The sequence below is a fragment of the Takifugu flavidus genome, chromosome 7, assembly GCF_003711565.1.
Source record: "Takifugu flavidus isolate HTHZ2018 chromosome 7, ASM371156v2, whole genome shotgun sequence".
Lineage (NCBI taxonomy): Eukaryota > Metazoa > Chordata > Actinopteri > Tetraodontiformes > Tetraodontidae > Takifugu > Takifugu flavidus.
In genome coordinates, this window is record NC_079526.1 from 14,152,844 (window position 1) to 14,292,213 (window position 139,370).

The 139,370-nt window shown below is 40.9% G+C and overlaps 13 protein-coding genes and 1 long non-coding RNA gene across 25 annotated transcripts; 9 read left to right on the forward strand and 5 right to left on the reverse strand.

Moving 5' to 3' along the window:
- The first annotated feature begins 232 nt into the window (after positions 1-232).
- On the forward strand, positions 233-7,585 carry meltf (melanotransferrin). The gene is made up of 17 exons (XM_057039390.1): positions 233-387; positions 495-643; positions 1,404-1,558; positions 1,920-2,019; positions 2,565-2,750; positions 2,830-2,986; positions 3,062-3,129; positions 3,201-3,385; positions 3,638-3,803; positions 3,883-4,025; positions 4,263-4,359; positions 4,437-4,631; positions 4,752-4,905; positions 5,041-5,108; positions 5,193-5,380; positions 5,835-6,027; positions 6,218-7,585. Exons 2-17 carry the CDS (start codon positions 595-597, stop codon positions 6,283-6,285), a joined length of 2,172 nt encoding a protein of 723 aa, XP_056895370.1. The 5' UTR covers positions 233-387; positions 495-594; the 3' UTR covers positions 6,286-7,585.
- Positions 7,586-7,943: 358 nt separating this feature from the next.
- On the reverse strand, positions 7,944-8,824 carry ncbp2as2 (NCBP2 antisense 2 (head to head)). Its single transcript, XM_057039395.1, has 2 exons — positions 8,666-8,824; positions 7,944-8,557 (listed from the first exon to the last, which is right to left on the reverse strand). The coding sequence occupies exon 2, from the start codon at positions 8,500-8,502 to the stop codon at positions 8,197-8,199; it is 306 nt and encodes a 101-aa protein (XP_056895375.1). The 5' UTR covers positions 8,503-8,557; positions 8,666-8,824; the 3' UTR covers positions 7,944-8,196.
- A 369-nt stretch (positions 8,825-9,193) lies between these two features.
- On the forward strand, positions 9,194-10,670 carry fkbp2 (FKBP prolyl isomerase 2). Its single transcript, XM_057039393.1, has 2 exons — positions 9,194-9,758; positions 10,320-10,670. The coding sequence occupies exon 1, from the start codon at positions 9,308-9,310 to the stop codon at positions 9,722-9,724; it is 417 nt and encodes a 138-aa protein (XP_056895373.1). The 5' UTR covers positions 9,194-9,307; the 3' UTR covers positions 9,725-9,758; positions 10,320-10,670.
- Positions 10,671-12,107: 1,437 nt separating this feature from the next.
- Positions 12,108-14,160, forward strand: ncbp2 (nuclear cap binding protein subunit 2). 2 transcript variants are annotated; one of them, XM_057039392.1, is made up of 5 exons: positions 12,108-12,275; positions 12,698-12,784; positions 12,912-13,006; positions 13,136-13,281; positions 13,761-14,160. In XM_057039392.1, the coding sequence occupies exons 1-5, from the start codon at positions 12,201-12,203 to the stop codon at positions 13,769-13,771; spliced, it is 414 nt and encodes a 137-aa protein (XP_056895372.1). In that variant the 5' UTR covers positions 12,108-12,200; the 3' UTR covers positions 13,772-14,160. The 2 variants fall into 2 exon arrangements, with proteins under 2 accessions (XP_056895372.1, XP_056895371.1); XM_057039391.1 differs by having other exon boundaries at positions 12,109-12,275; positions 13,136-13,274.
- Positions 14,161-22,283: 8,123 nt separating this feature from the next.
- Positions 22,284-69,327, forward strand: LOC130529341 (contactin-associated protein-like 5). 2 transcript variants are annotated; one of them, XM_057039466.1, is made up of 24 exons: positions 22,284-22,660; positions 33,107-33,217; positions 39,818-40,011; positions 42,485-42,632; positions 42,815-43,018; positions 48,415-48,590; positions 49,065-49,211; positions 50,324-50,591; positions 50,934-51,083; positions 51,832-52,003; positions 55,005-55,111; positions 55,219-55,338; positions 55,457-55,657; positions 56,515-56,677; positions 57,551-57,678; positions 58,304-58,474; positions 60,480-60,698; positions 62,012-62,251; positions 62,910-63,134; positions 64,106-64,239; positions 65,525-65,612; positions 67,756-67,968; positions 68,204-68,275; positions 68,649-69,327. In XM_057039466.1, the coding sequence occupies exons 2-24, from the start codon at positions 33,109-33,111 to the stop codon at positions 68,843-68,845; spliced, it is 3,846 nt and encodes a 1,281-aa protein (XP_056895446.1). In that variant the 5' UTR covers positions 22,284-22,660; positions 33,107-33,108; the 3' UTR covers positions 68,846-69,327. The 2 variants fall into 2 exon arrangements, with proteins under 2 accessions (XP_056895446.1, XP_056895445.1); XM_057039465.1 differs by lacking the exon at positions 22,284-22,660 and adding an exon at positions 23,784-24,051.
- Positions 69,328-85,475: 16,148 nt separating this feature from the next.
- cp (ceruloplasmin) lies at positions 85,476-92,659 on the reverse strand. Of its 2 annotated transcripts, none has more exons than XM_057039468.1 (24): positions 92,368-92,659; positions 91,824-92,068; positions 91,539-91,751; positions 91,248-91,421; positions 91,065-91,156; positions 90,763-90,925; positions 90,548-90,686; positions 90,316-90,455; positions 89,937-90,077; positions 89,799-89,843; positions 89,500-89,714; positions 89,182-89,332; positions 88,865-89,077; positions 88,558-88,762; positions 88,289-88,428; positions 88,048-88,176; positions 87,838-87,944; positions 87,674-87,729; positions 87,526-87,597; positions 87,323-87,414; positions 87,090-87,229; positions 86,965-87,021; positions 86,744-86,849; positions 85,476-85,921 (listed from the first exon to the last, which is right to left on the reverse strand). In XM_057039468.1, exons 1-24 carry the CDS (start codon positions 92,523-92,525, stop codon positions 85,899-85,901), a joined length of 3,216 nt encoding a protein of 1,071 aa, XP_056895448.1. In that variant the 5' UTR covers positions 92,526-92,659; the 3' UTR covers positions 85,476-85,898. The 2 variants fall into 2 exon arrangements, with proteins under 2 accessions (XP_056895448.1, XP_056895447.1); XM_057039467.1 differs by lacking the exon at positions 85,476-85,921 and adding an exon at positions 86,047-86,507.
- A 484-nt stretch (positions 92,660-93,143) lies between these two features.
- On the reverse strand, positions 93,144-104,158 carry tm4sf18 (transmembrane 4 L six family member 18). 7 transcript variants are annotated; one of them, XR_008951555.1, is made up of 14 exons: positions 103,953-104,154; positions 103,056-103,209; positions 102,829-102,982; positions 102,416-102,622; positions 101,804-101,956; positions 101,632-101,719; positions 101,231-101,402; positions 100,362-100,518; positions 99,907-100,089; positions 99,731-99,815; positions 99,551-99,646; positions 96,803-97,034; positions 95,012-95,080; positions 94,312-94,454 (listed from the first exon to the last, which is right to left on the reverse strand). XR_008951555.1 is itself a non-coding variant. In XM_057039469.1 (12 exons), exons 1-12 carry the CDS (start codon positions 104,050-104,052, stop codon positions 99,033-99,035), a joined length of 1,695 nt encoding a protein of 564 aa, XP_056895449.1. In that variant the 5' UTR covers positions 104,053-104,158; the 3' UTR covers positions 97,597-99,032. The 7 variants fall into 7 exon arrangements, 2 of the variants coding, with proteins under 2 accessions (XP_056895451.1, XP_056895449.1); XM_057039469.1 differs by lacking the exons at positions 94,312-94,454; positions 95,012-95,080; positions 96,803-97,034 and adding an exon at positions 97,597-99,178 and having other exon boundaries at positions 103,953-104,158; XR_008951559.1 differs by lacking the exons at positions 102,829-102,982; positions 103,056-103,209; positions 103,953-104,154 and having other exon boundaries at positions 101,804-102,003; positions 102,416-102,562.
- Positions 104,159-105,062: 904 nt separating this feature from the next.
- tm4sf4 (transmembrane 4 L six family member 4) lies at positions 105,063-107,939 on the forward strand. 2 transcript variants are annotated; one of them, XM_057039479.1, is made up of 5 exons: positions 105,063-105,386; positions 105,863-105,952; positions 106,423-106,571; positions 106,655-106,848; positions 107,135-107,939. In XM_057039479.1, the coding sequence occupies exons 1-5, from the start codon at positions 105,216-105,218 to the stop codon at positions 107,140-107,142; spliced, it is 612 nt and encodes a 203-aa protein (XP_056895459.1). In that variant the 5' UTR covers positions 105,063-105,215; the 3' UTR covers positions 107,143-107,939. The 2 variants fall into 2 exon arrangements, with proteins under 2 accessions (XP_056895459.1, XP_056895457.1); XM_057039477.1 differs by having other exon boundaries at positions 105,064-105,386; positions 106,655-106,841; positions 107,125-107,939.
- A 321-nt stretch (positions 107,940-108,260) lies between these two features.
- LOC130529347 (transmembrane protein 69-like) lies at positions 108,261-110,158 on the forward strand. The gene is made up of 3 exons (XM_057039476.1): positions 108,261-108,383; positions 108,464-108,508; positions 108,610-110,158. The coding sequence occupies exons 2-3, from the start codon at positions 108,464-108,466 to the stop codon at positions 109,345-109,347; spliced, it is 783 nt and encodes a 260-aa protein (XP_056895456.1). The 5' UTR covers positions 108,261-108,383; the 3' UTR covers positions 109,348-110,158.
- slc25a24 (solute carrier family 25 member 24) lies at positions 109,657-117,212 on the reverse strand. Its single transcript, XM_057039472.1, has 10 exons — positions 116,923-117,212; positions 115,211-115,337; positions 115,045-115,132; positions 113,953-114,064; positions 111,938-112,096; positions 111,687-111,839; positions 111,466-111,573; positions 111,166-111,333; positions 110,930-111,080; positions 109,657-110,512 (listed from the first exon to the last, which is right to left on the reverse strand). Exons 1-10 carry the CDS (start codon positions 117,106-117,108, stop codon positions 110,331-110,333), a joined length of 1,434 nt encoding a protein of 477 aa, XP_056895452.1. The 5' UTR covers positions 117,109-117,212; the 3' UTR covers positions 109,657-110,330.
- Positions 117,213-117,293: 81 nt separating this feature from the next.
- fam102bb (family with sequence similarity 102 member Bb) lies at positions 117,294-129,093 on the forward strand. Of its 2 annotated transcripts, none has more exons than XM_057039475.1 (11): positions 117,294-117,427; positions 121,939-122,059; positions 122,221-122,250; positions 122,542-122,658; positions 122,773-122,819; positions 123,621-123,715; positions 124,898-124,993; positions 125,419-125,659; positions 126,230-126,366; positions 126,717-126,786; positions 127,082-129,093. In XM_057039475.1, exons 2-11 carry the CDS (start codon positions 121,997-121,999, stop codon positions 127,122-127,124), a joined length of 939 nt encoding a protein of 312 aa, XP_056895455.1. In that variant the 5' UTR covers positions 117,294-117,427; positions 121,939-121,996; the 3' UTR covers positions 127,125-129,093. The 2 variants fall into 2 exon arrangements, with proteins under 2 accessions (XP_056895455.1, XP_056895454.1); XM_057039474.1 differs by lacking the exon at positions 117,294-117,427 and adding an exon at positions 118,569-118,830.
- Positions 129,094-129,138: 45 nt separating this feature from the next.
- henmt1 (HEN methyltransferase 1) lies at positions 129,139-132,064 on the reverse strand. The gene is made up of 9 exons (XM_057039473.1): positions 131,907-132,064; positions 131,592-131,704; positions 131,302-131,436; positions 131,006-131,188; positions 130,704-130,887; positions 130,159-130,336; positions 129,964-130,075; positions 129,719-129,870; positions 129,139-129,411 (listed from the first exon to the last, which is right to left on the reverse strand). The coding sequence occupies exons 1-9, from the start codon at positions 131,979-131,981 to the stop codon at positions 129,302-129,304; spliced, it is 1,242 nt and encodes a 413-aa protein (XP_056895453.1). The 5' UTR covers positions 131,982-132,064; the 3' UTR covers positions 129,139-129,301.
- LOC130529349 (uncharacterized) lies at positions 131,533-132,395 on the forward strand. The gene is made up of 2 exons (XR_008951560.1): positions 131,533-131,650; positions 132,218-132,395. It is a non-coding gene; the product is annotated as an uncharacterized LOC130529349 (long non-coding RNA).
- A 4,506-nt stretch (positions 132,396-136,901) lies between these two features.
- LOC130529070 (trace amine-associated receptor 13c-like) lies at positions 136,902-138,809 on the forward strand. Its single transcript, XM_057038966.1, has 2 exons — positions 136,902-137,036; positions 137,218-138,809. Exons 1-2 carry the CDS (start codon positions 136,902-136,904, stop codon positions 138,019-138,021), a joined length of 939 nt encoding a protein of 312 aa, XP_056894946.1. The 3' UTR covers positions 138,022-138,809.
- The last annotated feature ends 561 nt before the right edge of the window (positions 138,810-139,370 follow it).

Consider the following 139,370-nt stretch of genomic DNA (forward strand, 5'->3'; position numbering starts at 1 on the left):
ATACTGTGAAGCTCAGCTAGTTTCTGTTCACTGATTTGTTATGTGTTGTTAAATCATTAATCAAGCTTCATCCAGCTGGTTCCTGGTCGCTGGTCACTTAAATTGTTATAACTTGAAAAAATGGTCTGACAGTGAGAAAATGACCTCCTGTGTTAGCTGGGTAATGATTGATGATGCACCAAAGCAAACAAGCAACGCTCAATAAGTAACCAACGGCTACTCTGTGCTGGTCTGAATCCCTTCTTTCCTTTCGCTCATAAGTGGAAATCCACCAGAGAAGTGAAGGAGTGGGGAGAGAGGAGAGCATAGGTGGGGCTCAGGAACTCTGAAAGACCTCTCTGTCCAGACTTTGGCCTGCAGCCACGCACCAGAGACGTGTCAGTCCAGGTACGCCAGGCATGCTTTCTGCTCACGTCTTGCAATTCACAAATGGTACATTATGGAACACCAGGTTGTAAACCAGTAAAAAATATGACCTGTGTGATCAATTCTAGGAGGAGTTTATGCTGATTGTTCAAGATAGCAAGTTGGACATCGGTGATATAAAGAAGAATTCATCCAGAGGGAGGAAGGAAAGAGAGAGAGACAAGGACCATGGCCATGTGGAGGACAGCTGGAGCTCTGCTTCTTATACTACAAACTGGTGAGTGTTTTCAAAAGTCAATACTGTAGTAAATGTTTCTATGTGCAGCTTTAAAATCATGTAAAATATTTATGATCTTTTTAATATTTACGATCTATTTATGATCTGTGTGACCATGGAAAACAGTTGTCCCAGGGTTAGGGTTAGTCTTGTAATATATATTACGATAAAATATATATTATATATGATATATCTGTAATTTTAGATCCATTGCACCCCCCAAAATTGTTTCTGCTATTTTATATTTCCATCCCACAATAAATTGAAAAACACCTTTTGATCTGCTTTATTACTTTTCAAATGTATTTTCGCTTAACTTCATAGCTGTTTAAAATAAAAAAACAACTAATGAATAATTGTTTAGATTTATTAGCTATAACCTAATTGTATCAATGGCGTTTGAGCATTTTAGAAGATGCTGGAACTATTAAAATTTAACCATTAATTAATATGGGATGACTTTTGCATTGCATTTTTAAACACATAATTGATTTTCAAAAGAAGTTTATCTGTGTGTGTGTGTGTGTGTGTGTGTGTGTGTGTGTGTGAGAGAGAGAGTGTCAGTGTATGTGTGTGTGTGTGTGTGTGTGTGTATATGTGTATATACTGTATATGTGTGTCGTGTACATGGATGGATGGATGGATGGATGGATGGATGGATGGATGGATGGATAGATGGATGGATAGATAGATAGATAGATAGATAGATAGATAGATAGATAGATAGATAGATAGATAACTGGTTTCTTCTGTGTGCCAGTGTTTGCTCAGAGCAGCATCAGATGGTGCACCATCTCAGATGCAGAGCACAGGAAATGTGAAGCGATGTCCCAGGCTTTGGCTGAAGCCTCCATCCGTCCTTCCGTCAGCTGTGTCAGCGGAGTCACAGTTGAGGGATGCGTTCAAAAACTAGAGGTAGGCTTTGGGTTCTAATTGGATGTCATATTTGAAGAACTTAGGTCTCATTTACAGCTGATAACATTGCATTGCTCAAAGACACAAACATCATGGAAAGATAGGTTGGAACAAGTAATAAAATATATAGCAGCACTTATCAGTGCTTACCCTTGCAAAAATGTTCTAGGAGCTAGATTGCATAATAAAGAAATGTAACATAGGTGATTTCAGTGGCAGTAAAATGAATCCTGAACATTATAATGTTCATGGTGATCAAAGGTTTTATGATATTTAGCTAATTTACCATTTTAATATTGTGCATATTTGTTTGTCAGTGTGAATTCCCCAACACCGATGTCATCATTTTGTATCCCTGCAGAAAAAAGCAGCAGATGCTTTTTCCATGTTTGGATCTGATATCTACAAACATGGGAAAATGAATTCCATCCAGGTCGCTGCCAGTGAATCAAAGAGTGACGGTAAGACTGATTAAAATCCTTTACACTTATATATTAGCCTGCAACAACACACAATAACACCTTAACACTGATACTAAACATGACTCACAGTTCTTTGTCAGGCTAGGCTAAGAGAAGCTAAGATAAGCTAAGCTCACCCTGAAGTGAACACGTGCTTAAATCCCAAATTTCTGTTGTAAGATAAGTGTGCAGAGCAGAGTTGTCAGCTGTCTTTTGCAGATGTATCAAGATCTAATTAAAACCTTGTGTAAAAGCTGAGGACAAATCAGCGTTGCATAGAAATTCCAGTCGATCAAGGTTTAATCCACCATAATTGGAAAGAAACTAAAGACATCGATCATTATTGTTTTCCTCTCTGACGGCAGGTTTTTAATCAAGTTGTTTCCGATTTAAAATTGTTTTATCTGAGGCAGGAATGCCATTCTGAGTTGTGGATATTGACTGAATAATCACACCACATACTCGCGTAGGCCTCCTGTTTGACAGTTACCTGTCATATGATGGGGGCTGCAGGTGAGTCTGAACGCTGTCCTGTTCTTGCGCAGGTACGGGCGCATCTTACTATGCGGTTGCTGTGGTGAAGAAAGCAAATCAAGGCATCACCGTCAAGAACCTGGCAGGAAAAAAGAGCTGTCACACCGGTAAAGGCCGAACAGCTGGCTGGAATATGCCCATAGGATACCTCATGGACCAAGGCTACATGTCTGTGATGGGCTGCAACATCCCAGAGGGTGGGGAACATATCCAGCACATAATGGCAGATTGTCCATACGCACGTTAAGATCAATTAATGTTTGTTTGCACCTACAGGAGTGGCAAATTTCTTCAATGCCAGCTGCGTGCCAGGAGCAACAGCGCAGGGCGACCCTCCATCTTTGTGCCAGCTGTGTAAGGGAGATGGTCTGGGGCAGCACAAGTGTGAGATGAGCAACAAGGAGTTGTACTACAGCTACGAAGGAGCATTAAGGTAACTTATATTGACGCCTTGTCTGCTCTCACATGCAGAAGTAGCCACTATCAACATGAAATTCTGCCTCTTTAGGTGTTTATTCGAAGATGCCGGAGAGGTGGCCTTCATCAAACACACCACTGTTTTAGAGAACAGCGATGGTGAGTTTGCTAGAAAGTCTAAAGCGTTTTTTACAGTGTAGCTGTTGGTTAACTGGGCTTTTCTTCCTCAGGCCAGGGTCCAGCATGGGCGCAGGGACTGAAATCATCCGATTATGAACTGTTGTGTCGTGATGGCACCAGAGCTGCAGTCTCCCAGTGGAAAACCTGTCATCTGGTCCGCATCCCATTCCGAGGGATCGTGGTCCAAAATGACATCAGTCCATCTACGGTGTATAACATGCTGGAGGAGGGGCGGGTACGCAAACACTCAACACACAAATGACCCTCTGTCTTCTCTGTCTTGTAAAACTCGATGTTTTAGATGTTTAGTAATAAAAATAAAACATCGAGAGACGGAACGTAGTCCTGGTTCCAGTTCTAACGTAACTGCCGAGCTCTTGTTGTCTTACTTTATAAGAACACAGTTGTGAACAGTTTCCATATGAAGCTGAAACATCTCAGCATTCAAAGTCGTACATTCCTTTTGACTATAATATCCTCTTTGCAGCAAAAGACAGAATTCAAGTTTTTTTCTTCGGAAGGATACGGAGGAGGAACTGTACTCTTCTCTGAATCGTCCACCATGTTTCAAGAAGTGGAGTCCAATGATCCCATGAAGTGGATGGGTCAGAACTATTACAACACTATGAAAGCAATGGACTGTAAAAAAGAAGGTAAATCCATTTTTCTTTTTTTTGTATGCCAGCTACTTTCTTTTTCTCACCTCCCACTCATCTGCCTGCCTACACACAGATGTCCTCCGGTGGTGCGTGGTGTCCAGCGGCGAGCAGCAGAAATGTGGTGACATGGGCTCTGAATTCCAGAAGAAAGGCCTGACTCCAGCCATTAAGTGCATCTACGGCGACTCGGAGACCGACTGCATGAAAAAAATCAAGGTAAATGCTCAATCAAATTGCGGTTCTCCCCCCAACGGTCAGTGTAACACCTCAGGAGACTGTTTTGGAAAGAGCAAAGCGAGTCTCCATAGACTCTGACACCTTTGAAAAGAGGAGGTGAGACTGAGGCAAAGTTTGAGCGCATTATAACAGACTTAAAAAAGAGTACCGGCAGTCGCGATTACCAAGATGTCCTGGCTGAACGCCATTATATATTTCAATTTTGCCTTTGTGTAGAACAATGAGGCCGATGCCATCACGCTAGATGGTGGTTACATCTACACGGCAGGCAAGGAGTACGGCCTGGTTCCTGCTACAGGCGAGAGCTACACAGGTAAAACTACACAGAGAGACGACCCCAAGAGGTTTCAATGATAGACCAATAACTATATTAACTTTTTTTTTCTCCAGAGGACCTCGATGGCTCCATCTACTATGCGATCGCTGTGGTGAAAAAGAGTAACCAGGACATCCGTAACCTCGATGACCTGCGAGGCCGTAAGTCGTGTCACACTGGGTACGGTCGCACGGCTGGATGGAATGTTCCCGTTTCAACACTGATGGAGAGAGGCCTGATCACACCTCAGCAGTGTCAGATGCCACAAGGTGTGTAGCTGTGCTGGTGTGTGTGATGGGGTTGACGGCAAAAGCGCCCTGTTGTTGAGTTCTGCAGTCGATCTCCGACCCTTACCATACCTACCGTTTGCTGTTTCCCATAATGCTTAGCTGTGGGAGACTTCTTCAAGCAGAGCTGTGTGCCAGGAGCCAACCAGCCCGGGTTTCCTGAGAACCTGTGTGGTCTGTGTGTGGGAGACAGTGCAGGACAGAATAAGTGTGAGAAGGGAAAAGACAGATACGATGGATACGACGGAGCCTTCAGGTAGTCGAACGGTGGCAGACGGTTCCCACTGTCCTTTCTAATGTGTTGAAGCATGAGCCTTTTTTAAAATGCTATTTGTTGTAAAACCATCATTCATCTGCAAGCTCTTGGTTGATCCAAACGGTTTATTTTCAGGTGTTTGGCAACAGGAGATGGAGAGGTGGCTTTCGTCAAACACTCAACCGTCTTCCAAAACACTGATGGTGAGATATTTAAATCTGGCTCCTTTTGGAGTATCGCACCTTTAAGTAACTAAATAAACCTGCCGACACTGTGCATTTGGGCAGGTAACTCTGGGGAGTCGTGGACCACGGGGCTACAGTCGAAGGATTTTCAGCTGCTGTGCCCTCAGGGCTCCCGCACCGAGGTGACGCAGTACAAATATTGTCACCTGGCAAGAGTTCCTTCACATGCTGTGATGGTTCGCCCTGACACCAACGTCCACGCCATCTACGGACTTCTGGACCGTGCACAGGTAAGACTCTTTTGCCATCGGGAACGTGCCGGCTGGGAAAACATTCTCTTCTCAACCCTTTGCTAAATGTTAAATCTTGTTCCCACCTCATGTAAGCTGGAATCTAACCGTTTAACAACACGCAAAGAAAATAAGGTTTTGCTCTTGCTCACATGGCCACAGAGTCTATTTTTACATGGCAGACTTTAATTAAAGCACAGCATGACTGAAATAACAGGTCAGCATGGGAGCTGTGGATTTCCGTCTCGGTCTGCGACGCTCAGAACAGAACAGGACAGAACAGGTCTTGAAGTCATAAAAAGAATCCAATACTGGCAAGAAAGTAAAACTTTGCCATTTAAATGCATCATTATATTCAAGCGGCACTTCCTCCTCTTAAAAATTGAAGTCCTCTTTGTATAAGTGTGGCTAAATGACTCCAAACTTTCATCCCTGACCTTTTGCTTTCCTGCAGACCTATTTTGGAAGCGACATGGCTCCTGGTTTCAAGATGTTTGACTCGCAGGGCTACTCGGGCACCGACTTGATCTTCAAGGACTCCACCGTTCGCCTCATTGGTGTCGGCGATAGAAAGACCTACCAGGAGTGGTTGGGCCAGGGATACATGGACTCCCTGGTGGATATGGACTGTAACTCATCGGGTGCAGGTACCAATATAATTACATAAAATCCAATAATAGTAAAAGAGCACCAGCAAATGTTCAGTATATCTCATTAATACAAGTATCTATAATATCTTAATTATGAGTTAAGGAACCTGCTAGAATGAACTATATCATAAAATATCAGACTCTGTCGTTTTTCCTGTAAATTTTAGAATTTTTCTTTCTCTTTTAGCGATTTCCTCCTTGGGCCTGATGCTGATCACACTGTTCAGCCTCACCGTCACCAACCTATGGATGTGAAGACACAATATGATACACATGTCCACCTCGTCCCTTCAACTTGTCCCTTTGTTCCTTCACAAATCTCCAGTTTTTCTGCAGAGGAGAATTTTTCATCAACCCTACCTTTTCAGAACTTCTGCATTTTTCTCTGATCGTGTGTTACTTGCATATATGAGAATCTCTACTGTTGAAACTGCCTTTGGATTGAAGCAGCACTGATGTTGAAGCAGCTGAATACATATCTCATCTTTTTTTTTTTTGCTGCACAGAGTTGTTAAAATGACTCTTGAGAAATGGTGTTGCTGCCACTTTGTTTACTTGAAGGTGTGCTGCCATATCAGTGCGTATGCTGCCACCGGTTACATTGCCTGAGTGGACAGAACAACGCTATTTCTAAAAAGAAAAGAGAGATTTTAAATTCACATTGCGAAAAGGTTTCCAGAATAAAATGTGTGGTAATGTTGCACACTGACAATTTTGCAAAAAATGTACAAAATGCTTTGGTAAACTTAGACGTCATAATTGTCCTGTACTGGTGCCAGTTGCTCTGTGCGTATGAATGGGAGCAGGCACTTCCCTATGTTTAAAATGTATGTCTACAATAAGTTAAGTCCATATCAGAGAGAACACTGGTGCCTCCAAACAGAGGTCTGCTGAGGATGCTGTGGAAACGAGGGAGTGAGGTCGGTCCAGAGGCTGGTTTCTTCATGTAATCTCCTCAATTGGGTGGCAAATAGTCTTTAATCAAGCTCAAACTGATAAATATTTTTGTTGTTTTTGTTATTAATTTGGTGCTTTTTCACTAATTTTCATGTTTTAGCATTTTAATGTGTGTATTTGGATGCAGAGTGAATGAGTAACAACCAGGCTGAGTTGGGGAGAACAGAAAGAGGACCTCCTGTGGTTTCTGTCAGGCTCTTTTTGTCTGTGTAACCTTAGGGAGGGTGTCGGATTATTCACCATTTAAGACGTGGAACAACCATTAGTGTCATGTTCTCTTCCCAAAAAGCTCCTTCCTTACTGCTGTCATTTCCTTTCTTATATTAATACGAGTTCAAATGTATGTTTTTCCTGTTTAGAGATTTATTTTTATATGGTCATCTGCCATATCAGTGCATATGCATTGGCTCATACTGTCAGAAATTAATACCAGTAACTCCTCTGCCTCTTGTTAAAGATTTATTTCATTGTGAAATATTGCGTAATGACTAATATTTAGTTGCCAGGCCAGTGAGTCTGCATAAGTATTACTACAACAAACTCTCTTGAACTGTTTTCTTGTTTATTCAAATAAAATAAAGCAATCCAGTGTAAACCACTTGGCTATGTTCTTCTATCCCTCCCAAATATTTAAAATCACATGTATTTGTTATTTCTTTGGTTGCGAACCTGCAAAACAATGTTCATGTACGGCTTTACATTTTATTCATTTCAAACCTCAGCCATAAAGCAATCATTTCAAGACTGTCTTTTCAATGTTTGTGACAGATTGCACATAGAAGAAAACTTTTATTCTGCACAGCAGCAAAAAAAAATGCTGATACTATTGGCCACGAAAACACCAACCTTTGGTTTGACTGTGTCATGAATCAACCCTAAATATTATATATTATATAATAATATTGCTGAAATTTTGATTTTCAGTGACAGAACATCTGGAATGAACAACAAACACATAGGCAATGAACAAATCAATATATTAGGCATTAGTTGTAGTTCCATGTGGCCACTGATGAGAAACATGTTCACTTTTGATTTCAATAATATTAGAGATGGTTGATGTACACAAAACAATCCAAGACATTTCCACATGGCTAAACAGTGATAAAACCACGTTGTGACTGATGTTGCAGATGTTAGAGTTATCTTCAAGTGTCCGAAATACTCTCAGTTACTTTAAATGTCCTGCAGCCATTCAGTCAGGCTCTTTTACTTCTTGATCTGTCGGGAACCATCCTTCCATCCATCCTTCACTTCATTCACAAATGTGTCTTTGACCCTCCGGATGCGGCCCCCAATTTCCCCCAGGTCACCGGGCACTTTGCCGACCTCCTCTCGGACCTGCTGGATTGTCTGTGAACGCAGCGCCCGCTGCGAGGCGTCCCGACCGGCTATCTGAGCCTTGGTGATGGCATAAGCGGTGATCTGGGCCGCTCTGCGGATGGGCCGAGACTCCGCCAACTTCTCAACGACGCGGAGGTTGTTAATAAGGCTGAAGATCAAACGAGACAGCATTTTGTTGAAACAGGACTCACACTGACAAGTTATCCGGACAGCAGCGCTTTATGTCCTGTAATGACACGAAGGTTCACCATCAGTAAGTCATACAAAGGCGTATTATAGTACCACATATGTCAAATTTCTCATCCAAGTCATAATAAATAAAAGCTTAACTCACATAACCTCAACCAGGTGACCGCTGGGTCTCAGTCAATGGCGTAACGCGTTGAATAAACTGAAGTTAGCGTTGTATTCGACAATTCTCTTCTTCCCGAACCGCCGGCGACTTAATGCGCACTGCTGCCACCTACAGGACTGGATGTGGTCCTTACCTTGTTAGGTTCTGTTAAGTTATTCATTCACCATTTATAATCTTTTTCCAAATGATTGTTAAAAGTGGAATTTCATGCTAATTTGATTTATTCTACTCGTTAAAATTATAATAACGTTCAAATGGTCAAGTTATTGCGTATTTGAGAACAAAATTGAAGTGATATTTTAATAGGAATATTAGCCAAATGCGGACATACAGTAGGGTCTTCCCTGGGGCACTAAGTTAGGTCAGGAGAAAGTATTTTTTGAACGATTTTGCAAGCTGGCGAAACAAGTTGGGAAGAAGACCTGAAGATGGCAGTAATACAAATCCAGAGAAGAAGACGAAAAAGAAGAAGAAGGAATACATCCGGATCACGATGAACGTACTTCCGCTTTCGGTACAGATTTCCATACTAAAATTCGCCGCACTGAAGTCAGACATCACATTTGATCGACTTTCGTAGAACACGGACTTTACCTGTTAAACAATCAGCTGACTGCAGCCATGCGTATTTTGGTTTTGCTTACCTTCGCCGTACTGTCGCTATGTGCAGTGACGGTAAAGGGAGCCGAGAAGAAGAAGCTGCAGATCGGCATTAAAAAACGGGTGGATCATTGTACCACCAAGTCGCGTAAAGGAGATGTGTTGAATATGCACTACACCGGCAAACTGGAGGACGGCACCGAGTTTGACAGCAGTATCTCCCGCGACAAACCATTTACATTCACCCTTGGCAAAGGCCAGGTGATCAAAGGGTGGGACCAGGGCCTGCTGGGGATGTGTGAGGGCGAGAAGAGGAAGCTTGTCATTCCTGCTGATTTAGGCTACGGAGACCGCGGAGCTCCTCCAAAGATTCCCGGAGGAGCGACGCTCATTTTCGAAGTAGAGCTCCTGAGCATAGAACGATGGTCCGAGCTTTAATGATGACAGTGGCGAGAAATACAACTTTCAAAAGGTAAGTTCACACATGATTGTTACTGCGTGCGTTCTGACAAATCACCTTATTTACCGCTTTTAGTCTTGAGGTAAAAAATCAGAATCAGATTTATTGCCATTGTTCATGTAATACACAGTTTTACACAAGCTAGGAATTTGTCTTGGTGTGACGCTGCGACATTCAACATAAAGAAGACAACACTAGAATAAGATAAATAAAATAAGACATATATACAGTATATACATAAATAGTAATAAATAATAAATAAAACGGATCAATAGTACTTTAGAAAGAAGTCGTACATTCCCGACATATATTTTCTTGGATGAAGCTGTAAAAAAAATAAAAATATGGATGGCGATAAAACACTGGATCGGATTGTCCTCATAAAATCCGAATTAAGTTCTGAACACAAGATTATATTTTAACCTATTGAACACTTAAATTGAGACTCATTAAAGTGGCATTAAATAGCATGCCGGAAAGGATTTCTTTTTATTACGAGAAATAAGAAAATCTTTGAAGTTCTTTATTTGCACAATCCCCATAATGTTAAGGTTTGTCGTTCTTTCCCCCCAGGGTCCGGGACCTGCTGCAGCATTGAGGAACTATCTGACCTCTGATGACGACTACATGAAGAATTGGAAGTAGATTTGTCAATCCCATGAAAGGCCTTTTTTCTGGGTTTTAAACTGGACTTTCTTGATATGGTCTACTAAACACATGACTGCATATTAGTGGGCTGTGAAGAGCAATATTTTGATTGTCTTCTTCATAACAACATGACCTGCTGTTTGCTCCCAAATTTGTAGTTTAATCATTTTCATTCATATCTTTTCTTTATGCAAAATGTGTAGTTTTTAGTCATGTCAGATAGCTCTATTGTAATTGTTTTCATTTTTTCTAATAAATTTACATTTTTGACCTTAATTGTTCCTTCCTTTTTTTTAGTTAAGCCTTTAGTTTAGCCTTTTTTTTTTTGGCTATTTCAGAGAATATAATTATTACACAAAATGTTTTAGCCACAACTGCCAGAAAAATTGTTCAAGGTGCAAGGAATTGATCAGGGTGGCTGTTTCAAGATGCACAATAAGGAGGCACTTGAAGAAAATGAGCAACATGGTATATTTGCCCAAAAAAGCCATTACTATGCAGCAGCCAAAAAGCATTTCTCTTACAATATGCCAAACGGCACAGAGACAGACCTAAAAACTTCTGGAACAAAATCCTTTGTGATTAACCAAAATTGACTTTTTGGCCACTGCTTTATGGTTACATTTGGGCAAGAGAAAGCAACTGTATTGTATTGTACTGTGGATTTTGACTTTTCTGTCATTCAATGTCCTGAAGGAGCTTCTGAGCTCTCAGTGACCATATCTAGTTTTCCAGTCTTCCTACAGACAAAGCAATGCTTAAGAGTCAAACAGGCTAGAGGATTCTGTGGTATCCAAGGTTAGCATCTTCTGTTTGGGATAGTGAAAGACGGACTGGCTGGCGCCATACATGGTTGACGCAAGCCAGTAACCTTCCATTTTCCTTATATAGTTCTTGGTGCGGACATCTCATCAGAATCGGTGCTGGCACTGCACGAATGAACTGTTGCTGTGTTAGTATCAGTTCTCCTGATATCAGTAAGCTTCATTTCAACACAAGTTATCTGAGTCTCCTGTGTGTCAGTTCCACAATTTGCAGAATTTCCACAACAACCTGTTAGAAGTAAACTGAAAGAAAATCTGCCCAAAATCAGCCCAGAAGCTGCACATGGGATGTACTTGTACATTTCATCATGAGAACAAAAACACGAGGCCAAGTTGACCTGTCATTGGCTACAGAAGAATAAAGTGAAGGTTCTGGTGTGGCCATCTCAGTCTCCTGACCTCAAAATCACTGAGCCACTCTGAGGAGATCTCAAACATACATCTTATGGGAGACAGCCCAAGAATATACAGGGACTCAAGAAAGAATGGGCTGCTTTATCACCTCAGAAAATAGAAAGCCTCAATCACTCATTAGGAATTGATGTATGCAAACTTTTGATGTAAACAGGGTCATTTGGGTGGTTTCTGTTGTTATCATTTAAATAGAGTAAATACGGGCTTCACCATTTAAAAAAAGGTTTCACCCAACAACTAACAATAACTGGAATAAGTTTTTAATTATTATTTATATTCTCTGACAAATGGCGAAATAAATCTGGGTATGTAAACATATGAGCACAAATGTATATGAATATATCGATTAATTCTGTGACTTTTTCAGGAAAATAGGTTTGGACAAAAAGTAAAGGTCGGGATGATCGCGTTTCTGACACAATAAAATCGGTAACTCTAAGGACACGTAACTTTAAAATGATGTTTCAGTATTCACACGGACTCCTTTAAAAGACGGACTAAAGACCCGGAAGTACATGTGGATTTCCGCTCGTTTGTATAGCGCACTATTCCGCGGTGTTTTCCGACAATGTCTGCAATACTAAACGCATTGTCTAGTGATTCTTATATTGATATCAGTCAATATAGAGATCAACATTTTAAGGTAAGTGGTCAAGTAAACCCAAATATCAGAAAATTAAAAAGTGCAAGACTATATTTGATCGCTTCCGTTCAACAAATGGTAGCAAACAACGTTCGGCCCACATGCTGTTTAATGATCAGATTTTTTTAAACAAATTATGAAGTGCTTAAGAATTATATGATGATTGATGTAAGTATGGCTTTTATAACGTTACCTCAGGTCACTTGACTTGATAACAGACAATGTTGTGTGGACGGAAAATTATACCTCAATTTAAAAAAAGTTACATATGTTTAAAACGACAACTGATCAATTTGTCGTCCAGTAATTCATAAACTTAATGCTCTCTCTATAAAAATACTCGCGTAAAGTTTGCAGTTTATTTCCTCCTTAACTCTGCTTTAGGGAAATGAATTGATTTGTAATACTTTTCGTGTGTTCAGGGAAAATGCTCCGAACAAGAGAAACTACTGAAATCAACACACACTTTATATGTAGGAAATCTTTCCTTTTATACGACTGAGGAGCAGGTAGGATTTCTTTAGGTCCATTTAATCTTCTTTCTAAATACAAGATCGATCAGTTTTGTTTACAATATCAGATGTCTGTCAGTTTGACATTAAGTCATTTTGTATCTTTTTCTTTACTGGCATCTAGGTGCATGAGTTGTTTTCAAAAAGTGGAGACGTAAAGCGAATCATCATTGGTCTGGATAAAGTCAAGAAGACAGCCTGTGGGTTTTGTTTTGTAGAGTATCCTCTTTTTCAATATATGTCAAGAAAATCTGATGCACGCAGAATGAGAGTTTGTGCTATAGCATGAGGTGTGCGTGTTATGAAAGTTGAAAAGTCTTTGTCAGTCCCTAACCCCCGGTGTACCAGATATTACACGCGAGCCGGTGCAGAAAATGCCATGCGCTTCATTAATGGCACACGGCTCGATGATCGGATCATCAGAACAGACTGGGATGCTGGTTTCAAGGAAGGACGGCAGTATGGTCGTGGCAAATCTGGGGGTCAGGTAAGAAGTAGGTTTTTTCCATTTTTTTTTGCAGTGTTCCACAACTAATATTGTCCTTGGTGAGTTATGCGTATGTTTATGTGTGATGGGGAACTCTAAATGCACCAGAGACGTTAAAGTGTGAACTCCGTTTATCCATAGAATAGTGCTGACATTTTTACAAGTATTTGGGGGATTAAATCTGACCGTATCGTTTATAACCGGTTCCTGTGAGGGAATGTGAGAACGTGATAAACATACTAACAGGAATATTGCTCTTACTCCCTAAAATACGACATCAGAATTATATCAACACGTGTTTAACAGGTCTTTACAGAGCTCGGTGATGTGGCATTTATAAAACTGTAATTGCTTTCTTGTGCTCATAGAAACATTTATAAGAATAATCAGCATTTTCTTGGTTGTAGTTTTTGTTAGCTGCAGTCTGTCACTGGTTGTATTTAACTGTTGGCTGCTGTGTTTTCTGTGATTGTGTTACTGGTGTAGGTGAGAGATGAGTACAGGCAGGACTACGACCCTGCGCGGGGTGGATACGGTAAACTGGCTCAGCAGCATCGATCCACAGAAGCACGGAACAGTTTTTAGGCAGAGCTTCACGTCTGCGTGGCCGACGGCGCCGAGGGAGCTCAGCCGTTCTACATCAGTGCTCCAGCCTGCTGCCGCACATTTTGTTGCTCAACTGTGTTTTTTCCTTTTTTTTTGTCAGTCCACCTTTCCAACTGTTTGGCTGGTGGGATGAAATGTAACATCGTAGTTATGATTTTCCTTCTAAATGTCACGTGAGAGTAGTTTGGAACAGATTGTAACAAATGTTTTATTTGACTTTAAATCAAATTCATGTCCCTGCATTGTATATACTTTTGGAATAAATCTTTTTTCTTTCTTATGGTCTGATGTGGAGCGTACATATATTTGTAATGGTCAGTTCTGCTGAACAGTGCTAAAATTTATATTTGTAGTGGACTATGTAGGTTTTTAGGGTTGCGTTACCCTGTCTAAAATTAGGGTCGTAGGTTTGTGTCCCTAAAATTCTCAGGTTGTTTTTTTTCCCCACATAAGTTTTCCAAGTTGGTTGTTATAATCAAACCAACCAGTGTTTGATCCAGAACAAGAGATTTAGGTTATTTTGTCTCCAAATGTAACATCTGCCACTTTTAGGCAGGTCATTCAGAAGGATTGAAGATCAATACTTTAAAGTAGCTCAGAATGTTTCAGATATGTTTCATCATGATAAAAAGTTTTAAGTTGTGGCTGGTCCAAACAGGACAATAACCACATCCAAGGTCTGTTCTGTGATAAAGAAAATTCAGTGTTGGACGGTTCTGCGCTGTCAGCAGCTCAGAGCAAAGGACGATAAATGTCCACGAGATGGCAGAAGAGGACAAACATGCCGGAACAGAAGTCCCCCCCCCCCAACCACCATCACCACCACCTATAAAAAATATATATATGTGTGTGTATGTATATATATATGTGTGTGTGTATGTATGGACTTAATTTAAAGGTGGAAGCAGTAATAAATGCTGAACTCTGACCCCTGCAAATCCCCGTGAGCTTTGTCAAGACCGTGACGTCATTACCCCATTTTACTCCACATGAGGGTGGAGGGAGCTTTGGTGTCAGCTGCTGACGGGATTGTGAAAAGATTTCATTTCTTACTGAATACCACAAAGAATCTGTCCATAAAGCTTTACCCCCCCCCCCCCCCTTTGTGTGTGTGTATGAGAGAGAGAGTGAGAATCCAGAGCTTTGTCCATTTTCATGGACTGTTCCAAAAGAAGTTGATATCACATTAGCTATTATCATCACTGGGTTCAAAGAAGTCAAGTTCAAGTGGGGTCAAGTGAAAATGAGCGCAGACAGAGGCCACTGATCCAATTTCTGTGATATTATGCTAATGAAGGGCTGCGAAATGATGGAGGAGAAACAGCGAAACCTTCTCTGTCTCAGTTAGAAAGTTAAAAGGCAGTTTTAAGATTCATGAAATAGAGTTTGACAGTGAGTAACTTTTTAGTTTAACCTTTGACAGCAAAGTTACTGACGATAATCTTAACAAAGTCTCAAAATTCGAGCTCCCTTGCATCACACTCAGATGCTGTGTAGTAATTTAATTTTGAACAACCTTAAAGTCTTATTTTCTCTACATGTCCTGCACTTCATCCTCATTTGTGGAGGTTATGTACTATAAATTATTTGTTAATATACACCACAGCTATAAACCTGTCAAACATCCTGATTTGCATTTGCCAAATTAGTTGGAAAAAGTGCTAAATGTTCAGGAAGAGGCTTCAAAGAGTTTATGTTTGTGTGGAGAACCATGGTGAATTAATTCATAAATGAATTGCACTAAACATACTCATTAACAGAACCAGTTTGTTTTCAAGTTTGGGGGGGGGGGGGGGGGGGGTAAAGAGATTGTGTGTAACACTCTTGCAAAGTCAGCCTTTGCATCAATTAAATACTTAATACAAAATAAGAAAAAATGGGGTAAAGTTGCACAGAAAAGTAAAGCAGAGTTCCATCAGAAAAGGGTGTTTGATTATGACACAGTTAATGTGTGTGTGTGTGGGGGGGGGTTAGATGAAAGTTAAAGGTCACTGGTGCACGGATGGGTCTATCATCAAACATCACTCTTGGCGTCAGGAGGAACCTCTGCCTCTGTTTTCAAGGAGGAGAGTGACTGGCAGGATTTCAGTCGACGCAACGTGCAGAATGTGTGTTAATGAGGAGGATCTCATTACAGCAAAGTCATTCACTCCTCTGTGATGTTTAGCTTGGAAACGCTGCCCCGAAACGCTGCGGCATCGCCGCGTAAGTGCTAAGTTAGCAAAACACTTTGCAGCCAAAGGGGAAGCATTTGAGGGTAATGAGGCACTTTCATGCTCTTCCACTCAACCAAAACTGGAGGAGGTTCCTGAAGACCGCAACCGAGAGGAAAACTGGATCTGGCAGCTGGTGTCAAAGCTTAAAAGGCCTGTCCTTCCATGTTATCGTACAGCGTTTCATCATCTGTGCTTTTAGTCACTATCACGTGCACCACCAAGGCATGATGCAAGGAACACATCAGTGAATGTGATGACGGTGACACCAACATCCAGCTGGAGCTGTTAGAACCCCTCATTTAGCTTTCAGAGATCTTTCCCACCTGCCACCTTGTTTGGACAAATGCACTGTTGCCTTTCTGTTGATTTTTACTGCGTGACAGAAGCCTTTAGAGCGGATCACACCGGGCTGGAATCAAAGATAGTTGCTGGAAACCGGCTGGAAGTGCGTAAAGAAAATAGCACGGGTGGGAGTGTTGAGTAGGAGAGGATGAGAAGGGAAATAAATTACATTCCAAGGGAAAAACCTCATTTGGTTACACGAACGTTGCCTGAGGTAACGCTAAATGTATTAAGAGCAAATTGTGTTCTGGCTGAGGGTGACTGGGGGATAACACGATTAGAAGCGACTAATTGTCAGAATTTATTTCCCTTTAAAGCTTTAATTGTGGTATTTTCCAGTGTCCCGCACAGAAAGCGCGGCATGCCTGTCAGGATCTCTGTTCTTCCACGCCATTTATTTACACCATGTCCGCGCACACGTGAAATTCCAAGTGCTTCTTGAAGGACGGCTGCTTGACTTTAGACACGGACGACGGGCACATGGCTTTTCAGCGACGGCACCAGTTAGCGGCTAATTGCAGGTCCGGTGTACAACTTCAAAAATATAATATCTGGGCTCAGTTCTACGTTGAATAAGTTCTTCTCCACTGCAAGGCTGATGCCATTTCATTCCCTTCACTACCACTTAGTATTTACCAGGCAGACCTTAGATCCAGAAGCGTCTCATAACAGGATGATTGGTGATAAAATGGGTTGTCTGTTCAGACAGCAGCTCCCAGCTTTGTTCCAGCTGAGAGAATCCGTCTTTCACAGCTGCTGGACGGGTGCAGCTCATGGGTCAAAGCAGCTGGCAGCCCTCTCAGCAGGGGGCACCAGCCCTAATATCATGCTCGACAACACGCTCGATACGCCGAAGCCTTCTGGAGAGCCTCAGCACCTCCGCAGAGCTGCCTCAGACACGTTCCTCCTGCTCACGCGCTGAAGATCGGCGTCAGCCGAGGTAGCTGCTCAGTCGGCTGAAATCTGTTTGCTACCTTTACTCTTTTTCTTCCCTCCTCTCTTTGTAAGACTTGTAGTTTTCATACCTCTGTGATGAATTAATCAAATCAAACCTCTCCTGCGTCGGATCGGTGGATCCCGTGGCTTCTCTGCTGGCCTTGGCCCAGCAGCTTGTTAATTGTGCTTCTTCTGTGGTGGCTTAATTCAAGTTGAGGCTGTTATTCCTGCAACAATTACAGTTGTGTTGGGTCGTTGTCTTTAGTGTTTCTCCTGAGCTCATAGACTTTGTGTATTGATTAAACACTGCTGTGTGATCCTGGTGGGCTTAGTGGATTTTCCCTTTTTTTAAATGTTTTTTACTCTAAATCTGAGAATTAATTAAGCTGTTGTGATTTTAGTGTCCGAACTGCCTGTTCTTGGCCGTAATGCAGTTTCACATCAAAGCTAGCTGCTACCTTATGCTATCCAGTGTTCTTCCCTAAGCTGCCTTTGAAAAACTATTTATACAGTTAGACTATGGATGAAAGGCAGACTAACTTTTCATTTACAGAAACCAGTTCCTGAGCCCAGTAAAGCACTGTGAGGACACCATCTTGCAATCTTGCTGTGGTTTCCAGCTTCCATAAAGCTCCACCGCTGCACCACGAGACAAGAATAGCAAATCTGTTGCTAATACCTGCTAAATGGGCGGAGGTGCAGTGCCTATAGGAAGCTAACATCTGTCGCATTAGCTGTTCCTGGAGGGGGAGGGTCATACCACAACATCAAACACACAACTGTTCCTTGTGATTTTTATTTCTCCTCGTGGATCTTCCGCTGAACCAGACAACCTGTGTTTGCGGCGGTATTGATCGGAGGTGCTAATGTCAGGCAGGGGCGTTCAAATCAGCCAAAAAAAGTTGCCCGATCAGACGCTCGGGCCTCGTCCAGAGCAGCAGGCCTTCGTATACAAAAAGACGTGTGAAAATCAATAATGAATCAAGTCGAACAGAAGCTCAAAGAAGCATTTTTACTGACAGTCATTCACAATAGGAGAGGTGTTGTTTGTAAATCTGCAGTATTAAAATGGTTCAGATGAATACTGATGCAGGCTCCCCCCCACCCCACCCACCAACTGTTGTTTTTCTCTACACTTTTCTGACCTTGCTTTATGAATCTAGTCTCACAGCTAACACCTCGAGGCTGTGTTTGTTTTCATTACAAGGGTGACTAGACAGAGACATGAGGCAGCTCTCAGACTACAGACAAAATTCCCACAAACCAACTGGTCCCAGCTTTAATGGACACTGGTGACATTATACCATAGAGGAGGGGAAGAAAGGCATTAAACGTGCTCAAGTTAAACAAGTCTGCTAAAGTCAAATAGGGAGCGATTAAAGGCCAAGTTTAATTCTATGCAATATTTTTGCTTCTTGCTTAGTTTCAAATCTGTCACATCTATTCAGACTATTAATAAGTAGAAAAAGGAGCGATGAAAGGAAAAAGCCAACAATAATAAAGAATAGCTGTCATTAGTGTAAAGTCAGTGATGTGAAGCCTGATGCAGCATCTGACAGAACTGATGCTGCCCAGTCCAAACAGGGAGAGAGGTTTTGTGCTGCTGGATGAATTGTGTGGCCATGTGCGTCTTAGGCTACACCCTGTCCATGTTGGAAGATCGCAATATCCAAGTGAAGCTGAATAAGTAAGGTAATTAGTTTCAACTAGCTCCACCGAGACTCGTTTGCATTATATGCTAGCACAGGCTAATAGCTGGTAGTGATCAAATAAATACAGTAGACACCACCTGACGCTGCAGTTATATGCATCATAAACCTGCTCAGATGTGTTTATTCGGATTAAAGTGATGGAAATCCTGCACTCTCAGACGTAGCTGCAGACTCATCTCCTGTCAAAAGGGGCGAATTTTCCATTTGGTCATGCAGACAGTGACTGAGTTGAAATGATAAATATTAATTTATAACGCTGATGTTTTCACAGCTTCTTTCTGGGCTCCTTGACTGTAATGATACGACTGCAAACAAACACATTTAATATGATAAAGCTCAGGTACATTTGGAAAAACAAATTCAGAATTTTGTCTATATTCAAAGCAGAAAGGAGATATCTACAAGAAACCTCGGGGAAAAAACGAATCCGTCGGCTGAGATGACACAATACAATTTCCCGATGTTAGAGAAAACACTTTTCTCACAACAACGCCGCAGAACCGTTTCACATTTCATCTGATCCTGAGGATGTGGCAAGAATTGATAAAGGGGATCGAATCAGCCATGAGGGTGGATGGATGGATGGATGGATGGATGGATGGATGGATGGATGGATGGATGGATGGATGGTGGATGGGTGGATGGATGGAGTGGATTGGTGGATGGATGGTTGGATGGATGGATGGATGGATAGATGGATGGATGGATGGATGGTGATGGATGGGTGTTGGAGTGAGTTGGGTGGGTGGGGGGATGATGGATGGATGGATGAGGGGTGGGTAGATGGATGGATGGTTAGATGGATGGTTGGATGTGTGATGGCTTTATGGATGGTGGTTGGGTGGGGTTTGATGGAATGAGGTGATGTGATGGATGGCATGTGGGGGTGGGTGGGGATGTTGCTGGATTGTGGTGTGGCTTGATGTGTCTGGGTGGCTTGTTTTGGCTGGATGTGCTTCTGTATGGATGGTTTTTGGTTTTGGTCTGTGTTCTGGCTGGCTGGCATGGCTGATGGCTGTGTCTGTCGGTCTTGATGGGTGTGGTTTCGTGGCTGCTGGCTGGTTGGCTGGCTGGGTGGCTGGCTGGCTGCTGGCTTGCTGGCTGGCTGGCTGGCTGCGTGTTGGTGGCTTGCTGTTGCTCTGCTGGCTGGCTGGCTGGCATGGATGGGCTGGCTGGCTGGCTGGCATGGTGGCTGGCTGGCTGGCTCGCTGGCTGCTGGGTGGCTGGCTGCGTGGGTGGGTGTTGGCTGGCTGGCTGGCTGCTGCGTGGGTGGGTCGCTGGCTTGTTTGGCTGGCTGGCTGGCTGGCTGGCTGTTGGTTGGTTGGCTGGCTGGCTCGCTGGCTGGCTTCTGGGTGGCTGGCTGGCTGGCTGGCGGTTGGCTGGCTGGCTGGCTGGGTCTGGTTGGTTGGCTGGCTGGCTGGCTGGTTTTTGGCTGGCTGGCTGGCTGGCTGGCTGGCTCGGTGGCTGGCTGGCTGCTGGGTGGCTGGCTGGTTTTCTGGCTTCTTGCTTGCTGGCTGGTTTGGCTTGCTTCTGGCTGGTTGGCTGGCTGGGTGGCTGGCTGCTGGTTGGCTTTCTGGCTGCTGGGTTTCTTTCTTTCTTTTTTTTTCTGTCTGCTTCGTTTTTTTCTGGCTTTTTCGCTGGCTTTCTGGCTGGCTGGTTTCTTTCTGCTTGCTCTTGGGTTTCTGGCTGGTTTCTCTGGATGGATGGCTGGCTGGATGGTTTGGTTGGATGATGGTGGGATGGACTTGCTTCACTCTTTTGTGCTGCTTTTATCATGACAGCAGATTTTCTCACTGGGAAAAATGACTTTTTTGCCTTCTGCCCCCACAGAAACAGGTGGATGCAGACCCACCAAACATTCTTTGTGGCCCTTCCTCCACCTCCACCACTTCCTCCCCCTCCACCACTTTCTCCACCACTCCCTCCACCTCCACCACTTCCTCCCCCTCCACCACTTCCTCCACCTCCACTGCTTCCTCCCCTCCACCACTTCCTCCCCCCCACCACTTCCTCCCCCTCACCACTTCCTCCACTGCTTCCTCCACTTTCACTACTTACTCCATCACTTTCTCCACCTTCACCACTTCCTCCACCTCCACCGCTTCCCCCCCTCCACCGCTTCCTTCCCCTCCACCACTTTCTCCACCTCCACCACTCCCTCCCCCTCCACCACTTCCTCCCCCTCCACCACTTTCTCCTCCACCTCCACCACCACTTCCTTCCCCCCTCCACCACTTCCTCCCCCTTCACCACTTCCTCCTCCCCCTCCACCGCTTCCTCCCCCTCCACCACTCCCTCCCCCTCCACCACTTCCTCCCCCCCACTCCCCCCCTCCACCACTCCACACCTCCTCCCGCCTCCCCCACTTCCTCCCCCTCCACCACTTTCTCCACCCCTCCCTCCCCTTCCCCACTTCCTCCATCCTCCTCCACCACTTCCTCCCCCTCCACCACCTTCCTCCACCACTCCCTCCCCCTCCACCACTTCCCCTCCACCACTTCCTCCCCTCCCCACCACCACTTCCTCCCCCTCCACCACTTCCTTCCTCCCCCTCCACCACTTCCTCACCTCCCTGCTTCCTCCTCCACCTCCACCCTTCCTCCCCCTCCACCACTTTCTCCACCTCCACCACTTCCTCCTCCCCCCTCACCACTTCTCCACCACTCCCTCCCCCTCCACCACTTTCTCCCCCTCCACACTCTCACCCTCCCCTCACCCCACTTCCTCCCCCTCCACCACTTCCTCCACCTCCACCACTTCCTCCCCCTCCACCACTTTCTCTCCACCTCCACCACTTCCTTCCCCTCCACCACTTCCTCCCCCTCCACCACTTTCCTCCACCTCCACCACTTCCTCCTCCCCCCCCTCCACCACTCACTCCCTCCCCCTCCACCACTCCTCCCCCTCCACCCCTCCCTCCACCTCCACCCTCCCTCCCCCTCACCACTCCCCCTCCACCACTTCCTCCCCTCCCCCACTTCCTCCACCTCCACCACTTCCTCCCCTCCACCCCACTTTCTCCCCCTCCACCACTTTCTCTCCCCCCCACCACCTCCCCTCCCCCTCACCACTTTCCTTCCTCCCCCTCCACCACTTTCCCCCTCCACACTTCCTCCCCCCTCACCACTTCCTCCAGCTCCACTGCAGCCCACCACGTGCCTCCTCCCAGTTGCGGTCCCAGCTATCACTCCTTATTGTGTGCGCTCTGTTGAATATGATCACGCAGCAGTTTCATCAATGTTGGCGGCTCACGGCGCCGCATCAGTGGGGAAATGAGCACGGTGCCGTGCAGCTCATCCTGGCACAACACCAAGGCCTTGTTAGTGCTCATTTGAGGAGTACAGAGGAGCAGCAAATGGAGCCCTGCGAAGCGGATTTATGCCAAAAAGAAAAGGCCCGTTTGCATCTTCGTGATGATGCATATGCAAATCTTAGCGATGCCGCTACACTATGCTAATCTCGCTGTGGTGAGAATGTTACAGGCTCCAAACTTTGAAATGTAAGCGCAGGAACAAAACGCCACCGCATCTTCAGTTCTGGATAGAAGCAAACTCGTATCCAACCAATCGCTCCCGTAAGTCAGTTGCTGTCCTGTTTTGATTTCCTCTTTTGTGTTTTAGGACGCGTTACACTTCCTCCTCTGTGGTTACGTGATGTGATGCACCCATAACTTGTCTACTTTTTATTTTCTGATTGTTTTCTGACTGTCTGGACGTTGAAAGTTTCTCTTTTTATTGTTTTATAATTGGATTTCAACTCGCAGCTGATGTTCTGTTAATCTTTTATGGATTCTGACTAATTTCTCTTCCCCCTCTGTTCTTCTTAGCTTTGCAATGGAATTTGTGGCATTTGTAGGTACTTCTCCAAAAGTCTAGCCAACATTTTTTTTTTTTAAGTTTAAAACAAACAAAAAAAACATCTATCTTAGTTTGGCATTTAGCTCTACACCTTAATTAACATCATCCTGACTGGAGTCTCATTAAATCTGAAGCCTGACTAGATGTTCAAACTTTTTGGAGATGGTTTCATTTTTTAGAGGGTGCTCTTTAGTTGTCTGGGGTTATTCTGGCTCGGAGGTCCAGGGATCCGATCCAGCTTTTGCTCTTGCTGTCCTTCACTCTGCTGTGTTGTCTCTTCAATATGAATTTTCAATAATGGCGGAGCAGCTTCAAGGAAACAGTTTCAAACACTAAAGAATGACAGTATTTCCAAAAAACGTATTTGAAAAAAAGTTGCTGAAGAATTTGCTTTGGGGCCAAGAGAGATGTAATTAAATTTGAGAGTAGATCTAAAATAAATAAATAAATACATTTTTCCACAGACATGCAATGTTCTGATACAACCACAGATCCATTAAAACCACGACTGCAAGACAGCAAGCTAAAAAAAACACAAGTGCAACATTATTTACCATCCCTTGAAATCTAGGAACCATCAGGTATGTCAGTAACACACCTTTCATTCTTATTCGGATCATTTCATGTCGAGTTTTACACCAAAACTGCGTTTCAGCCTCTGATGAACGTGGAAATCTGCATCTCACCTCCATCAAGTCAGCGAGCAAAGGGTAGGGCTGCGCTCGGACCCTCTCCAGCCTCCCTCCTCTTACACATACATCACTTGTAGGAGGGCAGGCGGCGTGAAAGCGGCAGACGACCCCCCCACCCCTTCCCCCCACCACCCCCTACACACACACACACACACACACACACACCCCTCCGCGCCGTCAGCAGGTAGCAGCTGCAGCGCACCGGAGCGGAGCTGGAGGAGAGTCGGCAAGAACAACAGTTACAAGAGGAACAGAGAAGAACAGGAGCTGGAAGGAGGGACTGTTTCCTAAAAGGCGGGATTATAATTGTGCAGCATCCCGGGGCTTCAGCATGCCGTCAGGGGGTGAAGGCGTCGCAGGTATTACCGCGCTGGTCGCGTCGCTGCTGCTCGGCTCCTGCGGGACAGGTGGGAAAGGTGAGCGACTCCAGCTGCCTTTGCAGGTTCCTGGGAAAGGGCAGCGCATCGTTTATTGGTCCACCGGGATAATATCTGCTCTGACTGGACGTGCGGCATGAGCTTATTAATGGAGGCGAGGCGGACTTTAAACTGTTTGGTGGAAGGAAACAAGGAAACAAGCAAAACACGCGAGGAGAATTTTACAGACGAAAGCATTTCAAATCTAATATGATAAAGTTGGGAATGGGAAAATAGACATAGACACGGGAAAGTCATTTTTAATTATTTAAATGACGTTTTTGAGGGAGAAAGGAGGCTTCAGCTTGAAAACTGAAACTCAATTCAATATATTATTTAGAAGTAAGTACTACTTACTTTTACTACTCCTAATGTTAAAACGGGAGAAAAACATATTTAAATGATATAGCCCCCCCCCCCCCCAAAAAAAAATTTACTCAATAAACGCGCATCATTTTCATGAAAACAGATTAAGTTGTTTTTTTTTAAACAGTTTTTTCCCCAGATGCAAACGTGTATTTATCCCCACAAACCGAATTGATGTAAAACAGCGACCAAACCTGCGTGCTGGAGCATTCTTCTCCTGAGTGGTGCACACTGAAAATGGCATCAACCCGAATCTGTCACCGTGACAGAGACCCTTTTTCATTTGCAAAATACCAACCAATGTGACCGTAACAACAGTTAAATATAAAAGATATCAATCATAAACACCAAGAACACACTCACATTATTATTCCACATTGCGTAGACCATTTGTATTATTATTATTTTTTTATTTTAAAATGACCAAATCTTTAATATAAAGATTTAAAGTGGTAAGTTTTTCTGTTTTGGGGGCTTTACTGGAAATGGGGCTGAGTTTTAATGACATCAATCATCATTAAATAGAGCAAAAAAAAAAAAAAAACAAAACACATCAAACCAATTAAGTTTTTTAGGTTGTGTGTGATAAATCCAACACACAACAGGGGGTGCTTCAGCACCCTCGCTTATTGCATGCATTCAAATCACTTTCCGACGGACTCACTGGAAGAACTGCTGTGATAAATCAAAAAAGATTCAGAACATTTTTAAATTTAACCGTTTGGGTCTGGAAAAAGTGTGACTGTAGGGGATTCACTGCTGGCGTGTTTAAAGAGACATCTCCAGTCCCTCCAGTAGCGTTCCCATTTTAGCATCTCCAGCATTTGATGTTTTCTCGTGAGGGGAGCAGCGATGGGGGGAGCTGGTGGTCTGTCCACGGAGATGAAAAGAGCTGCACAGGAGGACGGCACTGTCTCAGCTCCGGTTTTAGACTTAGCAATGATCTTAGCAAGTGTACTCTGCTTCGGAAGTTCGGAAGTGACAAAGACTAATAATGTGTCTTCGGTACAGCATTTTTAATGCTGGAGAAACTGTATTTCCATCTGGTGTGGAAATAGCTGTTGTTTTGATGACTCATAATTGATATCCCCATTCTGTCCATCCTTATCCTTCTGCTGATACAGTGAATTAGGTTTTAATAAACATCAATAATCACCTTCCTGTTGGCTCAGGAACCTTAAAAACACTAACAGGTTGGTGGCATATTTCCAAACCGACCATTACTGCTGCAGTGGAGGACAAACAGAAGGAATGGAAGCAGCCTGGAGCTCAAATGATTGTTTGTGAGGATATCAGCTGTGGAGTAATAGCATGGAATAAAAGTGACCCACACATCCATCTGAAATTGGGACAATGTCTGCTTGGCCTCTGATATGACAAACTCCTCAGTGAATACACTCCATGATTCCTTTCCCCTTCCAGCATTTACGTATCAGCCAGAACCTTTATGAAAACTTAATGACCTGATTTAGGTCCAGACTATGCTCCTGAGATATGGGTGAGAAGGCAGGAGTGGACCTCTCCTGTCATGACTGCCCCTCTCTTCATACATTCTCCTTTAGTTTGTCCTCTGTCCCCTTCTCCATATTTCCACATCCATTTTTCCACATCAGCATCTTTCATTATGTTTCTCCCTCGAGTGTTTTTGGCCTTTTCCAACAACTCCTTCTGCCACTTCAACTTATTGGTTCCGGTGTCTGAGAGCCGGCCATTATTACCAATCAATTTAATCTCAGTTTAGATAGAAGTAAATTTATATTTCTACATTTGTTATATCAGGACAATGACAAAATTAGGACACACTATTAGCATTTTAGGTTGCAGCATTTTTCCAAACAACCAATAGTCATTAATTATTCAACATTTACTTAAAATAAGTAATTTTACTGTTTGGTAGGTGTTCCAATAAATCAATCATCACATCTACATAAAATTCTAATTAGTGATTTATTTACAATACAAAACTAAATGTAGAATCATTGTAGACCTATTTAAAATGAAAACTGTAGAACCAGATATCATTTATGACCCCGGGACTTGATTGAGACACTTGTTGAGACCAGAGTCAGAGCATCTGTGCATGGGTTGTTCTGAGTGTGGGGATTCGAACTTTTATTCCTCTTCCCTTGTGTTCTGCTCTCTTTGCATCAGACTCAAACCCGCCTCGTAGACTTTGCTTCTGACCCAACATTTTTTGAGCGGGTGATCTTTTGGTCTGAGCTCCACGTGAAGCTTCCTTGCCTCTGCTGGTATCCACTGGTTTTCCTGCTGGCCAGTCTAATCCTTCTGAGGCCGCATCTCGATCACAGCACATTTCATAGCATCTTTGAACCGCTGCATGGCAACAACAGTGGCTGTAGGTAATACTGCTGCTATACAGCAGGTGGACTCCATGTACATGATAGCCCTAAAGAATCTGCAGCCTTGATTTGTGCTGACATTGATACTCAGTTAAGTGGATATTTGCATAAGCAGCCGGTGCAAATGAACAAGAAGCAAGATGCTTTTTTTTAGTATTATTTCTCATTTAACTGGCATTAGAAATATATAATGTGGGTCGTTAGATGCAAAAATCAGTAAAATCAAACTTTTTCCACAGCCACACTCAGGCGGTGTTTACATAAGCTTTAAAATGCTACGACCAGGTAGAGATGAATTGAAGGCTGAGTTAGAGGAGCAGCTCTGTTCAGAACATCCCCCATTGTTACTTAAATATGACTGTATTGATGAGGGAATATACATGCACCAATAAGCCAGGTTATGAATTCATGTGGTTATTCAAATGTCTGGAACAGTTCTAGAAGGTTAAATGCCAAAGAACAATCGCGCTGTCTGACACTTTCTTCTTTCACCCCAGGTTTGTTTGATTTTCTATTGTCTTCTTCTGTTGTCATTTCCATCACCTCCTGTTATTTAAATGTCATTTTAGACTTTTTTCAGAGGAAGATTTGTGTCTTGTATCTATTTGTATCTACTCCCTTGTGCTTCTGCTATGAGAGAGGCAGGAGCCACTTTAGGTTGATTCTCCTACACATCACTACTGTACCATAATCATCAAAAATGTCTTCAGATGTAATATAAGTTGGTAAGAAATGTGTTGACTTAAAACATCATCAGAATTCATTACATTCAGTGAGTTGGTGGTGAACATCGAGAGAACACAAACCTTTGAATAAAAACAATTTGCTCTGATATGTAAAACAATTTTTCTGCTGTACGTAAAGAAAACCCTTCTGAGGATTGTAGATTGCGCTAGCATCATTTCCAAAACTGTGTTAAGTATGAGCAGAGTTATATGACCAAGGCGAGGCTGCCATAGCACTGACCTGGAGAAGCCAGTGATGAATCTAGATTTATTAATCTGGTGACAAGGAACCCAGTGATAAAGGTGACAGAACTAAAGTCCCCCATCTGCCTCTGTGACCTGTGGGATTTTGTATTTGCCCAAGGCCAGTTCACCAGTTAATGTCTTCCCACTAAAAACAGCCCCATTCATCAACCACGTCGTTACATCAGTTCAATTCAACTTTATTTATAAAGCATCCATTACAATCAGGATTGTTTTGGGGTGTTTTGCAGATCCCAGAGCCTGTTAGTTATAGACCTAAACATCAGCCTCTCTGTTCAGGTCACTATTGACTGAACATTGAATTTCTGTGGCTACTGGCATACAATTTAGCATTAGTAGAAAAACTATTCAAAGTCCCCGAAAACTTTAAGTAGGAAAACTAAAATAATAGCACAACTTCATTTCATAAGGATGAAAAACTTTTCCTAAGCTCAGAAAAGGAAATGCATTTAATTTCACATCTGCGCTCTGTACGATTCAGAGCACTGGGTGTTCGAGTGATGTCTGTGGAACGAGAGCGCTGTTAGATGGAGGTAAAGAGGGACGGAAATGAGTGAGAAACCCTAATAGGAGACACAAAGACAAGAGTTCTCTCACAGGCTTCGAGACACCACGATTGTGTACGTTCACCTCACATTTGTTGGACACTCGTTAACCTTTGTTCTTGAACGCAACCATGTTTTTATTGTTGTATTAGCAGAGAATGATTTAATTGACAACCTGGTTATGATACTTGCCGATGATTTAATTACTCCCCAGTAAGGAGCTTCTTTTTTATTGATATTGATAATAGCCTTATAATAATATCAATAAAGCTTTTTGTTTTTTGTATAGCACCATCCATAAACTCCTTTGTAGACAGAAAGTCCAGTTGCATAAATTATTCATGCCAATCGAGTGTAGTCCGATTTCCATGTGCATGTAAATGCACTTAATGGTTGTTTGTTTCTGTACCTGCGATGAGCTGGCAACGTGTCCGGGGTTATCAGGTGGTGTAAGGTGGAATTTCTAGGGGCAGGAAAAGGAACGCTCTGTTGTCGCACTCACTCATTAGTATCCCGGGGCAATTTGGGAGCTCTAATAAAGCTACTGTGCATGTCTCTGGACTGTGGGATCAACCAGAGTACCTGAAGTAAACCCTCACAGATACAAGGAGGAGGATACTGAGCCAGTTTCCAAATTCAGCACCTTCTTGCTATGATGAAAGCACTCTACCACAACGTAAAAGTTCTTATTTCTGCTGGTGTATAAGAGCAGGTGGAGAATGAGAAGAAAACCCAACAACCACAGAAATAGTTGGTAGAACAAGAAATGTTGAGTTGACAAAAAAACAAAGTAGTGGTGGATTTTGGTTCACTGCACAGTATGGACATTCAGTGTTCATGCCCTTCGTGTTAAAGCCATGCAGTGACACTCCCAACTACTTCTCTCATTTCACCCATCAGTGGGTTTCCTTTTCTGTCTTCTCGTGTGTGTGTGTGTGTGTGTGTGTTTCAGATTCATTGTCGTGACTCACCTCATCTCACCTTCACACTGCTGTAGGTCTGAGATGCACAACAGGACAAAAAAAATCTGAAATAATTTCTTTGTTTTCTGTCAAACAGTTGACTTTCATGGATTGTAATGGGATTATCTTTAATATTACAGTTTTTTTAAAGAATATATATCCAGGCAAGTTTGATTTCAGTGCAGATATGCATTTATTGCTTTTTTGTTTTTGGTATTGGAGGATTATACTTAAAATCAATATACAATAACACTTAATTCCTTGACACCTAACAAATTGGTGTCATTCAAGTTTCATTTCCATCCATCCATCCATCCATCCTCTACCGCTTATCCGGGTCGGGTCGCGGGGGCAGCAGCCTAAAAAGAGAAGCCCAGACTTCCCTCTCCCCAGCTACCTCTTCCAGCTCATCCGGAGGGATCCCCAGGCGTTCCCAGGCCAGTCGAGAGACATAGTCTCTCCAACGTGTCCTGGGTCTTCCCGGGGGCCTCCTACCCTAAGTTTCATTTCCTCATTTAAATTTCAAAAATATAACACCTTCCCCCCCCCCCGCTGGGTCCACAAGTGCAGGAGGACCTTGAGCAATCAACTCTCATCGTGGAGCAACATCACGTGTGTTTGTACATGCTTACTCGTCTCTGTGTGCTTACATGAGGAGTCCAACCTTTCAGACCACAGGCAGGCAGCTTAATTGCTCCTCTGTTTGCCATGCAGCTTAGCTTTGATCACTTCATTTTGCTAATTAAGTGAGCCTCCCATGGAGCAACATGTTAATGAGAGTTCTCTATTAAACTAATGACAGCAATGTTTTTTTTATATTTTTCCTTTTATCCAGAACATTTCAAATTATAATACAAAACACAACAGCACACTGTAAATACAATGTAATTACGAGTCTACATATAATCACAGTTTGGTGCAACAAACTAGAAGAAATGCTGGAAATAAGAAGGAAATAATGCCTTGTGCTCACTGTTTTACAGCAGTGTTTCTTCTCCGCGTGAGACAGACCGACTCACACACACATTTCCATTAGCACCCCCCATCTATCAGCAGGCACTTCTTTAAAAGACCAACCTGCAAACACCTACATACAAATTCAAAGTATAAACAACTTACAATTAATAATCTCACCAAATCCAGTGTGAATAAATACTCATGACTGTTGTACAAAAATCTGAAGGTTAAGAACAAAGTCTCCCTCTTCATATCTCCCTGTTGGAACAAAAAAGTCTGAGCCCCCAGGGAAGCCATTTGCTAAAATACCATGAGAAAAGCACAGGAGGCGGAATAATTAATGTTTTACAAAGTAAAAAATAAATAATATATAAAAATTTCAGAAAGAGTTTGGAATAATGTTTTTCTCTCTCTTCTTGCTCTAACCCAGCCCAGCGTCTCCATATTGGAGAAACATCCACCAAATTGCTAAATTAAAGTGACACTGAAAGAATTTGTGGCCGTTTAGCTTTTTTATTTATTTTTTTGCTGCAACTTCACAATAATGCATAGGTTTGCACAGCATGCAAACTAAGAATATTCTTAAAAAATCAACCTAAAATGAAGCTGTCGGTTGAAAGTCTCAATCTTTGACATAAGATGGCGAAAATAACACCCTGTCTATTGTTTTGAGGGATATTTTTCTCCAATCAGTCTCAATAATTATCTGGCCAAAACAAAAAATGGATAAAACTGACAATGCCACAGCGGTTTACGTCAGCTTGTTTCTCATTAAACCACAAAACAGTCTTGACGTCTCAAACCACATATTGTCCTTCGCAGGAGGTCATGCTGATTGAGTGCAGCACTGGAAAGTACCACTTTCTGAACTTCCACTTCAATTCTTTTGGCTCTGGTTTCGTCCTTCATGCTAAGATACTGTTTATGCAACCAAACATATAAAGATGAGCGTTGACATCAGAGTTTCCTGGCGATATCAACGGTAATTAACTCTATGCAACAGCCCGTTCTTTGTTACGTTGTTTCATATGCATACACACAGAGAAAAACAAGCCTCAACCATTTGGAAAACTTTCATCTTGTCTTTGCCAAGGCCAAACATTTTTCATTTCAGGTTTGATTAAAAATGCATTTTACAAGTGTGCTCGACCATTATTCAAGAGGCTTTTTGTTTCAAGTGTGCACTGAGATGGGGCATTTTTGTTGAATGATGTTTTTTTCTCTTTTAAAATATGAAACTTTCTTGTTTGATTAATTGCCTGTTCAGATATTTTTTGGGGTATTTGTTCGTATTCATGGATCAATGAGACACTACACCTCTGAGTTATTTGCCAAATGGCCAGTAGTTTTAAAGCGGCTTTGAAAAACATTTTATTTTGCCTTTATTTTTCTCACAATGTTAATTTGGGTCAATTAAACAACCAGTGTTGTATTTTCTATTTTTTACTCATTTTAATATTTCTATTCAACTTTAGTGTAAATACAGTACAGTGCAGTGCAGCTACTGTTGCATATTTAAATATTTGATTGTGCAGGGATTAGTATTGTTACATCGTGGCAAGAAGGTTCTGGATTTAATTGCAGCTCGTGCCCTATGTGGCATCTGTGTCCCTCTGTGCCACTGTGGGTTTTCTCTAGGTACTTAAACATGTTTTATCTGAAGAGGTGTATATAAGGCTTAACACATCCAAATGCCAAGAGGATACATGTTTCACACGGTTGACACATACGGTAATTATGAATTAACAAGGACATCAGAGCAGAGGGGAATTTATAGTGGTGCCAACTATGAATCATAACACTTCTCTGTATATATTCTGCCTGGTGCTGCACCGGTTAACCTGAGCAGGAGTGAAAATGTACAGATGTTCCAAATTGCTTGTAGAGAGGAGAGAATTAGACCGACAGACTTCGGTGGTTATAACCAGCTATCCAAACCTGTCAGTGGACTGTGGTTTATGGTTTGTGGTAATAAAAATCCCCTTGTGCTTGAAATGAAGTACAACATTGTCGACAAAGTGATCCCAATTGGATTCTTGTCAGATAGTATGACAGGACCAGGCAAATCCTGGAGTGGAAATTTAATTGTCTTTCTCCAGCAGTGGAAAACATCATATATAATAAAACAAGGTTTAAGTTGACATCAGTAATGCTGCTTTTGGAGAACATAGAAAATGACCAATTACTGTTAATAGTAATCTGGTTGATTTAGATCTATAATCTATAAATCAAATTTATAAATGTTTAGACAGTTTCATGTAAATGTTACATTTGGCCCCATAAAACTCTCTTTCAGGTGAATTCATTGTGGTGAGCATTATTTAGGCCACTAATTATGCTGGTCCTGAATTAGTTTAAGGTAATTGTGGTAATGTTTGCATATTTTGTAATCTATCACTGCATCAACATAATACAGATGTTTGCATTTGAAGCACGTATGTTGTGTCAGATTGATTTTTCTTTTAGTTCAGTCTATGTTTGACACTCCAATCAAAGATACTAGTTTCTAATAGTCGATTTAAAACGTTGACCTTGACAATTGTAAATATTAAAAGCCTCTAAATGTCATGCCTCACGTGCCTGTCCCAGTGCAACGGCAGTTATCATAGTCCTGTTCCTAGAGACCTGCTCTCTGCCCCAACTTGCAGTTATCTCTGCTGGTGCTCAAGAGAGCTGGAGGGCTCTGAGTTGACCCTTTCATTTAGAAGATAACTTCTCTTCTGTCGGTGCATTTTTACCCACAGGGTATAACGTCATCACAACCTAACTCAGAGCTCAATTTTGACACCACTACAAATGTGCTATGAAGTAAATTAAATGATTGTTTAGGAATATGATGCATCATTCTGCTTTTTTCCCCCCATTTTGTGCAACAGAAATGTGTGACAGCCCACTGGTGACCAGTCTTCTGCCATCATCTTTTAGAAGCTCCTCCCAGTTAAGCAGCAGCCATGGACCTGTCTTTGCAAAAGTCAACAGGAGAGAAGGTCAGGAAACATTTTAACACACTGTCTTTATTTGTTGCAAAAGTTTCTTTCATTGTGCCACAACTGGACCTTTAAAGCTTTAGAGTAACTCTGCTTTAATTTTAACACTAGGTTACCCAGAATTAGAGTCTACATAACATGTAGACATGACAGCAAATCCTTAAAGGTTTATGCTAATTATTTGCCTTTATTTTCCGCATCAAATTGCATTAAAAATGCAGATTTTTGTTGTTTCACATGATTATTGTCGTTTTTGAAGTCTGCAATCTTAGTCTGGGAGCATTGAGGTGTTGGATTATTTTAAAGTGTCTTTTATTGAATAAACCCACAACAATGCATAGCAACTATACCCTAAATAAACAGCACAAAGGACAGTAGTTTAAAAGAAGAGCTTAAAGAAAAAGGCCAATGCGAATGTAGGAAAACAAAATGCAGAAAATTCCAATAAAGTTTTTATGGTTATGCTGGAAGATGCTGGAATTGCTTTGGAGAAATTGTTGATAGCTGAGAAGCAGGGCCAGGCCAGTGCCGCATTGTCCTGAATGATTTTCTCTGCTGTGGGCTGCTGCAGGTTTAGATTTCTCCTGTAGTCTTTGCCTCTCTGCAGGACGCAGAGTTCAAAACTTCAAAGACAAACCTCAACTGGATTCACAGTTTGAACGATCTCTCTATGACCAAGCGAGACAGAGATCAAGGTAGAAAACAGGTAGATGCTCCGTAGGTACATCGGTAGAGCATATTTTGAAATTTACTAGCATCATTCGGGTACTGCATCAGCATCTCTCCACACGGATTAAGTCCAAGTCATGATTTCACCTACCTTCAGAATTAGGCAGGGAGCTCAACTGATTAGTGATTTACCGGTTTATTCAACTTGTTTGGGCTCTTGGAAGCAGATTTCTGCACACTTTGCAGCTGAGTGGCTGTAGTGTTGACACAGAAGTGTCTGTTAGAGAGTGCGAGCCACTCTCCAGCTCTTTGACAGTGTGGGGATAATTTAAACAAATTAAACCAAAAACTCTGGAAGGGATTAAGGAATAATAATGTTTGCAGGCCGTGCGGAAGCGAGAATCCAGCCAGCGTGGTTGTGAGATCCACGCACTTCTTTCAGGCACTAATCTTGGGTCACATACAGCAAATTTAAGTGGAGTAAACATGATCAAAGTGCCGTCTCTAGCAGCAAGTAGGATGTTGAGCAGCTCTCAGTGCCCAGTAGAATTACTCTGCAGAGGAACAAGAGTGGGAACATGCTTCAGCTCTTGTAGTGTGGAAAAGGGAGACAGTTTGAAAGACCGGTGTTGAACACAAGGTTTGGAAAATAGGATTGTGTTATTGCCAACTTGTCAAGGGGATTTTTGTGGTATCGTTAGACAGTGAAATGGTAAAATATTGGAAAAACTAAATAACTGAGATAACCTTTTAATCTTTAAAAAGGGGAGAGTATTGATTGCTCCAGGTTAGTCTGTTACAAATATGAAAATGTGTGAAATTCCAGCCTTTTCTCAGGATATTTTTTCAGGATATCTTTGTGTTCCGAAGAATCACCTGCAGAGCGATGGAGCTGAGCTCTGCACTTCAAAGCAGCTTTGGACAAAGGGACACCTTGACTTTCAAATGTTATGGATAAAAGAGCAGTTTGTAATGATTCTCTTATTTTGTGGCTTTCTTTGAAAATACTATAGCATTCAAATTGGCGCTGCACATATAGACAATATTATGACTTTTTGTTCAAATACATCACTGTTCTCCAGAAGGTCACGCTTTAATCAATGGATCTCCAAAATAATAGTTTATAAAGTAATGGAAACACCAAAAACATTTTCGGCACTGATTCTTTTGGCCTATACATTATTTCCCCCATCTACAAAGCTTTAACATCATTCTCCGCACAGAGTGATAACAGTCACTCTCAATAATAAAAATATATGTATCTAATGAAATTGGCCTCCTGAAGGTTCCTGTCAATCAGAAAACTCCCCCATGCCTCATGGTTCCTGTCTTCTGCCTGTTAGTCTCACCAGAGCTTCCTCCAACAGGGCTGTTTACACATGGCAGAGAAACCCTTTCACGGTGCTGCCTCCTCAGACACTGATCTGTGCCAGCAGCAGCGGGGGGGTAATGACCCTGCACTGTGTCAGTCCCTGGTGGATAACAGAGTGCTTATGGACCAGGAATGTGTCACCAATTTGAAAAGTGTCTGATTGCTCCGGTTTATGGACCAGTGTGACTAACAGTTTTGAGTTTTTTGTTTGAGAGCAAGAATATTTCACCATTATCAGTAAAAAAAAATGTAAAGGGCTGTAAATGAGACTACTAGATTTAAATGGTTACATTAAATTAAATGGCTTCTATATACAAAAACAAATAACTCGAGTTAATGGTGGAGAAAATCAGAAAACCTCAATTGTTTTTATTTACTTCCTTTGCTCATCATCAGTTGTTGACATTTTCCCTCATGGCATAAAATGATACAAAATGTCCTTTGGTTACATTATTCAACAAACAAGGATTTAATATGAATTTAAATCCTTCTTTTAGAGCTTTCATCTACAGTAAATTTCTAATCAGGAAAGGTTAGACGGGAGGCGAAGTTCGCATCGTTGCATCAGTGTAGCTTCTTTTATATGTAAAGTTTGTTGCCATGTGAAAATACTCAATTTTGGAGCTAAAGCTACCACTAATTTTATCTGAGACGATACACAAGGAAGCATGTGTGATTCAAAGATTCAAAGGATATCTGCATATCTGCTCAAGACAAAGTGCCCATGAAGAAATATTGGATAGCCCCAAACATTACTCTGCAGAGATTTTTCTGCTTTTTTGCTTTGTGATTGTAATTTAAAATAGTGAGGCAACGTCATGCCATTTAAAAATATTAATGATAGCAGTTAATATTTACAGGCAAATGTTAATGGCAGTGTTTGACACCTAATTGCACATTACAATCACGCTAATGATGCTACAACGTCGCAGTGTGTGACACATTTTACCAGAGGCTCAGAATTAATATTTAGGCTCAATTTAGTTTAAAAGGAATGCTACAATAAACGGAGGCAGAATGAACACTTCATATTTTTTCTCAGCTGATACTGCCATCTTGACAGAGTTGTGACTGAAATTGACTGTTTTTCTCTTTAAAATGTTATTGTTGATGCTTCGTTTGGCATCAGCTCTTGAAACTTAGGCTTAGAGAATTTGGTTATTGCTTTGATGGGCGCTTTTCTCACCCAGGTGCTGATACAGAACAGACAGTCAAATATAGAGAGCCGGACCAGTTTGCTTCATCAAATAATTGACAACCATTAGTCATTAAATTGGGTCCTAACAGAAAAATGTCAGACATCTCAGGGACACAGATAACTGCAGGGATTGCCAGGAAATATGCCATTTTCTGCAGCTAAATCCTACTAGATTAATCTAACAGATTAACTGAATAGGAATTCATAGTATTCGTGGGTAGTAAGTATTGTTTCATTTGGTGCAGTCTACTGTCAAAAGGAAATTATTTGTCCTAAAGTGTCCCTATGGCACAGCTGGGCCCGCAGATTCTGTCACTTCAGCTAATTTCTCGCTCCGCCATATCGGTGGGATATTGCTGCTGATGTTGCACGGCCTCCACTTCCAGGAGGCTCAGCTAAATAAAGGTTACTGACTTGTTGGTGTTTGTGTATGTTTCACCTACACCTGCTGATTCAGTTACCTGCAGTGTTTGACAGAACAGCGTGTTCTTTGATGTCACGTGGGTATTTGCAGTCATTAAAAAGAAACCTTTGACCGGCAAAATTTTCTTAATGATTTAATAATGTCTTTCTTTTACTCAAGCTCACTGCTGCAATCTGTTGGGTTTACTTTACATCTGTGGAAGAGTTTTGTAAAAATCCGCTCCATGAACATTTCCCCTGGAAGGTTTTGGTTCCATATTAGAGACCAAACTCACAGATTTATTGTGGGTACCTTGAAATTGCTGAAAAAAAGATGATATAAAAATGCTCACAAGAGCTGGGGAACATAAACAGTTTCTGAAAAAGGTGAAAGAAACTGCCTCAAATGGTTATTGTCTATATGCCATAGCAGCTAAATGGGACCGCTTTAATATTTAAAGAACTATTCTAAGACAAGTTATTAAATTGTGTGTTGGTTTTGGTGTGATGTGACTCAGGACTCTATTCTGGATACATACAGTAAATTAAATATACAAGTTTATATATAAGCTGCAAATGGATCCGGTTTGCAGAGGCTTTAGCAGATTATTAATGACCTGCCTTTCTGTACCATTTGACATAAGAAGATTGACAGCGCGCAGCTCCTTGGGATGAGGATTGAGTTAGATTAAACCATTTAAAAGTGAAATTGGGCATGTTCATCCACTTTTCTCACGTTGATGAAATGCAGTGATGTAGCGGACCCGGACAATCGTGACCTCCTGACTAGTTAATTCAAAGAGGTAATGTGCAATTCCAATTCTTAGAAGAGCAGTGATGCAATGTCCCTGAAACGTCTGACCTCAATTATCTCCCAAACTGTGGAGAAGTTCTGGTGTCATTACAGTCTTTTCATGAGACTTACAGCCTTTTTAATAATGTTGTCAAATAGGTCATGTGACTGATATGACCCGTTCCCGTCACTTTTATCCTACAGGTTGCATGTTCTACTTTCGCTCCTTTGTTTTAGTCTTACCTTTTCTTCCATGCAGACAAATCTTCCTTCTACCAGCCCGCTCTGTGTATCCATTCCTTCCCTGTATTACTATCTGAGTTCCCCTCTCCTTTCACTCCCAGCAGTAATGAGTAAAGGTCAGCGTGTCAGCTGTCTCCTGTTGTGCTGTCAGTGTTCATGCCTGTTAGAGGTGCTTATTAGCTCTGGCCTTTAGCTGTTGCCCTAACAAGTGTGAAGCACCATACAGAAACAGCTGGTGGAGGAAAGATGACCTAAGAGAGTTCACTTCACTTTCGCCACATCCATTTCCTATCCAGTCATCTGATTTAAATGTATAGAAAAGTAAAAATATTTCTTTATAAAGATGACTGATGAGTATACATTCCAAATTCTTTTGGTCGTACAGTGTACTTATGTTGCTACTACAGGACAAATCAACCCCCGAAGACTTGCCCCTTCCAGTAGCTCTGCTAATATATTTATACACCACAGCCCTTTTCTGCTTCCCTTGGATAAAATATGTCACCAGAGAAGTAAAATGGATAAAACAGACACGAAGGCAACATGGAACTGAGCTGTAAATTATTGCTTGTGATGGGTTAGTACTCAACAAAGTGAGAAATAAAGTGGAGCCAGCCTCTCCCAGTCTCATTCTGACATGTTCTGTGTTACCTTTTGAGCTAATTTACCCACCAGCTCGAGAAAAATCTTATCAAATATGCATCTTATATTGTAACGTTTTCTTCCTCTGGTTTTCTCACGTCACATAATTTCTATCAGCAGGATTTGTCTGTTGTTATGTGCTATGTCTAGTTTATCTTAAGGTTTATATTTGTGGTTAAAAAGCATAAATATCTGAGTTATAATCCCAAGTTGTTGGTAGCGGTCTGGTATCAAACCATTTCCTCTGATTTCTCTGAGGTTAATTCAAACAGAGACCTCACTCAGTCAAGTTATTGTGTCACCTACCTTGGATTTTGTGCTGAGCCAATGCTTTTAACACACACACACACACACACACACACACACACACACACACACACACACACACACGCAATTTTATAACAAATTAATGCGCAAAATTGACCTCAGATCTTCTATTGAACTCACTTGAAATGTAATCCTTGGAAATGGTTGACAAAGAGCGTAACAAGCGTCCAGGATCTGTTCTAATCTCATAGCACATAGCTTCAGGTAATTACTTATGGAACAGTATTATTTAGAGGCAGAAAAAATGTATTTTAATGTCTCACACTGAAAATAATGAACAGCCATTAAATTTAAAGCTTACATGTGGTCAAACCATCCTCTCTCAAATCTGTTGCATTTGTTTGAATACCTGCAGGGTCGTTATCCAGATACTGACTAATGAGATTTTACCCATCAAACCGCTCCTTCTGACATCCTGATTATGGGTTTAATTTTAACGACCACACGGTTGAAATTTTGTTGCTCGTGCTGCCAAAACAATAATTTACCATAATGAAACCAAGCTGAGATTTGGGAATAATCATCCTTAAGAGCTGGTTAGAGGTTTGGATACAGCATTCTGTCATTTTCTTCCCCCTTAAAGGATAATTTGTATAAAAGGTTAAACATGGGGGTTAAAATTGCTCATTAGAAATAAGCATTGATCTTAAAAAATGGTTTATTATATCAAAGCTGGCATCCCACATTCAGCTGTCGGGACTGAGAGGTACCAAAACCATGAAATCTGTGACAATGTGTTGAAAGGATATTTGTATTCTCTAACTTTCCATCCTAAAAAACGTAATTTTTCTGGCACTGAACATTGACTCTGGAGGCTTTATAGCTCAAAATTGATTAAGATAATGAATCGCATTTCACTTGTGCACTTTCCATCAATCCTGATTTATTTATCGCTCATGAGGAGGAATAAAAGATGATACTTTACTTTAAAACAATTCTCTGTCTCCTGTGCAGGAGCTGGAGGCTGGTCTCCTCTTGTTTCTGATCGATACCAGTGGTTGGAGGTGGATCTGGGGAGGCGGACCCAGATCACTGCCATAGCCACACAGGGACGCTACGGCAGCTCTGACTGGTTGACCAGTTATATGCTGATGTTCAGTGACACAGGACACAACTGGAGACAGCATCGGCAGGAAGACAGCCTAGGGGTAATTGCACAAATATTTTCTAACTAATAACCATGATCAAATGTGGAAAAAAACATGATTTGGGCTCCATGGCAACTTGGCAATGACGTGAATTCAGAGTACTTGATATAAACTACATCAATGCCTTCCTCAAAATGAACTAAGAAGTACATTAAATATAGGGACGAAAACTAAATGTAAATAAAATTCATATAGGGTAGCCTGTTAGCGTTGAAGACACTCTTGGAGGGAATTCAGCATCAAAAATCCATTGATTGAAGTTAAAACACATCGGGCCCTATTGTCATCATCTAAATTATCATATCTGTGGGGACGCCTACTGTCTGCTGCCTGCTCACCAGGAGCCTTTTATTTTTTATTAATAATAGATGGAGGTATGAAAGGGACCTGGCAGAGCTCTGTCTACTGCAAGAAGCTACTGTTATACTGTGTTGATGGAAGGCTAGTCCTGCTTTTATACCAATGCCCAAATGGCCAAAGAATTTTATCCTTCATCAGTGAGTGTGGCCATGAAAGGAGCTTTTTGTGTTTGTCTAGTAGTGCTCTTTCCTTGACTGGTTATAGTCTATTTCGAGTTTCAAGAGGAATGATATCAAGCAATAATATATGTCAAAATGACAGGCAGTCATGCAGATAGTACTGTCAGGATAGCATTTTCTCCCTCTGACGGATACAAACTCTGCAGCCAAGGAGTCATCACAGAAAAAGAGAGCTGGCTATGTCTTATGGCAGCTTTAAAACCTGTTGATTCGACACTTGGAATAAAAGACGGTAAGCTCAGATCAGCTCTGAGTGTTTTTAAAGCTTCCTATATTAGTCAGGCCAGCTTAGTGTCTCAGTTAAGGGGCAGATTTGTCTGCAGAAACATCTGTATTAGTCACATCTTCTTTCTGACTTCTCAGCACAGGCAAACTTTTGCCCTTCAACATTAAAAATGAATATTTCTATACCGCCTGCTAGTCTAAAAATCACTCAGAAACTGCAGCTCAACACTGTAATCTGTTTTGAAATCTTTGACCTGAAAATGCTGATATTCACGATTGGACTCCACTCCTTTGCCTTAAACTATGATTCTACTTCTTCTCTCTAGGAACTGAAGGTCTTGTGGACGTGCACAACTGTCATGTGGTGATACTAGTATAAATGGTGCACAGGTGTACTTCGGAACATAAGTAACACCAGAAACATTCTGGCACAAATAAGAGATCTGTGGCCTTTAAAGCTACTGGGACTGAACTCGTCCTCTGTTCATTCATCTTTAGTGATGCTGCAGCTTAGCTCAACACTCCGAGACCTTTATATTGTTATTTATGTTCTGTGTGTTGTTTGATTCAAACTACTATTCTGTTCCATACCTCCTAAATGTAGATAAGTGATGGTCATTTGGGTTTCTCCCAAGGTTAAAACTGATATAACAGAATAATTCTGTAGTGATATCACACTTAATTTTGTAACGCATCCTTTCATACAATGATGCTGTCATCCATCCAGCGCTAATGCGTCATATTGTAATGCATGTGGTTGTACAAGATCTAATTATGTATGCATTTTATAACAGCTCAGAAGGACCATGTGTTGTCAGGACCAGCCCAATTCTTTATTGCCTCTCTCTCTGATATTTTATTGAATTTTCTGGCCACTTCTGGACTTCAAAAAATACTCATCACTTTTTTAAATATCTTTCACTCCCTGCTAATGTAAAATTCTAATTCTTTTTAAGATAATCTTAAAATGTACAAGTTAAATGCTGCATTCTGCTCTATTTACTAGCAGTTATTGTTGTGTATTTATTGAATTTACATTACACAAATTACATTTCATTTTCCTCAGTATCTTCTTCATGCTCTCTCCTCCTTCATCCTTTGTCTTCATCCCTGTGTCTCCTTAACTGGGGTTTTGTCAGAAGATACTCATATTTCAAAGCGTGCTCATGGAAGTAAATGAGATGCCACTCTCCTCGGCCTCCTCGGCAGGAAACGGAGCCGTTTGTTGAGCTTAACGCTTCGCTGCCCAGCCGTCTCATCCCCTCAAATCACTGAGGATGACAATTATGTGCTGGCAGAGGAGCCAATTTTCACCCCTGCTGCCACATCAGTACATGACACATACTCTCAAGTAGGGAGGACAGGCACGAGCAAAGCACACCACTCAAACACTTGCCCATACAAAAGTGGCGCAGTGTTTTCCCCCTTTATTGATGTTGGGTGTGTATGGCTGCTTGTGTGTCAGCCCCGGATCCCACTGGATTGTCCAAGGCAAATGATTTGCGAAATAGCAACCATTAGTCTTTTTCACGTGGGGGTCTGCAGTTCGGATCGATGCTCCTTACGAGCGTTATGTTTGAGAATGTAGAAGGACCAGGAAATATCTTTTTTCCTTTCAAATCCCCTAAAATACTTTTATTATGCGCAATATTGCCTGAGAATAATCTTCAAAGAAAGAGGCGAACTGACGTGTTTTTCTATAATTCCAGATTTTTCCAGGCAACAGTAACGCTGACACTGTGGTCCAGTATAAACTTAAACACCCTGAGATATCTCGCTATCTTCGCCTGATTCCTCTTGACTGGAGCCGCACTGGGAGGATTGGACTCAGACTTGAGATGTATGGGTGCCAATACAGTAAGTCTGCGTATAGTCAGACAACGTGCAAGAGGATTTTTTTTTTTCAGATCAAAAGCTGATCAAAACAAAATATCGAGAGACACAAATCCAGATTTCTGTTTAGTCTGGCCGCTTCGTTTGGCACTTATATACTTAACTGATATGCAAGTGTAGAGAGTAACGTGTTTTTTGTTCTGTAGCCTCTGATGTGGCCAGTTTTGATGGCAGGACCGTCTTGATCTACAGGCTGACCGCGTGGCCAAACTGGTCAGAGAAGGACATCATCTCTCTAAAGTTTAAAACCATGAAGAACTCTGGGATGCTGCTACATGCAGAAGGCCAGCGGGACCACAGCCTGACTCTGATGTTGGACAAAGGACGGTTGTTGCTCTACCATCAACAAGGTGCGCCGAAGCAAACAGTTTATACGCTGTGCACTAATATCAAATGCAGATATTTCTGAAACAAACTTGTAAATCCTGGAAGTCCACAGTCTTCTCGGATAAACATTGTCTTCAAATGATGATGATCCTTTATTTGCATGAAAACCTTTTGGAGGATTTTGTTTCTTACTTGCTTGACATTTTCCTTCTTTTTTTGGTCACTTGAACATTTTCTTTTTCTGTGCCGACTGGTTTTTTTTAAATATATGTATATATATTTTTTGTTACGAATGATCCAGAATCTCATTGCTCCTTCCTTTCTCAGTTTTTTTCCTCTCTTTGCATTTCTCATCCTCATTTATTTGTTCTCTTGGTATTGGATAAATGAGAAAATATGGAATCCATGTGATACCCCGAGGCTGGAAATTTCTGTCATCAATTAAATAGAGTGCACGTTTAGCTGGTCTCTGCCTGCCCCGTGGTTAATTGTGATGGAATTAGTCCATTTATTGTTTATCTGCTTATTCATATTTCTCAAGCTCGATTTAAACTGAACCATGTTTTTGAATCTACGACATAAGAGGCAGTTATTGCCATATCAGAAAGGCATCATATGTTAGTTAAATAATTTTGCTCCTTTCTGGGGTTTTTTGTCGTGTTGCCAGACTTTTCCTCATCAGATCTGATATTTCTTGCATCATTTTTCACTCAGCTGGGCATCCTCTCTTTTTTCAATCTATGATAGATGTGAACAACATGTGGCATGGTTGAATTTTGTGGAGCAGTGGGCTCGCATACTTTTTATAGCTGCATTGGCACCGAATCAATATCATTTAAAATTGGGGAAGGAACTCTGTGTGTGTGTGTGTGTGTGTGTGTGTGTGTGTATTGGTGCAAATGAGGTTAAACCTGAAGTGTTACTGAACTGCCAAATCATTACTGTTATTGATATATGGTGGACTTCATCAGCTGTGCTATCTGAATTTATGTAGACTTCATCAACTCACCAACCTGTCATCCAATTGATTTTCAACACACCTTGGGGTATATATGAAACCGTTTGTGATTTTATAGGAAGACGTATAAATAAAGAACATGCAATTAAAGTAGAGTTACTGCGATAAATTTATGATGCTAAATTTGATGGGCAATCGTGAAAGACTATCAAATTTACCACCACCCCATGTTTTTTCTAGATAGTTACATAATCTTCAATTATTTTCTCTGTTAGACATAATATCCACAGCAAGAATCTAATATGGATCCAATTAAATGACATAAAAAAGGGCTAAATTGGTGTATTAATACAAGAAAAAAAGCCTCAAATATTTTGATGTAGCATTTGGATGAGGCTTGACCATTATTTAAATGCTGAGTTCAACAAATAAATTACTTCAATATGGGGATGCTTGGCACATAACAGACAGACATCATTGTTAGTTATATTTATAAGTTATATCAATGATATATATAAGGTTGTTAATATTTACTTTTGTTTAGCCAACCACTGAATAGTGCATCCCTTCAAGTCCTAGCAATAAACCATGAACCATGGCTACCCTAGACATATTTTGAGTTTATTTTCTGCTTTGATAAATGGTTTAAAGCATGATTCAAAATGTGATTATTGTACTGTAGGAAGGAGGGTCATTGTGTTGTCTTAAGAAGTTTTCCAGATGGTTTCAATAATTTTAGGCATGGGAGAGTCCAAGATATTCACAGTACTTTTGCAATCTTTTTGAATCCTTTTCTGAGAGTACAAACAGAATATTCTGCCACTGCATCTGGAAGAGTATTATGGTATGGGTCTTAGGTCCCTGGTGCTATTGTTCAGCTGTCTGTGATAGACAGGCGTTAGCAGCACAAGCCACCAGTCATGAGCTGCCTGAGTGATGCCTGTCATATCCCACAGCTATCACTGAGCTGTATCAACAAACTGCTCAGAGAGCTGCAGATTCTAATAGAACAGAGAGCACATTGAGATATGATAATCCAGTGATATCGTAATATCACCCACTTCCATCACAGCATGCCTCGCTCCCCAGCTCTCACAGGCTCCTTGTCTGTCTGCCCCATTTCTGCCTCTTTTATTTTCCCTTTCTTCAGTGTTATTTATCACACCTCCGCTCATACGATGTGTCACGCTAAACCTTCAAATAATGCCTCATCTCTTTTCCCCTCACACTTGTGTGTCACACAATTTTGGAGAACAGATGATTTGTATTATGTCAGTAGCTTAAGAGACAGTTCTTAGCCATTTTTGTACTGGTTGATGGAGAAGTGAGATTGCTGGAGCATTGAAATAAAACCAAAAAGTAAGCTGCAAATGCAGCATCTCCATAGCTCCAGACTGCAAGCTCCTCAGTGACTTTTTCATCCTTAGAGCACCCACATGGCAGGCTGATCCTCTTTGTCAGCCTTCCTTTAAAAGGATGGATGGTACTGGAAAACAAGACAGATGAGACGGAGAAGATCTAAGAGCAGGCTCACGATGGCTAGCTCTGACCATTGGGGATCATGTTTATGCCTTATAAATGAAGAAAACAAAGGGCTCAGTATGGACTGATGTGTTAAATTAATGATGAATGAAAGCAGAAAAGACTGACAGGCTACGAAACAAATACCAGTGTGGTTTGTCTTTTTTGTGTGTCTGTTCAAACAGTGCAAAGGTATCGTGTGGCTCATTAGGATTTAGGTCTGTGCTCCAAAACCATGTAATTTCCTCTCTGTTTTACATTCATCAAAATGTCAGTTTCCCGTGCTGGAGCCGGCTGCTTCATAATTTAGCTCAATTGTGAGCTGTCACTGCAAACCTGTAATGTTCCGTAGTAAATACACAGAGGGGCGAGTGTCTGCTGCCGCAGTGTCTTCTGGTTGAATGGTGTTAAGTACTGCTGGCTGAATAATACTCAGGATACTTGCAGGCTGACCTGCATGTTAAGTAAAACCTGTTGTCTGTGCCTCTTCATCAGCAATGACAACATGCTGCTAGTTTGTTTGTTCACATAAGAAACCATTCAGCACTTCAGATTTGGATTTGCATAGTGTGCTGCACACAAACCCCAAGGCTAGCTTTCATTTTAGTTTTTAATTGTCTTCTATTGGTATAATAAATGTCACAGATTTAGCATTAATATCAATATAGGGATACTACGGAATAAATGTCTAAAACCATACTTCATGTTATCATGTGTGTTTGGTTACAGAAATGGGACAGAAATGCATTTTGTGAGCTCCTATATCAGGTTAAATATTCTGTGCCACCATAAAAAAATACACCCTGAACATGCTGTTAGCACATTTACATAAAAACAGCCACTCGCAAATGTTGTGATAGCAAATACATGCTGAATAAGATGGAAGAGAAAGATATGACACAACAATTACATTCTTTGAACAGGCCCTGTTCCTGCTGTGACTAAAGGTGACAAGTGGTTTATGCGAGAGAACATTATTTTTATAGGCAAGACATATTTCAGATAGTTGCATCATGTGACAGTGAAATATTGAAACTATTATAACAGTAAGGCCCATCACTGTCGTCCTTCATAAACAGATTTAAAGCATAAGTACAGAGTCATAATGGACCAGCAGACAGAATATGATAAGGTGCTATTGCCCCGGGAGCTGTAGGCTCTTGAAAGGTGGAGAGCAGAGACCCCCAAGAACATTCCATTTAAGTCAGCTCAGCATGGATAAATCAGGCAGTTATTGCCTTACAGGAGTGCCGGGAAAGCGTAGAAGGAAGAGAGAAATTTAGGCTGACACTTAATAGGAAGCAGGCAGTGTTTTTCATGAGTGAAAGTTAAGTGTAAATGTTTTCCCTTTGAATTGTTTCGCATGTCCTCATATTCCGAATATATATCGCCTCGTTAGATGACCCAAATGAGAAATGCTCTTATATCGGTCATGTCTGGAGGAAGCTGGAGTCGGGAGGAAATGATCTCAGCCTAAAGCTTATGTTGGTAAGACTGAAAGCAGGGATTTGGGTTTTCAGAAATATCTGCACTGTAATACAGTTTAACGTTAACCAACAGCTGGCACTATTTTAAAAGAAATGTGTGTTTTATTTATGATAGAATATATTCTAGATATTTCTATATTGTATGGGAGAAAAAACAGAGGAGGAGGAAGAGAACAATTTACCACTCTGTCCAACTTTAATGTCTGCAATTAACAAATGCAGTAAAAGTGAAACCACGGTGCCGTCTCTGATTGAGACGTACAATCCAAAAAGCCAGCTGGTGGGTGCTGCAGATAAAATAGTGCAAACTGTGCACATCAATTTTTGGCTTATTGCAATTATAACAGCCTTGAAGATATGCTTTGTTGAAATGAGATTTGATTATACTGAGTCGCAAGTAATACTCAGCCCTATTTTTCTGTTTCTGAGAGGAGGAAAGAGAACCAGCTCGGATGAAAATGCAATAACATGTTGCGCAAAAGCTTTTATGGCTGTTTCATTACTGACAAATGGATTTTACCATTAAATTGTTGATCTCATCACTCAATGAAGCAAGTCCTGATCACCAACATTAACTCTGAATTTACCTCTGTCACTGTTTGGAAACAAACAACTTGGAATGTTACTGCAGACTTGGCACCATCTGCATAGATGAAGCCTTTTTTTTATGTTTGATGCCATATGAAGTCATCCCCTCCCAGCTTGGGTGCCACAAAGATGCGGACTAATATTATTTTCTCACTGTGTGCAACATCTCTCATCTTTCATAACTAATGACTCAGTGCATCTTCCTCCCTCTGTTATATTTCCTGTCAGCAGAAGTTCTCTCCTCTCTGACCGTAGAGGAGTGCTCAGAAACAGAGATGAAATGTTCCACTGAAGCAGCGAGGTGTCCACAACTTTTCCACTTTGGTTCAATCACACATGAGAAATCCCCCCAGGTTTTCCTTTGCAAAGTCCAGCATTTGTTCACGTTTCTCCTCCTTAGGTGTGTGATTAAAGTCGATATAAGGAAATAGTGAGTTCAGAGATGGGATGGTACATCATTACATTTATTTTCAGGTATAATATATCTTCATAGATTTATATAAACACCAATTATCCAGACAGTACGGTTCCACGTGGACCCTGGGGTACAAGGACTTTGTCCTTGTGTCTTGCAGGTGATTCAGATTTCTCCCAAAATAGGTTTCAAAGAGCAACACTCCAGCTGCAAGACGATGTGATAGCGGGGGGAATTTGGCACTCCAGGTTTCAGAGTGTTTCAGAGTGTTCTTTACAGTGTTAGAAGCCTGGCATTAGTAAATCACTCTGATCCCTCATTGAACGATCGAATGATCGTGTCTCAGGTACTTGATGCAGCTTGATGACAGTAAATTGTAGAGACAATTTCAGAGAGTTTCTGCTGTTTTCTTTAGGACTTCAAAATGTTTTTTTAAAAATTTGTTCCCAGGTTTGAGTTCTTTCTCCGGGGGGCAGCTTCTTGCATCACTGGGCAGCCTGTTAGATGACCTTCATTGGCACGATGTAAAGCTGGAGCGGCTCAACTCTCATCTCAACCTCACTGTGGATAAAAATACTCTTCAGGTTCGGGTGCCAGATGAGCTCAGTCAGTGGGACATTCACCAGGTAAGAACCTTCACATGGCACTATGGCGCTCCTTCGAACTATATCTTCATGCCCATTCAACAATGTACGAGCCATCGGTTGGTTACAAAATAATTGTGTAATCACTGTTTATGTAGAAACAGTGTCACATTTTTGGATTTATTTATTTTATATTATATTTTGCGTCAGGGTTCACCAGTTTTATTTAATTTGTTGATGAAAATCCTTGCTAACCTTAATTGGCTTGTACACCCCTCCTGGCAAAATGGCATTCAAATTCATACAGCAGTTCATGTATAATCAGGCTAATCAATCCAACCATCAATCAACAGATAGTTGTAACAAAAAACAGATCCTTCTTGGTGGTAAGAAGACTTACTATTGTGGAGTCCACAGATGCAAATCAAATTCAAATGCTGTTTTCATTTACAAATGTTCTTTTTTTTACATGCTGTAACTCACATTGCTGTAAATGTGCATTATTTGATTGTGAAGCTCAGTCTGGGAGCTGTCCAGAGCCACGGGCTGCAGAAACCAGTCCTGTCAAGCAGGAACTTCCATGGCTGCCTGGAAAATTTGATCTACAATGACCTCAACCTGATAGACCTGGCGAAAAAGAATAACCACCAGGTCTCTGTCATGGTAAGTGGTTGTTCCAGCAGCTAAAAGCTATTCTGAGTGCTTCTGACACATCAGAGTGTTTTACCGTTTCTGATGACTCTGTTGTTGCTGAATCAACAGTGCAAACAGATATTTATTAGAGACAAGGTAACTCTAAACCTTTGAAGCTTTGAGGAAGATTAAAGATGGTTATGTTGAAATATTTTTTGCCCACAAGGGCTGTCTGAGTCTTTGTAATTAGGCTTTTAAAAGTTTGGCCTTATAGAAGGTTCTCTAAGTGTCACTTTGGATCCCTCATGATAAAAACAATTCATCTTGTTTTTGTCCTGCGGGTTATCATTTATTTATTATTATCACATTTACTCAACTGCTGCAGAGCAAGTTGATTCTTCTTTTTCTCCCTTTTTTCTTTCCTTAAAGTCATAATTATATTAACGGTCACCGCCACAGCTATTATTTCCATAATTTTCTTCATCGTCCCTTTTATTTTTCATGCCCATCATCCTCATCATCGTCGTTAGCATCTTCATAATCTCCTTCATTATCAACAATGTCATTATTTGTACATTTTGTGGTTAGAAAGCCCAAAGCAAGAACGACAAAAGATAAGTAGACTTAGAAGAAGAATTAATCATGGATGAAAGATGAATGGAGATGGTGGGCGATGAGATTCTGATGAATGCTACACTATCACAGTTGATGGATTTCATGTTTCTGAAGATTGGGAGAGTGAGAGTAGATATCACATTTGGGTACTCCCTGAATACATTATATATGGGATGCTTAGGCCATATAGATTTTTTCTGTTGTAATATGTAAATGTAAAGGTAAAACCTCTGAACTTTTGATTGTTCTGAAACATACTCCATCACCATTTGCTAGGGGACAATCATCAGGAAATAAGAACATCGGCAATGTGGCCCAAGTACAAATCTATGCGATCCTGAAGCTTTAGATTGCCTGGCATACCTTAGCCCATCTTCTCACATCAATATGGTAATACATGTGTCCTTTCCCAGAGAGGACCTGATGAGACCTCTCTGACACCCAGTCAAATTGCGCCACCCTCCACAATTAATGCATATTTATGTTTTCGGATAGTTTTCATTATCATGCTTCTCTTTTTTTCTCAGGGCAATGTGACCTTTTCCTGTGCTGAGCCAGGTTCCATCGCTGTGACGTTCACTGATTCCCAGAGCTTTCTCCAGCTGCCAGGACTGACGTCGTGGTCGTCCGGGATTCTTTCTCTGGCACTGCAGTTCCGGACGTGGAACAAGGCAGGCCTCCTCTTGACCTTTGAGCTCCCACAGCAGAAGGGCTCGGTATGGTTGTATCTGAATGACACCAGACTTCGCCTGCGGGTCAGTAAGGCTGATGGGACACACCTGGAGCTCAGCGCAGGTCAGACAATCAGTTTTGTCGTCAAAATTATAAAATGCTATGACTTTGGACAATAGACGCTTGTTAAAGACAAGGGCCATTGAAAGTACCCATTTATGGTCTGGGAAAAATACAGAGATGTTTAATATTAACCTGTGGCTACTGTTAATACAGCAAACGTGTAATGTCTAATTTATCCACTGTGTTTGAGTTGGTAAATTCGGAGATTTTAGTAATCAAGTAACTAATTAATGAAATGGGACATCAATCCAGAACACATGTAAATATTAAACAGTTAAAATTACAAATGCGTTTTTATCTCCACTGATTAGCATTCTCGGTCGTGTCTGTATTTGATTGAAGGTTCTGGTCTGAATGATGGTCAGTGGCACTCAGTGGAGCTGAACTCTGGACAAGATCATCTCAGCATAACAGTGGACAAAGACGAAGGCGCCACTGCTCAAATAAGCATCCCGCTTCCTCTAACTGCTAACACTCAGATCTTCTTTGGTGGTAAGATTTCCTATATTTTTCTGTCCATCAGTCTGATATAAAGGGCTTTGTTGATGTTGATGATGATGATGTTGCTTCTGTTGTATTGGTGTTTTCCCCTCTACGGATATAAAAATGAATGGAGAGTAATTTCACATTACTCATTTAGTAATTATTGCCTTAAGAGTATTCATATCAATGACCTAAAGCAGCAACATTTCCTGTTGACTATCTCCTCTGCTCTTCCTTTCCTGTCACAAATTCCTCCATTTTTCAAAATCCTTTGTTGCCTTTTTGAAAGCTTCTCCCTTAATGCCTTTTCTCTCAAAAGTGACTTACAGCTGGAATTCATTAAAGTGAAATGCATCAGTGTCATTGCCACGAGGAAAACAGCTACATTATAATCTTATTTGGAGCTGAAAGAATGACGCATGTATTCTTTTTTCCTCTGAGGGAAAGGTGGGAGGGGTTGATGTGCATCCCTGAAGGGCAACACAAACTTACTCTAATTAGAGCTCCGTGGAGCCTCTAGCAGCATGTCTGGATTGGTCCAAAAAAACCAACCCAATCTTCATCTACCATGAAGTTCTCATGGATACCACTGACATTGTTTGAGAGGTCTAGTAGTCATCACAGCACTGCAGTAGAGTCGGGAAAATGAACCATTAACTGCCTTGATTTTGATAAACCAATCATTTAATGATAAGTAAATCAATTTTGATACATAAACTGTCCCCTTGGTCACTGAATTTCTCGCTGAATTTCTTAGGTTGCCCCCATCAGGAGAGCGTTGCGGAGTGTCGGAGCCCTTTCAGAGGATTTCAAGGCTGCATGCGTCAGTTCGCCCTTGATAAGCAACCTGTCGACCTTCTCATGGTGCAGCAAAGGCTCCTGGGAAACTATAGCTACCTGCAGATCGATATGTGTGGAATTATTGACAGGTTTGTTTCCATAATTTATTGGATGGATGGATGGATGGATGGATGGATGGATGGATGGATGGATGGATGGATGGATGGATGGATGGATGGATGGATGGATGGATGCTCTTCTGCTGGGGGAACCTACAGTATGTTGGAGTGGATGTCACATGCACGCTGTCTGTTGCATTCGTGGGTTTGCCCTCTTTCCCTTCTTTACATTCAGTTTATATATCGAGATGACGACCGGCTGCTGTGGAGATTTTTCTTTTTTCAATGTTTCATTAGTTGCTGATCTTCACAGCAGGGGCGACGTTGTGCAACAGACTGAGCCACTGAGATCCACACTAAACAGAGCAAATTGGCTCGACTTGACAGATGTCAACACAGAATGAAAACCTCAAATATCACTATTAAGATATTCCAAATAAATATCTGTGTGTGTGTTCGGTGTCAGGTGTGTTATGCTATTAGTATGTACAACACAGAAAGTCTCTGACATAAATTACACATTTAGTGTTGTATTGCTCTGAATGAAAGGTGAATGTCAAATACTAGTTTTAATGGCCTTCACCTTATCTAAGAATTAATGAAATGTTAAAATATACAAGTTACCAGGCTACTCACCGACTTTTAACTCAAGGTTAAGGAAAGTTTCAGAGGAGAGTATTTCTCACAATCCAACACTCCTCCTTCACCTACAGTTAATGTCAGTCTTCAAATCCTGACTGTCTCTGTGGGATGGCTCAAGAACTTGTTTGTAACACCAAATAAAGAGATCATGCTGGGAAAAATCCCTCCCTGAGGCACCAGAGGAATCTGGGATTGAAAGAGGAGCACTGATAGCTATTTTTTTTAATCCAAGACTCCCATTACAGCCACTTAACACAGTTGTTACACCTAAATGCTCCCTTGAGGAGAGACTGAAGGACGTTCTGTATGTGCTGCTTAGTGGATTAAAAAGCACCAAGAGGTCATTTTATATCACGGAGACATTATCTGTACAAGCATAATGTGAATATTGACCAAGTTGTACAGCAGATACGGTCAAGGAGTTGGTTTTTTTTATACCTGCCTCTGAATCCTGCACAGGTCAACAAAGGTGCGATATTCAAGTCCCACATTAAATGTCTATCATATCAGTAAAACCCAATTTATTTACGCTGTTAAAATAAAGAGTCCGAGAGCAACTAAAGTTGAACGGGACTCATGGATGAGCTAAAGGCTCACAGGTTCCACCGAGTTCTGCAGAAAATGCTGACACCTTCCTGGCAACATTTGGAGATCTAAATGTCAGACGTTCCTGCACACAGTTCTCCTACCTGACAACCTCTCACTCCTCACAGGAGTGTATGTTTAGAAGTGAAAGAGATTAAGCTGTCAGAAAGCATCTATTCTTTGGTTCTGTCCCTGTCCTGGAGGCCTAATGATGCGCATTGTCAAAACATACACCCTTAAATAAAAATAAACTCGGGTCACAAAGGTCTTCTTTTGTTGTTGTGCTTATGTGTCAATGCATCTTTTGGCCCGTGTCTTTGTTTCATTTCCCTTGATCATTTTTTAGTTGGAGCCCAAGTGCAGCCAAGCACAAACTAAAAAGATTGCAGAGGCCCGAGAGGGAACCTGCAGGGCCAGTGGAAACAAACCCTCTCATCCCTATTTCAGGACACTGTCAAAGGATACTTCTCAAAGCCAGCCCTTCCGAGAATCTTAGCTGACAAAAGCCTTTGAAATCTAGAAATTTCAAGTCCTGAAACATTTAGTCATCATAAGCGGATGCCCTCATATTTGGCTGCTCTTGCAGCGTCTGCTCTGACAGCGAAGGTAAACTCTTTTCTCCAGGCATTCCTTTCAAGGCTCTAAGAAAACAGGCTACAAAATATAAGGCTACAAAAAAATGTAGCTCAATCATGAAATGATGGTATTTAGAGCACCTGAGTTTAATCAGGAGACAATTTTGGAATTACAAATTTGGAGTTTGTAATTGCATAAAGAAAATCCCAAGAGCAGCATAGATATAGCGTCTAATGTAGGGGCTGTGAGCACTCAGGTCTTGGCTCAACCCAGCCATAAACATTGGAATCAAAGGTTGCCTGGCTCTGGCTTGACTAGCAGCACATCTAAAGCATTCATGTTATGTTATATTCACTCATCATCATCCAGGCAGTTCATGCTTCTCGCCCTAAAACCAGATTTTTCCAACGTGTCCAATTTCTGCACCTTTTAAAGTAAAGTGTAAATTCTGTCCTTCATTTTTATGCTGTCCAGAAGAGTCTTTTTAGAGGCGTTCCAGCTACAGATTCCAATGCACTATTCATCCTCATAAAAAATTCAAAGTTATAGACTTGAGGTGTCAGAACATTTTGATCATATAGAGTGTAGAGCAAATACTGCAACCTGAAAGTCATCTCTGGCCATTTTCTATGAAGCAAAACATCAGATTATATTTAAATGTTGTCTGTGTAAACAGGAAAATAAGTTAGTGAGGAGAAGCTATTTAGAAAAGCCATCTTTTAAAAAAAGACTTAACAGGTGGTAGGAGTACGCAGAATCTGGCTGTACATCTGAAATAGACTTTTATGTCAAAAAAAGGAAAATAAAGAGATTGAAAACATATTTTTTAAAAGACAGTCTGGATAAATTTCACCTCCTCTCTCCTTTTTATATCCCTCTTCCCTCCGCTCTGCACTTAGTTGGTAGTTGCACTTGTACCAGCTAGTTTAGGAGTAAAGGTTGTGTTTTATTGGAACGGTGGCTTAAATGTGTCTCCCTCTGTAAATCAGTGAAAAGTGTCTGAGGCAAATAAAATGTTAAATTTAATATAAATGGATGGGATTTCAAAATTTGTTAAGATTTTTTCACCACATTCTTGCTTGCCTGTGAAGGTTCTTCTCAACACCTGCCAAACAGCGGTGTGTGTCTGTCTGATACAAGGATCTTTTTGGAACTTTTAAGGGGAAAAATTTTGACAGATTTCTTTTCTTCCTGTCTGTCTTCGTGTCTTTCTCTTCATGCCTCTCAGGTGCTCTCCCAGCCACTGCGAACATGGCGGTAGATGTGCGCAGTCATGGAGCACCTTCTACTGTAATTGCTCCGACAGTGGCTACCGAGGAGCCACCTGCCATAGCTGTAAGCAGCCGTCAGCTGGGTTTTAAACCCGATGGTGGAATGGTGTGAAATGGGGTGTGAGTGAAGTCACCCACCCTTTAATGAATTCAACGTGTTGTCTGTCGCAGCAATATATGAGCAGTCATGTGAGGCGTACAAACACAGAGGTAACACATCAGGACTTTATTACGTCGATGTGGACGGCAGCGGCCCTATAAACCCCCAGCTCGTCTATTGTAACATGACAGGTAGGACACCAGGATTTGCACACTTTGCCTTTTTTCTTAGTGTGATTAACCTTTTTAAAAGAGAAAACATTTAAGAAAACTATAAACCTCACTTCCTCTGGCCTTTTCTCCAACTCAGAGGACAGGACATGGATGGTGATCCAGCACAATAACACAGAGCTGACCACCGTGCGTATGTCTCCTGAGACAAAACGACACTTTATCCACTTCAACTACACGTCTGGAGAGCAGCAGCTGGCGGCCATCATCAGCCAGTCGGACCGCTGTGAACAAGAACTGTCCCACCGCTGCAGAAAATCACGCCTCTTCAACACGCAAGGCAAGACGAAGCGTCTGGAACCCTCTTTTAACTCAGACTTCTGAGTGTATTACGGGACGTTCTTGTCATTCTACCAGATGAAGGAAGCAGCATTATAATGCAATGCTAATGCATGTTGGTTGACACAAATGATTAGCTGCGGTCCCAGAACGGAGAGCGGTTTGGAATTGGGCCTGAAGTGGCTGATGCTTTTTGTTTTGTCTCCTAGTTCATTGTGGGTAATGGTGTGTGAGGAACAAAGACATTTGGCTTAGCCTGGGTGGAGAGTCAGGCACAGAACATCACAGTGTCGCTAAAAAAGGGTCACGTGTAGTAAGTGGCAACCAAAACTGATTTGTAAAGCGGGCTTGTCTCACTCAGAGGGACCCATCTAGAGCAAGAGAACAGAGGTGTAAATTGCTTTGGATTGATTCATTCAATTTAATAGCTAATTAAAACAATTGCTTTTTGTGCATTCTCTCCTCAATCACCTCGCTGAGGCACTCTAAAGTTTCCATCGCTTCATTCGAGTAAATAATACATTTTTACTAAACGTCAGTGGGCACTTATCCAAAACGGTGATGTCTGTCTTCTTGTCTTTTGAAGATAGTGGCTTACATTTCAAGGGCTCTTGCTCTTGAGCGGTTTGTGTTGACCTACCGTGTAAGACACCGCACGTCAAAGCCCACTTGTCAGAAAAGTTACATGAAAGAGAAAATCATTTGTGTTCTAAGTTTTAAGTGTTCATTCCGACATGATTGCATGGGTGTAATTATTCAGACTGAAGAGGAGCGTTTGAAAATGCCAAATTAAGGACAAATTGGTTCATTTGTGTGACTGCGTGCCCAAAGAGGATTCATGTGGTGTGTGTTTTCCAGAGGGTGCACCGTTCAGCTGGTGGGTGGGAGGCCCAGCTCCAGGTCAGGTCCAGCATTTCTGGGGTGGGGCTCAGCCTGGAAGCCATCAGTGCGCTTGTGGCCTGCAGCAAAACTGTTTGGATTCCAATCACTTCTGTAACTGTGATGCCGACTATGATCAATGGTACAGAACTCTATTATTTAAAAATGTTTCCCCTTAAAGTCTTTAATTCAAATAGTTCCTTAAGTTAATCTCGGAGTTGTCTGAAAACCTCAGCGGGATTGATTTGCTTATTGGTCTTCATCCAGACTATAAGCATATTTATATTTAGGTCAACTTGTAAACAGTACAGCCAGTCTACATTGCCAAAGGTCCTTTTTATTATCTCTCCACCTAAATCTGTGACTCCTACTCGAGTTTTATATAGATTTTCTCCTGTCAACACTGTCATTAGATTCATCAGTGGTCCGCCTACAAGGATTTACTAATTTCCTAGCAACCAGGCTTTCTGTTAAAAACTGAAACATAGCAGTGTGACAAATGTTCCCATGAATGACTCAGCCTACGTTTCATCAAAAAGAAGATTCCATAAGACGTTAGCTGTGCAGCACGTTGCAGTGAAATGCTTCATTTGCTTTTTAACTTCCACCAGATTGGTCGAGGAAAAAACACATTGCTTCTTTCTTTAGTTTGAATTCAGGTGTGTTTAAGTGCTGCTCCTGTTTTAACTAAATCATATGCCCCCTCAAACTTGTGATTTTTCTTCTCCCTTTCTTCTTCTTTTCACTTTAATCTCCCTCTTATCCTTGACCCTTCATCATGTCTTGCATTTTACGCTTGTTCTGTACCTTCCCATGCCTCACCACCCGTCTTCTTTTAATCTTTAATCCTTGTCCTCTTATCTTTCTGTCTGTGCTTATTTATCATTTCCTTCCTTTGTTCCACTTCTCCCCCTCCTTCTCTTTTTCCTGACTTTATTCCTTCTTCTTCTTACACCTATCCCCCTTGGTTCCTCCCTTTTCTTCATTTTTATACACCCTTTTTCATTTTCTCCAGGACTGATGACTCGGGTTTGGTCACTCATAAGGAGACCCTCCCAGTCAGGTCCTTAGTGCTGGGTGACATCCACAGGATGGGCTCAGAGGTTGCCTACAAGGTGGGACCCCTTCGTTGCCATGGAGACAGTAAGTCCATAGGCATGCAAATAGTCAGTATGCATCTGATGTATGCTGTGAAAGAAGTAACATAAAAAAGTAAAAAAAAGAACAAGCCCTGTTCCAGCCAAATATTCCCTTAAGCCATTAAGTTGCGTGGCTTTTTCCATTACTGCAGTCTGCCACTAGAGGGTGCTTAAGTGCCTTGGTCTTAAAAGTCACTTATCTATTAATTGTCAGTGGGCTTATTCTGATTGTATACACACTGACACTTGGAAAATGGGATACTTCAATTTGTAACCTAATAATTACTATAACAAATAATTTAAATAAAATTCCCTCACATTTCACATATTGATGTAAGTGATGTGTTTTTCCTAAATTGGATCTAATTCTGCTTTCTGATTTATGAGTGGAAATAAACTAAATAAAGGGAAATAAAATAAATAAAAGGGAAAATTGAATGCCTTTCTTGGATAATTAGCTGGGCCTTTGTTTCATTTGTTCACAACAAAATTTTAATTATACAGCCTCTGTAATGACTTTTTTTTTTTTTAAATGTTTGTCCTGCGTAGTAGTTGTAGTTTTATAAAAAAGGAAATAAAAAGACACAATGAAGGATTCTAGAAGTTCAAAAGGCATTTGTTCATTCTAGAAAGCTTCTGGAATGCAGCATTTTTTGACAAGGAGACATCTTATCTTCACTTCCCCACCTTCCACGGTGAGCTGAATGCTGACATCTCGTTCCTGTTTAAAACTACCTCTTCCTCTGGGGTCTTCGTGGAAAATCTGGGCATCAAGGACTTCATCCGAATTGAACTCAGATGTAAGTAGAAGCTAATTAGCATTCCGCTGTTTGATCAGTATTGTCAACTCAGATGTGGTTCTAAAGTGTTGAAGACTGCACACCAATGAAAACCATCAAGCCCCGCTTTCATGGTACATATTTTGTTTGTTTCATATCCATATTTTCTTATTTTAATATTTGCACATTTACGGTATCCGTGAATGGAGAGAAATTGTTCAGTGTTCACCTTAAACCTGAAAACAGAAACTCATTCAGGGTTCAGTATGTAAATTACAGAAGTGTGATGTGGAAAATGGAAAATGAAATTGCTGTGAGTCAGGAGACAGTGTCTCCCTATGGAATATACAATATACACTCATTTGGATTATTCAATGAAGGAGATACATGTACCTGAAAAGGTTATTTTCTTTTAAATTTTATAGCATACAGGAATCAGAGCTCTTGTCCACTTCATAGAATAGCTGGAACATTTCTATCTGCAGTGAATGACAAACAGGCATTATGGTGATTTTCTTAAGAGCATAATTCCAACTCTCCATTATTTGTTTACTATGTTGATGTACCCAGGATTAGACTGCATGCATGTTCATTCTTGTAGATCAACTAGTTTTAAATCTGCATTATTAAATTAGTTGCCTAACAAATTCAGACTTTAAATCTTGAATTTTCTTTCTTTAATTAATTCTTGAATTATTTATTGCAACAATGTCAGAAAATGAAGCGGAGTATACTTTGGGGTACGCCAGCTTGTGATTAAAGGCCTCTGGCGCTGTCTATCCTGACTCCACAGAGACAAAACATTGGCCTTCCTAACACTCTACATCCTCACGTCTGTCTTACAAAACCATTACAGGTGAAAACAAACTGCGGAATTAAAGAGATATGCAGGAATCTTCCTCTCTATTTGCATTTGGAAACCTTGAGTGAATCTATTTTTATTGTTCGAAAGAAAGACTAAGTCATTAGCAGTCATTATTCAGCCAGACTTCAGAACCATCCCACGTCTCTGGCGAGTCATCCAGTCATGGCCTTTGTTTGTTTGTTTGTTTGTTTGTTTGTTGTCAACGTTATTGTACATACAGGCCCACTTGTTACCTGTGAACAGACTCATGTCACTGTTCTTATTTGAGTTTGCTGCACAGAGTAACAAGTACAGAACTGCCTGACTAGATTTGGAATTTGAGTTTATTCCCAGTGGGACACAACATTTAATATGCATATATGTTAAAGGAAGTCACATACATTGGTTAGCAAATATATTAGACCACCTGCCCTAAAGAAAAGCCTGAAAACACAAAGGAGCTGGCTAAACTTTAAGGTGTTTTTCAGCAGCGTGTGGAACCCCACAGTGTTGGCAAACTCCTCACGCTGGCTGTGGGTCTAATTATGGGTTGGTGCTGGAAAATACATTTAAGCTTACTGCAAAATGACAAAATGGAAATCAAGTCCAACTCGTCCTTTGTGTTCATTTTTAACAGGTCTAAGTTTTCAGTATTCCATCACTTTGAAGTTTGCTCGTTGTTAGCTCACGTTCCCTCCTTACGAGGACGTGGCGCTCCACGCGTGGAGCCAGAGCGACAACAGTTCTATTTATTCAAACGGGATGATTTAGAAACTTCCAGAAACGCTGACTGATTGCTGGATGCAGTTCATTAAACTCATTCAGATCATTAAGACACTGATGGAAGTGAAGCTGACATGTTTCCTTATTTTAGTAGAAACTTTTTTGTCCTCTGAAAATAAACTCAAATCCTGCGTGGCTGAAGGTGTCAACCTCATTACTCAAGATGAACCATTTTCTCTTTGTGCAAAGTCAGAAGTGTGACATCTTTAGGAGTGACTTTAGGGATTTGTGACGTCTCACAGTCAACACTGTTATCTCGCAGGGTCAGGAAGGGACGGCTAATCAGAGTTCAGGGGGACAGACTCGTCTACATTTGAGAGTGTTTATCATGAATGTTGTTTTGCTAGCAAGTTCTTTCACTCTTATGCGAGTTGCAACTGTTCTGTTGTTCTTCTTTAGCCTCCTCGGAGGTGGTCTTCTCTTTTGATGTGGGGAACGGGCCTCTGGAGGTGAGCGTGGAAACAAACGTCCCCCTGAATGACAACCGGTGGCACAGTGTGCAGGCTGAGCGGAACATTAAAGAGGCTTCGCTACGTGTCGACGAGTACCCTGCCGCCACGCAGCAGGCCCCCACTGATGGACACATTCATTTGCAGCTCAACAGTCAATTATTCATAGGTAAGAACCAGGACAAGGACTTGAATGTCGTCCAAATGTCAGAATTTTACGGCTGGTGTCATAATTGTGATTTCTTTTTTCCAGCTCAGTCAAGACAGGGTTATGGTAGTTAGAATTAAGACTAATACGTTTATAATACTGACTTTGCCTGAACAGAAGTTTCAATGGCATTGTAAATGTTTAAGAAGGCAAAAGTTCAATCTGTACTTATGAAGACTCCCAGAGGAGGATCCAGAAGATCTGTCATTTCGTTTTATACACTATTTGCTAATCCATTAAATAACCTTTTTTCAATATTAGTTTCTCAAGATGCAACGAAAAATCCCTGCTGTTTTTTTTTTCCAACTCAGTTTTAATGAACTTTATTAGAGTGTTTTAGACTGAATACTTGGTGAGCTACACAATGAACATGCTTGCGGACAACTCTTTTCCCCTTTAATTATTAAATCAAAAGGATGTTAATTTGAATTTCATACTCTCGTGCTGGTATTTTATAATAGAGAGGGCGGCTCAAAATTTAAAAAAAAAAATCCTTCTGACACTGAGTAACACCTAGACAATTCCCATTTGGGAGGGAAATTCACAACGACATAAATTAATATGCGCATGCATGTGAAATTAGAAGCCACCAGCTTGGACCTGCAACATAACTAATTTTGCAGAGAACAGACTGTAGCACCCAAATGAGGTTATATCGTGGTATTATAGTGATAATTGCCTGGTGAAAATTGACTGTTAGCTGAAGAAATGAATATCAGACAGCAGGTGGCTCATCAGCCATTCAGTTAACCATCAGTGACTCCAAACCCTGCAGGGCTGCTCAGCCTTAACAACATGTGGTTGTCACTTGTGATTTACTGCGATACTTGTAGCTTGATTGGAATTTTCTTATGTTTCAAAAACCCGGCTTATGGAATTCCAAATTCAATAGAAAAAAATGCAGGTGTTCGATATGCAATCAGAAAAAACACCAAGTCAAAACCTTTAGAATTTGATTTTAAGACAATCATCAGTTCATCAATCAATGTTGGACAAGTATCCCACATGACACAGATCAAGTTAAATAAATAGTTAAATATCTTAAATATTATACATTGATGGTTTGGACAATGCAGCATAAATGGGAATTTTTCTTTTAGTATTTTCTAAAACCAAATGTAAAATCCAAAAGCTTAATGGTAACTTCTATTATTATTATTACGTTTGTGTTCTAATAATTGATTTGATTTAATAAAATGATTTTTTAATTTTATTTTTATAAGTGAGGGGCATGAAAGAGTAATGCTGTGTTTGGTTTGGGTGACTGTTTGTAGGAGGAACTGCATCCAGGCAAAAAGGCTTCCTGGGATGCATCCGTTCTCTGCAGCTCAATGGTGTCACGCTGGACCTGGAGGAGCGAGCGAAGATCACCCCAGGCGTGCGGCCTGGCTGCCCGGGCCACTGCAGCAGCTACGGTTCCCTCTGTCAGAACAACGGTCAATGTGTGGAGAAACCCAGTGGCTTTTCCTGCCGCTGTGCCCAGTCAGCCTACATCGGGACTTTCTGTGATGAAGGTACATATTCTATAGGCAGTTCATGCTAGTAAATATGCTGGAAAAAGTTTTCCATGCTAGTAAATATGCTGGAAAAAGTTTTCCATGCTAGTAAATATGCTGGAAAAAGTTTTCCATGCTAGTAAATATGCTGTAAAAGTTTTCCATTTGTAAAATGGTAACTTCTCTAGACAACACGCACAACACTTCAGACTGATCATTTTCATTTGAAGCTCTGATACATTTAAAATTAGTCTGGCTTGGCTCATTAAGTAATTCACCCTCATAATTGCCTTGAAAATTCAATTTTCTTGTGCATAATTTAGCATGGAACATTTAATAAGTTTGTGTCTCAGACTCTGCAAAATTCTCAATCGTTTCCTGATTTGAAGTGATCCATGTAAATTTTAAGGACATGAGAAATAGCTGAAGTGTGTTTTAAATGTATTTATTTCCAGTAATCTTTAAGAAGGAAAGTGGGCAATAACGGGCTCCTGCAACAGGTGGTTCCTTTTAAGCCCTCTTCGATATAACCCATCTGAGAAGGGTTATAGAAGAAGTTAGCAGCTGTTTCTATACATATAACATGAAAATTTTAGCTTAACACTTTGAGTCCAAGCATTTTTATCATATTTGGTATAACAGTCTGGAATAAAATCCATAACTTCCTAATTCTCAGAGGTAGCAGCCAACTTTGAGTCAAGCACGTCCATCACGTACAACCTGAAGGAGCCTTCTGAAGTTGGTCAGAACCACAGTGTCTCACCGTTCTCCATCTACTCTGATGTGACACTGAGAGGAGAAAACATCTCCCTGAGCTTCAGGACCAGCCAGAGTCCTGCTCTGCTGCTCTACGTCAACTCTTACTTCAGGGAGTATTTGGCCCTGCTCATTAATGATTATGGTGAGTTTGCTGAAGTAACTTGCTTTTTTTTTTGGGTTCTCCCTACCAAGCTCACATTTGCCTTATGATGCCTTCTGTATAATATCATTTGAATAGTTCTCCTGCAGAGTTTTGGGTTAAAAGACAATATTTGTTGCAGTTATCATTAAATGATAATTTTGTTGTCACCAGGGTTCCTTCCCGCTTTTGTGCTCTCCAATATGATTATTTTATTCAGATTTTCATCACTCATCTCCCTGCAGACAGTTCTCCAGCTGGCAAGCAGGCAATTCATCACTCCTGTGCAAGAATATAGGATTTTGTTACTACTGGTGTCTGCGTCATACAAGTAGAATTACCTGTTAATGAAAAGAGGGGGAAAAAAACACCTGAAAAACTTGTAAATGAATAATTTTTAAGAAATCTTTGGTAATTCAAGTTATACTTGATTAGCGATACATATTTTTTTGCTGACAGAATCAAATGAGGACCAGTAGACTTGTATTTGTTGTTAGGGTCTACCCTAACCATGAAAGTATAGAATGAAACTCCAAACAGGTTTCTTTGGATGCTTCACGCAGGTTCTTCAGAGGATTCTCTGTATTAAAGCCGTAAACTGCAGTAAAAGCAGTCACATCTCCTGCACACAGATACTTCCTGCAAGCCTCTGCACGCAGGTTTTTTATGATCAAGACCTGCTGCTTTGTTAGAATTGCCCCTGATTCGCTTTTCTTAGAGGGAAAAGTTGTGTGAGCATTGGAAAAAAAAATAGGAACAAGTCTCTAAAGTAAATTAAAAGTCTGGATTATTGAAATGCAAACTAGCTGCTCTGTACAATAACATTTGTTCTATGTCAGGCTGTGAGAACTGGAGACCTATTTTATATATTATTAACAAACACATACAGTTCCTTTTTAAAAAGGATTGTATACATTATCCGTTAGAGTCAATGGCAGCACATCTTTTATATCTTTTTTTTTCTGTTTGCAAAGATGAGCTGGAAGTGAGGTACAAGCTGCACAGCAGCAAAGATGTGGAGGTGCTGTGGAGCCGAGTGTCAAACGTGGCTGATGGACTTCTCCACTCAGTGAGCATCAGGAGGTTGGAAAACACCGTTTCTGTTCAGGTAAAGAAAAAATGAAAAAATATAAAAATCACAGCACTGTGACACACAGGCCATCTTCAAAAGAGACTTGCATTGCAGACATGGCCACGTTGTTCCGTTTTCCATACACAGCTGAAAGGTGGCTGCTGGACTAGAGATATACTGTAGCTGTAGAGCAAAAGTAGAAGCGAGGCAGGGCTCGTTATTCAGGAAGACTGTTGAGAAACACCCAAATCATAGCGTTGAAGAGGCTTTAATGTGACACTTCCCACTGCTGTTAGCACCGGCTGGGCTTCAGTAACTGTTGCCCTTTTCTTCAAAAGCAGCGAGGATTATTTTCTTTGGCAGAACACCTTTCGCAGTCATTCCAGAATCATGGAGAGTAATATATGTTCCTGCTTTTTTCCCTGTTTTGATTGTGCATTGGCTGATGTGCTCCCCCGGTGCTGTAAACAATTTTTTCATTTTCAGCTATGGATTGCTTTGTGAAAGCACAGAGGAATCCAATTTTCTCTTTCCATGGTGACATGGCATACATTCCACCTTTGTTTTAAGACTTTATGCAGGAATTTCAGTTTCAGCTAGAATGATACTCAGGTTTTGGTTTCAAATGTGGCCCAAACCTTTGACAAATTTTCATATGAATGAGAATTAAATGAAAAATGCCACTGATCCTCAGGAATAAAGCTGGAACCAATCTATGCGATTTCATTCACAGATATCAACTATGATTTCCTTCCATACATGCAAGACATCACACTTGTTTGAAAAGCCATTTCTTCTGCCCCAGTTTAGATGGAACAGAATGATGAGCTTGAAGAGAGTAGTGCAATTCCTCCTTTTCAACTGTGGCAGACAGTACTTTATCAGGATCTGACATGCCACTCATTACCTCTCGGTTTGTCATTTGTTCAAAAGGATCTTGCAAAGAAAGGTTATAAAGTCATATATTTTCAGGTATTCATAAACTGCCTCCTCCTAATCTATCAGTAGCTATTAAAAAGACTTTACCAAAGGAAAATATCCTGACTGATTGGATGGGCCCATGTTGCCTTTTTTTTTAAGTCTTTCAGAGGGTTCTTTGGCAGCTCTGAGCATCATAATCATCAAAAAATGTTAACTTACCAAAGGGAACAGGTAAAAGGTGCTCCTGCCTTTACTGTCTGATTGCCTTAAATTAGCCTTCCATGTCTAATTACTTGCCTCAGCATTTAATGTCCCCTGCCAAGCAACCCAGCACCTTTGCTTGAAACCTGATATTTTAATTTTACTGCCTCTTTCGCTTCTTGCATGTCTGTTTTTTCAGATTGATGGGGAAGTCAGAGAGCACTTCAATTTGACCTCCGATATGGAATTCAACAGTGTCAAATCGCTTTTCATAGGAAGAGTACAGGGTAAGTGGTGGCCTTTCATCAGAAATCTGCAGTCTAAAGACCTGCCGCGATGCTTTATAAACACCATTTAATGTAAACTGCAGTAATGTGGGAATAAGAACATTTTTCTATTGAGAATAATATCACTACAGCTTTTAAAAATTAGTAAAGCTTGTCAACCATGCCAATTAATCCTTGTAGAATCAGTGTAGCTGTATGGATGGACAAAGTAGTATAAACAATGAGTTATACATTTTATTGAGAGCTGTAAGTGTGTAAGGCTTCCAATTTAATGCTCATCATTGTGGAAATGGTCTTTTACTTTGTATGGTAATGAGGAGAGATTTAAGAGGACAAATTATTAGAAGATTGGAGTCGGTACCCTACTATTCAGCATAACAACCATGTTTCTGCTGCTGGGTGTCTCATTCCTGACGGATATTTTAATCTCCATTCCTTTAACTGCTTTTTTCCCTACTGCACTATCAGAGAAGCAGAGAGCGAGAGAAAATAGTTTAGAAAAAAAGAGACAGGAACATGCAGTGAATATACAATTCATTAATCTGTATGATGGATGGGTTTCAATAAACTGGCTTCATGCGGTCAGGGCCAAAAAGTGTCCCCCGATGATCATTTTATGTCTTATTTACATTTATTTAACTTGGACACTGTTTTTTCTGGGGAAAATCCAAATACAGCTCATGCTCAATACCAAGCAACACAAGGCACAGATGTACGCTGAGATGCTGTTGTTGTCATTGGCCCTTCCATCTTTTGCTTTCAGTTCATGTATCCGCTGACCCAACTTATGTTAGTATGTGACCCAGTCTTTTTTCTGCTGAGCCAGAGGACCTGTGCACTCATATCAATATCACAGAGACGGCAAGGTGGTTGCTACACTGTCATTCCCTGCCAGAGCTGTCATCCATCAGCCTAACTAATGGACTCCGAGAAGCTCAGAGAAAGGGGATAATGATGGAAGCGGATCGGTGAAGTAGTGGCACGAGGGTGGTGGAGGTGGAAGGGCAGCAGTTGCGTAACAGTTCTCTGTCCGTGGATGTAAGGGCAGTGCTGCCTATGTGGGGTTTGCGGGACTGTGGTATAAACCATTTCCCCACATGCACATGCTTTTGTATCTTATTTCATTCATCTTGCACTGATCAGGTTCACACATGTTCTGCCTTATGTATGTAATTCCTAGTCAAGTTAATTGCTGCGGCTCAGAATAGCCTTTGTTTTACATTATCTCAGTCAAATCCTGGTCAATAACACTGATAAATGGATGAGTGGATATAAATGACTGGCAGGGATACGAAATGAAATCAAACAGCACCATGAGAGCAACCCCTTTTTCTCTCTGCAACATGCATAATCAGGTTGTTCTACACAAGCTTCTGGGAAAATCACTCAATGTTTTGGCCCACTGAGGGTCTGCACTCTTATAATTGAACTTGATGCATGGAACAGTTCTGATGTACTGTGTGTGTGTGTGTGTGTGGGGGGGGGGGGGGGGGGGCAGTGAGCAACAGTATTTTGAAGCTGATATGATGGTGGATGGGTAACAGTTGGAGTTCTTGAAGAAGGGGGGAGGTGGATGATGTGAAGAAGGTGGAAATAGGCAGTCCCGGTGACGGGACTGATGTGAGGCTGCAGCGAGAGGGTGTAGTCGAAGATGACACCCAGCCTCTTGACCAGGAGAGACTTGATGGACAGACAGAAGTTGTGGGATTTGGACAGGATGGGTTTGGTGCCAATCAATATAATCTCGGGTTTATTGCTGATTCGCTTTAGGGAGTTAAGTGAAAACCAGATTGGAATATGACTTTCTGTGATGATGAACTGAGATAGCGCCTATCATTCTGCACATAAACATTCAGTTTTAATACCTGCGTGTCGGGTGGAGATAGCAGTGGCCTGCGCACACCACCCTACATTCTAGTTTTCTAGAAATAAACTCCTTAAAAACACTGAAGCAAATGGAAATATTCTTGCAGGTTTATTCTTGGCTGCATTATCAAAGAAAGGATATTATAATCATTAGAAACGCATAACACCACTTATCCTCAACACCTCGTCTTCTGAGATAAATGTTCAGTGCTGAGTTATATAGGTGTAAATTGAACTTGCTGATTAGAACGCCATCTGTGTTTCTTTCTATTGTTAGAATCTGAGCTGGATGCAGACTTGGTAGAACTGGCCTCTCTTGGGTTCACTGGCTGTCTGTCAGGTGTTCGCTTTAACTCCATCACTCCTGTGAAAGCTGCTCTGCTGCACCCCGACAGCCTGGTTAGTGTCTCTGGCCCATTGGCCCAGTCCAGCTGTGGCTCATCCTCTCCCGTCAGTCCCACTGCGGAGGAGACCATAAACTCCTTATCAGGTGAGGAGCAGGCTCTTACTTGTATTCTTTGTCTCCCCACAACAAATCTGTGTGTTCAGTTTTTTGTCAGAGCTGTTCATTAAACATCTTTTTTGGCTCATTACCCCCTCGAGTGAACACACGAGGTGAAATGGCGTTACAACGGTTAGACAGCAGTGGAAAACTGGATTTTTTCACAATTCAAAGAATTTTTTCCCTTTTGGATGTTTGGACTTTTTTTTTTCTCTCCTTACAGACCAACCTGATCCAGTGGATCCTGGACAACCTTTAGTCAATACCATCAGGACTGATTCAGCTCTAATTGGAGGTAAGCCCATCCAACAGTTGGCTTGTTAATCACAGAAAAAGATTTTTTTTTTTGACATTTTAAACCAAACAAACAACAGGTGGTGGGAGGATAGAATCATTTTGGTTATAGGTCAGAATTTCCCCTGTAGTCATCTGTGAGGATTTTTTTTTTCACAATGTAATGCAAAGCCATGATCTAAATAGAACACACTTTACTTAATAGAAGTAATCTGAAAATATTTCGACAGTAGATAAAAACTGGGCAAACCCGCTACCTGCTTATCAAATTACAACCATGAGCAACTGATTTATAGCATTTTCACTTTGATGTTATATTAGGGTTCCGTGCCTATAATGGACTGATAATAAAACAGTGGTTTTCTGTGTTTAAGGCGTGATCGCCATTGTGATTTTTGTCATCGTGGGAGCTCTGGCACTGATGGCCAGATTCATCTGCAGCAGGAAAGAGACATATAGAAACCAGGAAGTCAAAGCAGCTCATTCTGAAGACGTTCACGAGTTCCCCTTCAGCAGCCACGCTGACCTCCAAAACTCACCCTCGGAAAACCGAAAGGAACATTTCATTTAGCAGGGGACCTGAAGTCCCTGAGCAGAAAATGATCGCTTTGAGCTCGGTCAATAACACAGACGTGTAAATTGAAATGTTTCTTTATTCCCCCCCATTATTTTAAAGGTATTTTTAAGAAGTCATTTCTGTGCTTGTCAAAAACATTTCGTCATATTGAAACAATAAAAAAAAATACCAGAAAACATGCAGGATACTGCATAGCAAAGCTGAAGCTAAGACTTTTTAATTTATAAATATATTATTCTAATTTTTTCTACAAAGACAATGGAATGAAATGCAGAATGTTTGTCAGCGTGAGACTTTGATTTCACTGAAGGACTTAGATCAGCGGTAGCACAGAGCAACATCAACTAGTCTGTACATAAGAACACAAATTAAAGCACTAAACTTCTACATTTTGTCTTTGAGTTCAAAAAGTGGCAGTGTTTTATATTACATGGTGGTTTTATTTGTGGAAAAAAATAAAAGCTTCACTTTTGTCACTTCCTGTTAGCTGTGTGTCTCTAAAAATGATTCAGAAAGATTTGTACACTGACGATCAATGACGAGGAGGTGCTTGGCTAAAAGCCTTTCAGGAGTTAATTGTGATGGTAATAAGCATCCCAGGTGAACCCGCAGTGACGCCTCTGAGAAACCAAGTGGTACACTTTAAAATGGTGCCTGTTTTGCCTGTTGTTCCGTCTTACAGTGTCATCAACAAGTTTGAGCTTTTCATAATTTTACTGCTATTCAATAAAATACCAGTTTGAATTTTCCTAAGTAATCCTTCTCTCAAACAGGAACAGATGAGCAACCAATGACGATTACGTTGAAGAAAACACATGAAACTGTATTCAATAACCTTTGATTCGTCTTAAAATATATCTCAGCTTAAAGATGTGGAACAAGCAGTTTCAAAACACTGCAGCTCAGATTTGAATGGGGATTTGGATGAAATCTGAGGAATTCTGAATAAAAGTAAGAGGAATGGTGAAATAAGATTCAAACCAAACTTATTGTTTCCAATATGAATGAATGAATAAAGTTCTCCTGAATGGAACTGAATTGCTATATGATGTTAAAAATCACTTTCTTTCCTTATATTATGCTTTTTTTAATTTAAATTAGGACTGTTTTAGACTGTTATCTGTGGCGTGTAATCTTAAAACATGCATGACTCACACATCGTAATTGAAGTTAACTCTGCTTTCTCAAGGTTGGTGTCAGGTGCAATGAATAAATGAGTCCTCACCTAAATGGAGTGCCGATTAATAATTTATGCAGAAGAAACGGTGGCATCAGTGCAGTTTGTGGAAAGCGCTGGTGGATCTCTATCCTCCGCCCTCTTTTGGACGATCCCAAGCACTCTTCTATGATGAGCGATCTCATAAGCCTGCAGCAAAAGAACACAACTGCACGTTAGTTGATGGTCTGTGTTTGTCATGATGATGCTGGGAAACTAGGCGGGAAAATACTGAGCCATCTTTGATAATGCCTCAGAGCAAATAATCTAGAATAATCTTAAATTTGATCTTAATAAAAATACAACAAATGTTCCTTGAAAACTCTTACTGAAGCTATTTTGATCTTAAACAATGTCAATATTTGTAATGTTGCCATTTAAGAGCTTATCAAAAGTATTTCTCTGTTACATTTATGCATCAGAAAAATGCACATAGAGCAGCACTAGTCAGAAGAAATGCAGATATCTGTGATTTGGGTTCTTAAATCATGGCGGTATGGTTGTAGAAAGCAGCAGAATGCAGCTTAATTTCTTTTAGTGGCAAATTGAGCTGCAGCTACTATGCATTTTACTCTTAGTTCCCATCTTTGTATGCAGAGGAACCAGTCACATTAATCTGCATGAAATGAATGTTTCATTGGTCACTGGCAGACAACTTCAACTTCTAATGAAAAAGTGGAAGATTTGGATACAAGATACAGCAAAAGCTGAATAATTCATAGCTTGCCATTTTTTTTAAAAAAACAACAATACACAATGATGGCAGAATATGTGCGTAAGGAGTAGCAGAAAATACAAAAACACCTCCACTGAAAATGTACAGATACAAATTATCTACAGATGTAACACGTTGTGCTGTTAAATAAGCTGTAAATCTGCATGTTGATGTTTATGCTGCACTTAAGGGTTTACTTTGGTACACCATGGAAGGTTTTCAGTGCAACAAGTGAAGCATTTGGAATAGTGTGTTTACATTACATGCAGTATTTATCCCCATCCACCCAGCAACATCCGTTCTGTCTCATGGTGCGCACGATTCCCTGCGCTTCCTGTGTAATTATTCAGTGCCTGGTCTTGTAATACATCAGTAACACTGTTTATGGCCCAAGGTCAGAGCAGAAAAGGCCATGAAGCCAGTGATGGATTAATAGTTTCAATAGCTTTGAAATCTCAGAGATGCATTTCGGCAACGTGGGCTTTTGGAAAACTCCCTTTTCCCATCCTTCTGGAGGTACACTAAACACGTCTCCAGCACCAGGGGGAACAATCAGCAACTAGTAATTCTCAGAAATGACAAAAACAAAAAATACACTGGGATTCAGTATTCAATATACTGAAAAGAAATGGTAGAAATCCCCCTGGTTTACTTTCCATTTGTCCACGTTACACAAAAACCCAGCTCAGACTGAATGTTACAAAAATACACAGCACAACATAAAGTATAATGTGGGTATTAATCATCTATTTGGACAGCGCTCATCCAGCTGGGCTGAACATGCAACAAATCATTCCATGGGATAGAACTGACCTGATAAGTGCAGTGTTTTAGTGCTATTTTGAAATTCATCCCCTATATTTCCTTTCACTGGGAATATAAAGCAGTGGCGCTGCGCAACATTTTTACATGTTTTTTAATAAATGGCTTCCATCGTGGAGGACAGAACTTTCATGGTTCATTAGCTTTCTCTATCTAGCATAACTGCGACTCCTAACATTGGTCTAAATCCAAGTACAGCGCAACCAAGATACTCTTTAATGGATATATCTATTCATTAAAATAATCGAATCAACAAAATCAAAAATTCACGTGCAAAATCCATTATTTTGCTTCCTATTGTAGTATTAAATATTTTGTACTATGCATTGGGTTCTCTTTTCTCTTCGTTGAAGAGGGTATCTAAAGTCCACAGCAGCAAAACGTGAAACGATGCCGATTTAAATATGCAAAGTTCCATAAAAGGCGTTTGATAACCCCAACCATGAGTAAATGTGACCCCTTTAGGGACCACAACAAATTTCTTTCATTTCTTTCAGGTTAAACTCCAGATTTTTGTTCTATGGTTGAGGCATTATGGTGAACAAATTTCAAATAATACGATAAATTTTTCTTAAACCATAGTAATCTCTTATGTGTATACGACCTGTTGGACGCTACGGTTAACGTTATCTATATATTTCTATAGCAACAAAGCCACCCAGTAACAAAAAACATCCACTAATACTATCTGATATGATGTCAAGGGCATTATTTGATTTTATTTTGGCCAATCTCTGAGGGAATAGAGAGGAAACAAGTCCCAGATGTTGCCTGTATGTGTACATTGTTCCTAGTAAAGGATGTAAAATAAGGTTTCAACTTGTCCAACTGAGAACGGCTTCATTAACTACTTCATTTTTAATGTTATTCAAGTTACATCCTATATTTGTGATTTCTATACTGATTTCTAATAATCTTTTAGTGCTGTAAGAGTGATCTGCACAATATTTATTCATCTCTGACAACATCCAAGATAAGAGAAAATGGATGGATGGATGGATGGATGGATGGATGGATGGATGGATGAAGAATTACTACAAGACTCACAACTAAAGATCATTAGCAGCCGACTGAAGTTTTAATGAGTGAGTTTTGGATCATTTAATTTAATGAGACAGCTGACCGTAACAAAAGCAACAGGCAGCACGGCATAGCTCTTCTGGTCTCGGCATTGCACAACCCAGCCAAAGTCCCCTGAGTGGTTATGGGCTGCTCAACAGTGCATGTGACACCCACGGCTGGTCACTGAGGTAGCACTGGTTAGTAGTTCTGGACGGTAACTAAGACTCTGCTAATTATCAAATTGCTGGATTTAAATAGTTCACTGTTTTTTGCTTTGATGAACAGCAAGTGTGCTGAAACTTAATACACTGCGAGGGTTTTATGTCACGACATGAGCATAAAAAAGGATTTTGCCAAACAATATGCACCATGCTTCCAGTGCACATACACTGAGAAAGCAAGTAAATGAACCACAGATACATCTAATTAAATATATACAGCTAAGCAAAGTCTTCTTCTCTCATGGTCTGTTTCCACGTGTGTTTTCTGTTGAATAAAGATAAATCACATTCATTTATACCTAAACTTAAAATGTATTCAAATGTAGCCCGAGCGTTTGTGGCCTTCGCTGGGGCACCCTGGATTGCAAAGCCTCCCCTTGTGTCTGATTAGACCACGACAGCACAGGCTCCCTGATGTGAGTGTGATAAATACTCTTTTAAAGCCACGTTAAACTGCATTTCAGGACCGACTGGCTGAAGTTGCACATATCACACCTAATGAAGTCATATGATGCCATGCAATATTCATAAGCTCTCCCATGCAGCCAACTTTATCAAATCTGCAGGAATGCTATTCAAATTCAAATCTAGAAATTCTAGACAGTCTGTCTGTGTCTCTTTCTCTTCTTCTGTGTTTTTTCCTACCATTTTAACTTTGGATGATCGGTAATGTGGGTTCTCATTTGTCAACTGTGCACTCCAGCGAATCTCCTGTCTCAGAAAAGACAAAATAGACAAAAAGGATTTTCTTTTTTAATCCCTTCCTCTTTCAAAAGAGCTGTAAGGCAGAAACACCACTCTGCATTTTGTGAACCTTCAATAAAGCAGGGACAACATAGGGATCGATCCATGTTTCAGGTCTTGCCACAAACAGTGCAAACGGGATTTAAAGAAAGTCTGTGGTTGGAAAGCAAAACTTAATGATATGCAGGCCTTTCAATAATTCTATAAAATGACCTGAAGAAGCTGGTTGATAGTTTTCTTATAATCTTTCATTTCTTCCAGTCTTAAGTCTGTATCAGAAATCCTTATAGTAGTCAGGAACAAAGAGAACAGATATACGTTCCCCAGGTTCTCATTTAAGCTGCACATATGCTTATACACATGCGGGTATGGTTTATTCCCATAAAAAGTAATTAGGAGTTGTTACATCTGGGAATTCCCTAACAACTCCCCTTGCACAAACCCACCCAGCAGCATCAAATGGCACATTAACTCCCCAGAATACATTTGATGAAATTTCAAAGCACAAGATAAGAAAAAGAGCTGCAACACCCCACAATAAAGGTACTATAGAATAATTCTCTCCTGATTCTTTAAGCATCACAGAGCTGGGAGGGAAATGATGGAGGGGAAACTGATGCAATTTCTGATGCAAATTAGTCCGCTAGACAGATGGAGGTTCAGGATATTTGGAGAACTTAAAAGTACACACACACACACACACACACACACACACACACACACACACACACACACACACGTCATAGTTCCAGGTCTGTGGGACTCAATACAAACTTTTTCAAATGTGAGTTTGGTGTTTTGCTTTTGTTTGTTTTGCTTCTTAACACAATTTTCCTGCATACTTTCAACAATGAAAAATCACAAACCAAGCGATGGTAGCTGGACCAAGAAGACCACAACAAGTAAAGTCGGATGAATATGTATCTGGCTGTTTGTGAACATTGATATTCCTGTAATGTCTTATTCCTGCGAACACAGGCACGCCGCAGCATTTTAAGAAGGTAAAATAACAGTGTTTGATTTGTTCTACAAAAACCCGTGAAAACATCGACCAAATCTCTCCGCTTCAGATTTCCGAGGAATGCCAATAAGGTGTCAAGAAGTGGTAGTTGTGAAATTGATTGGGGCTTCAAAAGGACGGTGGGCAGGAATTGCAGACACTGTGTGTTTTCCTAGTGAATTAAAATCAGGAAAAAATCACCAGGAGATGTGGCCTCAGTCCCTGGGCTCTCCCCGAGGTCCAGCCCTCTACATTTACATGCATGAGTCCAATCTGAATGTGGTCAATGACACCGTTAATGTCTTCCAACACGAGCATGACTTAAATATGAATGTAGCATGATCTGCTCTGTAGTAACACACTGCGTTCTAATGAGATGGAGCAGGAAGAAGGGAGATCAGATGGGCAGACAGACTGACAGGTTTTCATTAAAATGTTTTGTTACTGGGTTTGTAATTAATCCTTCAGAGACCACTGCTCACTACCACGACAGATGGAGAAAAGAAGGAAGTATATGTTGTTCTGAATGCAGAAACATGCTTTTGGGGAGTGCGTCTTCCCAGAGAGATGCTGTGCACGGTGGACCCCATAATACCTCTTACACCAAGTATGTGTAGTACAGAAACTTTACCTTTGCATTAGAGAAATCTGAATTGTTGCGAGGGATTATTTTGAGGTTTTAAACTGGATTAAGATTGAATGGTGAAAGAATAAATTTATCGACTGTTCCAAGATGACAATGTAATAAGCTTCTTTCTTTAAACAGCTCAGATCTCCACAGTTGATAAACTGCTGCCTCATAATTCTAGTTGTGCCAACAGACTGAGAAAAATATAAGAAAATCATGCTAATTCCAATGACTCTTAATGGTCAAAAACATGATATAAAGACAGTCCTGTTGATAATTTCTCTATAGTTGGTGGCAGGACAGAGCACAGGTAGTAGATCTAATGCAGGTCGAGTTTTAAACTGTGTGTGTGTGTGTGTGTGTGTGTGGGGGGGGGGGGGGGGTCAACACATCTTTTGTCTTTTTCCCCCTCCTCTTTCTGAAATAGGGCCAACTCGGACAAAAAATGCTGCTCTGACAGAATAAGTGCTGATACCGTGAATGAAAGGTCAGCAACATAAAAGGAGCAATGGAGGGTCATTAGGATTTCAATGTCATATGACCTTCAACGTGACTTCTTTTGACATGGGATGTTATTCCTTTGGGAAACCAAGAAAAAAGACGATTTGCAAATAAGCAACCAGGAAATCAAGCAGAACGACAAAAGCCAGCCTTGGGGAGAAAAGAAAGGAATATAAGGTAAATATAAGAAGGCAGCAAGAGAGAATAATATATATGGAATAGACATCATCATCATCATCATCATCATCAATGCTTTGGCACCGTTGGGCACATCAGTTTTAATTCAATTCCATAGTTTCTCATCACAGTATAATTTAATATGCACAATATTCCATATTCTATGTTTTATTTAAAATAATAATCAGCATCACACTTTGCTTTGTTTGATGGTAAAATTGAATGTGGTTGATAAGAAAAGCGGCGCCGTTTCAGGCGATGGTCAGAACCCGAGGACACAAATCACAGCAGGCCAGAACCGAGGTGCAGGCTGTGCAAAGACAGTCCGAAGATGGTCCAGAACATACCAGCAAGGTGTAGGACGCTGGCGGGTAAAGTTTACGTGGACGCCAAAACCTGGCAGCTGGCTGAACATACAGGAACATCTGGAATGGGTTGAGAGGAAAAGTCCCAAGGTCCAAACGTGTTACAGAATGGAGAAGCAAAGATCCACTTCAGTCACTTCCTGTTCCTGTGTTGTGAAGATGATGCTACAGACGTCAGCAGCACTCCGTGTGATCTGAGAGGGGCTGGTTGATGGTATGCACAGAAAAATAATGTGTAATTACACTGATCTTTGGATTGAGACCCTGTGTTTGACCATCACTTCCAGAAACATCAATTATGGAACGCCTAAAGAAATATTAAAGAGTGTTTAATAGTGGTGGGATGAATAAATAATTCACATCTTAATCTCTTCAGTGCAGAAGACGATTTCGGAAACACCTGACAGATGTTGTGTTATATTAGTTATAGGTCACTGCCTCTTGTGAGGCTGCAATAGCTTTGCCCTGGAACTATCAGATTATTGCAATACTTCTGAGTCCATTAATGTTTCAACAGACAGTGTTATTACCACAGGTCAAGGATAGAGTTGGAGGGCTAATTATAATCAATTAATAATTATATATGTTGACAGGTGAATCCTGTTCAGTTTTATTTATTCGTCAAGAGAGCTTACAGATAAAGGCATAAACATGATTAAATTAGTGTAAATTGTCTTCTATGCAAATCTCATAAATATCTGACCGCTGCACTCCTACATACATATATATTGTATTACACTAAATTTTTAAATATGTGACAAAGGACATATTTGTTTTTGCTTCACCCCAACACTATTTTTTATACACCGGTCCAGATAAGTTTCTAAACTATAAAAATTAAAATAATGCAGTGCGACTTCTGCCAAGGTTTTTTGCTCAGACTAATGACTCCAATAAACAAATACCATGTGATTTTACTTTGTATAATAAAATGAACAAAAATTGAGTGTGATTTTTTTTTTTACAGACAACCAGGTTAAAAAAGCAGCCATAATTGCTACATTTATTATAAAAATGAACAAGTTTTTTTTTTTGTTTTGTTTTTTACTAACCCTATTTCTGAGGTTATGTTGTCTCAGTTTTCTTAACAAGCTTCTTCCTACACTTTTCAGATATTTTTTTTTTTAAATAATTCTAAACCGCCAGACTGGTGTTGGCATTTGAAATCCCCTTGTCTCATGCCAAGATTTAATAAAAACTTTTTTCTTTTGCAGGAAAGTTTAAACCAGAATTCTTAAGATGGCACCTCGTGCTCCTGAATTTGGATAAATTCAAAAAGGTTTTTATATATATATATATACATATATAAATATATGTACGGTATATATATATAAATAAATATACACTGGAGGTATGAAAAATCTTGAATGAATATCACATTTCTGCTTTATATTACAAGAGAGTGAAATTCCTCTGCTTCTGAATATTTGATCCGTTCATCTTAATTCCTTCTGCATCCGGGCAAAGGTGCCTATTTCGCTTGATGTTTTGGCTCGGAGGCTGACAGCAGATCCGTGTGGCACTGAATAAATGAGAGAGATCCACAAAAGGCCACAAAGCGGCCGACAAATAGACAAAAGGTTGAGGATGAAGCTTTTTCTACCTGCTTCAAAGGGTGCCAGCATGGCCGTCCTGCTCATCTACATGGCTGCCCCTCAGGTCACAACTCTTCTGCTTATCAGGAAACCAAATCATGAGGTAGGTCTGTGGGGACGCTGGTGGTGCACGTGGTGGTGCACGTGGTGCTGGCGACGTCTGGTTGGAAGAGAGAGAGGTGGTTGCATCCTGCTACTTCTGCCAGCCTTTTCAGCACTCCATTGGGACCGCACCATCTAGCATCTGGGTCAGGTGTGCAGGAAGCTGCCAGTGTTGGGGAGGTGTTTCAGGGATAAAGAAGGGTTGGGTGCTGCTTTGACTTTGAGACAACCAGGTTCTTGATTCCAAAACACCTGCCAGTTTCAGGCATTTCCAGAAAGGGGTTCTGATTGCATCGAGGTGCCAGAAGTCCTTCAGGGCACTGCTGAGGTACCCTTGAGCAAGGTACAGAACCCACAAATGCTCACATAGGGCCCTGCCACGAACTGTGCACCCTCCCCGTGATTATGAAAGGGACAAAGCGGTCAGATGAGAAGATGAGACAACCACCATGACTATGACATCCACAAGGTCTCTGACAGCTCCACTGTCAGCCCCATCATACCACTTTAAACAGACAGCACTCAACCCATGGTCCTTGGGTGTTAAGCCTTGCACCAGCAGCACTGGGGGGCCCTCTTGGACACCAGTTCCTCTCTAAATGTGAGAGGTAAAATAAGAAAAGGATAGGAAAGACCCTGATTTGTTGACATGTATGGCGATAACTCACATCTGCATGTTGCAGAGAATGTTTAAATTTCATATAACATGTATGAGCGTGAGCGTCTTCTAGACTCTGTGCAAGGCTGTTTGCAGAAAAGAAAATGAAGAAACAATCCTTCTAAGGTTGCAGTTTTTTTGCTCAGAGCGAAGCCGCAGGCACTCTCTGTCCAGCTGAGGATACCTAAATTGAGCTCGCTGAGGGTCATCAATGTATTCAGGAGCAGAGAAATGCCGTCTATACATATGTATAACCACTTACGACAGTCTGCAAACCAAATGGCTGCTCTGACACCTGCTCGCTGCCTAACAGTCAGATTAACTCAGATTAACCGTGTTTAATGAACAGCATCTTCGTTAAATTATTTTTATTCTGTTGGATCAGACTCAGTGGACACTGCAGAAATGATTTAGGACTTTCTGTGGCTCAAAACAAGGACTTATTTTTTAATATGCTTTAAGACAAGTTGTCAGTGGCCTCAGCCCTTTGTGGAAGTGGCTGAAACTTGCAGAGCTGGCTGGCTCTATTTTAAACTAAACTGGCTTAAATTAAAACTGAATAATGTACTACACTGAAACAAGTCGTGTTTGAAACAGACGGGCTGTGTGTAACAGTTTAGCTAAACCATAAACAACAGGGATCATAACAGAAAATAAAAGCCGTCCCAGGAGGTGGATGCTGGAGCCTCCAGAGATTTTAAATCTGCAGTTGTTGAATGCTGCTGAAAAATTGGAGTCTTGAAGAATCAAAGTCCCCAGATTTACCAGCGCGTTCTTCCCTAAATGGACAGCAACAAACAAGCCCAAGGTCAGTCAATGACAATGGCACAACAGTGCTGTTTTCTCTTTCTGTCACCAGGAGACTGGACTAACTGAGAATGTAAAGTACCAGGGTGAACAAATGTCCTTGACTAAACTCATTTTGAACAGTCTTATTTTACACAGGCAGACAAAGAAAGAATCCTGCAGCAATAAGTTTCCCTGGAAAACCGGTGTACGGTTAGAAGTAAACCAATCTGTAAGGCCAGATAAATCAATTTCTGTCTCAGTCTCCTGCTGATGGCCTGTCAGCAATGCAATAATTACAAGAATTACAAAAAATATTTGGAGTTATAAGTGATGCCTGTGTTTTATCTATAATTAAATCTTTTAATTACCCCAGTTAAAGTGTTTGCACCAATCTGCTTAAGCAGCCAATGCATCTGTCTAACAGCAAAATTAACATTCAGCTCCCAAATGATCCAAAATAATCTCCCAATTATTGGAGCACTTCATGTGAACAAGGTGATGGCAAAGGCAGCATTCAAATATTGTTACTCTGAATATTGTTACATGGCAAAAAGTATGATAACCAAATGCCATGATTTCATAACCATCCAATTTACAGATATATAAAATCACTTATATTGAGTAAAATGTTCGGCGGTTATCTTTGCTTATTTCAGACGAGCCAAAAAAAACCTGTATAAGAGGAGCATCTGAACCACCACCATTTTATTCTTTTCAGACAAAAGAAGCAGCAGTTGCGCGCGCGCGCGCGCGCGCACACACACACACACACACACACACACCACACACACACACACACACACACACACACACACCACACACACACACACACACACACACACACACACACACACACACACACACAATCATTGCAAAGTTTTTTGTGGTCTAAAGAGTTTGGCCGCCATCCACACCAACCACACCCGTTGTGCCCAGTGGGGCATTTAACTGCAGTGTTTTTTTTAGTCGTATAAATATTTAAATCTAATTTGGGATGATTGCATTTACAGTGCTGAATTAATCTAAACCTTTAGAGGAGAACAATAATGCTTAAAAACTGCTTCTAAACGTAATTTTGCACAAAATGTAACAGACACCAACACATTAGTAAGTAAATTAGACTGCAGATGCTAACTCTTTCACCACAAATCAACAGCTGAACATGATATCCTCCCACCTCCACCAAAATAAAAGATATGAAAAGACAATGATACACATTGTTCAACAGCAAATGTTCAAATTCAGTTCGGCACAGAAAGTTTTATGGTAGCAGATGGTAGCAGGACAGCAACAATCAGGTAGATGTTGCTGGAATGAAGTGCTTACACCCATACCAAAATGTTGCTGAAGCATATTTTCTTTTCTTTTCCTCCTTTGGTGAATTTCCTTAGGCTGTATTTTTGTAAAGTAATCTATTAGAAAGTCCAGGTGAATATTTGGTGAAGCAATTAATTTAAGTGACATTTCCTAAATTAAAGGTGAACTTGTGATTGCACCTCCACTCACCCAAAACCGTTCAAGCACGGGTGTCTAATTTAAGCAGCAGCAGAGTCGCTGAGTAATTAACTGTGGCTTCAGAATGTTGCATTCTGCCCTTTAGTTTTCATTCCCTCTCATTTATCCAGTGTACCAGGCTTGTGTATGTGTATGTGTATGTGTATGAATAAGTATCTATATTGTATGTGTGTCTCTAAACTGGAGGCTTTCAGGTATGTAAAAATGTCATGACTAGTTTTCTCACAATAAGATAAATCTGAGCAAGTCTAAAAGTAAATAATAATCTAAATATTATATAAAAGTCTCATGTTAAATGTCTCAACTAAAACTAAAACTAAAGCTCCACCTGGAACAGCGCACGGCCATGTCATGCTGACTCAAATCCCTCAAACAGCGTGCAAAGCCCACCAACACGGTGGGTCGGTGGACAACGTGTCCGTCACCTCTGGTGTTGTGTTGAATTTAGCTACTGTGCTACTGTGTGGTTCTGTGCATGGGCAGCATCTGCTCACTGTCACGGTCATAAATGTTTTCATCTACGTCTTGAGTGGTGATTAAACACCTGCGGTACGAGTTAAAGTGTAGCTGACGTTAGGTTGCACAATGAATTCGCTCGTGAATGTGAAGACTGGATAAATATAATTGGATAAATAATTGTGTCACTAGGAGCATTTTATAATGGGGAGTAGTTGGACTATTAAATGATGCCCTCTAAAATACTGATTAAAATATACAACAAAAACCAAGAATATTTTTTATCGGGTAACGTTAGAGTGAATAGCTGTGCGCTCGGCAAGATATTTAACATTTACATTTAACTTTTCTATTTGCATTCATATAAAATTAGATTTACATTTCAAATATATGTAATATTTAGATTTACATCTCGACTGTCGCATTCAGCTAAATATGAGAAAACTAGTTGCGAGTGATATTTTTACATTTGGAGCCCGATACTCCTGTTTACTGAGCTCAGAGAGTCCAATCTTCTGTTTGACATTTTAAACAAATAGAATATTATTTGGTTTAAACATTTATTCACTGAACAACTCGGGATGGTTTCAAGTATGTTTTTATGCAACTCTCTCAAGTCTGAGCAGATCTGTTTACAACTGACCTGTTTCATTCACTCTTCAGTCAGATTAAGGTGCAGATTAAGGTTCTGACCTCAGTTCTGAAGTCCAACTCCTGTCTCCTATGAGAGAACTGGACCTGAGTGACAACAGGTTGCTGGAGTGAAGCTGCTGTCTCAACATGAGACTCCAGCTGATTAACTGGTGACTCTGAGGTCAACAGATTATTAAAATCAGTCCAGACTGATTCAGTCCTTTTGGCAAAACAGAGATTTTCCTGTTGGCAAGCTTAAGGAGTGGTACAAACACAAAAGAATCAGCCAATCAGATCAGATTGATCTGATTAAGTTGTCATGGCAACAGAAAGTTAATCTGGATTACTGCTGCCAGAAGTCCTGATACATTGAAATTCCAAGTGAACGGTCTTATTTAAGACAAGAAGGCAAAGAAAGCAACAGTTGTACACAAAGTGCAGCAACCCCCTAAAAGAAAATAAAACCTCTGGTGAATTTTCAAAATAAATAATCCTATGTTTATGGCAGATAACTTTCAACTACGTAGAAGAGACCAGCACTTGCAAAATATAGTTGGAAGGAAAAAAATAACTGCAATACAAAATAAATAATCAAGCAATTGGAGTGAAAATATTGGAATCACCCACAGTAACATCCCCAAAATCTGAATAAAAAGAGCTCCTCCTCTGCTGGAAGGGAACAATTGCCATCTTTTGTGGCTCCTTTCACGCGCTACAGGTTGGTAATATCACGCGATCGCACGTGAAGTCGTTTTCAACGGACACGGACATGCAGCCAAACTGCTCCACATCCGCTGAATTGTCAGAATAAACATGTTTATCCAGAAAAAATCCATTTCCATTCATTGCTAAAGGATAGCAATGTGTTAAAATGTCTTCTATGCTCAGAAATAGTTTTCATTGTCTGAGTAGCGTCTCACCAACATCCAGCTATGGCTTTTAGCTGTCATGTTATACTTTATAAATTAAATCTAATCTGGGATGATGCATTTACTGTCCTAAATTGGATTTTCTAAGAATATTTACCAACAGCTCAAAAGAAAATTGTACTTATTTGACAGCAAATGATCATATTTAGTTAGATTGAGGGCAAAAACCTTCCAGATAGATGTTTCTGAGAACAGAGTGATTATTGATCTGATGCATGTTTCATCCAGTTATTCCTGGACTGCAGCGGTGATACATATAATCTTTTCTCTATCGTGCTCAGAGGTGGATGATTTCCAAGATGTTTCAGGCTTTATTTATGCAGTCGGCGTTATGAATTCACACATGCTGCTCCCTGGGTTCAGACTCGCTGTTTACATAAAGGTGAACTGATCATATTTCCTTCCCATGTTCCTCTTTTTTCCACCATAATGCGAATTAATTATGTCTGAATTTCCCATGGGTGGACTTTTTGTATTCTATTTGCAAGTCCAGGTGAATATTTGGTGAAGCAATTAATTTAAGTGGCAGTTCCTAAATTAGAGGTGAACTTGTGGTTGCAGCTCCACTGACCTCAAACTGTTCAAGCATGGGTGTCTAATTTAAGCAGCAGCAGAGTCACTAAGTTATTAACTATGAGTCACAATGTTGCATTCTGCCCTTTACTTTGTGTTTCCTCTCACTTTTCCAACTAACACGCTGCACAAAATATACATCTGACCCTGGAGTCACCATACTTTGGTGACAGACTTGCCCCAAAGCTGAATGCGCGCGCGCGCGCACACACGCACGCACACACACACACACACACACACTCTTACCTTCCAGGCTCCCATTCGCTCTCGGTAGGCGTTTATTAACGTTAACTTTCTTTCCTTCCCCATGATCGAGGATTCACACAATCCGGGACTTCAGTTTTACGCGTGCTCATTTACGCACCGTGGCCAGGACCCCGCGTATTCAGCGTCTCTCCGTCACTCCGGGGTATCCGCGTGTGTCCAAACGGGAGGAATCGGTTTGAGGCCTTTAAGTCGGAAGTTAGGGGCCACTTTTGCTGTCATGTGATCCCAGTGGACAATGTTTTTATTTTAACTTATATTGCCAAGGTTTTTTTTTTCGTGTTAAATAAGCTCAAGACAATTTATTCTAAAATGGATTCTGTCTAATTTATTGTTACATACGCGCACGCGCACTCACGCAGGCGCACTTTCCGTAAGGGTGCAAACCACCTCCGTGTTTTTGACCAATAAAGTCGCACTGAGATTTATTAGCCAAGTTTTTCCTGATTCAACCTGACTCTTAAATCTTGAAGTTTCACTGGAAGCAGAAGCAGAGCCTTCGGGAACCATCTGTTTTATTAAGTTAGAGTGCTTGTTTGTGTCCCACCACATGCCGGAGAGCTCACACTGATGTGAGAATGGGAGTCACTCAGAAAAAAAGAAATCACCAGGTGAACTTTGTGGTAGTAAATCTCTTAGCAACACACTGTGAGCCACTTTAGGGCCCACATTTGGAATTTATATCTGTCTCCATGTTCCTTTTAACACATCTGCTGTTATCAACTCATTAATTAAGCTTGTGTCAACTCTACCGAGAGAGCTTGGTGTGGGAGAGAAATATGACCACAGTCACAAGCAGACATCTGCTCCCAACATGCTGATGTTGCAGAAGATTAGTCTTTAAAGGGCTTGTTTCCAGGAACAGCCAGAAAAGGCGAAACTGTCAGGCAGCAGAGAGTGATACGGACACCTTTATGTTGTGAACTTGGTGATTATTAATAGTAGGCTGTGCCGCCGGATTTTGGCTTCTGTCAAAATTGTATTTAAATTTTATGTATTTTACCTTGATCTTTATGCCTGATATCACCTTAATCATTCACCATGGTTTTATTATTTGTGCTGCTTTCAAAAAGCAATGTAAATGCAAAAAGAATGCTGTGAAATATTTTCTTTGTTCTCTTTTGATAGGAACTCAGTCAGGCGCTTGAAACCTGAGATACTTAAAGTGAAATCGGAGGGGAGAAAAAGGTTGCCCTCCTGTGTTTGTGTGTGCATGGACACAGAGATCTACTTGTTTTAGAAGATAAGATAATCATCACTCAGGTGGCACTATGCGAATTTTAACTAAAAGGTGTTTATGCTTTTGCAGGCGTTTTTGCAGGATGAAGCCACCGTAGTTTCTCCAACAGAATCCACGGAGCTGCTCATACGTCATTGAGATTCATCACATGTTTAGATCAGAGCAGGCATTAGTGGCTCCATTCCTTTGTCTGAATAATTTGAATTCCATTTCCTTTCCACTTAATGGAGGACTGCAAGTGGCTGCTAAGACAATGATCTGCACTTTTCTTTTGTGTCTTTCTGTGAGATAATCCTCACATCTCTGATTCTTCTATATAAACAAACAAAATCAGAACAAAATATCTGTTTTTATCTATTTCTGCTTGATTATCTTATCTGTTTGCCACATTGAATGGTTGTATAAAGTGCATACTAGAGTGTCACTCCAGTGAAGTTTATTGCTAAAAGATAAATGCAACAATTCTGATTTTACCTTTTGTTACATACCATATTTTAAGTAGCTTAAACTAAGCTACTGGTTTTCAAATATACAATTTCAGAAATCATAGTATTCAGTCAATCAAATTGACGTTTATAAGTTCCATTGGACAACTGGACTTTGTCCTCCTCGGGTTCTTAGAAGCACCATACCACCACCTGCTGGTCAATTTTTGTTCAACAGTCTTACTTATGTTAATTTTTACTTGGGTTTAGCCTGCATTACTTTTTCAGTGTCATTTGATTTAAACAAAAAACAAACACAGTATTTTAAGTTTTACATGTAAAATACATTGAGATAACAGGAAAGTAAAAGGAATTGTTAATTCTGCTGGTGTGACTGAATCCATCTTCTTTAACGGTTTATCCAAATATCGTCTTCTTTGCTGTTAAAGAGCAACATCATTCATTAAAATTTAGACATCCTTTCACATTTACCTTACTTTTATGTACAGTGATCCCTCGTTTATCGCGGGAGTTGCGTTCCAAAAGTAACACGCGAAAAGTGAAACCGCGAAGTAGCAACTTTATTTTTTTTAATTATTTTACAATGCAATACTGAACAGTAGAATGAAACCAAACATCAAAACCTGTTTTAAAGACCAAAATTTGTTTTTTAAAACAATATTTTAATCTAGTAATACAAGATTGGAAACATTGTCACTCGCGTATTTCCCAGTCCCAGCTGTGCCTCTGCGTCCTGACTCCGCTCCGCTGGAGCGTCTGTTTCTACTTAGTCTTTCTCCGAGAGAAGAACATTGTTATGGGTAGTGTTGGCGCTCTTTCTTTTTCTGGGCAAGAAGATTTTTATAAACGGATATGCCACCTTCAATTATATTTGAGAACTGCAATGAACGACTCATCAAAGGGTCCCATTCTTGTGCCGTGCGCTGAAGTTCAGTGGCCATTCTCACCATGGTGCTAAGCGACCAAGTGTTAGTCCGTCCTCCTCCTCTTTATCAACACGTGTGTCTTCAATTGAAAAAATGCAAACGTAAAGTTGGCAGAATGTACAGAAACGAAAACTGTTGACAAGTGAAAAATCAATACAGTACAGCGTCAATATTTTATTTCTAGACAACAGTAAAGCCCCTGAGCCAATCAGGATTCAGAGGCACTGTAAAAAAAAAAAAAAAAAAAAATCCGCGAAGCAGCGAAGCCGCGAAAGATGAACCGCGATATAGCGAGGGATCACTGTATTCATTTACCTTTTTCCGTAACAGTATATGTTGTTATCATGCCAGCTTTAATGTGGTCTGTTACATGGCAGTGGAGCAACCATGTGCCTGGGTACTGAGGACGCATCTTTAGTGTCTGATAGAAAGGTGATCCAAAAAAAAAGTTTGAGTTTCTTTTTTAATGTTTTTTTGTATTGGTTATTAAAATTAAATACCTTTGACGATATATGTATCAAAGAAACTCAATTTACCTGGAAGGTTGCTGGAAATAGCTCATACACGTCAGTGCGATGTGGACCACCACCCAGCTAGAGGCGATAGAGAGTTAATATTCCTCTTATACCATGATTCAGCATGTGTGTCTAGAGTTAAATACCTTATATTCAGCACTGTGTCCATGCCAGTGCACAGAATGTATGTCCACATCAGTGCCCATTCCCATCAGGTACCAGTAGACTTTATCACCAACTTCCATGTTCAAGCCATCGAGATTGCCGTACATTTGTCCATTGATGGCTGCGTACACGAAAATGGGCGCACATTTTAGATCACTTAAGATGGTGAAAAATATCTAAAATGTCTATCGAGAAGATTTCTATGTTATCTCACCGTGCATCTTGTTGCTTTCTATAAAGGACTCGTCGGTCTTTAAATTTGTAGGAGGGTTCCTGATGTGTGTTCGAATGTTTTCATCTAGATACCTGTTGTAATGTGATTATTTCGGAACCAATGTAACAACAGGACATTGTTTCTATGAGTACATACACACTACTGTTCTGACATCATAACCACATAAAATAGTATTTAGTTACCAGCTTTCGTTCTCATCAAAAATCAGGAAAAGCAAGGCAAACTCTTCTATTTCTTTCTTCATACCAAGGGTTCTGAAACACATAATAAAGTGAATATCAGTACTTCTGAACTAAGACTTAAAGGTCTCCTTTTATGTGCAGAACTCACCTGGCCCAGCTACGGCGACAGATTATCAAGGGGCCAATCAGACCACTGTATAGATCCTAGCCAGCAGATAGAGAAAATAAGTGTGATTGTGTGTGTGTGTGTGTGTGTGTGTGTGTGTGTGTGTGTGTGTGTGTGTGTGTGTGTGTGTGTGTGTGTGTGTGTACCTTGACAACATCAACAGTAGAGTAGTATGCTGATACAGAGCACTCTTCTTGCTCTGTGGTTGGACCCGTATTCTTTGTGACATACCAGTAATACGTATGAGTCTCCCCTGTAATGAGAACATATATGCCATGTTTATATGTAACCCAAGAGATTATTTGGGAAACTTCATAACTCCCGTGTTTGTCTGCAGCCCTGCCGTCTGTCTGTACCTGGTTTGGTGTGGTATACATCAGGCGTGTCTGTTTTGACTCCGTTTGCATGGATTGAATAAGGCCTGGATGCCATGTTTTTAAAAACCACCTTCACTTTGTCTCCCACATTGGCGTGAATCATTAAACCTGTATCAGAGACAATGCAAACTTAACCACAGAGCAGAAAATAAGGCTGAATGTGACACAGATGTGAGATCCAAAGAAACAAATTGAGGAGCGTCACCAGCTGAAACCATACCCATTATTCCAAGGTGCTCCGTATCTGCTGTCCTTTCCACCTGCTTGGTGAATTTGTCACTGGTGAACTGACGGTAGACAACCTTCTTATAGCGGGACCCTATAAATCCAGCCTGCTTGTCCAAGAAGACAGAACCAGGACTGCAGTAAGAGAGAGAGATGTTATTTAGCAAAACCTTAGATGGATATACGCTTTGCTGGTGCTGTAAAAGTGCTCGTGTCACTGAAAACGTGCCAAGCATTCAGATCGACACTCAGGAGCTTCTGTACCTCTCCTGACCACGAAAGTTCTCAGTCTCCCATATGCGACTGGGAGAGTAATCCCACTCTATTTCCACGGCAGCTATGTAGTAGGTCTTTGAATGGAGCATAATTTCACTCTGACGCTGAAATAAGCCACATTTCTCCACAGTGTAGTTGGCTCTCATCCCACCACGATAATTGGAAACTGTAGGCGACACCACCTCAAACTGACCTGGAACACATATTTTTTGCATAGCATGTTCAGAATAAACACTCACAATGAGGAACAGAAGAAGCCTGTGCGTCCTTTATGAACTCATTGTAATCTGCATACCCATACTGTCGGGCTCCATGGTAACAGTGTGGGAGATGTGAGGGAAGACATTGATAGAGTCTCTCCTGTTCTGAAGGTAGATAAATCTGTTCCCTTGGAAGTAAAGGCTGTTTATGTCTGACTCTGAACCCAATCCTGACAGGTGCCATGTTACTTTATTGCCCTTACACATGGTCAGACCTGGAAGGCTCCTGAAGACAAACCCATTGATGGCTAGAAAAGAGTCAGAAAAACACCAAGTGGATGATTTTTGTGCAGACAGATTATATATTTCACATCTTTTCAGAGGGATTGTGAGGGAAACAAGTCCTTCGCACCATGCATCTTGTTGCTTTCAATGAAGTCCTCATCCTCTTTGTTAACAGTGGTAGGAGCACTGGTGAAGGTCAAAATGTTTTCATCCAGATACCAGCTCAGATTCTCATCGAACACGGTGGCCAAGAGATGGAACTCTTTATCATAGTGTTTCTATGCAAAAAAACCCAAATAATAGAAAAAAGAAAAGGAATGTTACATGGCCAAAGAAGTTTACTAAGAAAGCCAATCATAGCGCAGTTGGCCATGTTGTAGAAAGCTCGATAATCCCAAGACTAATTTATATATTTAACTGTTATTGTGTGTTCTGAGATTCTTACCTGCACTCCTTTTTTAAGAGATCCAGGTCGACAGACAAGAAGTGGTCCAACCAGCCCAGAGCTGGTATCTTTAACAGGGTCGACTGCTGAGTAGTACAGATAAGTCAGGCAGTCAGCCTCGCCCTGCACTGGACCAGCACCTATTGGAACCGTCCACTCATAGGTGTACACTGAGCCGGGTTTGACCAGAGCAGCTGGGAGAGGGGTCACCACTCCTGGTAACGTACATTTCAACAAAGACCATTAAAAATGCTGGGCTTACATGCTCAGAGTGTTAGAGGTAGTAGGGTTCAACGCACGTGGCTGTTTTTTCAGCTCCCTCAGTCTCTTCTCTGTGTAGGACTCTATGCAGACCAGAAATGGTGGAGAAAAGGGATGAGGAGGGTCTTCACTTACATTCCATGAACATATTGTGTATTTGTGTGCAAGTTAGCAACCTTCGAGTTCATTGAAATAAAGCGTCCCATCCTGCTCCACACTGTACTGAACACCATGTGGTTGCATACTGTAGGGGCGACTGGCTTTGTTCTTAAATACCACACTGATGGTGTCCTTTTCTTCAGCTCGGATCACCGGACCTAAATATGCATTAGAATGAGATATTTAGTCAACTGACCCGACGCAGCAGTAATTACTACAGTAATTTTGCAAGAAGGAAGTAAATATAGTTTCATTGTAACAGTAAATGTCATAATTATAAACTAAAATGAGGATTACATTTTTTTAACATACTCAGTCTTGCTTTCCTTGCTATCTTAAATTCATTACGTCACATGATGAACATGCAGCCCAAAGCCACAGCCTACTCTGATTTACCCAGTATCCCGAGGTGTAGCTCCTCTGGTGTCCTCAGCATTTTGGTCATGAAGGTGTTGTCCGAGTATTCCACATAGCGAACCTTTTTATAGCGGCTCCCGATGCGGTTCTTGCCTCTGGTTAAAAACGCCTCAGCCTCTCTGCACCAGTGCAGAAAATATGAATTACATTGTTATTTCTTAGTATGGTCCTGAATTATGGGACTACTGTGTACATATGCACATGAACTAACTCATCATCAGTGGGTGTGGGAGCATAGTCCCAGACTTCTTCCTCCGCAGCTATAAAGAATGTTCTGTGCTCGCCGTGAGGTCGTGGTTTATGGACATTGGGGAAACATTTCTTGATCTCAAATAGGGCTTGCATTCCAGCTGAACAAATCAAGAAAACAAAGTGTTTGGAAATGGAACACGTGGGCTTCTGTTGTGTTGTGTTGTGGGACCTTACCCATCAAGTGGTCGTTGACAGTGCAGGTCAGGAGCCAGTGTCCAACATTGTCAGCCATCATTTCAGCTGTAGTGCTGGAGCCGGGGGAAAGACTGACTGTGTCTGTGTGGCGGTTCTGCGCCGTCAGGATCTGGCCATGGAAATGGACTGAATGGGTGTCCACCTTGTTTTAAAGGATAACAAAACAGCAAAAAAGGGGGAATTGAATAAACATATTAATGCTTTTTCTATAGAATCCACCAGTTCCTAGCTAGTCTCACATTTAATAACTTCATCACCATCATCATCATCATCATCATTACCTCATTGCCTAAACCAAACAAATGCCAGTGGATCTTGTTGCCCTGGCAGATGCTCAGGCCGGGCAGGTTTCCATACAGAAACCCGTTTATACCTGCAGATGACACATGCATCAATAAAGAGTGTAGACGCATGCGTCCACTGTGCGTTATGGTGTATTTGGCATATTGACAGCCCTTCCTCACCATGCATCTTATTGCTCTCAATGAAGTCCTCATCATCTTTTAGATCCCTGGCTGGGTTTGTGACGTACGTCTTGATATTATCGTCCAGATACCAGCTGAAATTCTCATCAGACACCATGAAAAGCAGCGCATATTGATAATCTCCCGAGTGGTCTCCATGTAGGTCGAGAGTTCCTGGAGTTGGGAGCCAGCATCATCAAATCAGTGCTTAATGATAACATACAGTACATACTGTATGAGATGTGTACATCTATATTCACAATGTTTACATTTTCAAAGGTTCAAACACACCTTTCTTACAGATAAGGAGGGGCCCTATCAGTCCAGAGTTAATGTCTTTGGGTGTGTTGACGTGAGAGTGGTAGAATCTGGTCAGACAGTTGCTGTCTTCCGATGTGGGGGCATGGTTTTCTGTTAGGGTCCACTCATACGTCACCGTGGTACCAGGAAGCACAAGGTCATCACGCTTCTGCTCTGGCCCGGTCTTATCTGGGTATAAGGCTCCTGCAGACACACGTAAAACACTCGTGAAGTCTATTCTTGCACTTATTGTAGCATTGAGGCATCGATGCTCACCCTCGCTGCTCTTGCTGTAGTTCAGTGCATGTGGATGGATGCTGTAAGGTCTGGATGCTGTGTTCCTCAGGTGGACGATCACAGTGTCTCCTTGCTCAGATGCTAGCAGCGGCCCAAGGTAGCCCAGCCACCCTGGTTTGGTCACTTCTGTCCTGTAGGTGGCGTCGCTATATTGCTTGTATACAGCTTTCTTGTAGGTGGGACCGATTCGCTGTGGGCCTCTTTTTAGGAAGACAGAGGCTTCTCTGTAGAAAGAAACACGTTATAACCTTCCTAAATAATTGTATCAATTTAAACCTATTTATAAGTTCAGGTTGCAGACGCGTTTACATCTGGATGTCTCAAACTCCAAAGGTGTTTTGTGAACCTTGATTTAAACTCTATCGGTTTTTTATTTATTTATTTTTTTTAATTTTGGTCAAAGCCTAAAATAGAGTTTTTGCTGTTACCAAATTTAAGTGAGTTATAAAATATAGATATTAAGTGCTCAAAGGAAAAAACAAAACAGTCATCAATGGATTTTAAAAGATATTTGGTTACTTACTCGTCTTCGTCCACTGTACGGTTCTGAATGAGGTTCATCCCACTTGGAGCATAGTTCCAAGATACCTCTTCTATTCTCAGAAAGTACTCTCTTGTCATTCCAGAGACACACACTGCTGCACAACAAAGCAACACTCCCTTTAACCCCAACCGATGCATTCTGGGGTCCCCAGCACAACTGCTTCAGAGGAATAATACTTTTTATACAGATGATGAGACCGAAGCCAAACAGTGGAACTGACTGATGAGTCTGTCTGTCTGCGGACTCCAGCCCTTCTGTGTTTCTTTATACCCCCCTCAGTGACGGCATTGAAAAAGAACAAAGGTCAACAACCTAATAGTCTGGTCAACAGGTCAGACTTGCATAACATGAGACTGTTTTAATGCAACAAATGTGCTCCTTACTTTAACCGAACGGGTAGTTTTATTCTCTCTCTGACATCCATCAGGGGCAGGATGCATAGGAAATTAATGTTTGTGTCCATTCTGGTCCAGTGAGCTGACAGGGGGATTTATTTAATCCGCTCCACGCTGTCACACTGTTGTGGGCTTTCCTTACTCAAAAATGATGATGTTCTGCCAGATGAGGATTACGACACCCTGGAAACTCAGGGACAAAATGATTTCAAAACAGGGAGCGTATTGACTCACAACACAGACTCCACTCAAACTAAGAATCAATCAATATGGATGAAAGGAGGGAATCAGATAAGCCAAAGGTGCAGGAGGTGAGAAATGCTGATTTTAACTTTTAAAGTGCTAAATGACAACAGGATCTAAGAATTATAACATTTTATTCAAGAATGCACAAAAATGTGGCTCTAATATATATAAAATATCCATTCAATACTGACCAGCATCAACCAGATGCAATGAAAACATTTTCTTTCAAAAAAGAAAAGGTTCTGGAAATGAAAACAAATGTACAGTACACAATGTCATAATCCTGATTTACTCCAACATGACACATAAAGGTTTGAACTTAAGATAAAAACTTGTGTGTAAAAACAATCTCGTCAGCTGAGGAGCTGTAAAACTGTCCAAATTCAGTGTTTGCAAAGACACAAGTAGAGCTGTAAAGCTGTTCTGTAGTTGTTGTGCTTGTAAAGCAGCGCAGGCACATTTAACACATTCTTTCTAAAATTCCTGGCAGTTTCTGTTATAGCTGCTGCCTGTGTTTTAATGATTGTTTTTTTCTCCATTTTGTAACAGTTAAAGGTTTAAAAAAATATAATTTTTACTCTGGCACATGTCAGGTGCCCATGATAAAATACTGCACGTGATATAAAAGACATGTTCACCAGCAGAATGGCTGTCCTGTGTTCAGAAACAATGCAGATGAGGCCTCGGCTATACCAGTGTGTCTCTTCTGTTGCCTCTACTGTATATATGCCTGTGTGTTTATTTAAGCATTGAGGCTATACTCTTGTTTGTAGCAACATGGACGGAAAATAGCATTGATTAAACCGTTTCCCAGCTGCAGGAGACAGATGAGGAACTCCAGCGAAGCCAGACCGAGCAGTATGCACAGCAGAGTCACATTCCATTCCACAATATGAAGTGGTTGAAGACAGCGTGACCAAGTATTGGGCTGGAAGAGATACCTGCAAGAAGACAAGAGAAAACAGCTGCTAATGGCAACGGGAAAAAAAGGTCTTTTTACCCAACAGATAAGAAATAACAAACATCAAGATAACCAGACAGTTGGATATTTTAGAAGAACAGTGTGAATTTATTCTGAGGGTCCAGTTGCTGATACAACTATAGTCTAAAGGAACAATATATAATATTGTCACTTTTGGTTGTGCAGTTATACATAGTAGCTTGATTGTGTCTCTCACTGTCAAGCGACTGCTAAATGGCTAAAAATTAAATGTAAATACAACAGATACTGATAGAATCAAAAGGATTCTCCTATGTGGGCTGCAGCATGCTATTTCCCCACCTGCCACTCAGATCGTTAAATGGGTATTCCCATCCAAAAACTGTGAAGCACTGGGGACCCTTCAACAAGGCGAACCCTGATATGACAAAGCAGTAGGCAGATCCCAGCAGGCCGACCACAGCTGCAAATACAGAACCGCACATCTAGAGCCAAACACAGACACACAAAGTGAGATGTGGGACAAGAATGCATTCTTGGATGGCTGTTGCATAAGCATGTGTGAAACAGAGACAAAGACTACATAAAGAATGCTTTTACACTTTGTAGATACATTATGCTACAGAGAAAATGACAGCACGTGCCCTGCAGCACGTGCATACACACACACACACACACACACACACGCACACACACGCACACACAGTGCAGCTGCTGAGAGTTACCTTACAATGGGTCCCCTGTTTAACTGATATAGCTGGATTAGAATTTGCATTCCATGTCACAAGAAGCCGACATTAATTAGCTTAAAACCAGTAGGGGAATAAAGCACAAACATTTTCAAGGGGGGAAAACAATCAGCAGTTGAAATTTACTATGACCAAAAAAAGACACACAGAAATATGAACGCAATTATGTCAGCTTGACACAATAATTATGTTTAACCAGTTGAACTTGCTGAAAGTACTGGACTAATACAGCATCTCTAAAGAATGAGATGTCACTGATCCTTCAGAAGAGAAAAAGTTAAAGCAGTCCTTACCATTAAGCATTGATTCCAGCAGCAGTTACATTTCCCAAGGGTGATAAAGACAACAGCTGGCACCAACATCTGGAAGCACAGAAATGGGCACTTCTGAGTTTCAGTTCATTTCAATTTTCTTTGCTTTTGTTGTGTTTCAGCTCCTAAACATGGTGATAGTTTGCATTTGGATTGCCCCATTAGAAGTTTTACTGGGAATATTCAGAGCAAAACAGAATTCTATCATAGCCTCCATAGTTTTGTGATAAATACAACTGCAACATGGAAATACGGTACTTGACGTTAATGTGACCACTCATGTCCAAATTTGATAAAATTGTGTTGCCTAATGGATATGATGAATGTTTAGAATTGCTGACAAGACCAGTGGGGAACTCAGATTAGTGCATAAATTGTGCAGTCTGCTCAGAGAACCTTGCTGAAAAGGACAAAAGGGTTGAATCTGAGAATTAAATCTGTTTATTTAAAATTTTTGCTCTTTCCTCCTCCAGTCAGTCCTCCTGTTTCCTGTGTTGTCTCTCTCTCACACAGCGGTCAAGGACCTTAAATCACATCCCTACTGAGGGGGGAAGTTCCCAAGGTTTTTCATACACACAATGTTCATGTGCATCCTTACATACACATCCTGGATGTCCTTCATAAACCACTATCCAAAGAATGACAGGGTGTGTATGTGTGTGTGTGTTGGGGGTTGACAATATCGAGGGAGGTGCACATGGATAGAGGAGGAAAAACAGGGAGGAAGAGCACTAGCTAAAGATAGAATAGGCTCAGTGGAATTCAGTTTGCTCTGTGACTCTTTGGTTTCCAGAGCATAAAATTTAATACGGCAAAGGCGTAAAAACATGATTTGATGTATGATACTGTAATTAAAACACAGCAAAAGGAACTACCGTGCTCTCCAGGCTCTCCTTAGAGATTCAATCTCTCTGAAGAACCTCTAAACTTAATCCACCATCATGTCGGAATAACTGTTCTATTGCTTTTGTGCATCCCATAAATCACACGATCTCCTCCAGATCACTTCTCTTGTATTCTCCCCACATTGATTGTGACACAGAAAGTGTTGTTCTCACTATAAAACAATTTAAAGCTTTTCATTAACGAATTAGACTCAAGCTTCTCTTCAGCTTTTACAAAAACAATGACCCGGGGTAGTTTGCAGCTATGGAGATCTGTTTCACCGACTATAAAGAACTTCTTCTCTATCAAACCTTGAGGCACAAGACACCTACAAAACAACGTATCTTATTTAAGAGAGTGAACATTTACAGAACTGAGCAGTAAGTGTACTGCACAGCCATGTTAGTGTTGTCTGGAGAAACATAATCTCCCCTCTGTTTCTACTTTAGCCCAACAGAACAGTTCCGTTCTACTCGGTCTGCACATAAACCCATCAGATCAGCAACATGTAGAACAGACGGATTAGCTGGGAAATCACACAACACTCCATTGTTCTCATGGAAAAATGCAATCATGCCCCAACTTCCCCTAAATAGGAAACTATTAATACTATGAGAGGTCAAAATTTGCGCTATGGTTGGATGATACCAACTCACATAACTATGCTCAGAACAAATGTTTGGTGAGAAATAAGATTATTTTGAACACAATGATGCAGCCTTGATTATGAATGCAGCCACATTACAGCATAGGAAAGATGGTAGGAGGACATCTGCTGCATGGAAAAAGCTTTAAGATTCACAAATCAACAGTCACACTATAGTCATCCGTCAACAAGATAATAATGTGGAGAAAATAATCCAGTGTGATAAAGTTTTCTTTCCTCACCAGCAGTCCACCTCCTCCTAGTCCACCAGAGTACCAGATGAAATTGGACAAACGATCATCTTGGACATAGCTGAGTTCCCCCATAGGAAACAACAGAAGCAGGTTGGCCAAGATGGAGCACAGGGCCAGAGGCAGGAGGCCCAGGCCCAGAGACCTGGCGAAAACCACCGAACAACACATCTCTCTTCCAAATAACACTCACAGCTGCAGAGAAGAGAGGACTGGAATGGAGCTGAGAGCACAAGGAGGGAAAGAGGGGAGGGAAGTGTCAGAGCAGCTGGGGTGCCAGGAAATGAAAACAAGTGACATTAGTGTGGGTGTGTGTGTGTTTCCTCCAGCTACCATTTGGTTTTATTGTGTTTTGTATTCTTCTCAAAATAATTGATTTTATAATTTTCTTAAGATGCATTTTAGTCATTTAGCAGATGTTTTTGTCCAAATTGACTTACAGTGGGAGACATAAGCCACTATTTGATTGGAACCAACGTGAATAAAATACTAACTCATGGTGCTACACTACCTAGTACATCTGCAACTACCAACTAACAGTGCAGAGCTGTGAAGTCAACCTAAGAATGAGTTTAACTTCCTCCAGAAAGAGGAAGCGAAAGGTACCAAAGCCCCGCCACTTTATATTTGGTATCATTGAAAAGCCCTAGATGTCTCTGTAGAGAGCAAAAGTAGTTAGTAGTAGTATGTAGTATGTAGGTGGGTGGGTGGGTGATATTCCGGTTTGAAAATGTCCTCCATGGAGGAAAAATTTAAATGACTGGTAGTCAGGAATGCTAGACACATTTTAGGATTGCTCACCTTTATTGCACACAGGAGTACTTTCATTTAAAATGAAGACTATGAAGAAGAATGAGTTAAAATTACCATATTTTCACAGTTTTAGTTCAACCCAGATGTGCATTAGACAAAAAAAGTGAATTGGAAGAATAATGTGATGTGACAGCATTAAAATCTCTATGTGGGCCAATAGGGCCAACAGAGCTGCTCATAACTGCATGCTCAGCATGTTGTTTGTGCTGCTTCATAATCTGTCTGGAATCCAGAAAATCCAGATAACCTCTGCTATAATCTGGATCTGGGCATGAGCAAGCTGTTTCAACCAGGTTTAATTAAGGTTATTAAGGAAAACAGCCTAACACATGGCTCCTTACAGGGGTTGACTTGGTACCAGGTAGGATTTGGATCTGAACAAACAACAGTGAAAGTGAAAAGTCTACCATGATTCAGCAAAAGACATGATGAAGGACAACTATGACTGTGCCACTCGCTGCAGAATTTACAAGCCCTCTCAATGTTAAAGTATGTTGTCAAGGTCAACATACTTGATCAAAGCATGTACTCTCCCAGTTAGCTTTAAACAGGCAGGTGTTTTTTTTCAGCAGTAAAATATAAAACAAAACAAAAGCCTGATTAACATGTTAACAATGTTAAATGTTACAATAAGCAATTAAAGAATGTAGAGTATAGATTAAAAATAATCATCAAGAACAATAAAGTACTTCTTATGTATTTTGACAGTGGGCACAAGGTGATTCAGCACTTACATGAAATATAATTAGATTCCCACACAAAAAAATACAATTCCCAGAATTACTTTCTATGGTAAATGCTGTCTAGAATCAGAGATAATTGTGACTCTAGAATTTTTTCATGACAGTGGAAAATAGAAATAATCTTGAGAGACAAAAAATACTCAGGTCGAAAAAGCCTTTCCATTGGCTAGGCACTGAATTCTGAATTATTCCCCATCCACACAAGTTTTTCATACTACATATGTATGCAAAATGTTTTCACGTCCAGATTTCAATGAAATTCAATAAAACTTTGCTTTAAGAAGTCACTTAATTTAACTTATTATTAAATCAAATACAGAAAAAACATCTCAGGACTGAACTAACCATGCAGCACCCGGCATGCATGTTAAGCTGATATGATAATTGTCCACTAAAAGTGACCATTTTGATCTCACACAGATGTGATCACACCAGTTGGTTATTTAAAAGTGCAGTTAAAAGCAAATGATGCCTGGAGACATGAAAAATTGTCCACAAACACTGAAATGATTGACAGTCATAGTTTGCCTGCACTGCATAAGGATTGATTTGGGTTTTTTTCCAATTAAAAATGATAATCAGATCACTGACACCATTTTCACTCTTCAGATTTTGGATGGTTCCTCTATGAATGCAGATGAGGCAGGGTGGTCGGTACTGTTTGTCTAGTACCCCTGAGCACATCCATCACCTCTGGGGTCCGATCCCGCCCACAGCACCTTGGACGGATGATTAGTTTGACTGACAGATGGGCTCCACCAGTTGCCCACTGTAATGATTTGTCCCCGCCCAAACTGTGACCTCTTGTGGCCTGTGTGCATGAAAGAATTGGCAAATGAACAAATGTAATGAGGTTTTTGATTTACTTAAAAATAACCTTAATATGAGGAACAATAATGTTGATTATTAGAGAATTATTCCCTAACATATAATGAAAAGTATGTGAAATATGAGTGAATTCATCAATCATCTACTGCTTTATCTTTAAGTGGGATTGTGAGAGGGGGGGTTGAAGTCCATCCCAGCTGCACTCAGACTGGGGGGGTTACGAACTGGACAAGTCACCAGCTCATCAGTGATGATTCAGTGATGATTCACTCAAATAAATGAATCATTTCTGAACTGTCTCATTTGGTAAAAGCATTATAAAACATTTGGCCAATTTTTGTATTTTATTCAGTACCTGTGATTGGCCAGTTGACTTTATGGCCCCTCTTTATCAGCTCTTCTGCCACCTCCTGGCGGACGCCTTCTTCCAGATGGACCATCCACTGTGCAGCTGGACATACAGAAACGTTTATGCTGGTTATCTACTGTACGTAAATATGTAATACATGCATTGGTGTTTCAAAAGGGGTCTTACTTTTTTGGTCATAGTGTACATAAATTCTTGGTGCATCCAGAGCTTGTTGAGGATTCATTCCAAACTCCAACATATTCAACAGCACCTTAACACAATAGCAACTTTAATAAATAACTTATGCCACAATGAACTCATAAGGTTGAAAAGAAATATCTCTTTACCCCTCATTAGAATACCTGGACATGTCCTTGTGGTTGCATTAAACCCCCCATAACTCCCAGTGCGGCCAGTAATCGAGGTTTTTGCGAGCTGCTTGGAGAGTCGGTTAGAAGTGCTGCCATTATTGTGTGATACGGACGCTTCCCTCCAGCCACACAATTGAAGTGGTTGCGACGTAAATTGAAGAATGCACCACGATTCTGTGAGATTTCATAACATCATCATTTAATACACAGGTTTCTTTAGAATTCTTTGCTCATCATAATTTCAATAGAGGATGTGTAAAGAAGGTTCCCGACCTATTTGCAATAGTTAAACTGCAATTATAAATCAAATGATAATGGGACATTTATGTGTTACAGGCTTGTAGCGCATGTATTTATAAGAAGAAACAAAGTGTAATCACACTATAGGTCAACCCTAGAAGGAGAGTGATAAAACAGAGTAGAAATCCTCTTTCAGTGACACTGACCTGCAGTGAAAATCCACAATCCTTAGGGACCAGCCCTGTTCCAAAGCCCATGCAGTTGCTATTGACAAATGAACAAGCGTTGCCGTGTCTATCAAGTACGCAAAAATAGACGGTGTCACTTCCACCCGTCGGTCCAGGCTCCACGTCTGCCATGGCCCTACATGTACGCGTACAAACGACAGCAGAATGAACAAAAGCAGAAGGCACAAGGCTAAATAAATGTACAGAAAACAGAGATTAAAGTTTTTGGGTTATAACAGTGCATATAAATTCATGGCATTTTCGTTTTATGCTTCGAAGACACTTTCTCAACATGTTTTTAATGTTTTCTTGTTTTTGAAATATTGTAAATAAATTGCCAGCAAACGTTTTAATGCTAAATTAAGTAATTAAAAGGACAAGACTGATAGTAAGAAAATAATACTGAAGCCCATCCTGAGTAATGTATATTTATTGATATAACACGTTTTAATTACATAACAAGATAATTGTGCATTGTGTTCATATGTGCCCGTGCTCACGTGCATGTTATCACTCGTTAGTCAAAAAGGTAATATGGACTATAAAATGAAAAAACTTTTTAAAAAAACCCGAGACTTTAGTTCAAAGTCTACAGTAAGTAAACGTTTGCCAAAACACACACACACACACACACACACAACAAAATGGAGAACATAGAAGAGTATGATGGGATGGACATAAAGGTCAGAGGGAAATAAATTCTACAGTCCTATCTAATGTCAACAGAGCACAACTGGTACACACTGGTACCAAATGACACAGAGAAACACACACACTCACACACACACACACGTGCACACCCATACACACACACACACACACACACACACATGCACACACGCACACACCTGTCCATGCTGATGTGCTGTGCCCGCTTCTGGCTGTAGCTCTTGTCCAGTAAAGTTCCCAAAGGAATGGTCACGTGCTCTGGGTCTCCCAGATAACTCAAACTGTCTGTTACAGTCAAACGAAGTGCCTCCACTAGAATATGAATGTAGTCAGAACTGTTGTGGCCTAAGGCTTTACCCACACACACACACACACACACACACACACACACACACACACACAAATTCGCTCATCAGGACACCAATTACAAACAAGCAATGGTTGTCACATGATGAGCAAGAGGGATCATTGAATGGCCATCTTCTTTTCCAGAGGTTTTGCATTTCATATTTTGCAACAGGTAATTAAACCTTTATTTGAGCAGCTCTAATATGGAAATGTATTTTGTTTATCTAAATACCTTTGAGAGGAAAGCTCTCCAGGATGTTGAGGAGCAGCAGGGCAGCCAAGCCCTGACTGTTAGGAGGAGGCTCCCACAGACGCACACCCTGAGCACACAATGGAGTCATTCCCTCTGCTAAACATGTTATCAAAATCCAGATAGCTTCAGCATCTAAGGTCACTGACTTTACCTTGTAATCCGTGCTTATGGGTGTGATGACCTCACTGTCATGGCTGCTGAGGTCATCCAGGGTCATGACTCCTCCATGTTGGCGTATGACATCAACAATAGCTTGGGCCACTCTGCCTTTGTAAAAGGCCGATTTGCCACCCTCACCTAAAGTCTGTTGATAGATGAATCATAAACCCAGAACTCCTCCATTGATTACGCCTATAAAATATGTAACGATATAAAGGCATGATTTGAAGGCTAAGCCTTATGAATGTGTGGTTTAATTATTAAGGAACTAAGGAAGAAACACACGTCACGTTTGAGGAATGAGTGTAATGCTCCGGTGGAAACTATCAGTTAGGACGCTGAGGTCACTTCTATTGTTCCTATACTGGGTGGGGGGGGGCTCTAGCATCACTCTGTTTGCATTTCCCTCTGAGGAATCCACCACATTATATCCCCTCTAATTGTCTGTTTTACTTTCACTCCTGCCTTGCTCATTCCAGCCCAGTCTCCTCTCTTCAAACCTTCAGTCTACCTTCAACTTTCTCGTGTAGTCGATGTAAGACTCTGATGGATTGCATTGCACTCTTGCTTGTATAAATGATGGTTTCTAAGGATTTTATAGTACCTTCAATGTTTGTGCCAGGGCAGGATTTTTGTATAACTGTCCAGATTTTGGTGCATGACCATCAATCAGAAGGTTTCCATCTACTTCCTTCCCAGCGTCTCTCAGGGCAGCAACCCAGTTCGTCCAGTGATGAGTTGTCACCTCAGCAACAGGAAACCCCACCTCTGCAAGCTCCACTGCCCCACTCAGTACCTCCTGCAGGGACAGCTGGAGAAGCAGGAAGGGGAAACACTCTTATTACCTCACGGAAAAAAACATTCTGCAGAAAATATAAGTCCCTGTTCTGACATGGAACATGACAAAACATACGACCAACTAAATCTTGGTTGTACTTTCCTTTGTGTGAAAAAATGATACCTGAATATTCCGTAAATTACCGGCACAAAGTCCAACAGAAAAAATAAGAAATTAACCTTTTGACTGCCAAACATCTGTATGGTATCACACCAGCATGCCGGGGCCCCGGGTACTGTCACATTCAAGGCATCAAAAGGTAAAGGAGGTGCTTCTGCTGTGTAACCGAGGCCTTCTATGAAGTCCAGGGTCTGAGCTCTGGGTGAACGGCCACTATGGGCGAAAGCAGAAACTCAGCTTAACATTCTATATTATAAACAATAACTATGAAATCTGAGACATTCACCTGCCATTAATCCCTTTGATATCTCCCGTCTCTCCGTTATAAAATAAACAGAAAGCATCACCGCCGGGGCCAGTGCTACATGGCTCTGTTACTGCCAGCGCTGCTGCAATGGCAACAGCAGCATCTGCTGCATTTCCTCCACGTTTCAGAATATCTGCACACAAACACATACTGTTATACACACACACACACACACATAATTTCACCTAAACTATTCGTAATGTTGCTCAGTAGGAGTGTATGGCCTCGATGTGCCCAAATACACTCACTGCAGCATTTGTGTATGCTACCGATGAGTTGATGGATGGGGCTCTCTGTGTGGACATTTCTAAAGATTTCCTACTTGCAAAAAGGAACCGACAGATGTCCTTCTGCTGGATTGTTTCCCTCTTACCTGCCCCTCCATCACCAGGGTGTATGGATGTGCCATTGTGAAGAAGCTGCGCGCTGCAGATGCCACTTCCTGCTATCAGTTATCATGAAGGCTGTGGGAATATGTAATTCCAGATTGGTCTGACTAATTAACTGTTCTGTCAATGTGCGGCCTGTCCCATTTGGCAGGTAAAAATATATATTATTAATATATATTATGATTAATATTACAGTAATCATGTTACAGAATATTTGATGGGTCTTATTTTACATCAGACATTCTGACAAAGTTGTGTGATAATCATGGATGTTCCCTGTGACACCAATCCGTTATTTCAAGTTAAAATTGCAGCCAGTTCACTGCTTAAGGTACTGTTGCTGGAGGCAACATTCAAGCACTAAATAGAGAATAACCCGAAGGAATTTTGTTACCTATATCTGGTTTTGCTATTTGTCTGTTCGTGTTTACCATGGGACTCTCATTTCACAAAGTTTAAGATGAGCGTGGGACCGTTTTCTACTCACCCAGTCCTATATTTGAAGCCAGGGGTTGGCTGGACGCCACACAGCCGTGGAGACTCACCACAGGTGACCGTCGAGAAGAAAAAGTCAAATCAGCTTCCATCTTGTTTTCACCATAACCATAAAAAATAAGGAAATACGGGGCAAAATATCCTGTTTATAATTGTACATCGACTACTCGGATGTCGATTGAGTTAGTCTGCAGTGGAGCGGCAGCCAGAGAAACAGAGGACAGATTTTATCGATTGATCAATTTGCGTCAAAAGCAAGTTGTTTCTATACCAGTGTTTTCACAATTTACACTATTTACTGACCATATTCATATCTGGACTGACACTCTTTCGCCCACTCTTATGTTCAAATGTACACATCTACAGATCATATGTTCTGTGTGGAAAGGCTCTAGAAATTAGAGTTGCAATACAGTTAGGTAGTCCTTCATAATATTCGAAGTAAATACTAATATTCCAATATTTATTATTATTATTGTTGTTAGTAGTAGTAGTTGTAATATATAATGTGTTTTAATTAGTATTATTAGCCTTTTTTATCACTCAAAGTACAACAACGCCACAGCTCAGGGGGCGTCACACTTCATATTGATAACCTTTCAACATCATTTTTTTATGATTTATGCATTCCTTTTGTCCCTTTTTTGTTTGTGAATGTTTTGACTACACCCTGTTTTAGTCACTGAACTAATAAAGGAGTCTTTCTTGTCACAAAAGCGGTTCCCACTACAGATCAACCACAAATCGACCAGCTGTCTGTCGCTTCCCTTTCTGTCTCCATGTACACAAAACACCTGGTAGAACATTAACTACTGTCTTCAGCGGTGTATCTGTGCACACAGAGGTATGTTATCTTACATTAATGACTGTGTACTTGTGGGTGACAGAGGTGGATGCATCCCTTTATGACCAAAAGAAAATTACATTATATTTTCCTTTGAAATATTGTACTTGAATTATTGATTAAGTTGTTAATAGATATAAAGATGTTAAGAGGCCTTTATCCTTAATGTGGTCTGTGATCAAGCCAATTTGCAATTGGCTGTTGCAAAATGATAAGAGACAGGTAGGGTGGGGAGGGGGATATAAAGGCAAACCTGGAGCATCAGCCACCCAAAGACTCTGGACAGGTGCAGCAGAAAGGGTCATTCAGATAATTCAGTAAATTTGAGAAGATTCTAATCTCAAATCAATCAAAAGATAAACCAAAAGAGAATTTCAAGTACTATTAAGAGATTGAAGAACTCGGGTCAGAATGTGTTCAGGTGGCTTTGCCAAGTGTCTGGGGATCAGTCTGCTGCCTCTGTCTATTGTGTGTGTGCTATGTAACATCTTGCTCTTCTTTCCTGGTGGAACTTCAGTGGATAAAGACAATATCACAGTGCAAGTCTGGTACTTTGGAGGTATTATTGGATCTGGAGTGCTGGTGAGTACAATGAAATGGCAAAGGCAATAATTAAAGTATTCTGCAATGGTGTGGATCCAATTATGCATATTTTATGTCAGTACAAAGGTATTCTGATGTTTCAATTTTGGGGCTACAGCAATACTATTAACTCACATTCATTGTTAATATCAGAGAAAACAATTAATTTATGTAATAGCAACAGTCCAGGTATTATTACAAGCTTGTACTGTGGTTTGAAGGGACAGTAAAGGAAAAGGAAAATATTTATTTAAAAAAAATTCTTAATGATTATGATTACATCTGCAACAAATTGCACATTAAAATTAATTTTATGTTATTCTTTATGTAATGTCAAAGATACAGTATATATAGTACAGTATTACCCTGTTTAATCCCGAACAACAAAGCTGAACTGTTTGATGCTCGTGTGTGTGTGTGTGTGTGTGTGTGTGTGTGTGTGTGTGTGTGTGTGTGTGTACATACCTGGTTAACAGATGATCTTCCCAGCTCTGGTCTTTCTTGGTTTGAAGAACAATGACTGCTGCGGTTGCTGTGGCAATGAAAGCTGTGGACGGAGATTTGCTGTGAGGAAAAATATTTTTTACTCCACATTTAAAAATCAAACAAATTTGCTGCGGCTTAAAAGTTAGAAAAGTTTCTGGACAGATTTATGACAGCAATTGGCAGCTTTCCATAGTTTCACTTGGAGTGAAAGAGGGAAAAAACCTCATATGTTTGTTCTTTGATAGCAACTAAAATATATAGACTAAAACCCAAATAACTTGTTTATACAAGGGTTTACTGTCATTGCAGTGGTTTTATTTGCACTCTGTCAGTGGTTTCACGGTGTGTCACTTGTTAAATTGTCAAGTTTATTCTCCTTTATTTTAAGCAAACACAACTATACACTGCTTCTCTTATTTAAACGGCAATAAATGCTGGAATTATAAACACCCCCCCCCCCCCCAACTAATTTTAATTACTCTATTAGGGGATTGTCATTCATTTGAATTGGGTATTTTCAAGTAATACACTTTTCTTGCTGTCTATGTAGATGCTGAGTTCCATACTCTTCGCTGGTGTAGGTGTTTTGGGAGCTGGTTATTCTTTTATCATTTCTATTGTGGCCATAAATCATGGACCCAAGTGTTTGGTTTTCAAAAACGAGACCCACAGGGAATGGAGTGTGCCCTTCTCTAATGGGTGAGACACATATGAACAAATAAATAAAAAAATTAAAATTATTATGTAGACTTTTCTTACATTTGACTTTTCATCCTTTTCAGAGATTACCTGTCCAACACATCGTACTGGTCACGGTGTTTAGAGCCAGATGGTGTGGTGTCCTGGCATCTCTCTCTGTTCTCGGTGCTGCTGGTCATGGGGTTAATCCAGATAGCATTGTGTGCTGTGCAGGTGGTGAACGGCCTGCTGGGAGCTCTATGCGGGGACTGCTGTGGCTGCTGTGGAGGGGTAAGTGGTTAGGTTAAGATCAGTTACTTCAGTCGAATGTGTAGCAATGCCATTTATTTTGAAGGCATGCATGGATTTAATTTTACAATAATATTAAGTAAAGAAAAAAAGTAAGAAATAAAGATTAAACAGCCCACTTTCTCACAGAAGTGAGGGATTTGCAAGAAAAATTCTCTTACAGAAAATACAATTATTTTCCCTTCAGGTTAAAATATTAATGGTTATTATAGTATGCATGGTGTAAGAGAGAAAACATATTTATTCATTGTTTTGTGTGTTTCAGAATGATGGAGCAGTCTAAAAATCAGAAGAGTCAGAAGATATGTTTGAAGATTATAGTAGTGTCTAATGCATAAGAGCTCATTGATTACATTGTGTGTCCTTTCTTTGAACACCCCTGTGAAATGACAGAGCTCTCAATTCTCCAGCCTAATGCTCATTGATTACCATGTCGATCCACCAATAATAACCACTCGATTAAAATGATTTTACTTGTGCTGTACAGGATGCCGATGAATATCATACTGGAAAAAGGGGGGATGATATGGAATAGAATTTTTGCTCGAGTTTTTCTAAATACAAAGAAATTTGCATAAAAGCCAATGTTGGCTCCAAAGCCTTCATGAAATATACTGTTCTGCCATCTACTGGTAATGGACAAAATAACTGGGTTTGTCTATTTCATTGTCTCATAACAAGGTATTTCTTGTCGCTAATTTTATTTCTTCATTACGTGTCGACACTTGTGATACAAATGTGGGAACTGTTATGTTTTAAAGCTGTCGATGATCAGATTACATGCTATTTAACGTTTAATAGATACTGTATATCATTAATATTTAATCACACAAATATATTCTAAGTAACATAATCACACAGCACAGTTAGTCAAAATAACTGGGGAGAAAATACGATCATCATGGTTCAAGAAAGCATTAAAGTATGCATTGGACTAATTACCTGACAGCACCAGAGAGCAGCACTGGATGACGCTGTAATTCCAGATGAGATTAAAGAACTGTAGCTGCAGTTTTAGTATGTTACACTTCTACTCTCTTTTTTTTTAACATGTATAATAAAAATGCATGTGGAACATTTTGTCTGGTCTTACTTATTATCTCTCACATTTATATGTCTTTATTTTCACTTGCATGTTCAAAAAAAAATTATGAATGAATGAATGAATCAATCAATCAATCAATCAATCAATCAATCAATCAATCAATCGTGCATTAAAATCGATAAAGAATGATGTATCATAAACTACTAATACTTTGTTCTCATACAGATAAATATCTATATTTTTATTCTATTAAAACAACCAACAAAAATTTGGCAGATACTTCAAGCTCAACCTTTACGTCAGCCGTATGTTCAGTTTGACAATTTATTGCCGGAACCACATATTGAGGATGTTAGTAGAGACGGAAGAAAAACGTGACGTACCGGTGTGTTTCATCATTTGTTGTTCCCCGTTTCCCACTGGGTGACCTAAGGAATGATACAAACGCTATCTCCTGAGGATTTTGATCCGAAATAGTGGTAAGCGTATATGGTGTGTATGTAATATTTGTAGTTTCTCTTTCAGTCATCAATCATTAACTTGTCAACTCTTTAATCAGATGTTCTCAGTCGTACTTAAAAGAACTGCCTTTGCAGCCCGGAAGGTAATCTGGCCTTTAAAAAAAATATATTGTTCACATTTTGGATCTATTGTGTTTGCAATAAAAGATGTTCATGGTTTTTCTTTTTCCGTTATTTTTTTCAGTTAGCCCAGTGGGGGGGTATTCAAACACGATGTTTGACTTCCCAGGGTGGTTTCAGGCTGAATGGCTGTCTCGCTTCGACAGCAAGGAGACATTTTCCACAGGACTGTGTTACCCTGGGGTTGAAGAGGGTGGAACTCTTCCAGCTTTCTCCAGCTCCCTCTTTAGTGTGGAGCCAACATGTCCACTCTTCTGCTGTGAGATTTAAAAAGCGTGCACAGCCCGAGCCTCCTCCTCGGGAGCTGGACTTGCTGCGCTATGACATGAGAGACCTGTGGAAAAGCCCAAAGCCTGCACTGACTCTCGGGTTTGCGGGGCTCATCCCCTTTGTGACTCCAGTTTTGATCATGGGAGTGAGAGAGATCTACTGTCCGGAACTGGCCTATGCTCAGCTGGCATATGGTGCTTCAATACTTTCCTTCCTGGGTGGAGCACGCTGGGGCTTCGCGCTCCCTGAGAGCAGTCCAGCTCAACCTGACTGGATCAACCTGGCCAACAGTGTGATCCCGTCGCTGCTCGCATGGATGACAATGCTGATGAGTGACAGTGTCACCCCTGCTCTCACTATGCTCATCATGGGACTTGGAATATCGCTGCATTATGATCTGTCTCTGCTGCCCACTTACCCCAGCTGGTTCAAAGCCCTGCGTGCTGTTCTGACCACAGTGGCATTTTTCTCTCTGGTTGGGACTCTCATTGTTAGTCAACTATACCCAGAAAAGAAGTTGTTCTGGGATTAAATTATACCCAAACAGTTCTTTAACTTTCCTTTGTTTTGTGACACTTCTGTTGGATTTAAAGAATATGTTAAATGGAGTTCTTAAAAACACTGTGTCCTCTTACGTGGATAAGATTAGACGCCTTAATTCAGCCATACACACCTATTACATAAGATGTTAAGTAGTGTAATCTGTACTCTAGGCATCCAATAATAGGCTACCTGGTTTACAGAATATTTTAATATTGCCATTTCCTCAGTATTTGTATCAATGAAGGACAGACATTATCCAGATACATTATAAATAACATGAACATAAACTCAAAGCCCATTACTTTTCTATCCAAACGTCTTTAATATTGTAAACATCAGGATCTAATGATTGAAATCTTTGAAATTTAGGAAAACATGAAAGGTATAGAAATTGATAAGATATCTAATGACAACAAATACATAAGGCACATTTCTCCAATCTAAGGTCAAATAAGCTGCAGTAATAACCACTTTTAAACTGCTCCAGTAAATTCTGACAGCATAGTGCATCCGTAATTATTTTTAAACACTAAATATTTCCAAAAGCCCCAACCACTCAAAGTATAAAACATTAAGGGGAAAATACAGTATTGGATTTTAAACCCCACCCTTTTTTGTAAACAGTTAAATTTGTGAATTTTCAAAATAAATGCAAACCCCTTTAGCAAGTGTCACGCTCTGATAGTATAAAGGCATTTTTGGGAAAAAAATATATTTTTAGTGCATTTTTAAAACAAGACTGTGTCTGGTTTTGTGGTAAACAGAAACAAGACGTCAAATAAAAAGAACTGAAATATCAATTGCCTTTTTAGTGTGTCTGCAAGTGTTGAACTTGCTAGTTTGATGGCCAGTGTTCAGTATACTGGAAAACATCTCCAATGACACGTTTGTATCACCTGTGTGAGAGCAGGAGGATTTGCTCGGGCTTCATAATGTGTACTAACATCCTCATGGCTCTCAAATGACTTCTCCCTACTTTTGGATACCTAAACTGTAACGCATGTTCTCATACACCACATAACTGATGCTCACAGCCGGGATGACTTTCATGAAATTGGGCAGGATGCCGCGGTACAGTCCAAAGAATCCTTCCTTTTCCAGAATCATCTTTGCTATCTGACTCATGGACATCTGCTTGGAGCCCTCAATGGAAGCTGAGAAATGCAGAAAAAGAACAAAAACAATTAAAATAGGACATTTTGAAAACCATTATTTAAAGTTCGACGTAGGTGGATGTTATCAGCAATTATTGGCTGGGGGGGGGGGTTGCACATTTACTGTTGGTGATGTAGCAAGCTTGGAAACTGCTGCCAAGTCGAATGATTAGTTGCATTAAAAGAAAACGCATCTCCAACAACTTTTATTCCTCATTTTTTGTTTTTCAGTTGATTATTAAGCAGTTGTACGATATTACAAGTGTGCTAAGGATTCTGTAACCTCCATTTAAAGAGTAGAAGGTTGCATAAAAACATAAGATAATTCACAATAATGATACTGCTTTCATTCATCTTTTCATTGTTTTGGCATGCTTCAAGAATAACTCTGGAAAACTTTGAAAAGGGCGAGATTACCTTGTGCCTGCATCCTAGTTCGGATCAGAGCGAGAGGGTAACTGGCCACCTGCCCACAGGAGCTGGATATGGTTCCACAGCCAAGCAGCACCAGAATGCCGGGATTGGCCGTATCTTTGGCGTATTTTGATAACCACAGGTTCTTCAAGCTCTGGTAAGTGTGACAGTGAAAGTTTAAGTACACATCTGAGGATTATATGTAGGCCTCCATCTAAAGTTTAAACTTTCACATGTACCTCGTAGATTGCCAGATCAATACCAGCATATGGAATGATGCCCAGGATATTGGGGATGTAACCCTTGTAAAACGCCTTCACACCCTCATTCTTTAAGATTTTCTTGGCGCAGTCAAACATTCCGGAGTACTGTCCCGTCTTCCTCAGCGTCAGCCGTGTTTTAAGCACCTGCAAGGAGGCAAATTAGCAGACTTTAGTGGCAGCAACAATGCAAACAAACTGATACTGAGCATATGCTTGTGGAAGCAGAGCTGAGCAGGTCATATAGTACATCCCTACGAGGACACGTTCCGCGCTCACCTCCATGGGGTAGATGGCTGTTTGTGCTGTGGCTCCTGCCAGCGATCCCGCCATGAACCTCTCATGGGTCCTGACCTTGCCCGGTTCACTTGACAGCAGCTTCTTGTACTGTTAGACACAACAGCGGCGTGAAGGTCAGAGCAGATTAGAATGTTACCGGCGTCAGCGGTCGACAGATTCAGCAAAGGTTAAGATGTGTACTGAAGATCAGCTGGAAATACCTGCTCGTAAGCCATGAATTTAATGGCAGTCTCCGGGGCAATCTTCAGCACGTTGATGCCGTTTCCTCTCCACAGAGACGTCACGCCTCCCTCTTTTAACATTTGCTTAAAGCCGCCAGATAAACTGATTTTGTTGCTCTTGGTCGCGTGGACCTAAAGGTACCAGAATATTAGAAATAGGTCAGCGTTTTAAAAATGAACTAACCCTCACATGTGACTGAGGGGATGTTTTCATGAGGGTTCTGACGCACCTGCATGAACACCTTCATCCTGTCCAGCGGAGCCGTCCCTGTACGGGACACGGCGCCCGCCATGGCCCCGGCCGACAGCTGCTTCCACCACAGACCGCTCGTCTTCTCCTCTTCTGTAAACTCATCTGGGATGGCCAGACTCTCGCCAATGTCCAGCACCTGCGGAACGCAGCATCATTTCACTTCAGGATGTGTTGTTTGGAGTGTTTTCTTGTCTTGTCAGCGTCTCAGCCTCACAACGACACGCCAGGCTGCGTTCAAAGCTTCATCAGATGTTACACAAAACTGCAGCGCAGCTTATAATTGGATAAAGAGCCGTAAAATCACTTAATCTGACTTCTATTGGAATCTTGTTCTCTCACCGATATGTAAAATTAGGCTCCCATATTGCATCAGAAAAATGTTTCCATGGTTACTATCTGGTGATCTTTACCTTCCATTCTAATAATCTAATTAAATATGGATTTTTTTTAAGTAAAAGGTGGAAAGAAACACATTCCGAATCATTTTTCGACCTATTAGAGATGGGTTCTTAAAAGAAAAAGTACTGGAGTCTTTCTTATCTTATAAACTTGAGACTTAAATGAGGATGTGAATGAGAAGGAATTGACATTTCATTAATTTCCAAATTCAACAATGCAAATAAGAACAATTGTGGATTTGAGTCTATCTTGACAACATTCATGTGGTGTGTGAACACACCAGTGCTGACATTATTTTGGAATAAATTTGTGCTTTTAGAGAAAAACCGAGTATCCGACGTAGCAAATGCGATGATAAGTATCTTTTATGGTCACAGAATGAGAGCAGAACATTCTGGGTTTAAGCCAAATGAGGTAAATTTGCTGCTATTGTGCCTTTGTGTAAAAGCAGTAATAAACAGACATGAAACAGACTCTCAGACAGGATTTGCTAGGACACATAATTCAAGTTTCCCTCGATAACCAGGGGACAGCGGAGCTAAATAAACCGACCTACCACGTCCACCTCCACCTCATAGATCCCACCATCATCTTCTAAGTCAATGAAAAACCAGTTTTGCTGCTGCTGTTGTTGGGGCTGCAGCAGCGCCATGGCAACGTCTCCCCTTTACAACCAGAGGCTCAGATTGCTCTGAATCCTTTAAACCAGTAAACGTTGCGTCCAGCCAGATGTTGCTGTAGCTGTGATCCAGCAGGAAGGAAGAAAAGAAGAATCCAAAGTAACCTGAACCTGTGGCATCTATGATCCTCCGACTCTGAGCCGGCGGTCCTCCCCTCTCACTGCTCACTAACCCGTCTAGATCACAGTGACCACGTTAATCCGTCTTTGGGCCTGAAATTAGCTGATCTCTGCCTCAGTTTAGCAGCGACAGGTTAGTGTAACCTGCCAGGGTGTGAACCTTAGGGATTAACCACTGACAGAGCTGGCTGGGCTCCCTGCATGCAATTATTGTGCAGGTTTATTTCTGTAAATGTTAATCTGCAACACTTGGGAAATCTCTCATAAAATACACTTTCCTAAAATACACTACTGCACCCAAACATTTCTAATTAGTTACTTGCATTAGTCTGACTTTCTTATTGTGAGATATAATCAACAAAGGTCACCCATGTCAGCAGCGCCATTAAACTATTGATTGAAACTATATTTCAGAAACAACCTGTAATGAGAAAAACTATCTTAAAGAAAAAGTGAGAACACAAGTAGCTACTTTCCAATAAGAATTGAGAATTGCAGTGTGTTCTCTGGAATTAAAAGTATGTTATTCTTGGAGCATTTGACACCAGTTGGTATCTAATTAAAACTGGTTTCACAGGAAGGACGGTCTGCTTCTAAATGCTCCTCCTCCTGGGCACCACAGCAAACAACCATCACATGAGAAATGCTCTTTTCTACACCAGTTCAGGCCAACTTAAGCTTTTTTTAAAGCTCCAAATGACAAATCTTTATCACACCACTTGTTTCCTGTCTCTCCTGCAGGTCACGTCTTAACATCCTCCGTGTCAGTAACGGACCGGCGCCGTCGGTCCTACCGTGCTGTGCTTCCAGTAGCGGATAATCTCCTGCAGATTGGTGGCGGGGTTAAACAGGAAATGCTCCCTCCATTCATTCCAGTCCACCGTCATGGTGCCGTCCACGTCGATGCTGCAGGCACAGAAGAGAGGAGCTGTCATCTCTCTAAAATCTTACAAAACTTACATTTATTGATCAATCATCTCAAATGTGCACGATTGGAACCGCAACACTGACGCGCACGGACAACATGCAAAGCAGGAGACTATTGATGCATATTCAGTCTTTCTTCTGTCTCCTTCCTCCAGATTATTTTGTGTGTGCTGAAAGGCTCATTTTTAGTTTTCTTTGATTCGCAGGCTTCATCACTGCTGGGCGTCTTTATTCATCATCTTCGTGAAATATTGTGTGTGTGCAAAATAAACACACACACAGACCCTGTTTCAACTGGATCTGACAGGCAACGAGGGGACGGACCAGTGTGTCTTCATTGATAGAAAAAGGGACTTTATTCACTTCCTATTTTTGGAGGTGTGTGTGCTTATTTTGGTGGAGCTTCATGCTGACGGGGGTGAACGCTGTGTGATTCATAAGCCTGACTAACTCTGGTGGAGTGTGTGTAGAGAAACTGGAAGCACGTGCTCCCATTTTTCACTCTTTCGACGGCAGAGAACTTCCTGATCTCCGGTGGGGAGATCCCTGCACATTCACTCAGTCGATTCTGATCAATGAACCGAGTGTTTTGAGAAATCAAAAGATAAAAAATACCTGTTTATCTGCGTTTCTATGTTCTTCTTCATTCATTTACAGATAACAGCTTCTAACATTACCATGCTTGTTACAATAATGCAGATTTAAATAAGGCCATTTACTTTAATAAACTCAGTATATTTTTTTCTTCTCTTCATATTTACTTCAGCCGGGTCAGAAGTGTCTCTGTCGGTGCTTTATCAAGAATTATCAGCACATTTTCATGCACAAACTGAACTGTTATCAGTCCCTCACACTGGTTCTACCCCACCTTTAACATTTTTCTTTAAATTTTAATGCGTAAAGACGGAATCTTTTCACAGGTCTGATTCCATTAAAGGCTCCGAAGACGACTGTGTTACCTCTGCAGGATCTTCTCTGCCTCCTCTTTGCTGATGTCCAGCCCCAGATCAGCAAGTGACTGCTTTATTTCCGTGTGGTCGATCCGACCTGAAGCCAAAAACCCAGTTACATCTTTTCCCCGATATCATTTTGATCCACAGTTAAGAAACTAAAAATCCTGTTAACCATCGTTGTTTTTGTCCAAACTCTTGAAGGTGAGTTTCAGCTTCTTCTCGTGCTCCTTCAGGTACTGGCTGAACTCACTGAAGTCCAGCCCTTCGTCCTCATCTTTGTCACCGGAGGAAATTATTTTCTAGGGAGAGACGCAGCATATTAGCACATTCCTCCTCCTCCTCCTCTCCCCCCCCCCCCACTGGCACCTGTGTCTGTCAGCTCGTGGCAGAACAGAGATATTCCTTCTCTACCTTATCTGAGTTCACTCACGTCACTCAGTCTGGCGAGTTTTTGCAGCCGACCTCTTTTGCCTTTGAATTATATTTTCAGCTTCTTTTTACCGAGAGCGGAAGCAGACGGATGTTTCTGCTGATCAGAGCTGATGTAACAGCCCAGAATTCCGCTCGCTACTAAATTGATCCCCGAGTGGATCGATTGCACGATTATTTAAGCAGCCAAGGAGAGACCAACAATAAACGCTCTCCTCCACCCACACTTTGAACTTTGTAACAGTGTGAAATTCCTGCCTGTGATTTGTTCACCCGCCCTGCTTTTAAATGCCTCAAATTGTTCCAACGTTGGCAGAAAAGGCAGATATTCACTGCAGTTGTATTCAGCTTTGCCAAAGGTCTCAACATCTAACTGATATTTGGGAGAACTGCAACAAGCAGGATGTGCTCTGCAGAATGCTGGGACTTGCTGGAGCAGTTTGGTGTTGGATGCCTTGCTCCAGGGCAGTCTGTAAAGGTAGAGGAGGAGCTGCTCTCGATTTGATTGCTTGGAACAAGTCAATAAAGCTGATGTTGTTATAATGATCTCAAAGGTTAGAGAAACTGGAGGTAAAGTAACTTATATGTGGCATTTAATCAGGAAATTTAGAGTTAATGGCAAAATTGAAATAAAGCTAAACAAAACTATGCAGAGCATGGAAATCTAACTTCAGTTGGACACCAAGTGTCCAAACAGCAGCTGATTAATTTCATGTGATGCAACTCAAAGCTGCAGACAGACCCTGAGGGGCACTTTTTTAGCTCCATTTTAACAGAAGCTCCACACCAGCGTGAACCACAGCTAACTAAAGTCCTGAGGAAGCTGCTCTGGATGATGGCAGCGATGTCTGCAGCTTTTCTGAGGTGTCTCAACCGCAACATCAGACACCAGTAATCCAACGGTGTGACTGAATTTGGGCCTTGGTTATAACACATTATATCTGTAAATGTTGACACGGAAACATGCTGATAACATACAAAAAACAACAATCGTGAATTTACCATTTACTTGTGTTGGCAGTGCATTAATGAACCAAAATACCTGCCAGTCGCTCAGTAATACATCACTTATCTGTACATATTTAAAGTAACTGATGTCTGCAGACAGATATGTAATAGAACGTAAATGAGGGCCTATACAAGAGTCACATTACTGCCTCCTGACACTGTGGCTTCACTTGTCCTGAGTGTGAGCACATCTGGGGGCTTTGACACACAGTCTGTTCTCATCTGACAGGAGATCAATACATAAACTGTAATCCATTACTGTATGAGAAAAAAAATCAAATGTTATGATGAAATGAGTTAATCCTGTTAAAAGATTACATTAAAACACACGCAAACTCGAGTCCAAACTGGGATAAACGCGTCTTTCCCTTCAGGAATGCGCTTCTACACAGTATTTGATCCAGACATGGGGCCTCTAAACCCAGCCGCCTCCTTCTCTGAGCCTACCTGGGCTGCTCCTTTCCCGGACTTGATGCCCATCGCAGCCAGGCCAGCTCTCAGCTCGGACACGTCCACTTTTCCGTCATTGTTGGCGTCCAGTTTGGCGAACAACTCCTCGTAAGTTTTGGGGCCATCCTGGGACGCGGCGCAACGGCAGTGGGGGAAAAACAGCTTCCCTACAATCTGAAACATAGTTGCACCGAGACGGAAGAGACGGCCTGCAGAGCCTCACACGCACACACCGAACGCGCAAAGAGGTTCCGCGCTGGCACTTCTGGTTTGAAGCTGCGCGTCCGCGTGACTCCAGCAGGAAGGAAAGCGGATCAATTCCAAAGAACTGTGCAGTTTTAAATAATAAAGAGTCGATTTGCTAATGAGGTAGGATCCCAGTGCCAAACACAAGGCTGGAGAGCTTGGGTTTGCCTAAAGACCTCCTCCTGGGTGGCCCGCAGACAGAGCATAGACACACCCTTGGCCAGCAACAGCAATTATCGCTTACTTTCCATATACGGTATGTATTAATAGCTTGATTTTCTGCATTTAAATATATATATATATATATTTTTTTAAAGCGAACTTCTTCAAAGGTTTGTCTCGTTCTCTAAAACTTGGTTGTCGTTTCTTGTGGTTTTGCGGCGCGACACTCCCATATTCGTCTACGCAAATATGCATATTCATGCACGCCAGGCATCGGTTCAGTTCAACGCTCCGTTTCGCTCCTTGATTCAGTTCTGTGACTCATATCCACAAGAATCTCGCCAGATTGCAACACTACCCATTAAAAACGTAGTTCGTTGGTTCGTTGGACAAGTGATTTGAACCACAAAAAAACCCCAAACTTCACCATTGTATGGTGAGAGGTTTTATTCATATATTTGAGACCTATATAGTGCAGCACTTATCAGCATTAATTGCCATACTGCACTGTACTGCATACATCCTCAAAAACAAAAAGATCTTGGTCGACTTTCTTGCGCAGTACACATTTGTGCCACCAGGTGGCAACAAATATACATAACGCATAACAGCTGTTTCATTTTCTCTTGTTTCTTTTGTGCTGCAGTTGTTCTGAATGGCCGCCAGAGGGAGACGCTGAGGAGAGGCGGGCTTCCATTTTAAGATAACGGTTGTTAATACTGTACAACCGTTTAAAATTTTCAAATTAAAATACTAAAAATATAATAAAAATGTTCGGTCTTTAAATTATAACGTAGTCTGTGACGTATAGTGTAACTGAAGAAATAATATACATTAGTAGAAATAACTTTTTTATGGTTTGGAAAAATAAATAACAATCATTTCATATGCAATGTAGAGTACATTAATGTGTAGTTATACCAATATTTATTTACTTTGTTTCATTTTCCAATTGCATTTTATAAGATGCTAGCAAAGTAGCTGATTTTTTACTAGCAACAAAAACTAATAAAACAAAAACATATCGATACCAGGCACAGGATAATTTTTAAAAAAAAGCTAGACGTATATAGGTATGTGTAGAATCGTGCATTATATTTTTAAAGCAGCATGTGACTTGCGATGTATTTTAATTGATAGATTCCAATATTCTCTATGCTTTTATACTGGACGTCCTAACCGGAAGCAGTACGCCATTTTGTAAGTGTTTGTTTCATACTTGATCGTTGTCGCCAAGAGCTTCACCATCCTCCCACAAAATACAACCCTGTGTCACCACAACAACACAATGAGGGGGTAATGTCAGCGGCTGGTGAGATCTGAGCATCTTCTCATTTTCCCGGAACTGTGTATGGATTTAATGATGATGAAAAAGAAGAAATTCAAATTCAAAGTGGATTTTGAGCTGGACGAGCTCTCCTCGGTCCCCTTTGTCAACGGCGTCCTATTTTGTAAAGTCAGGCTGCTGGATGGCGGGTTCTCGGAGGAGTCTTCTCGGTGAGGATGTTTGGTCTCAATTCAGTCGTTTAAAAAAACAAATACGGATTGTCTCCGCAACCTTTGCCTACATTCTTACCTTTTTAGCTACCTAACAAAGGATCAGACGTGCGCCAGTCGCAGTTTCATAGTTAACATGTCATCTATCCTCCCTGTTAAATGCGTCCCGAAGCGGAGACACCGAAGACACGGATGCGTGTCCACTCCAAACCAGCCCTTTTTCGGGACATCCGACGAGACATCTGGTAGCATTTTGCATGCTAACTTCCTAGCTGATGAGAATTCACCTGACCTGTCGCACGAGCGCCATAAAGCGAAAGTGTCGGCTCGTCAGTCAGTGCACGCGCACGCCCGCGCGTCCCAGGTCACCTTTGACCTCCCCCTCAGCTTAAGGGTATTGAGCAGCAGCTTTACATTAGCCCAGGTTGTTTTAACAATGCTGGAGACGCAGAGGTGTAAATATAAATAACGTGTTGACTTTCACTTCCTGTCATTGACTCAAAACACGATGGGATGCCTTCATGTTGTCCATCCAGCGCCACCAAATAGCCATCTGTGAATATTGCACAAGAAAACCTGCATTTTTTGGGAAAGAAGGATATTTTCAGCCATAAACGCTGCCATTTTCCTCTCAAGACTCCGTTCCTCTCACCCCGGAACGCCGATCTTCCCGTGTTGGGGCTGCTGACTGTGATGTTGGTGTTCCAGGGTGAAGGCCGATGATACGGGTTAAACAACTGGTCACAGTTAAGGCAGCAGATATTAGCAGCTATGCTTGAAATGTCAGATACTTCATCCATGATTTCAGCCCTCTGGCTTCTTTAGTGGCTGTAAGATGCAGGGAACCGAGGTGTGTTACAGAATATGCTTTGTGAAATGAACCGTGAGTTAAAGAAATAATCCCAAATTTACAGAATGATGTAGTTTTAATATATTTATTAAATAGCTCCTCAATGGGGTCAATATGATTCATTTATTGATGTCAGCTATTGACGTCTCCTTACGCTGTGGAGTGTTTTTTTGCTTCCACATTAATCCAAAATTTGCTTTGAATACAAAAGCCTTTCTTTCAGAAGCAGTCCGGTGAGGATTTTATAGCTGTGCTCTGTTATATAAGCAGGTTTCTGCCTGTTCTTGTCAGCAGCTCTTATAAAATGACAGGCTGGACTCTGCAAAAGCCTTTAAGGTCATGGCATTAAAGGTCTTTTTAACATAGAAAAAAAAATCTGCTTACCGTTGTTCTGTGTCTGATTTTGAATGAATTAATCCAGCTGCATTTTTCTCTAAAATCTCATCTCAACCACAAAAAGAAAGGAGTTTTATTTCTCTTTGGTCTGAGCTGTCTCCAGGACTGTCCCATTAATATGGCACCGTAGGTTCCTGTTGCATAAATTTACCATTTGACTTAGACTTGTTGTTTGTTGCAAGACGTCGAAAACTGCTGCAGCCAATTCATGCGAAGAAGTGCATGTTTGGGGTTTTACATGTGAAGTGTGACCACAGCGGCCTCAGAAAAGAGCTGCTGTAGATGAACACGAGACCTGAAAGGACCAGAGAAGCAGTTTTATGTGCTGTTATTTACAGAAGAGCGTGGCGTCCATGTGGCGGGGAGCTCCTTCCACCACTCCGGGCTTCACTATTGGACATTTGACAGCTCCTTTTCCTGTCAGTCATTGTTTAAACCAAAAATAAGTTACACTTTTCTTTTTGGAAGCATCCACAACCTCTGCTTGTGTTTAAATTCAGCCCGAGGAAAAGAAAAGAGAGAGTGGATTAGATGAGTGGGACGAGAGTGGATGCCAGGGAAACAGAGGCCATCTGGGGTATCACGATGCTGCCCACGCACGCATGCTGCCTTCCCCTCCGTTACATCTCACCCTTGGAGAGGAGGCTTCCCGCACATGTTTTTTAGCTTGAATGCTAAAAGAAGCTACACCCGCCGCTGCCGTCTTTAGATCCAGCATTTGACTTAACCAGCAGAAGAAAACACGCGTTATAATGAAGTAGCTTGTTCACAAAATGGCCATAAAAGTCAGCGTTTCGGCACATTACCCTGCGACTTGAGTCAAGAGAAAGAAAGATGTCAGCAGTGGATGTCCACGGGTATTTAAGTGCTTTTTGTGTTACGCAACTCTTTGAAATTGCACCACATATAACAGATATGATCAGGGGGACGAGAACACAGCGAGAACACAGGAAAGCAAGTGTGCCATCGTCCACAATCTGCATCTCAACATCTGCTGTAACGTTCTTATTTAATGCTTCATGCTCTTTTTGCACTCAAACTTCAACCCTGCGTTTAAAGCCTGGGCAGGGGTGACGCTTTGGACCTGCGCTTTGTGATTATGTAAGTCAAGGTGTGCTGTGACCTACTTGTGCTGCACTAGCCCCGCCCTGCCGTGTCACACGAATCGCATGAATGGGGGTGAGAATGTGGGTTAAGCTCCCTGAGAAGGAATCTCAAGACTGTGCAGGGAGCTGAGAGCGAAAGCTCCGCCCCCACCTCTGTCCACAGGTGGTTTTTCCAGTTTTCAGGTGTGTACACGTACCGTGACCAGGTGACTGACGGTCTATGCAGGCGCACTTTGCTGAGTTGCCTCTAAAAAGGAGCAAAATTAACTGAATTAACCTAAACCAGCTCATCCCAGGTCGAATAACCTGATGTGGTAAATGCGTTTCCTCTTCCCGGGCTGCTGTGATTCTAGTTCTGGCCACTGAATCGTGAATCACTTCAGTCAGTAGAAAGAGGCTTCATGAGGAGACTTGAAGAATCTGCTGACCTTGCAGGCCTTATCTCCGCAGACAGGTCCTGCCACAGCCAACCGGCCCCGACAGCAAAGGTCTGGTCTTCGGACTCGACTTTGGAATGACCATCAGGGCCCCGCCCAAAGATCCGGGGCTCCGATGGGACCAACAAATCTGTTATGTAACAAGGGCTGGGTCATCAATGCTGTCAAAATAATCAGTTAAATATTTAAAGTCATTTCCAAGCAGACGGGAGGTCAGAATTAGAACAGATGAGGAATAAACGTAGTTCAGGGTTGTTCAGAACTCATCTGTGTTCAGTAGTGAAAACGTAGGTTGATGGGTGGTGATTTGCTCTTGCAGGGAGCCGGTGCAGGCCAACTGCGTTCGATGGAGGAAAAGGTTCTCGTTCCCCTGCAAGATGAGCGCCAGCGCTGGGACGGGCGTGCTGGACCCGTGCGTGTGCCGCGTGTCCGTCAGGAAGGTACATTTTTAACTGTAGACGTCCCATTCCTGCTCACACAATTTCAACACCAAAAAAGTAACAATTTTATCAGCAAACATTGAAATCGGAACAGAAACTCTCGTGACTATGTTTTTGTCAGTCCACTAAGCGAGTTTTCTATTTCTCTTCCTCACTTCCAGGAGCTGAAAGGTGGGAAAGCCTACGCTAAGGTGAGTTTTCCCATACTGTCGTGGATCCCTCATCCTTAAAGCGAAGCTGCAGGTCATCTGCATTTACAGTAATCAGCCATATTTACCCAGAATGCCCTGAGCACACAGATGGCCTGAGCTGCCTGCATGTTGTTGCACGGCTGCTCTCCTGAGTTTCAAGAGTCTCCTCCAGTTTTGTTCTCTGACCCGTGTCATTTCACGTCCAGAGACTTGGAGAGTGCTGACTGGATGGAATCTCCGGTCTCCTGAGATCGCTCAGAGTTCACCCTTTCTCATCTTTTCCTCCTCCAGCTCGGTTTTGCGGATCTGAATTTAGCAGAGTTCGCCGGCTCAGGAAATACAACCCGGAGATGTCTGCTGGAAGGCTACGATACCAAAAATACCCGCCAGGACAACTCGATTCTCAAGGTGAACCTAAGAACTGTTGCAAAGCAGCCACACCTGTCTGGTCAACTTCCAGGTGGAGCACGCTTCAGTTTAAATGATCAGAAAGAGTTAAAAATGGCTTCTTTTTCTCTGTAGGTCATCATCAGTACACAGCTGATGTCCGGCGATCCCTGTTTTAAAACGTAAGTTAAAGTGATACTTGGTACGCTCTGCTGAAGGGACGTTTAACCCGAAAATGAACGATCTGATCCCCACTATGTCCCCAGAAAGATGGGCTGAGTTTCTTTGTCAACAAACATGTTATTGGGGTTTGAAGGAAGCAGAGAGGTTGTGTTGGTTTCGGACAGAACGCGGCAGAACCCTGAAATTACAAAATGTAATTTAGGGAGTCGGAAGCCTCTCACACCCCTCCATCAGGCCAGTCACGAGTACGGGTAGATGGCTGAGCTACGGCTGGAACTGCTCGGTTAGACACACATTTGTTCATCCATGTTTACTTTCTACTAAGCTAAAAGCAGAACTGTGTCAAGTCACATTGTAAGTGAATTCTGCAGCATTTGCTTGGGAGCAGGTCCAAGAATGATGCCGTGGGTTGGCTAAAATGTCAACACTGTGCTCCAAACCCACCCTGCTCGCAGTGTTTTATGTTATATTGTGAAAACCTCCACAACATTCCTAAAATAGAATGGTCATCATGAATAGACTCCACCCTGAGAATCAATAGTTGTTTCAGACTGAGGCAGTAAAACAAAGTTATATCAGACAGATACGCAGCAAGAAAACTGCTGCTTAACCTTCAGGCAAAACCTGACCTAGATAAAGATCATGAGCCTGTTTACACAAACAAAAACTGTGTTTTTCCATTTCAGCATCCAATCAATGGACACTTCCATCTGTTCGTATCGCTCACTGCGCTTCGGCCTGTTGTTTTCTGAAGAATCGCTTGAATAATTAACACAATACTGGTGTTTCCGTGTCGCCAGGCCTCCCTCCACAGCCACAGTGATCGGGATCCAGAGCGATGGAGATAGTCTGCTGGAGGAGAGAAAGGGAGGAGACTCTCAGAAAAGCAGTTCTGGTGAGATCAGGGTCATCACATTACACTGCTGTGCCCTGCATTCTGCCCCCTTTAGCTTCAGAAGCACAGCACTAGCTCATCCCTCCTGTCATTTCATATTAAAAGGAAATAACTGCCTCATTAGAATCACCTAAGAAGCTTCAAACATGCTGGGCCATAAAGTAGCTGATCAGGGATGGTACAACAGAAGGTATATTTACGGTTGGAAGCGTTATCCTCCGACAGGTCAGTGCCATGCTCACAGCCCGGCCAGTGCAGAGACATTAAAGTGATTGCAGCACACCCTTCGATGACCTGCACTCTGCACATATTGTACATCGCTGCGTGTTTGTAGACCTTTTCTCAGATTACATTTAGTCCCTGCTGCTAATACAAATGAAACCCCGGCTGTTGCCGCATTATGCAACACAGGTAGAAGGGAAGTCTCAACAACACGTAGATGGCTATCATGTCAGGGAACGTACCCACAACTCACCCTCACTCTAGCGTGGTTCATGTTGGGATTCATTAGACTGAGGAGTGGTTCGGTCATGTTTCTGCCTTATGACAGAACAGTCTTGCTTCAGTTATTTATCCTCCATTTAGCCCCATAAACCTTTTACTATCGCAGCTACCCTTCTCTGCTAGGCTTCCCCCTCATTCCATCCCCCCTCTCTGACTCAGGATTTGTGTGTTCATGAGTGAAATATTCCACCGCTGAGTGTTTTTTCCTGCTGGAACTCAGAGTGCAGCCCTGCTCTGTCATGTATAATTTAAACTAGTTCCCTCGTAGATTAGCTACAATCTGTTCAGTCCCTCTAACACGGTTAAAAATAGGTCTGTCTGGGGGGTTGTGCGATTACATGTGGGTACCATGTGTGTGCTCTTCTGTTTCGATCAAGCTGACACTCTTCCACCTCAACAGCATCATGGCCCTGCTTGTTGTAGGTATTTCAAAGTAGGCTTTAATTTTGCGTGGGAAATTAGATCATAACTATTACTGCAGAGATGCTGAAGTTCACATCATCTCCATCATACAAATGAATCTGTTGTCGATAGTAAATGATTAAAAAGAAATCGCTTTGTCTCCTCTCTCATTATTTAGAGCAGCATTGAAGCGATATCTGCAATAGACTACGCTCGTCTGCCACATCCAGGATATCTTCCCTCTGTCTCTTAGTTTATTTTCTCTTCATCTAACAGAGATCCGAGATGGGAAGTGTCCTGCTCCTGAAGATCTCGGGGGTTGCGGTCACTCACGGACGTCCAGCTACGCTAGCCAGCAGTCCAAGCTCTCAGGTAGAACACAGATTTGTTTGGAGTGATTTATAATTGCAGATGTTTCCAGGTTGCCTCAGTTATGTCACCATCTTTTGCAAAAGCATAACGTTAATGCAGCCTGGATGAAGCACTCAAACCTGAAGCTGGAGGATTACAGCAGATCAGATGACTCATTTTTCTTTAATTCAACCACGCATCTCCCCTCGTGTAGAGTTCTTTACTTAGGCTCTTCCCTGTCGTTGGGGCTCGTGCCCTCTGACGAAGCTCCCTCGCAGCGGCGCCCTGCAGACATGTTTGTCATGGCTAAATTTACTGAACTGTTGAATAAAAAGAGAGGATGGTGGTTTAAAATGTGAAAGTAACCCTAAAATAAATACCAACAAGTAGTTGTTTATGTAAAAGTTACTGTATTTAAATACATTTGTTGTTGAATGATCTGTTAGGCTACAGCACAGGACATTCCCGCTCTTCCAGCATGTCAGAGTTCAGCCACAGGAGGAACCACTCCATCGGCAGCGCCTCCACAGGTATAGGCAGCATTCCTGAACCCAACGAAGAGAGAGAGAGAGAACCCAGGGCTTGTCCCGCCCTGCCCGAACACCCCGCTCCTACCTCCGGCACCGCCACTAGCAACCCAGCAAGTACTCCAGTACGGAGTGCCTCATCCTGTGAGAGGCTCAACAGGTGAATCACTAATAGGGATGAAGCTTCGGGGAGCCGGAGGCAGAGAAAAATGTTGGTCCAAGTCGTTTTAACAAAACAAAATGTGGTCTAATGGTGGCCGGTAGCGATTGTGAAATGGAGGAGTGGAAGCTAAAACGTGGACACATGTGCGACCTTTGTTGCACCTCAGGATGCAGCTGGGTTTTCAGTAACGAGCAGCGGAAAGAATCTCTGGGCTTATTATCCTTTCTGAACAGAGGCTTTTTCGTTCACAAATATCATTGTGTTCTTAGGAACTGAAATAACATTTAAAGGAGAATCCACATCCTCAAACACAAGCCCAACACTGCTTTTAAATCGGACTTGTGTTGGTCTTTGATTGGGGCGCAGACTATCCAACCAGGATTCTCCGCCATCGTCTCATTAATTCAAGATCGGCTCATTTTGGAATAGAAATGCATTTCCTGCACGCGCCTGTGTAACATCCTGTTAATAAAGTGGACCAACTATGAGGAGATAGCATCTTGTTTGTGTGGAGGGGGGCATCAGTACAGAATGGAGTCAGAAATGACTCTGGTATCCTCCCCACAGGCACCCAGTCAAACAGGATTCCATGGAGTCTCAGCTGAAGAGAATGGATGACACACGAGTAGATGCTGATGATGTAGTGGAGAAAATACTTCAGAGTCAAGACTTTACACCCAACCTAATGGACTCCAGTGCAGAAGGTATCAGTACAATATTCACTGCTCTGGTGTCCAAAATACACTGTTCTAGCAATCACAAAACCCGCCTGTCTCAGACAACAATCAAAATATTTAAGTAAACCAATTTTTTGTCCATTTTGCTGTACTAGAGTTTTGCACATTTCTTAATAGCTTCTGTGCGTTTATTAATAGCTTCTGAGCATCATTTTTCTTCCTGAGGTCTCATCCAGCTCAGTCCGGAGAAGAAAGACGCTGTCAATATATGATTATTTTTAGATCGCCTAGCAACTGGCTGCTTCTGAGGAGAAATATGCAGGAGGGTGTGGGTTCTCAATACTAACCTAATGTTGCTACTGCTGCGTTTGTCACAGAGGAAGGCCTGCGTCTCTTTGTTGGCCCTGGGGGAAGTACAGCCCTTGGAAGCCATCACCTTCCCACCAGGTGAGTGCAGGGCACACTTTGCATAGATTTTGTCATCATCAGTTATATAAATATACTGTAGTTGTGGGTTTAAATCATTTGCAGGTGTTCTGTGATGAAGCTCTTGTGTGCTTGTTTCTTTGCTCAAGGCAGTTGTCAAGGGACCCTGTATACCCGTCACTCAGGTTGCCATGGAGATAATCAGTGTTAGGAATGTTTGAAATGATCAGGAAGGAGTGCCATTTAGCAACATGGTGGTTTGGGTCAGTTCGTGATCCGGTTTTTCAACTAAATCTATCTCTTGCTGTCGTTCCAGAGTCGGTGCTGGTGCTTATGAACAGGTGGTGATGAAGCGTTAGACCTGCAGCCTTACTCACCTGGACTGACATGAAAAACAACCAAGTTGCAGCATTTTCACTCTGCATTCCTCCGGGTTCTGCCTGATCACCTCGGTGTCTGTCCGCCCCACTATGATCGGCTGAGGTGACGAGAGCGACCCCAAGTGTTCATATCTACAACGTTGATTTAGTTTTGTTTTTTCTGTTAAAGGTAGCCGTCTATGAATACGACTGTTTTGCTTGGCAGCGGACAGCAAGCAAAGTATTCATATAATTTCTGACAGTGCAATTAGCAGTATCTGCATATCTACACTTGAGCATTGTGTTATCGATACATTCCATTTAAGGTTTCTTTCAGATAGGACATTCTAATTAATATTCACCTACACGAAGGCCTTCTGAAGGTGAATATGTGTTTTAAAACTTGAGATTTTCATGTGGGAACCTGCCAGATGTATGAATGTGTTTGTGAATCTGTTGTGCAGTAGCACCGCTTATTATCTCCTTGCTGGATTAGTAAAGAGATGTGACATAATCGCAAACATTCGAATACACAGTAATACGACGCAAGACGGGTCCTTGTTCGAGTTCTACACACTCCTAAGGATTGTTTTCAAACCCCTATATCAATACATACTAATCACCTACAATATCGACCATAACATATTTAGTCAAGTTGACTCTGGCTTTGACCAAAGGTAATATTGCAGTGTATACTCTATTTTAAATCCTGCTTTTACTTAAAGCTTAAAGCTAATTCAGAGTCCAATAACTGCATTTTGCCTTTCTGTATTTGCAGTAACTATATGGTTTCAGTAACGATACATTAGCATTGTGACATAACAGAGACAGACAATAAGTCCTTGGCAGCAAAAGACCAACATTATCTTTTATATTCAACTGGATCTAATTCACCTGCTGAAATGTTTGACATCAAACTGTCTTTCCAATGAGATGCAGTATTGAAAAAGAGATGCCATTGAAACTGGAAATATCTCATTCCTGTAAGAATGCACTTAATACTTTTTGTTTGTTTGGAGTTTAGGACTAGTTATCAACTGCCACAGCTTTGATAAGAGCGCTGTATGAATAACTAAATGATTCAGTTAAGAATGGGTTTGTAACAGTGACCATTCCATTAAGCAAACATAAAGCTAATTCAGCATTTTTAATCCCAATAGGACATTAAATGTACACTTAATTTTGTTTACTGGTGAAATACGCAATCTAGAGAACATAGTGGGCCGAGAGTCATAGTAGAGTTAAGGTGATTTATTGGTGTCAGCAGTTTAAGCCGTTTTAAAAATACATTATTGTCCTGTTTTACACAATGTCTGTTCTGCATGAGTGTCTTTGCTTTAGCTCACAAAGCGTAATGCTCCACCTTTTGTTTTTCTGATTTGTTACTGCCCACTTGTTTAATGTGAATATTTCCACATTACAGAAACAAACAAGCTTCCACATTTGCATGGAGGAAGTCAGTTCATACTCACCTCTGAGCGGATGTCTGCAAAACGATGTAATCTTCTGCATTCTCATTGCGATTTTGATGTGGTTTGAATTGTCGGCTTTGAAAACCACCTTTTAAAGATATCGTCTATTTTCATTTCTAACGTTGTGCCATATTTTGTTGGTGGGGTAAAGAGTTTCTGCTATATGGTTAAAAAAAATGTCTGATTAATGGTTGTTATATTTACTGTGGAAGTCTCTTCTATATTCTATGGATCAAATCATTTGTTTTACCTGTATGGTGCAGGTATGTTCATCTTGGTACCTAACATGTTGTTACAAACATGATCTCGTCTTCTCTTCTGTGAAGCTGTTGTATGTATTAAACTGTAAAACGTATTCTTCTGTTAAGTGATATTGCACTGTTCTGACACTGTTTCCTGTTACAAACCTGTTGTTTCAACCAATATTTGCTTCCAAGTGTACTGGATGCTTCACGTGTAACTTGCACTGTTATATTAAACAGTTAAAACCCTCAAAACATGCACCAACTATTGACTCGGCATAATCATAATAGGAGTATATCTCAGCAGTCAATTAATGGTTTATTTTCACTGGCCTTGGTTAATAGGTCATAATGTCAGGGCAGTATACAACAGAAAAAACTATAAATAGCTAACAAACTCAAAGACTAACTGCCACAGAGTAACTTTGAACTTTCTTGACCCAATAAGACTGGACCTTCCAGCTCAAATATTTGCCTCCCACTCCTCTTTCTGGTCTGGTTCAGCCCTGTTTGGGGTCCGACTCACCTCTGCAAACCCACTGTCCTCAAGATCAACAGTGTCCTCTTCAGTGTCTGTGATAACAAATTAGAGGCAGGTGTCAAACACAGGAAACCATTTAGTTGTTATACAGGGTAAACAAAACAGGAAATAATCGTTACAAAATGACAGCTGATCTGTATTGTTGCCTTAACTGCAATAAGCTATGAACAATTGTTTGAAGTAAAGCAAGCACGCTCTTAGAAGAGCGAAACGACAGTGACGCCTTGTGGAGAAACACTGATACTGCAATTGCAAAGTGTGATTTTTGTATCATTTGTGATTTCAGACAAAGCCTTGTTACTCATATAACATTAATTCTGGCTAAGATTTTTAAAATACCTTTCTCCAGTAAAAGGACAGCAGAACCATCTTGATTTAATGTAACTTTAGGCTCTTCCATGAGAAAGTGCCTGAGATTATTGAGACATCCACTCAGGGTGCTGATTTTTGGGGAACAAACCCAGAGCACAGCCAGAGGTATTGACACAGATCTAGTGACAGAAGAAATATGAACACATGAGGAAATTACAATAGACTCCATGCTATTTACATATGATCTGTAATACTATTAAATAAGAAAATACCTAATCTGATTGGGGGACTCCTGTTGCCCTGAATTATCTGCCCAAAACACCTGATCCTCTGGCATTCCTCTGCATCTTTCCAGGAAATCATCCATCTCTGCCCCACATTCCCCTGTCAGATTAATGGGCACACACTTTTAACGGGAATAAGCACGTAGAATATCATGTAGGCATGTCAAACATTGTGATGTTCACCTGCTGACTCATCTTCCATCTCTGCACCTACAGCAGCCGGATGCTCAGCATCATCCTTTTCCGCCATCTTTTCCACAAACCTTTTCTTCAGATTTTCAGCCCAGAACATCACCTCATTCACCAAGACTCTGCGCAAGGTGTTGTTGTCACGCAGGCTGGGATAGTTCACGCTGTAGAGCTGATACAGAAAGACACATAAACCCTTTCTGATGAGACCACAGGGAGGATTTTGTCTTTTACTGTAGGTGCCTTGCAGGATCACCTATTAAAGTGAGTTAGTGTTTAGACATGTGTTGAAATATCTGTCTTATAAAATATATGACTTGCCTTTGACAGTCCAATTACTCCCAACATTAATCTACATCATACTCTGATTGGTTAGTTAATTTATTAGCAGAGATGTTGCAGCCATGCATTTAAAACTACTGTTTTTTGTTATTATTTATTTTTATACCTTTGAAAATGATTTGCAAAGCACACAAGAATAATGGGAAAATTGAATTAAACGCAAACAAGTCAAACTCAGAAATGACCGGTCTACTCACCAATGTGTAGGAACACACATCATCCTCATCATCAAGCAAAGGCCCGCAGGCATCTCTACCCCCCAGGCAGCGAAACACACCAATCTGGGAGCAGAATCCAACACTCTCCTGTTGGCCAGGCGGTGCTGGTCCAACACCTGTGAACTCCACCGTGTAGCCATAGTCTTTACACACCTTCAGAGCCCTTTGGAGAGATTGATTCATTATTATCAGGACTACCACACTACCTTTCTTTACCATAAGTACTTAAGCTGTCCACAACGCTCAAAAAGAATGAAAATAAATACTTAAAACCAACCTACCAAGATTTAAACTCTGCTCTAGTCCACTCAAACTTGTGGTCACTGTGCCTGAAACCCTTTAGTCCAGGCAGAAGGGGGTTGAACTCAGAGTTTGGGGTACTGATGATAACTGCCAACGGGGTCATATACCCAAACACCACCTCCGAGAAGCGGCTTAAGCTAGCAAGACTAAGGTGTTCTATGCTACGCAGGACCAAAAAATATGGGAATGGAAAACAACCAAGTTAGTGGGGAAATAAAAACACAAGAAAAAAAGATGATGTTACAGAAACTTCGATAATCGAACAACCCCTTACAGCTCTATACTCGTCACTAGATCAAATCCTCTAAGGCGGGCATCTTTTTCTGTGACAGAACCCTGGTAGAGCTCAATGCGCAGCTCGTCTTCACTTGGCTGTAGATAGTCAGTCGACAGAGGCGCTAATCCATACCTGAATGCACATACAAGAACATTTTTCTCACTACTGCAAATGTTAAAACAAAACCACATGACAAAAATATACTATGACAGTGGTTTCTATTGGCTGGTGCAGTTTAAAGCGGACATGTTGCATTTATAGATTGAGTTTACAATTGCAGCACATACATGTGTTTTTTCACAGTGGCGCCGTTGATGTCGACCCCCACCAGCAGTTTCATTTGACGGTGAAACTTGAGTTTTTTGAGAAGTTTGCACTCACAGCACCCCAGGTCGACCACCTGAAGGGAGGAGTAGGGGGATCGATTCGTACAAATGAGATTACTACATACAAAGCATGCCATAGCGAGCAAAATTCATATGCAAACTTTTTGATTTTTGTAAGACCTGTTAAATACGTCCTTAGGGCGTCAAACCGCTTTTGAACGCTGCTCAAATTTGGCTTTGAAGCCGCATAATTCATGAAACTGGTAGTCACGTTACCTTTTGGGGCTTATTGTTCACGACAAAGTCGATGACAAATTGATGTCTTTGCGTGTGAAGTGACGGGCTAAACATCGCAGGTGACTATTGAGGAGATTTGGTCCACTGCTTGTTCCACGTTTAGCCTCGACGCGCTGGTGTCGCCACGCCACAAGGGGGCGCTGGGTCTCTAAGAACGATTCTACTTTTGAGAACACGAACATGCTTCGGAAAGTGATTAATTCGATTTAATTTACAGTTTAATCAGTTTGGTGATAAAGACTAGTTGTTCTTTCCCCAAACGTGTGTTTAACTTTATTTATTTTTCACAGGAAGAACTCTTGAGCAGGACCAGGGTCCGGTTGGCGGGGAGACTCTAATTGCTTCCTGCTGGTGCCCGGTCAGATTAAGCAGTATGGGGTTGGGGGAACCACCTATACACATCATGCATCCAAATAAATTGTTGTATTGAAGATGCAGAATAAAAAATGGATGTCAGTGCACAGCCAAGTTCTAAGCATCTTCAGTTTGTTTTTTGGTTGGTAATGGCCCCCTATTTTGAGCTCTTGCTCTTTGCTTTTTTGCTCTATAAAATAACTGGAAACTTTTAATTTTACTTATTTGATTTTTTTTCTTTGCTCTATTTGTGTTAAATACTTCATGGTGAACATTTGAAATATCATCATTTTCCTAAGGGCCACGTAGCACACGGGAGTTTTAGGGTGGTTTATTCATTTATTATTTTTGCAGGTTGTTTTGGAATTGACCATTCTAATTGTGATTGTGAAAAGGGATTTTGACTTTAATCAAGTTGACAATATTTCATATTGTCATTCATTAGAATGGATGAATACATGATAACTTGTTTACACTTTAAAAATAATAATGGAAGGCATGTTGTCCTTTTGCTCATTAAAGGTGTTAAGCAAACACCTCATTATCTCACATGCAGGTCCCTCTGTCAAAAATGATGCAATACTTGCACAACAGCACACAACAGTCATGTTTACAGCACATGTATTTAGAGCCATGTAAAAAAAAAAGAAAACCCCTCAGCCATTACATGGATGTCTGTTTATCTTTTTTTATGTAGTGAAAAGGGTTATGTGTTTACAGGTACCTAGAGACTAGGAATGATAACAATTACACAATGTATTATGTGCTTTCATAACCTGGTAAACATAAAAAAAGAAAAAACGTAAGTATTTTATTTACTTATTTACTAGGCCTGATTGTCACTTATAATAACTGGTTTAACTGCATCGCACACCCATAAATGCCTAGAAGATTACAGTATTCCCTAAACTGCGAAGCATAAGGTAAACAACAACTAATGGCTCATGTTGCGTAATGGCTGGTTCACAACTCAACACCCTAAAGCCTCTTTTACACTGCATGAGGATCCCATGTTGTCCCAAATTGTCACAGGTGTTTTTGGCAATATGAAAGGGTTTCTTCCCATGCCTAATGACACTGCAAGCAACCTGGGAACTTTGTGCCTCGGCTGAGCTCAGCTGCGATATGAAAGGGGTCCCATGAGATTATTGCAAACCATAAGAGCATTTCTCCAACTAAAGGTGTTAAGAAAACAATTCTTCTCATGATAGCATGATGTAAAGATTGACCCATTGTTAACGTTCTGATAATTCAGCACAGTCAAACAATGCTGTTTATATATTTTTTCACTGCCCTATTTACCCATAACAGCATAATGAAAACACAACACAAGTTATATCACTTTTTATGTGTTTTTTGTTTAAGTCCATCATATCTGGGTCACATTTGGTGCAGTGCCCAAATGACATTGACAGTCAATGGAACAGATGTCTCATAGCCAGAAGGTCCTGGGTTCAATTACAGCAAATACATTAGAATGTTCACAACCAAAGTTTAAGGCTCAGTTTACATTACTGTACACACTTGCTGTATATGTGTGGCATATAATATGTTGACTTTTCATAAACACACTTAAAATTCAAAATGGTAGAAAATTGTAAGTAAAATTTTTTATTTGATAACCATTGGCAGCAATAACTTCAGCCAGGCTCTTGCTGTAGCTGTAGATCACACTTGCACATCATTCAGGAGGAATTTTAGCCCATTCTTCTGAGCAGGACTACTTCAACTCAGTTATTTTCTTTGGAGGTCTTATGTGACCTCCTTCACATCATTCCATAGCAGGGTTGAGCATGAGATTCAAGATTCAAGATGTACTTTATTCATCCCCGTAGGGAAAATGAATTGTAGTAGCAGCCTAAAGTGGATTAATATAACTGAAGTGTAGGTTTTGTATTCACAAAGTATAGAAATAGAATAAATAAATAATAAGATTAGAATAATAAGATTAGAATGTTATAAGCATATAAGCATATATACATAAATATAGAATAAAATAGAAATTAAATTACAACATAAACATTAGACAATTATTGTTATAGACTGGGTTAGGATGAATTATAGAGTCTGAGGTTTTAGATCATTGTCCTGTTGCATCACCCTTCTTCAGAGTTTCAGTTGATATACAGATACTCTCAAATTATCCTAGAATTTTTCTTACATTTACACATTTGTCTTTCCCTCAGCGACTGCAAGCAGGCCAATCCTGATGCAGCAAAACAGTGAAATTTATGGTTGCAATGGTGCTTTTTGTTCTTTCCAAATAGTTCACTCTGGGTTTCATTGGTGCACCAAACATTTGGCCAGTGCCACTGTGCCAATGTACTCTTCAGCAAACACTGGTGTGCAGAAATGATCCGACATTCTTTTTCATATTCATCAGCCCTCTTCATGGTGTCCTACCAGATATCCTGTTTGTTCAATGTATTATGTATTGAAGCATGATCCTCTGAAAAGTCTTTCAGGACAACCATGACACTTTTATAGTTCTCAAAATAGACAGGAGTTTATGTTATATTATATTGGTCAATACTCTTTACTCAGAAGAGGATCAGATCACATTTTATGACAAATTAATGCAGAAAACCATGAAACTTTTCCTTGTCTTTGAATTAGTAGGAAAAAAAATAATATAAAAAACAATCTTTCCAAAAAACTAACAAATGATATAACGTTTTTCTCAAAATGTAAGATTATTTACAAATTACAACGATGGGTAAAAAAATATGGCCTTTGATGGCCAGGTAGCATCTATGAATTATGTAGGTACATTTCAAATGACTATACTACACATTATACACTATTTGTTTCTATTCGTAATATAATTTTATATGTTTGTCAAAAATAGTGTATGTCTAATCACAACACTAGGTAAACACATTCGAGAAAATGTGGCAGCTGATTTGCTTGTGCTAATTGTGCTAGTTGTGCTAGTTGATCAGGTGATGTACAGGCCCTTTGAGGTAGGTAGCATTGTTGCAATGGAAGGACAGAGGGTTGGACAGCAAAAGCAAAGATTGTAATGAAGGTGGAAGTAAAGATAAATATTTCATCTGAGAAGCAGTGATCACTTCACAGCAACACTGTGACACCAGTGATGTCACTGGAAGATGGAGATGGCTATATCTCTCCATTCAACACCTTCTGCAGACTCATGTCTGATGCTTGGAAATCCACTCTCACCTGTGCAGCACTGGCCTGCCTTGCTCCTCTCACTGTGGTGCTCAATTTAGTGGTTGTTGTCTCCATTTCTCATTTCAGGCAAAGACACTCTCTTGAATTATAATTTGCATGAGTACAACTACATTTAGATAGATAAATAAAAAAATAGAACAGTTCAAATGCTCGGAGAGAAAATAAATAATTATCATGAATAATTTTTGGTTTTGAAATATGATTGACATGACTCTCACCTTTGACAAAGATCAGACCAATTCAAATTTTTTACTTTTAAATTATTTATTTGAAAAAAGTGCACTATTGTTTCATGCAGGAAAGCTAATTTTCAAATTTAAAATTATTTAAAGAGCAGACTGGTCTAGAGTTTGGATTTTTGATAAGGGTTCAGGATGGAACTCTTACACCAAGTGAAACCAGAAAGATACTACCGGTTCAGTATAAACCAAGCAACACACTCAGACAGAGGCTGGTACACCCGAAAGATAAGACACCAAGACATAAACAATGTACTGTTCTTTTTGCTGTACAATGCAAGGAGGAACGCAAAGAACTGTACACTGATTAAACCAAACAAACTCTCCACATAAAAACAGCACAACACAGATGTGTCACCTCTCCAGGTCAGGTCACTTACACTTAAAGGAGAGCGGGCACTCCTTTGAGGACAGCCAAATATGGCTACTGGCCAGTGAAGACCGCTGGTTTGAGAGGGGTGTCAAGGAAGCCATCTATGTCAAATTGGAAAAAACATCATTAAACAGATGTGGTGGGCTAAAGCACTTCCTATCACCTCCACTCCTTCCAACAACAAACCAAACATTCACGCCATTTCAGGAGACCTGGTGACTCACCACCATGTGAGCCAGCAGACAAAGGGGAGACACCTCAACTGAAACTAGGTGAAAGACCCTACCAACTATCTGTGTGTATTTTGTAGATAATGTTAATATATAATATAAACAGAATTTGTAAATTGCACCAAAGTAGGGACAAGATCGGTGCATCTGGAAAAGAAAAATTGAATCCACCAAATAAAAAGCTGCTCTGATTAAAACATCCCGATTCTTTTCACCATCTATTAAACTGTTTTTGTGAATAATTTACAGTCTCCTGATTTAAAGCATATTTGCAAACCTTTGCACTTATGATGTATATGAAGGCTGGGCAAACTACAGAAATCTTATTTGCACCAAGGGGAATTTGTAAAGTCACAGTCTAGAAATTGTGGCTGCTTTATTCCCAGTATATTAGGTCGACCGGGTGATAGACAGCCACTTTGTAGGAGGTAGAATGGTTGCAAAGGAAGGACAGAGTAGTGGGAGGGCAAAAACAAAGATGGCAATGAAGGTGGCAGTAAAGATAAATATTCCATCTGAGGATACCTAAACAGCTGCTGTACCTCAGCAGTGATCACTTCACAGCAACACTGTGACACCAGTGATGTCACTGGAAGATGGAGATGGCTACATCTCTCCATTCAACACCTCCTGCAGACTCATGTCTGATGCTTGGAAATCCACTCTCATCAGTGCAGCACTGGCCTGCCTTGCTCCTCTCACTGTGGTGCTCAATTTAGTAGTTGTTGTCTCCATTTCTCATTTCAGGCAAAGACACTCTCTTGAATTATAAGTTGCATTAGTTTAGCTATTTATTTTTTTTACCAATAAAGTAGCATAGATGTGAGCTAACCTTTTATATGACTGACAGTAACATATTACTTGCAGTTTTCTCTGTAGATGTGTGATTTCAATTGGAGATATTAACAATCATCTCTGTCTTTAGGCATTTCCAGACGACAACCAATATCATCCTGCTCTCCATGGCAGTGTCTGACCTTCTGGTGGGCCTCGCCGTGATGCCGCTCATGATCGTCACCCTGGATTTCTGTTGGTGCATCAGTTCATTTATATGCTTTCTTTTCGACCTGTTACGCTTTGTCCTCACCTGTGCCTCTATTGGGAACATGGTGCTGATATCAGTAGATCGTTATGTGGCCATTTGTTACCCTCTGCGTTATTCCTCCATCAAACCAAGTACAGTTAAAATCTGTGTGTCTGTGTGTTGGATCAGTTCTATTATCTACAATCTCATACTTCTAAAAGATAACCTTTTAAACATTGATTTTTCCAGTTCCTGCATCAAAAAATGCCCACTTTTCATAAATTACATTGTATTTATTGCAGATATAATCATCACATTTTATGTCCCTCTAACTGTGATTATAGTTCTCTACACCAGAGTGTTTGTGGTGGCTGTCACACAGGCACGTGCCATGCGGTCTCAGGTTTCAACAACTGGGTCAAAAGCTGTGAATGCAATGAAATCAGAGTTGAGAGCTGCTAGAACACTTGGAATTGTCATTCTCTTTTTCATCATTTGTTTTTTCCCTCCTTATATTTCATCTTTAATTGGACAAGGCATGAATATTGAAGTTTCAACAGGTCAACTTTTGCTGTTCTGTAGTAATTCTACAATAAATCCTATCATCTATGCTTTTTTCTATCCCTGGTTCAGAAAGACGGTTAAACTCCTCCTGAACTGCAAATTCTGTAAACTGTGAGCAGGAGTATGTAGATGAGAGCATATAGACTGGCACATGTTTGTAACTTCTGTGGTGGTGTAAAATGAACAGTTCAAAAGCTCAAAGAGAGAGAATAAATGATTATCATGAATAATTATTATTAATTCATGGCTCTCATGTTTCTGATTCCATTGTGTTTCACACAGATCTTTGCTGAATATGAATCAAACTGTTTGTAACAAACACATTTCCAAGTGTTTTAAAATTGAGACTGATTGATTGAATGGAGACAACTTTGGAGCCTGGAATGATGTTTATCCATCTAGGTTGTACCACAGGCTACACCCCGGACCTGTCACCCGCTCATCACAGTGTTCCTGGAATACTGTAATTTATATAAATTTCAATGCTATATTCGACCACGCTGATTCTTTTGTTAATGTCGAATATATGTCAAATAAAGTTGCATTTCTATATTAAAAATAAGATAAAGATGTTGTATGTTTTAGTTTTATTCCACTTTCTGTGCTTACAGGATAAACTTCAATAGATTAGTTTTTCATTTCTTGAATGTGTCTTGAGAATAATTGCTATCAAAACATCAGTTTAAACATGAATGATCTGACAAACTAATGTCTTAAACAACCTCGTTAGTTTGGTTGAAAAGAGTAATTGTGATCAGTGAGAAGTGGGCAGAGAAAAACACCTGAGAAATTGTTATAATATATCTTCCATATTTATTCCATGCGGGTTTACTCAGAGGTCAGCTGTTCTCTTTAGCAGCATCCTTTAATGACACTCATGTGTTTGTCCATCAAGAATGTAAATTAATTAAGATGGGAATACATTCAGATGAAATTAAAATTGCACTGAGACATTTTATTGGGCCTTTTTCAGCATAAGCTTTTGAAATATGACATAACTCTCACCTTTGACTAAGATCAGACTAATTCGAGTTTTTTACTGTTAAATTTTTATTTGAAAAAAGTGCACTATTGTTTCATGCAGGAAAGCTAATTTTCAAATTTACAATTATTTAAAGAGCAGACGGTTCTAGAGTTTGGATTTTTGATAAGGGTTCAGGATGGAACTCTTACACCAAGTGAAACCAGAAACAGGACCCAAAATATAAACACAGGCAATCCTGAAGATAAAAAAATTTAATTTTCAAAATAAGGGTGACAAAAAGGGTAAAGATGCAATAGGTGGAAAATGTACAGGTGAGGGATCTGCATGAATTGGAACACAAGACAAAGGTGAGGCAGGTAAAAACTCACAAAGAAGATGGACTATCAAAAATACAACCTCAAAATATCCTCACGAAAAGGGAGCCAAGCATTAACACTGAGGAGCAATAATCTGATCTGGAGATGAGAAGAGAAACAAGC

Excerpts from the sequence above, each read along its gene's own strand:
- meltf (XM_057039390.1), top strand. The coding sequence starts at position 595 with ATGGCCATGTGGAGGACAGCTGGAGCTCTGCTTCTTATACTACAAACT. Across the intron at positions 2,020-2,564 it reads CAGTGAATCAAAGAGTGACG|GTACGGGCGCATCTTACTAT; the intron begins GTAAGACTGATT and ends GTTCTTGCGCAG. Across the intron at positions 6,028-6,217 it reads CTGTAACTCATCGGGTGCAG|CGATTTCCTCCTTGGGCCTG; the intron begins GTACCAATATAA and ends TTTCTCTTTTAG.
- ncbp2as2 (XM_057039395.1), bottom strand. The coding sequence starts at position 8,502 with ATGCTGTCTCGTTTGATCTTCAGCCTTATTAACAACCTCCGCGTCGTT.
- fkbp2 (XM_057039393.1), top strand. The coding sequence starts at position 9,308 with ATGCGTATTTTGGTTTTGCTTACCTTCGCCGTACTGTCGCTATGTGCA.
- ncbp2 (XM_057039391.1), top strand. The coding sequence starts at position 12,201 with ATGTCTGCAATACTAAACGCATTGTCTAGTGATTCTTATATTGATATC. Across the intron at positions 12,276-12,697 it reads ATAGAGATCAACATTTTAAG|GGAAAATGCTCCGAACAAGA; the intron begins GTAAGTGGTCAA and ends TCGTGTGTTCAG. Across the intron at positions 13,007-13,135 it reads TGTGGGTTTTGTTTTGTAGA|ATATTACACGCGAGCCGGTG; the intron begins GTATCCTCTTTT and ends CCGGTGTACCAG.
- LOC130529341 (XM_057039465.1), top strand. The coding sequence starts at position 23,967 with ATGCCGTCAGGGGGTGAAGGCGTCGCAGGTATTACCGCGCTGGTCGCG. Across the intron at positions 51,084-51,831 it reads CACTCAGATCTTCTTTGGTG|GTTGCCCCCATCAGGAGAGC; the intron begins GTAAGATTTCCT and ends TGAATTTCTTAG. Across the intron at positions 58,475-60,479 it reads CATCCGAATTGAACTCAGAT|CCTCCTCGGAGGTGGTCTTC; the intron begins GTAAGTAGAAGC and ends GTTCTTCTTTAG.
- cp (XM_057039467.1), bottom strand. The coding sequence starts at position 92,525 with ATGCATCGGTTGGGGTTAAAGGGAGTGTTGCTTTGTTGTGCAGCAGTG. Across the intron at positions 89,715-89,798 it reads GGAGCTGAAAAAACAGCCAC|GAGTGGTGACCCCTCTCCCA; the intron begins GTGCGTTGAACC and ends GTACGTTACCAG. Across the intron at positions 89,078-89,181 it reads TGAAAGCAACAAGATGCATG|CCATCAATGGGTTTGTCTTC; the intron begins GTGCGAAGGACT and ends ACTCTTTTCTAG.
- tm4sf18 (XM_057039469.1), bottom strand. The coding sequence starts at position 104,052 with ATGGAAGCTGATTTGACTTTTTCTTCTCGACGGTCACCTGTGGTGAGT. Across the intron at positions 102,623-102,828 it reads AGATGTTTGGCAGTCAAAAG|CTGTCCCTGCAGGAGGTACT; the intron begins GTTAATTTCTTA and ends CTGCTTCTCCAG. Across the intron at positions 99,647-99,730 it reads TGTACACTATGACCAAAAAA|CTGCACAGTGGATGGTCCAT; the intron begins GTAAGACCCCTT and ends CTGTATGTCCAG.
- tm4sf4 (XM_057039477.1), top strand. The coding sequence starts at position 105,216 with ATGTGTTCAGGTGGCTTTGCCAAGTGTCTGGGGATCAGTCTGCTGCCT. Across the intron at positions 105,387-105,862 it reads TTATTGGATCTGGAGTGCTG|ATGATCTTCCCAGCTCTGGT; the intron begins GTGAGTACAATG and ends CCTGGTTAACAG. Across the intron at positions 105,953-106,422 it reads GCTGTGGACGGAGATTTGCT|ATGCTGAGTTCCATACTCTT; the intron begins GTGAGGAAAAAT and ends CTGTCTATGTAG.
- LOC130529347 (XM_057039476.1), top strand. The coding sequence starts at position 108,464 with ATGTTCTCAGTCGTACTTAAAAGAACTGCCTTTGCAGCCCGGAAG. Across the intron at positions 108,509-108,609 it reads CTGCCTTTGCAGCCCGGAAG|TTAGCCCAGTGGGGGGGTAT; the intron begins GTAATCTGGCCT and ends TATTTTTTTCAG.
- slc25a24 (XM_057039472.1), bottom strand. The coding sequence starts at position 117,108 with ATGTTTCAGATTGTAGGGAAGCTGTTTTTCCCCCACTGCCGTTGCGCC. Across the intron at positions 115,133-115,210 it reads TTTGGACAAAAACAACGATG|GTCGGATCGACCACACGGAA; the intron begins GTTAACAGGATT and ends TTTTGGCTTCAG. Across the intron at positions 111,574-111,686 it reads AATTCATGGCTTACGAGCAG|TACAAGAAGCTGCTGTCAAG; the intron begins GTATTTCCAGCT and ends TGTGTCTAACAG.
- fam102bb (XM_057039474.1), top strand. The coding sequence starts at position 118,685 with ATGGATTTAATGATGATGAAAAAGAAGAAATTCAAATTCAAAGTGGAT. Across the intron at positions 123,716-124,897 it reads CTCTCAGAAAAGCAGTTCTG|AGATCCGAGATGGGAAGTGT; the intron begins GTGAGATCAGGG and ends TTCATCTAACAG. Across the intron at positions 125,660-126,229 it reads TCCTGTGAGAGGCTCAACAG|GCACCCAGTCAAACAGGATT; the intron begins GTGAATCACTAA and ends TCCTCCCCACAG.
- henmt1 (XM_057039473.1), bottom strand. The coding sequence starts at position 131,981 with ATGTTTAGCCCGTCACTTCACACGCAAAGACATCAATTTGTCATCGAC. Across the intron at positions 131,189-131,301 it reads CTAGTGACGAGTATAGAGCT|CATAGAACACCTTAGTCTTG; the intron begins GTAAGGGGTTGT and ends GGTCCTGCGTAG. Across the intron at positions 130,888-131,005 it reads AGAGCAGAGTTTAAATCTTG|GGCTCTGAAGGTGTGTAAAG; the intron begins GTAGGTTGGTTT and ends ATCTCTCCAAAG.
- LOC130529070 (XM_057038966.1), top strand. The coding sequence starts at position 136,902 with ATGTCACTGGAAGATGGAGATGGCTACATCTCTCCATTCAACACCTCC. Across the intron at positions 137,037-137,217 it reads TCACTGTGGTGCTCAATTTA|ATATTAACAATCATCTCTGT; the intron begins GTAGTTGTTGTC and ends TTTCAATTGGAG.